This window comes from Mesoplodon densirostris, chromosome 4 (genome assembly GCF_025265405.1).
Source record: "Mesoplodon densirostris isolate mMesDen1 chromosome 4, mMesDen1 primary haplotype, whole genome shotgun sequence".
Taxonomy (NCBI): domain Eukaryota; kingdom Metazoa; phylum Chordata; class Mammalia; order Artiodactyla; family Ziphiidae; genus Mesoplodon; species Mesoplodon densirostris.
This window is the reverse complement of record NC_082664.1, coordinates 132559010-132703188: the sequence shown is the minus strand read 5'-3', so window position 1 is coordinate 132703188 and position 144179 is coordinate 132559010. Positions and strand designations below refer to the sequence as shown.

Genomic DNA, 144179 nt, shown 5'->3' with positions numbered 1-144179 from the left:
CATAATTGAGCGGGGTTAGCATGTGTCATTATGAATTATTGCACAATTTAGTAAATTATTTAATTACTTACTAATGAAGAAACATACTGTACACCGTTGTAATTACCCTGTTTGAAAACAATGTTGTCATTTGTCCATTTAATAAACACTTGCTACACATTAACTCTTGAGGGGAATTCTTTGCACTTTTGGAATAAACAACTCTAAATACTGGCAACAGAATGTGACATAGGAATAGGAGGAAACTAACAACTTACAAAAGCCAAAGCTGGTGTTTCTAAAAGACTCCAAACAAAGTAACAAGTCTGTTAGAAACACAAAAATAATAATTTTATACTTCATCCTCTTCTACAGGAAAAGCACAAGAGAGATAGTCACTGTTTTTACTTTTCCAAATTGTATCACAGTTGCTCTTTTCATAAATAGTTTTTTCAACATGTCATATAATATAGCATTTCTTTCACCTATTTAAATCACCCAATAAATGGCTTCCATAGTATAATAAGCAGAGCTACTTAATTTTCAATACACTTTGAATAAATCATTGTCTACATTTTTTAAGTGACTGTAGTCATGCATGGCCTCGTTATTTATACAAAGACATAGTACATACATAGCCTCAAGATGTTCTGACAACACATCTTAAGTAAAATATAAAGTAATTTTTTTTACTTTACCACATATTTGCTCCTTGAAATATAACAGAGATAATGTGGCAAAGCCATGGTAAATGAGGAAAAAATTTTAAAAGGACATATCAGAATTGCAAGACACTCAGAGAGGTCATGTGGTAGGTCTTCCTGATTCCAAGGATGTGAGCAGCTAAACCGCCCATGTCTGACAGTTGCCTATCATTAAATAATCATATTTAAGCAAGATAAGTGATATTATATTTTTTCTCTTTTTGTATTTTATCTATTATCCCAGGGACAATATGCCATTTCACTGGGTAATTCAAGTCAAAGGAAAGTTTTGTTCTCTTATGAGTAATGCATATACTTAATATTAGAGTTATAGTATAGTTTGCAGATTTCACCGCTTGTCAAAAAACAGTAAGAAAATACTTCCTGTAAATCAGTAAGAACCACATTAAATTTAAGCACCACAAAACAGCAAAGAAAACATGTTTTTTATGTTCATTGTATCCACTGCTCAGTTATGGTGTAACATAAATTACTACATAGTGTTTATTTTACACTAACAGTGTTTTATCAATGAGAACTGTAGTAAAATACGTTTTAATAGTATTTTCTGATGTTACTGTGGCAAACTAGAGGAATTGTATCTTGATTCATCCTTCAGACCTCAGTTTTTTTTCATTTCTTATCAAACTATAATTTACATACAGCAAAACTCACTCTTCTTAGTGAACAGGTCTGCGAATTTTGACAAAGGTTTTTAATTTCATAATGGCCAACACAATCAAGATATGAAAGAGTTCCATCTCCCTCTCCTCCCAAATTCTTTTGTGTCCTTCTGTAGCCAACTTATTCACCTTCTCCAAACCAAAGATCCAAAGATCTGTCTCTTCTATCCCTATAGTTTAGCCTTTAAAGAATATCATTTAAATGGAAAAATATATTAATGTAGCCCTTTGACTCTGGTTTCTTTACTTAGCACAATGCATTTCAGATACACTCCAAGAGCAAATCAATAATTTGTTACTTTCTGTAGTTCAGTAGTATTCCAGTCTGCAGTTTACTCATTCCCTGATTGAAGGACATTTAGGTTGTTTCCATTCCTCAGCAATCACAAACCAAGCGGCTATGAACATTCATGTACAGGTTTTTTGTCTGAACATGAGTTTTGTTTTTTTGTTTTGTTTTGTTTTGTTTTGTTTTTTTGCGGTACGCGGGCCTCTCACTGCTGGGGCCTCTCCCGTTGCGGAGCACAGGCTCCGGACGCGCAGGCTCAGCGGCCATGGCTCACGGGCCCAGCCGCTCTGCGGCATGTGGGATCTTCCTGGACCGGGGCACAAACCCGTGTCCCCTGCATCGGCAGGCGGACTCTCAACCACTGCGCCACCAGGGAAGCCCAGAACATAAGTTTATATTTTACTTGGGTAAATATCTAGTAATGGGAACGAAGACCCAACGCAGCCAAAACAAACAAACAGACAAAACACTGAACTGACAGCCAACAGCAATGAACAAAGCTTATCTAACACGTATTTTCTCTGTAACGCACATCACACTTAGGAACACTAGCCAGCACTTTACCACTATGCTTGGGGGCTACTTTAAACAGCAATATTACCAACAAAAAGCACACAAATTAGGGAAATGTGGCACTAAATAGACTGTGAAAAGGACACTTGTTTACAGTATGAGAGCTGAAACAAGAAAGCAGAACATTGCCTCAACCAACCTCAGCTGGGAACATGTGTGTCAGGATGCTTTGCGCTTGCCTAAGTGTGAGAAAGGCAGCCAGTAATTTTTTTTATAGTTGAAGTACAATCGATTTACATTATAGTTGATTTACAATATTGTGTTAGTTTCAGGTGTATAGCAAAGTGATTCAGTTATATATTATTTTGGATTATTTTTCCATTATAGATTATTACAAGGTCTTGAATATAGTTCCCTGTGCTATACAGTAAATACTTGTTGCTTACCTATTTTATGTATAGTAGTTTCTGTTAATCCCATACCCTAATCCCCCCCTCCCACTCCCCTTTGGGAAAGTTGGTTCACTATGTCTGTGAGTCTGTTTATATTTTGTATATAGTTTCATTTGTTTTACTTAGATTCCACATATAAGTGATATCATAAAGTATCTGTCTTTGTCTGACTTACTTCACTTAGTATAATATTCTCTAGGTCCATTCATGTTGCTGCAAATGGCATTATTTCATTCTTTTCATGGCTGAGTAATGTTAATGGCAGCAAGTATTGATTTGGAGGTTATAAATAAATTTTGGTGAGCAGGCAAATATGCAAATACAGAATCTGCCAATAATGTGAATCAACTCTGCCATCTATCTATCTGTCTGTCTATCTATCTATCTATCTATCTATCTTGCCATCGTACAGTTTCAGTTTAAATGTCACAGGCTTGAGGATGTCTTGTCCAAACTGCTAGCCTCCATCAGATGAGCTTTGGGCTCCCATTGGCATCCTGTTCTTCCCTTTCTGTAAACCTGATTCTTCACACTGTTTTGGTTTTGTTTCTTGTAATCATTTGTTCTCTTTTCCATCTTCTTCACTGGACTTTACACTCTAAGAGGCAGGGATTCGCCTTTGTACCTCTTGTAACATGAAGGCTGAGCACATTGCCTGGTATACACTACACGTTGGATAAATATTTGTTGAATAAACGAATGCTTCTTTGAAAGCAGCATGTATGGTGGAAAGAGCACTAGAATTGGAGTTGGAAAATTTGTCTTACCATCTCAGTTCTAATACCTAGTGGTTGTGTAACTGGTGACAAGTTACTTATATTCCTTGGGCCTCAGTTTTCTCACCTGTAAAACTGGAAAAAGAATGCCCATATTTCAAAAAAAAAATTTAAGCCTTCAAAGTCAGACAATAAACCTGAAAACATTAGTATCTGTTGATATCCAAGTCACTGGATTGGAATGGTTTATGAACCACGACTAGACTTTTCTAACTATATGAGCAGTATAAAATACACTGATGAACACTATGAACAGAAAGTTTATTTAGCCATCTACATACTACCAACTCTTCATGTATTTGGTTTTATGAACTCAGGGAACTCCAATAGTTAAGATAATTTTTCACTTTAGAAGTTTTTGCACTCCATCAAGCCACACTCTTTAAGATCAAAGGTTATGTACACTATATACTATGAATATATCTTCATAGCAACTGATGATTTATGTACTCCATTTCAAAAATATTTTCTGAACGTTTGAAAGTCACTCTGCAATAACATAGAGTTTGTATTCTTTGGAAACAAGATTTTTTTCTCTTTCAAACACTACTGAAAAAACAAAGAATTAAATTTAATTAATAACCATACCATGATTCTGCCTGAAATGTTTTCTTGCATAGATCTGTTACCTCCCTTAAGATTTCAAGGCAATAAAAATCAACAATTTCTATAAAATCATCACAATCCTTTTGAGTGTAACCAAGGCTAACAAAGTAAATGCTCAGGTCCTGTGGAAAAGAAATTGCATAAACAATACAATGGTTACATCACTCAAAATTTATACAGAGGATTGCCTTATAAAATTATGATGATCAGATAAGACTAAGTGACACTAAGATTGTTGGTCTTTAGTAGATGCAAAGCATGATGATTCACTGGCAAAGCAAGCTAATGGTAGGGAGGGAGAGATGTTAACTGTGTATTTGATTACAAAGCAGAACAGATAGTAAAACCTCAGGATCAATAATCATTATTTTATATGAAACTTTCATTGTTTCCTAAATTAGATTCATATTAACTTTTCTTGAGATGACATTTTTTCAACACATAAATTCTTATAAGGAACCTAACCACAGGCCTAAATTAAACCTAGAGTTTAAAACATTATTTGCTGACAGGCATCCTCCAAGTGTTTTCCACAGAGGGACATCACTTCCGATTATTTCCATGCTATTTTAAATGATCTTGGACAGGGCTACTGAATGACTTGTCAGGGAACAGGAAAACATTATGACACCACTTCTCCAGATTTCTTCCCAGAACATGAAATACTTGGGATCGTTCTAATGTAATCAAGGCTAGTTTCATGTTAAGCGTCAGTTTTAACTGGGGGGAGATGCTTCTAACATATGGCCACTGGGCTCTGACTCACAGCAACCTTCAAGTTCTGGCCAAAATGTCTGTTTCCTGAGATTGTGTCTGATAGGTCTGTGCATCCCTGGTGGGCCCAGAAGGCATTCAATAAATGCTATTGTTGGAACAAATGAATGAATTAATGAGTTTCTAATTATGAGCTACAAATTCTTCCATCAACAAAATAATCCCATAGGAAAGTAGCAATGTACTTGGAATTCATATCTATGAAGAGTTCTATTTTCAGCCCCTTTACAATTTTTTTTTTTATCATTTTTCAATGATATGCTCAACTTGGTCTTTCTTTCTTTTTTTTTTTTTTTTTTAAACTAAGGTGTCAAAAGCACTGGAGCGTTTTCCAGGACATGACATGAAAGACAAGTACAGTTCTTTGAAAGTTTCATTTGTAATGTAGCTTGTGCATGATAATTATTTTTAAATCTCAGATAATCACCAGATATTTTCTGAGAACAGACTGTGGACGAGGTACTGTGTGAGATATTTGAAAAATAAAGTTAAAAACATCCTACCCATGCTGACGCAACAAGAGTTGTCATTAAGAATAGTAGAAGGTGTGCAGGTTCCAGAATATTCACAGGTGAGGCAAATGTTTATCTAAGTGACACTAAGTTAGAACTGTTATCAAAGTAGTATAAATAATTGCTATCACACTTTTCATAATTAGAGCACTGTCATTCAAAAACCTTATGAAATGGAACAGGGAAGAAAACAAAACAGAAAGAAAGATCCACAAAGATACCATTAAAATTCCAATAACTAAAGTTCGTGCCTGAGCTTAAACAAATCCCTCAGGCATTCGCTCAGAGGCTATTTACTCTTACGTAAGACAGTTCTGACAACCTTGATATCTGATTTTCCAGAATACAGAATATATTAGAAAAAAAAAAAAAAGCCCAGCAGAAAGGAATAGAGAGTTCTGCTCACAGGAGCAAGGAGAAACAATAAATACTGAAGGAAGAGATCAAAAATGATAAAAAGTTAGACATAAGAACTCAAAAAGTATAGCAGCTTGGGCATAGGGGCAAACAACAAGCCACACCTGCAAAGTCTCCGAGGACATCCTGTATTACAGCATACTGTACACACCATCATAATTAGTGTTTATAATGACTTTGAAACATTAAGAATGGATTAGCCCATGAACTCTAAGAAGCCAGGGACTTACGTAATATATTTTGAAAGGCTTCCCCCACCTCCAAACAGAGTGAAGTAGTTTAGGCACTTAGATACATACCAGAAAATTAATTTACATGGCATATCTCATTTTCTAATAATGTTTGTGAATCTGGCATTGATATACATACTTCAAATAATAACCCTAATTACTTCAGACCTTACAGGGTCTAGGTTATTCCAGTTTCAGTAAGCAATACTCTGAAGCCGGCTGGAAAAATAAAGGGCTTCCATAGTAGGAATAACTGTTTTGTACCCCGGTATTTCATTCAATTTCATTATTAGCCAGACATCAATAAAAGAAAAACTGTTCAAATACCCCCTCTATTTTTAAAGCGACAATGTTTTTGTAAATGTTTACTTGAATTATGAGTGTTCAGGGCTGAGGTTTAAATATATATCATTATATTAAGATACTTGCTATTTATATAATAGTAAAGGCTATTTGTATAATAATGTTTAACCTGCCAGAATTCTGGAGAAGGAAAAGTTAGTACGATAAGTTCAATGGGAAAAAAAAAAAAAAGAAAACATCGGCACAACTTGGCATTGTTTTCATTCAGGGCAGGTGAAGTGATAGGTTTTTAAAAGTACGCACACTCATGACACCAACACCCTTCTTCATGGCTGCAATAATCCTTTTTCAAAACTGCTAGCCTGCTTCCAGGGCAGCTGCAAAACATCCGTGAACACTAGTTAAGTTATTGGAGTCATGGAAACTGCTGCCTCTATACCTGCCAGCGAGATCCACATTGTACAGACTCTAGGATGCAGGAGCCGAAGGTCCCGAGAGGAATTCTCTCCGCTCCGAGCTAGATGGAGGAAAGGGAAGCCACCTCTCGGAACTGCCTGGACCATACTTTTGGATTTTTGCCTCTTTCACTCCACCTATTGTCCAGGCTCCAGAATAATGCTTTTCTGCATTAAAATCACCATGGCTACCTCTAAATTGCTATTAAATGTATTATTATCTTCATCACTATTGTTGCTGTCCTCGTTAGTGAGAACACAGTTTAAAGGCTACCGTTCAGCACTCACCAATGCCCAGGAAGACAGCAGGCAAAGTCAATATCCCCACTTGAAGATGGGGTAAAGGAAGCTTGGAGAGGTTTTCCAGCTTAGCCTGGGACATCGAGAAAGGGAGAGCTGGGACTTGAGTGCAGGCTTCTGACGTTCAGTCCAGTGCTCAATAAATGTTGCCACATGCTAGATAGTGAAAACTGATCTCCTATTCTTTAAGAACTTATATTCTGAGAAATTCAGATTGGCAAGTATAAGGAACATTTTCCACAGTAGGATTTCTGAAAATGAAACCCGAGTCTGTCATATTTTTTCAGAAGACTTTTGTCACTAATTACATCTTCCTTTCAGTTCACACATGTTTGTTATCTATTCATTCCTGCCACAAGAGATAATTTACATGGCTCTTCAACGATATGCCACCAACAAATCACCAATTAAATGTTAATTATTGGATCTCACAACAATCCAAAGAAAACTAGCTCATATGATGCAGGTTGCAAACCAAGCCTAGTCATATGATGGTTGTTTCATAGTTTCTGTCCTTTCAGAGTGAACGAGATACACGGAGGGCTTGCAAGGGGCCCCGGTGCCCATCACTACAATGGCCTCAGAAGTTAAGAATAGTATGCTTTGAAGTTATGTCTCTTCTTTTTTATGGATCTCTTTCTCGTTAATTAATTTAAACTTTTCTGGTACCATTTAATATTTTATCCATTGAGGTTGGGGAGGGGGGTCCAGGCAAGCTGTGTCACACGTGTTTTCCAATAGCATAAGGGAGTGATTCCTATGATTAATTCCAAAACTTCTTCCACATTTAAGGGGTGCTCAGTCGGCATCCTGCCCCCCATAACTTTGTTCTTACCAGCCTTTGCTTGGTATAAAATACTGAATTAGTTTATTAAAGAACCATAATAGGTTATATTACTTTTAAAAGTTATATTACTTGATAGTAGGGCCTTTGAAGTAAAATGTGAAAATTTTAATTGGGCAAAATAACATGCAATATTTATGGCAAGGATTTTAGACAGAACAAAAATGTGGTAGCTCTAGGGATAAAAGTCTCAGGTAGAGATACTGACAGACCCAGGAATAAAATCCTCAAGGTCTCATTCCTATTCAATGTTCTGATCATTCAGTCACACTCTAGGAAGAGACAATAAATATACATCTGTGGAAAGTCCAGAGATGGAAATGAGGTGGCCTAACTTTCATCATTTGCAATGATCGGAGCTGAAGCCATTTATAAAATATCTGCCATAACAGAAACCGCTGCATCTCAACTAAAACTGGGAAGACACAGAAGAGGTTGATAAAAATGAAATCATGATACATTCATCCTTATCCTATCACCAAAGTGGTTGCCCAAAGAGGGGGCCTCCACAGTTGTGTGATTAAAGGTACAAATCATGGACTACCCACTGGGGCAGCCAGGCCAGAGAGGGGAGAAAATAGCCTTTTCTTCAGAGGCCTGAATGGCTGGACTTGCTCAGATGAATAGATAACACCATCACGAACAGACAGTAGAGATGAAAGTGGAAACCAATGAAAACAGAAGAACGGAGGAAAACCATCAAAGGTGTGGAAAATAACAAAAGTTCAGGGGCTGGAGTGATCAGCACCCACATGCTAAAACTGCAGCACATAGAGCTGTTTGAAGCTTCTAAAGGGATGTAATACAATCTGGAATGAACAGAATTTGCCATCAAATAGAACAGAAGGGCCACCAAGAGACCTCAAGGAAGGATAACCTAATGTAACATTAGCCCTGCAAAGAGCTCACACGGCAATGTCCTTTTGAACATCTCAATCATTCTAAAGTGCTGTTTAAAACACACACACACACACACACACACATGCACACACACGCATGCACGGTCCAGAGTCTGTGGGGAATTTTGATGGGAGTTGCTCATCAAAACTCTTAAATAATGCAAGGCGATGGCAATCCATCCGATCTTCCACTCTGAGGACCTGGAGCAGAGAACAGACGTGGGTTTTATCAAAGCAGCCTCTAATCTTTCCAGCACATCTGCAATGTCCATCTCACCAGGGGCGACCTTCTGAGTGAACCTGGGGAGAGATATGCTCTTTGGTTTTGTGTGGGTTGCAGTTTAATTCAGCAGGAAGTGGGCCATGGCTGGGAACCACAGCACAAAGAAAATCACGGTAAGGAGGTGAAAAATGCGGGACTGATCAACCATAAGTGAGATAAAATAAGTGATTGGTAGGTTTTTTATGAGACCAGCAGAATAAAAAATATACGATGGGTTATCACTTTTATGGCTCATTTCCCATTGCTGTTACTAAGTAGGCAATGATAGAAACAGCACAATTGAGCAAGCACACCCAGATCAGAGAGAAAGGGAGAGAGTGAAAGAGAAAATTAAAGGATCAGAGAGACTCTTTAAGACTGTGTCTAATCCAGGGCAATCATCCGAATAAAAACTAACAATTTCACTCAAATACAATGCAGATAAATTGCACTGTGAAGATATAATATATAGACTTAAAAATTATTCTGTTTTTCATGCAGATAATTGTCTGTAACACCTCTGGGTTGATAGTGTATTGGTTCATGTAAGGTACAAAATCTTCAGATGATCAAAAGCGATGTATGTATTTGTAGTAAAGCTAAGAAGTCGCATCATCAAAAGTTTATGGGCCAGTGGTTTTTCCTGTGCTAACTATTAACCTAATTTTGGACAAAAGGGAGGGAGGAGGTATTCCTCAGTAGGCATAAGTCAAAGGGAGTTTGTACATGAAGGGAAATAAACCATCTCTTCCCACTTGATGATCTTCACTCTGTTGGGCTGAGTGTTAGTACACAGGCAGCAGGGAACGGAGAATTCTTTACTCTTGAATGGGTTCAATCTCTCAGATCTCAAAAATCCCCAAGCGAGTCTCTAGAACAGGAGTGGCTGGAGCCTGGTTCTGATTTCTTCTGTCTATCACCTTTGGCTCTTCATCCCATACCCCACCAGGCGTCCAGCACTGAATCAGCATGAGAATAGGGCACAGACGGAGGGAAAAACGGATTCAGTTTACCATAGCTTTAACCCTCCTCAAAGATCTTGGTGTTTGTACACTACTAGATTCCTATCAATACGAGAATATGCTTTTTTTCGTTATTCCATTCTACATTTTACTTTCTTTGTCCCAGTAGGAAACAAAATCACCACTTGTCTCCATCTCAAACAAGCTTGGCAACAACAAAGAAGGATGAAGTCTTCTTTGCACGACGGGTCTAGACTAGTCTGAGCACCTAGTAGGTGCTCAATAAATACCAGCCAATAGGTAGGGCTCATTTCCTCCGACAGCTGCCCAGAGACACAAACTGCTTTGGGAAACCTGATGAAGAGGCCCGCCTTTCTGGCAGAGCCATCCTCACTCTTTCATCACTGTACTCAAAGATATTACTGATGTTGGTCCTCTGGTTTTGCTGCTTTTTTCCTCTGACTGGACTAACTGAGTCTACTCTGCTCACTAGCTGTCACTTCAGAATCCTGTCACGCAGCGGAAGGCCAAAGGACATTTTCCCCTAAGTCCTTTTAACTTCCTGGCATTCCGTTTTTCAACCCCACATTAAAGGTGCTGATGTTTCATCCTAGTCCTACCAGCCAATGGGTGGCCTCAAGTTAGACTAGGCAGGGCTTCTCTCTGCTCTTTCCCTGTTGGGCACAGGGAGAAGGAACCCAGAAAAATGTTTCCTCAAGCTCATTTTGTAACTTTCCCTTGGATGCTATCACTGAAGTTCTGAGATCATTTACTAAGAAACAGACGCATTCGAAACTAACATACAACAGATGTAAACCTAGGGCCACTGTTGGCCAGCAAGACCTCTTTCTTGCAAGTTCTCAAAATAAAATTTTTTTTTTTGGCTTGCCTTTATCCCCCCTCTGCTCTCGGCCAGTGCTCAATCATCTTACAATCCATTAAAGCTAGTATACCAACTCGGTTTCTTTTCCAAGACAAGACCTGCCAACTTGAAAAACAAAAATGAACCTCCCCTAGTGTTGGCATGTTTCTCCAAGCCTCAGCTAACCCAGGGCAGAGACCGGTGGACGTGAGCCCAGTTGAAGCCTGAGGTGAGAGCCGTCATTTTTTACTTGCTTTCGTGAACAATCTCCTGGTATGTTCTTGAATTCTCATCCTTGGTATAGTGCCAGCCCAGGCATTAGCAAACCTAGCAGAGCGGCATTCTCTGCAGTGTGGCAGAGCAAGTCATCTGTCCTGAGAAGCCAAGATCTGAGACGCCTCTGCTGCTGTAAGAAGCTCTATGTGTCTCTCTGATTTACCCTGTTCCCGGGGGTAAAGTATTTTCTGCAGACGTGAAATTAGTTTATAATTTAAGGACTCTGGAATGACTAATTTTGACTAAGTTAAACAGGGCAGAGTAGTGACTCCAAGTGACTTGATCTGTGATTCTTGGGAAGAGTTTAATGGACGTATTTTATTTTCGTTCAGGGTGACCTCACTGATCTTTGTGCAAAATGCCATTCCTTTATTTTTTCCCTTTTAAACAAAGTCACTGCCATTTTCTAGGCATTTCTTAGCGAAGAAAACTCTAATTGCATTTTACTTATCTTTAAGGCCACTGTTCAGGAATTTTTTTTTTTTAAAGACCTCTATTTTAAAATGAAAAGTGTAGGTGAAGGTGATTATATCTTTCCAAAGTCAGTAAAACAAATGCGTTGCATAAGACATTTCAATTCAATTAAGAGAAACAGGTCAGATGCTAAAATATTAGTAAAATCAATTATGAGTAATAGGTCTCCTGTTAACATGTATCACTACGGCTGCCTCTCTCATAATTTTTGAATAAATTTACATTTGTTTCATATTCTTTGTGTGCCTGTAATATATGTGTGTGTCACTGACTGTAAAACCTTGTCCATTTCCTTTTCTTTGTTACATTTTGCTCTGGTATGTCTTGGAAATGTCACATGGACTAACATTTATTTAGTGAAGGTTTTTCTAAGAGGAAAGTCAGGTGGCAAGTTGAAAAGAGCTTTGAATCTTGTCCTGTCACTTGTCACCGGGGCAGGGAGCTTTATCCATCTGAACCTTGGTTTCCTTATCTGTAAATGAGAGTAACAGTACCTTCCCCCCCAGGACTGCTGTATGACTGAAATGCAACAACTCACTGTAACGTGCCCACCAGGGTGCCAGGCACGTGGTGTTCAATGAATGTCTCTTTCTGATCTTTGAAAATCCTACAAATCATTAGTATGTAAGAGAGGATGATTACTTATGACATTTCAAATCTGATGTCTGGTTTTTGTGGTAGGATCAGGGTCACCAAACTCACCTGAAAAGGGGGTGTCAAAGAGAAGGACTTTCTCCCTCTACCTTTACTGTTTAGTAAAGGGGCGCCCTCACATCCCCATGTTAAGAACCCATGAAAAGGCAGCACCAGGGGGCAAACATTTGTTGCTGCCACCTCCGTCAGCCTTTCCTTCAAACAGGTGCTGCCTGATATGGAGAAATTACATAGGAAAAAAATAATAGCACTTTGAATCTAAACTATAATCACAAAAACATGAAAGTGACCTATGTGTATGATAAAACATGAAAAAGGAAAACTGGAAACTGTTTTCGTAGGTTATTGAGAAAAATGGGTACATTGTTTCTCCTCTATAATATGCTTTATCATTTGTATAATGAGGTTAGACATTTAGGTGAAAAATAGAGTATCCTATGATTGGCGATTCACCCATTTAGGTGGGTGGGCTATCTGGTCAAAGGTAAATATCTCAGAGATGGAACTTAAATCAAGTTTGGCTTCATGGAATACTTTCCTCCTAAGAGCATGGAGTGAATGCGAGTGTTGATGGAGTAGAGGGAGAGGAAGGAAGGACAATTTTGGAGAATGGCCACCTGCTGAGGGAGCAGACTTAGAGAAAGTGGGCTCTAAATAGGAGCCCGAGTGGGTGGGAAATGGAAATGAGAAAGTTATAGAGCTAAGGCAAGTCATACGGGGAGGAACATTAAAGGGTTGATTATTTTGGGGTGTGTGTGTATATTTTTGAAGAAAAGAGGCATCCACAAAGTGTACTGATGAGCTCAATACCTCTGGAGAAAGCTCCAAGTATTTAAGAGTTTAGAATATAGCTCACATTGGGACTTCCCTGGCAGTCCAGTGGTTAAGACTCTGCGCTTCCAATGCAGGGGGCATGGGTTCGATCCCTGGTCAGGAAACTAAGATCCCACATGCTGTGCAGTGTGGGCAAAAAAAAAAAAAAGAATATAGCTCACTGACACTCTGGCTTTAGTCCTACAACCCTTGGGAAGTGTAGGGCAGCCTGGCACAGAAGGAAGGATAAAGGCTTCGGCACTTGACAGAAGTAGCTATCACCTCTGCCACTCACTAGCTGTGTGGGTTTGGGTTGGGCAAGTTGCTTAACATCTGAAACTCGCTTCCTCAATTAATATTCATAGTTATACGTAATAGCCATAGTTATCATAAGGTTTACATGAGATTACACACACACACACACACACACACACACACACACTTACATACATATAAAATGCCTGGAACATAGTAAGCTTCCGAATTACTTACCTATTCTTGCTACAGGGATGCTACAGGGATGAGGAAAAAAGTAAGAACTCCCATCCCGAGATAATAAGAAAATTAATAAGGTTAAGGTTGTGCCTCTGTCCAGGCTTCTATGCACAAGGAGGGACCAGGACAGCTTTCTCAGGGGGCCGTGGTTTAAGAGCTGCCAGTGAAGAGGCCGCTCCGCAGGCACCCACTCTGCTTCCGAGAACGTGGTGGTGGATCAGCTGCCATTATCCACAGCCAGAAGTCCTAATGCTCTTTCGTGCTTCTTCGTCTTAGGGCTGGAGCACTTGGCTGAGCTGACTGCTCTGATTCCTGTATTCTGAATCCTGTAATACCCCATGCTTGGGGTCAGGGGATACAGATAAAGGGGCAGAGGGTGACTTCTGTTCTCTACTGAGCCCCGACACAGACTGTTTCTAAGTTCTGAAGGTTTGCCTATCTGGGAGGCCGGCAACAGAAAAGAATAACACCCCAGCCGGTACCTCTAACCTGCACCTTGCAACATGTAGAAAATGAGAAAGGTAGGGAAGATTCTCCCCAAAGTCTCATGGGATGAGGGCTCTGAGGACTTACTGGGAGCTGGCAGGTGACTCTGTACCTGAGCTTCCGTCAGCAGCTGGGGAAGAGAAGGCTAATGATGGCACGTGAGTTTACCCAGTAAAACCCACGACAGGCAGCGTCTGGTGGGCATAGGAAGAATGTGAGCACATGAGAACCAGGGTCTGGGGAAGTCGCTCCCTCCCAGTCCAGCTCATACAGAAACCGTTTATGTTTTCTGTTTGCCAAGAACCCTTGGTGCGTTGTTGAACCTGTTTGTCCTGAACTCCTAATAATAAACACATGGCAACCAGTTCTCCAGATGACAAGTCCTTTTGTTAATGAGTGAAGGACTGATGAGCTTCTCCACAGCCCAGTCTTCATACCTGGTGATGGGAAGATCGGCCCCATGGAGGGCAGAAAACCTGGCTTCCTCTGGTCCTTGACAACAGTTGCTAAGCCTAACTTGGGACAGAGCTGTTTCAGAGGTAGGGCCCTACTGTGTAAGGGACTGGGGTGGCCCTGTGTGCATGGGGGAAAGAGGGAGGCAGTTGGGAATGAGAGATCCCTGGAAAGGGTGTTGTGCTCTTAAGAGTGACAATGGAAGTCAAACTCTGCTTCTTAAAACTACTAAGTCATAGAGAAGTGACTGGGGTTTGTATTTGAGGGCAATTTTTAATGATCCGATTGGGACATGACAATTATAGGCCCCAGATAAGTTGTTAAACATCCTTCTAATTATTGTCACATATTTTTCTTTTCTTGGCCATTAACACTTAGCTTGGCTGGATGTTCCCTCTTGTGTTCCTGGAGGTGAGGCAGATGTAAATGAGAACTCCAAGAATGTGATGGCAACGCCATGCTCAGGAATAGCGACGGAGCAATGCCTGGGTAGCAGGACTCAAGCCTCTCCCAACTCTGACCAAGGCCAAGAGATGACCTCTGCTACCTTCCTCCCTTTGCTGCCCCCCACCTACCCACACAGCCCCCCACAAACACTCAGAGCACGGGCTGACACAGAGCCCTTACACACACACACACACACATACAAATACACATCCTGAAGCATGTCGTGTTTTGTGCACTTCAGGCACCTGGCACACAGCAGTGCCCAATAAGTACAGGTGTTCCTCAGCATCTGTGGGGGATTGGTTCAAGGACCCCCAAGATACCAAAATCCAAGGATGCTCAGGTCCCTTATACGATATGGCATAGTATTTGTGTATAATGTATGCACATCGTCCCATATACCTTAAATCATCTCTAAGTTACTTATAATACTTAATACGATATAAATGCCATGTAAATAGTTGCTGGGTCCAAGGCAAATTCAAGTTTTCCTTTTTGGAACTTTCTGGAATTTTTTTTTTCCCCAAATATTTTCAATCCATGGTTGGTTGAATCCTCACAGGTGGAAACTGCAGATATGGAGGGCCAACTGTATGTCAAATGTTGAATGACTGGATTAAAATATTAGGAGGCAGGGCACCCACTCATGCAATATTTGACCCTACCAAGCTTTAATTCACTATAAAATTATGTGGACAAAACTTTTTTCACATATTTATTGTCCATAAAGGAGCTTTATGAAAGTCAAGATACATAGGTAATATGTTCTTTGTACTCTGGTGACAAAAATAAAAATAATTTACTTTCTCATTTCAAGAGAACAGAAAGTCATCTTTCTTGTGAATTTTATTTTTTAAACACAATCCCTTCCTCACTGCCCCTGTAATAACTCTCCAACTTCCCAAAATTTACATATATGAGATTAGAATGGACAATATCTTTGGATTTTTTTGTGTGTCTTGCCATTTCCCCAAGTCTTGCTAATCTGCTGGGTTTGAAGCTCACGCAATTTTTTTTTTCTTTCCCAACACCTCCTGCTGACACACACCCAAAGGCGCTCAGCTTAAGAAGGGAGTGGTCTTTGAAAACATAAACTAGGTGTTCCCTGTTCAAATAAAAACTTGACAGATATTCTCACAGGGAAAACTTTCCCTCAACAGCTGTATGAAGGTTAAAACTTGTTCCTGGCAAAGGAGTTTACACGGATGTATCCTACATGGATCGTCCCTTCTTGTGGTTCACTAAACTCTAATTGCAATCATGTCAGACATATGCTGCTTACCGTAACGTTTCATAATGAAAAGTGCACTCTCCAGAATTTAATACACAGTAATGGCTTCTTTGATTTAAAGCATGATTATGGTAATAAAACCACTACAAAAATTGACACACCTTCTTCAGTAGATTATCTTTCTTTGGAGACAAAGGTAAGTTCTGAGTCCTCTGATTATAGAGGATTGAATTTAGTGTTTTGCATTGTCAGCCATCATTTCAGCTTCTTTTGACCAATTCTAGTGTAAGATATCTTGGGACTACCAATATGGCCACCCCGTATCACAAATGATGTATCACGATGATTCCTTTTGGGTGCATTTGTAATTAGCGGGTTTGAAAAATATTTGTTTTTGCTTTAATTGCTAAAAAATTTAAATTTTACTGCATAAGAATACCATAACGTATAAAGAAACTGAGAAAGTCACAATCCTGGAAACATAAACACATTAACTGCTTTCCTACTTCATGAGTCTCATAGCATTCAAATCTGTCTACATTCCAGTTGGACGTCTGCTCTCACCCGCACTTCTCTGTATCATCACCTCATCATTTGAATCGCGATGGATTGTAGCACAAGGATCAGCCATCTTCAACACTTCACTAGGGCTCGGGAGCTGGCAGAACAAGCAAACTACCCAAGATTTTAGGGCTTTATGATTTTCAGGTGTAGAACCACAGACATTACTTGAGACACGTTCTGCAGATGGTACATAGCATCTTTGCCTGTATTTTCAGGTCTCAAAGCCCAGGAAGCCATTGTCCACACAAGGCTGATCTCTCGGTTCCATTTATCCAAAGCTGATCTGATTTCAAAGAGTTCCATCCACCTTCTCAAAGGCTTTTCCCAACCATTCCTGCCTATAGGACTCTCCCCTTCCTTTCATCTCCTTGAAGCTCCCATGGTCAGCATCTCTCACCCTCTCCCTTTGTTGTTAAAGTATAGATGTTTCACACAAACTCTACTGCATTTAAAGTGAGGAATATCCTTCAGACTTCTCTGGAGTGCATGAGAAGTATTAACGCATATTTATAGATAGATTCAAACAACAAGGTGGATGAGATCATTGTTAAATGGAAAAGGAGGTAAGTGAAAACAGTGTAGAAAATGTGAAAGAGAAAAAGACATCACAGTATTAGTTTAAACAAGGGCAGAAACCCGGTCCTATCCTCTTATGTTCCTTAACCTCTCTGTGTGCCCCCAAATGGAAACAATAATAGTACCAACTTCACAGACCGTCATGAGGATTAAATGAGTTCATATTTGTAAAACAAGTGCCAGGCATGCAGCAAATGCCACAGAGGCATTTGTTAACATGAAAATGAAATACCATCACAATGCCAAAACCTACCACAGTGCCTGCTCAGTAAAGCTTAAACTCAACCAAGGTCTTTGTTTTGAGACACTTGAACCAGCATGCGCCCGGGATGGAGCGGCTGCGAGGACCAGTGGGCTGGTTGGTGACAGCACCTTCCAGAAGGAGCAGCTCTTGCGAACACAGCAAGCTCCGCGCTCCAGTTCAGGGGCCCTGGAAGTTCCCAGGTTTTGCCACAAACTCAGCTGGAGCGCTCCCTGGATGGGGACATGTGGTTTTTCAGGATAGCCCGAGGAGGAGGGGTTGCCGGGCACCCTGGCGCCCACTGATGGTGGCTCCCGCGGCGAGGGGGACAGCCCGGAGCCCCGCCCCCCGCCTCCCCGGCCCAGAGCCGGCACGGAAAGTTACTGCGTGCTAACGTGGCAGGAACGAGGGAAAGCCCAGGGCTGCCAAGTGCTGAAATCCTGGGCTGCGTTTCTTATGCTCACAGGCACGGCTCTTCGGAGAGTCTAGTCTATACACGTCCCCGGCACATAACTGTATTCTTTTCAGCAGATACTATATTTTGGAGCAGAGGGAGGAGAAAAAAGTTTGAGGGAGTGGCAGTAAGTCATGAGCCAAGATCCCATGTATGCTTTTTTCTGCTTGCCCTAAGATCTTGTTTCTAAGATCAATGAATAATCTCACCCACTGTATCGTGTACAGCTGAATTTTCAGCTCATAGTTTAAAGAAATAATCTAACTCTTTTATCAAGTTCAACTCACCGGAGGCTTCCATTTTGTCTATTTGCTCATTCATTTTTTATTTTTTAATATTTATTTATTTTTATTGGCGTATAATTGCTTTACAGTGTTGTGTTAGTTTCTGCTGTACAACAAAGTGAATCAGCTGTATGCATACATATATCCCCTAAACAAACATTTCCTAAGCATTGATTATCTGTCAGTTACACAAGGGGGCCCTGGGAACCCTGAGAATGCTCATAGTCTGGTGTGGAGACAGACAGTATAAATGGTAGCTACATGTTATGAAGGGCTATCACTGTGGCTGCACAGAGGGCTCCCCAGCAGAGAAGTTTTTTCTGCCAGGTGGGAGAGAAGCCACAAAGGCTTGCTGGGGAGTCTTGTTAGAGCTGCGCTTTGAAGAATGACTCCAGTGAGAAGGTCACCAGCTGAGCAAGTGGCCTAATTAGGCTGTGATGTACATTTACCATCTTTGTCCCATACCTGCTTTTTCAAGTGAGGTTTTAAAAATACAAAAACAGACTGTGGGTTGGAGAACAGTATTGTATGAACATTACACTCCCTGATTATGATCACTGTACTGTGGTCACGGAAGAGAATGACCATGTTCCTAGGAAATCTACTCTGAGAAAGCATAAAGAGGAATACCCCCTCTCTCTCTTTCTCTCTCTCTCTCTAGATATACACACACACACACATATATGCATATATGTATATTTGTATATATATATACACACACATATATGCATATATGTATATTTGTGTATATATATATATACACACACACACACTTGTATATGGGGGGGCAGAGAGAGAGAGAGAGAGAGAATGAGAATGAGAATGATAAAGCAAAGAAGACAAAGTGTTAACAACTGGTGAATCTGGATAAAGGGCATATGGTGAATCTGGGTAAAGGGCACTTGTGCTATTCTTGCAAGTTTCTATAACTTTGAAATTACACCAACACAAAAAGTTTTTTAAACATTTAAAGTACAAAAAATACTAAATTAGTTTTAAAACTACCAGAATGACAAAGCCTTTTATTACCATCATTCCGAAAAGCAATATTCAGAACACAGTTTGGTCAGATTGCTGCAGCGACCCACCTAGGCCTTGGGAACTCTGAGGAGTGCAGTGTCTTCTTTTTTTTTTTTAATTTAATTAATTTATTTTTTATACAGCAGGTTCTTATTAGTTATCTATTTTATACATATTAGTGTACATATGTCAATCCCAATCTCCCAATTCCTCCCTCCCCCCCATTTTCCTCCCTTGGTGTCCCTATGTTTGTTCTCTACATCTGTCTCTATTTCTGCCTTGCAAACTGGTTCATCTGTACCATTTTTCTAGATTCCATATACATGTGTCAGTATATGATATTTGTTTTTCTCTTTCTGACTTACTTCACTCTGTATGACAGACTCTAGGTCCATCCACATCTCTACAAATGACCCAATTTCATTCCTTTTTATGGCTGAGTAATATTCCATTGTATATATATGTACCACACATCTTCTTTATCCATTCGTCTGTTGGTGGGCATTTAGGTTGCTTCCATGACCTGGCTATTGTAAATAGTGCTGCAATGAACACTGGGGTGCATGTGTCTTTTTGAATTATGGTTTTCTCTGGGTATATGACCAGTAGTGGGATTGCTGAGTCATATGGTAATTCTATTTTTAAAGGAAAATCTACAAACAACAAATGCTGGAGAGGGTGTGGAGAAAAGGGAACCCTCTTGCACTGTTGGTGGGAATGTAAATTGATACAGCCACTATGGAGAACAGTATGGAGGAGTGCAGTGTCTTCTGTGGTTCCTTCTTCACTTCCCCACCCTGTTCTTTTTTTAAATTGATGTATAGTTGATATACAATATCCGTACCCTATTCTTTTTTCTTAAAAACTTGAGATTTGTAGGGTGAGAGGGTCAGGATAGCAGTGAAGCTCATAGCAGGTGTGGTCTGCAGAGGGTCTGAAAGGAAAGGGGCTAAAAGGTGCTGCCTGTCCCTCTGCAGTGGAAGGGCTTACCCCCAGGAACCTAGAGGAAGCAGTGCCACCAGGAGTGGGCAGTCAGCTTAGTAAGGGTTTGTGATCTATCAAACAATTTTGTTGTACTTGTTTTTAATACATTTAAAAAGCAGAAAGCAAAATTTAATAATAACAGAAGCAGCAGCGGCAGCTAAGATTTACCAGGTGCAGATGATATTCTAGGCACTTTGCTAACTACTCAACATGAGCATCTCATAGATTCCCCATAACAGGTCCATGAGGTGGGTACTATTAAAATTCCCATTTTAGGGCTTCCCTGGTGGTGCAGTGGTTAAGAGTCCGCCTGCCGATGCAGGGGACACGGGTTCGTGCCCCGGTCCGGGAAGATCCCACATGCCGCGGAGTGGCTAGGCCCGTGAGCCATGGCCGCTGAGCCTGCGTGTCCGGAGCCTGTGCTCCGCAACAGGAGAGGCCACAACAGTGAGAGGCCCACGTACAGCAAAAAAAAAAAAAAAAAAAAAAAAAAAAAAAAAAATTCCCATTTTACAGACAGGGGAACTAAGGCCCAGCGACTCAGCAGTGGAGTTGGATATAAGCACAAATAGCATGGCTCCAGTGTCTGGGCTCTTGCCCGCAATTTTATACTCTTTAGGCTTTGGTTACTACTTTATGTGCATATGGACTAAGAATTTCAAAGGACATGGAGGGGGGATGAAAGCAGTATGATTGGTTGGAGGTGGTGAGATTGCAGTGACGTTTACTTTCATTTCAATGTTCAGTGTTGTTTGTGTACTAATTTTTAAAAAGTCAACCCTATCGAAGGATAATTCCTGACTCAGTAGATGCAGTTTGGGATATGTGTGCCTAACATAGAATCTTTGTCACTAAATAAATTACAGCTTCTCTGTGCCTTGGTTTCTATATCTGAAATATGAGATGATATTTGCTAACATTTTCCCACTAAAATACTTGCTCCATGACTGATATTCTGTGTGTGATGTGTGTAGGATATGGAGATTGTGGAGACTAGGGGGTGGGAAAAGGTGGGGAGGGGTATGGTGGGGTGACGGCAAATCTCCTTCTGAGGACGATTACTTGCTGGTGGGATCCGATGTAATGCATGAGGCCGGGCTGGGCTTTCTGTTCATAAGGGACAGTCCAATATTCAATGAAAACATCATATCTGAATTAGGCCCTCACCTCACCTTGCCTGACTCCTCTTTTTCCCCCTCCGTCTCTGTCTTCTTTCTTTCTTTTTCTGGGCCAGTGGAAGTTGTGTTCTGTCATATTTACACATTTTCTCAGATAGAAAAGACAAGCAGAGACTCGGACCAGAGGGAATGCGAGTGGCTTGAAGGCCTGAGCACACCTCGCTTTGCATCCAGGGACTCACCCCGCAGATATCATTTAACCCCTTTACCACATGCATGGAAGAGAGACTTTTCTATTTGCTGCTTATACACAGGCGATTCACTGGAAAAGCATCCACAAAAGGTAAAAAAAATTAGAGTAACCAAAATCACATGCTGCTATGGTAGAGACTATACTGGTTCGTTTGTATTCTCTTCCTGGTCACCTTTCAGACAATCTGACTAGAAAGCAGAGTTTTCATTTCTGTGCATCATCCATTTAGGTTCAAAGATACTTTTGAGAGAGCCAAGGGAATGATGATTTAATGCTGTCAAGTGCTTTGAGATCTCAGACAAAGAAGCTCTGTAAATACTGAGAATTACTGGGCATTATCGGCCCCAGTATCTGTCTCCTTAGTATTATCAGGGCTTTGGAAAAATTAATGAAGAAATGGGTACTGGCATACTGGCAGCAGCAGTCTCTTCTGGAAAAATTAAGAGACCCTCTGCATTGGGGAATGTAGGACTCAGTGAAAACACTCACCCAAGAACTACTTTTCTCTTTTTTTTTTTTTGGCAAATGGAAACCACCAAAGATGAAAACCCACTGCAATATGAAAAAGAAAGAATTAAAGCTTTTAAAATCAAACTGCAGGGCCTCCCTGGTGGCGCAAGTGGTTGAGAGTCCGCCTGCCGATGCAGGGGATACGGGTTCGTGCCCCGGTCTGGGAGGATCCCATATGCCGCGGAGCGGCTGGGCCCGTGAGCCATGGCCGCTGAGCCTGCGCGTCCGGAGCCTGTGCTCCGCAACGGGGGAGGCCACAACAGTGAGAGGCCCGCATACCGCAAAAAAAAAAAAAAAAAAAAAAAAAAAAAAATCAAACTGCAGCAGGGTGAGGGCAAGGTATTGTGTGAGTGCACATACCTGCACAGGAGATGAGAACAGAGAGACAGACATTCAGAGAGATAGACTGGGCTTCAGAAAAAAACTGGGCAAGAGGTTTTGGCCCATATGTTTATATTTGCTGCAAAACCAAATCTTTTTTTTTTCTAAATAAAAACGTATGCATTCTGGGTTGGTGAGGATGCAGGGCAACAGGCACTCACAGACATTCTTGGTGGGCACGTAAACTGGTAAAATCTCTAGGGAGGACCACTTTGCAGTATCCATTGACATTACAAATGCATCTTTCCCATTATCTTAACAATTCCATATCCAGGAATTTATCCTGTACATCTATTTGCATACGTACAAAATGGTATATGCTCGAGGCTATTCACTGCAACACTGTTTGTATCAGTCAAGTCTGAAAACAACTTAAAAGTTGATTAGTAGGGGATTACATAACTGCTAGTGTATCCATAAAATGGAGTATCACAGAGTTGTGGAAAAAGAATAAGGCAGCTCTGTATGCACTGTACAGAATTAGCTCTAAAGATATAGTGTTAATTGAAAAGGACCAATATACAGAACAGTGTGTATGTGGGTATATATGTATAAATATATTTGAATATGTATGTTTGGATTCATCATGCTCATATATTCATAGAATGGATGATTTCTTTTTTTAAAAAAAATTAAATAATTAATTATTTTTATTTTTGGCTCTGTTGGGTCTTCGTTGCTATGCGCAGGCTTTTTCTAGTTGCGGTGAGCAGGGGCTACTCTTCATTGCGGTGCGTGGGCTTCTCATTGCGGTGGCTTCTCTTGTTGCAGAGCAAAGGGCTCTAGGCTCTCCGGCTTCAGTAGTTGTGGTGCACGGGCTTAGTTGTTCCGCGGCGTGTGGGATCTTCCCAGCCCAGGGCTCGCACCCGTGTCCCCTGCATTGGCAGGCGGATTCTTAACCACTGCACCACCAGGGAAGTCTCATAGAATGGATGATTTCTAGAAGGCTGCATAAGAAACTGGTAACTGGCCAAAGGATAGGGTTTACCTCTACTTTATATCCTTTTGAATGCCGTATCATGTACCCATGGGACCTTTTCAAAAAAAACCTAAACAAATAATGTTAATGTGTGTGAAACCACTGATCAAACGCCAAAGTAAAATAATGAACCTTTTACCAGTTTTGGGTGGTGGGGCTGGATGAGGTGTGTCTTCAGAGCTCTCCCATGTTCCTCTCAACACCGGGCTTCCCAGTCTCTGACTTTCCTGGTTGCCCACAGCTCAATTCAGGGTGGGTCATCCTGGCACCTGTTTGAGCTAACAGTCCCCAAACCAGGAAGTACCTGATCTGCGCCAGATCCATCAAACATAGATCTGAGGATGCAGGGACCCTCCTTGTAGGACTGACAGAGGACATGACCCCTAGGGATTAGGACCTCCACTGGGCTACGCCAAACATTTGCTGCAAGTCTGACCAGTGATAATTTTGGAATTAGGTTTTGTGTCTTTTTGGGGTTGCAAGGAACAACGACTCACCAAGCTAGGGGATGCTCATCACAAGGCTATATGTGGAGCGATAAGAATATTTCTCATGAGAATCTAATAAGAATAATAAAACAACGATCTCAAAAATAACAACATGGAGCACCTAGGTGCTAAGCACTGTGCTAAGTGCTTTGCTCGGATAATGTCACTTCAATCCCACCTCCAACCCATGACGCTGTCACTGTTATTACCCCCATTTTACAGAACACTGTAGAGGTCCCGGGTGCCACGGAGCGACGGGGCCCTTGGAAATGGAAAACATGCCTCTCCCTCAGTCTCACTCCCCTGGGCAACACGGTATCTCTCAGGGCTGCAGCTTCTCCCTGTATGTTTGCTTCTCTGATACCAGTTGGCTTATTCACTGCCCACTGTGCTCACTCATTGATTTTGCTTGCTCGAGTCCTTCAAGGATGGTCCTTGGAGACCCTCCTCCATATCAAGTTCTCCCCTGGGCTTCAGCTGCCTCCTAATGGCCTCCTCCTCTTCAGACCTCCCGTCTATTCCCATGAGAGAGAACGTGAGAGGTCATCCTTACTGGTGGCCAGCCACTTCCGGACCCGAGGGTGGCCTGTCCCAGGTCAGGTTCCCGCTCTGTTTCATTTCCCTGTGGCTGAGGGCTACCAAGCCTTTTGGGGTTAAGTCTTCTCCTTCACTCATAGAAGCTTGTTTTTGAGAACGGACCTCAAAACCAGGCACTGGGACACTGGGGGTGCAGCACCAACAGAGCACAAAGCCCTTGCTCTCCATGGATTCACCTTCTACCTCCTTGACCTGCAGTGATGGGGGTGGCAGACATTCTGGCCTGTCCACTTTGGAGACAATGACCATGACTGACCACTGAGCTCTTGTCTCAGTCGCTACATCACCGCACCTGTGGTTCCCTGCACTCATGCCTTTTCCTGGTTTTCTAGCCACCTCCAGAAACTTGGCCCAGTGTCCTACAGAGTCCAAGGTGACCAAGAAGGTGGCCTTCACAGTAGGGTGGACACTGATGGGAGAGAATTCTGGTGGACAGTGCTCAAGCCCCAGCCACAAGTAATGAGGTTACCAACCACTTTACCAAAACTGGTCAGCAAATACCCAAGTGGCGCTCTTCTCTTTTCTTCCTTATTTCTCTTCTGTCAATGCCAAACTGCTGGGAAGGATTCCATGCCTTGTCAAGTAGTTGACCTGAATAAACCTTTCCAGCCTTGTCTTCCACTTTCTTCAAACTCCTAATAATCCTTCAAAACCCAGCTCCACGCATTTCCCTCCTCAGTGAAACCTTCCTTAAATTCTTAGTGACAATCATGGCCTCATTTGGGCTACTTCTGTACTTGGTACATAATTTTATTGTTGCTCTTATCATGCTGTATTGCAAATGTTTATTTAGATGCGTGTTTTCTTGACGGGAGCGTAAACTTACAGAAGGCAGGTTCTATGTCTTAATTATTTTTTTATTTTGAATTTAAATAAGCTATTTTAGAATAGTTTTAGATTTATAAAAAAAGATACAAAGATAATACAGAGAGTTGTTCTATACCCCTTGCCTGGTTGTAACATCTGGCTTTACAATGGTATATTTGTTACAACTAAGGAATCAACACTAGGTTGTTACTATTAACCAATTTTCACAGTTTATTCAGATTTCACTAGTTTTTCCCTAATGTCCTTCCCTATTCTAGATGTCATCCAAGTACCACATTATGTTTAGTCATTATGTCTCCTTAGCCTCCTCTGGTCTGTGACAGTTCCTTTAAGTTTCCTTGTTTTTGATGACCTTGACGGTTTTGAGGCATACTGGTACGGTATGTTGTAGAATGTTGTTCAATTTGGGGTTTCTATCACGTTAGACTGGGGTTTCTTCATTTTTAAACACCAGCACTGAGCAAAATACCTAGCATGTACCACCTAGCATAGACCAGGCTTTTGATTTAATGGTTAATGAACTGACTAGAATTCAAGTGTTTCTTTAGCACCTTCGATATAAGTAGAACCCTGATTGATGCTCTTGGAGAGATGAAGTATGGAACCCAAGCCTTGTAAAGATCTTCCACACTGTTAAATAACAAAAGACAGCATGTGTCAAATAAGGGGAGCCAGGAGAACGACCTGTGGCAGCTTAGGAGATGGATTAATTAGCGTGAGTGGGTGAAGTCAGCAATGTCTATTGCTGTCTAAGACAGCAATGTCTACAGCAATGTCTATCCCTGAAGACCACATTATCAAAAATAGGCTCCACCTGTCACTCTCAGTAACCTTGTTTGTTTTCTTCAAAGCCTTTGTCAATGTTTAGACTGATGGTTTATTTCTTTATTGTCTGCCTCTCTCACTAGAGTCTCAGCTCCTTGAGGACAAGGACTGTATTTTTTAATTCACCCTGGCAGAGAGCACATGACCCACACATAATGGTACTTAAGTTATCTTGCTGAATAAATAAAAGGGTTGATGTTGGATGAGCCTGACAAGACATGAGACAGCGAGAAAATCCATGAGCCCTGGAAGAGGCACTGGGATGGAGCAATGGCCTGGGTAGGCGGTGGAATGCTGCCAGGTCATGAGACTGATCACAATGGTGTCAGCTGATCCCAAACAGGGTGGCATAATTTGGGCAAACGCCAGCAATGTAGTAGGTGTGGGCTGCACAGAGGTAGAGGCGATCCCGTAGTTTTCCATCTTGGGAAGGCCAACAAGGGTTCATAGTCAAAAAGTGGGGGATAAGGAATAACTGGGGTCAAGGGAGGGCTGGGGGCCATAGGGATGTCTTTTTAAGTGCAGAATGTACGCCATGAATGAGAATAACACAAAAGCTCCTGGAAGTAAAGGGGGTTCCCGGTTTAACTTCTCTGGTGTTGTCGTAAACCCAAGGAGAAAAAAGGGCACTCAAGTCAATGGTCCTCAGTGAGAAATATAAAATGGAAGATGAAGACATGTGATTTTTGCTCTACGATTTAGTACTAGGAAAGGACAGCAATCTTTGGAAGCAGGAAGAAAAATGAGCTTCTGGGCTCAGAATGGAAAGGACCCCACTGAAATCTTGGAAAATTTCCACCATGTTTTCTACATGGTTACAAAGGACAGAATTGTAGTATATGCTGATTACCTCCAAAAGTATATATATATTCCCATCTGAGTCCAGTTTAAAAATGCTGACCAAAGGGCAGTGCTTCATAGATTCTGACTGGAACAAGCCCAGTGTGAAAAGGCCTGGAAAGCATATGGCAAAGAAACTCTGAGTCTAGAGTATGATTTAGAAACTGAAGTGGTATGTGTCATCTGTATATATCTATATAACTAATTACAATGGTTGAACTCTGCCTATTTCTCATCCAACCCAACTAACAGCCCTGAAAAAGAAAGATAACAATGACCTGTGTGTTTGGGAGTCCAGAGGGACCGTCGGTGACAGAGCTCACCGGGTCCCCAGGAGGACCAAGAACACGGTCCAACCAATCGTCCTCTGGCAAGGTAAGGGTGGGCAGAGGAAGGCATGAAGAATGGCTGCACTTCTACATCTGAAGGTCAGGGCATGAGATCAAGCAATGTGTCTTTGCTGTTTTAAATCTGCAGCCTTTGAACCCCCAGAAGGTAAGCAGGTGAGTCCTGTTCACCGACTCGTAATGCAGGAATTCCTTCTCTCTTCTGTACCTCCTTAGATCAGGCCTAAAAGGGATAGCAGGTATTAACCTCTGTGATCCCTTCATTTGAGAAGGGAGGAAACTAATGTCCAGAGGACAACGTGATATGCCCAGAGTCACCTGGGTAGATGGCTTTGGAGCCAGGATGGGACCTTCTAACCAACCCAGCTTTCCTTTCCCAATCCTCAGCAGCTCACCTGGACGCTGACCACAAAATTGGCTCTGATTCTACATTCATTTGAATATATTCAAATATACCAAGCACTGTTCACCATATATTTTCTTTCCCTCACATTACTTCCACAATAACCTTGAGGTGGCCAGGGGAAAAACAAAAGAAAATACTACCCACTTTCACACTCGTTTAAATGAAATGTATACACCAGGTATCTGACCTGGACTCTTACTTCAGTGCCAATCTCCAGCTCATATCAATTCATTTCCCTAACAGAAAATAGGAGTCAACTTTGCAGATGGAAAGTAATTTCCCTGCAAGTATTAGCAGACAGGTTACTAGCACTACTGGACTGTTTTATTATTACTTTTGTTTCAGGCTAAGGTGTGGAACTCTACATTTGCCAGGTAGTCTGGTGAAAAAAGGTAGAGTTTAATTTTTTTAATTTTATTTTTTTATTGAAGTGTAGTGGATTTACAACGTTGTGTTAGTTTCAGGCACACAGTAAAGAAATATATATATTTCTTTTTCAGATTCTTTTCCTTTATAGGTTATTACAGAATATAGAATATAGTTCCCTGTGCTATACAGTAGGTCTTTGTTGGTTATCTATTTTATATAGTGTATTGTGTGTATGTTAATCCCAAATTCCTAATTTATCCCTACCTTCCCATTCCCCTTTGCTAACCATAAGTTTGTTTTCTATATCTGTGGGTCTATTTCTGTTTTGTATATAAGTTCATTTGTTCCGTTTTTTTTTTTTAGATTCCACATATAGGTGATATCCTATGGCATTCGTCTTTCTTTGTCTGATTTACTGCACTTAGTATGACAATCTCCAGGTCTGTCCATGTTGCTGCAAATGGCATTATTTCAAAAGGCAGAGTTTTTAACTCTGTATTAGTTTTAACATCAGAGGGCAAAACAAAGAACAAGTGTGTTGGCTGCATGCTGAGTACTTGGAAGAGCACCTCACAGGATCCTGGCTTTCCACCTCACTTCCCACACACAAACTTTCAGATCCTGAAACATCGCATGGGTTGAAGGGAATTACTCAGCAGCACCTGCCTGTAAACACTGGTTATCAGCTCATTTGCAACGTAAGCCAGTTGAGGGCAAGTTAACGTGTTTTACTCTTCTCTGGATTTAATAGAAGGTTGTTATGTTTTTTTTTTTTTTTTTTTAATTTTTGGCTGTGGTTGGGTCTTCGTTGCTGTGTGCGGGCTTTCTCTAGTTGCAGCGTGTGGGGGCTACTCTTCATTGTGGTGCACAGGCTTCTTATTGTGGTAGCTTCTCTTGTTGCAGAGCATGGGCTCTAGGCACGCAGGCTTCAGTAGTTGTGGCATGTGGGCTCAGTAGTTGTGGCTCGCGGGCTTTAGAGCGCAGGCTCAGTAGTTGTTGCGCACAGGCTTAGTTGCTCCACTGCATGTGGGATCTTCCTGGACCAGGGCTTGAACCCGTGTCCCCTGCATTGGCAGGCGAATTCTTAACCACTGTGCGTGCCACCAGGGAAGCCCTGAAGGTTGTTATGTTTTATGAGAACCCAATCATCTAAATATTTCACATACAGATGAGAAAACTAGACAACATAAAGATAACCAAGGGCTTCCCGGGTGGCGCAGTGGTTGAGAGTCCGCCTGCCAATGCAGGGGACACGGGTTTGTGCCCCGGTCCGGGAAGATCCCACATGCCGCAGAGCGGCTGGGCCTGTGAGCCATGGCTGCTGAGTCTGCGCATCCGGAGCCTGTGCTCCGCAACGGGAGAGGCCCCAGCAGTGAGAGGCCCGCGTATCGCAAAAAAAAAAAAAAAAAAAAAAAAGATAACCAAAAGAGTATGTCATTAATAGCCACTTAGGTGTATTTCATTAATAGCCACGTATATGTATGGGCTACTTGAAGTCATGTTTTACTATCTATGTATTTTCTAAAGGGTTAGAAAGTGTTCGGTGTAGGGCTGCCAGATAATATACAGAATATTCAGTTAGATCTGAATTAAAAATAAACAGTGAATAAACTTGTAGTGTAAGTATGTTCCAAACATTGCATAGGACATATTTTTATTCATTTTAAATCAACACTGGGTCCGTTACTCAGCCGGTTTATTTATTATTCAGATCATTTTTGCCTCTGCTTCCTTCTTTTTTGACCTTTTGGTGGCTTAATTTTAGGAACCTTATTAGAGGGTGCAGGGAGAAATACAATTCAAGCACATTGCGTGTCCTACTTACCATCAGCTGAGGCTCATGTTTTAGTAGGGGAAGAATTTGATACTTTGGATTGAAAATGGTGATTATCTGCATTCTCCCTATTACCATATAGACAGAATTAGCCACAGACTGATGTTTTCCAGAGTTTGGATTTTGCAGAGCAGTAAAATGTAAAAAGAAAAGGAAATTGTGAAATTGTGAGAAGATCAATATATGGTTTTGCCAAGTTTAAATTCGATCAAATAAGAATGTTAAAAATACCACAACTGCCATCTTCAATGATCATTAATTCATAAAAGAAAATAACATTTGAATATCCCCAAAGTAGGAAGGACACAGTCTTAGAAAAAAGAATAATACTTCTTAAATAAAGTTGGCAGCCTTCCAATGTACCACTCTCAGTTTTGTGGAAAACTGTCGAAGTGTGGTGCTGGCCCTGGGATCTAAGCACACCCAGCCAGGGTATGCCATAGCAGCATAAGCCCTGCAGCAATCCTGCACATCATACAGGTTTGTGCTGGTAAGAGATAATCACAGAGCAACTTCTAGTAAAGGGAAGAGAAGGTGAACACCGCCAGTTTGCATTTCGATGATCTTAAATTTAGCTAATTTAAGGATTTAATTTCCGAGAAGCATCTTATTTGTGTGGGAGTCTATTGTGACTTTTCTCAGACCAGGAAGCATTTCTTCAACTTAAAACTTATAGAAAACCTTTTCCTAAATTTCCTTTGGAGCACAGCACAATCTCTGTACTCTTCCCCCCCACCTCTCTCTCTAAAATGAATGCTTCAGGAACTGGAAAATATGACATTGAATTTCAACAGCCCCCTTCCTAAGAGAGTTCAGAGGTCTTTGAAACCATGGGTAATGAAGCCTCCTGGCTCCTGTGAGCTGGCAGAACGTGTGACCCCAGCTGAGAAGAGCTGGCCAAAAGACAGGTGTAGCTTGTAGCAGTGCTGGGAGACCGAGTCCCCAAGTTCAGAGTTTTTATCACCCTTCCCATTACACAAGGGAAAAAGATGGTGTGAAAGTGGAGAATTGCCTGAAATTGCTGAGTAATTAATAGAAACCACGATTAAAATCAATTGCCTAACCCAAGTCTTGTGGGTAGTTTCTTCTGTCCATCTCCTGCCTGAGAAACACACACAAAGACTTTTTACCACAGGAACTTTTCTTTAAATAGGACTAAAATTCAATTTCATAAGCCGCTGAGAGATTCAAAGTATTATTTACCAATGATCTTCAGATATTCTTTCCTTCCCCCATAGCTAGGAAGTTGGAAACTTTTAGGGGCTCTTAGAGGCAAAGAAGTAGTCACTGAACACACAACACACACACACACACACACACACACACACACACACACTGAAATATATGTTAGCATATGTTTAAAAACATGAAAAATACCCCTAACTTTAAAAAATTTTTGATATAATTTAATTTTTTTCTAGTCATAGGGGTATTTGGTGTCTTTTGATTCTATTCTATTCTATTCTATTTATACATTTATAAAATATATAAAAGTATATATTTTATTTTTGAAATAACTGTAATTGTTTATTACTTTAATAATAAGTAAAAAACAAAGATACAAAACACAAACTCTCCCATTAAAACTCACTTCAACATAAATTTTAAGGAGACCATTTAGCATCACCTCATAATCACACCCTATTGACCACAGTCCTCGCCCTGACCCACACGAGAAACTCAATACCCCTTCTGTGTTTGAGACATTTGTCTTTCTGAAAGAAGCAGTGCAACCAATTTTTTTTTAACCTCTCAGAATCTCAGCTCTTCTGTAATTACTGTAGCTCAGGTATCTTCCCCGCAGTCCTTTTCAATATCAGCTGTTTACATTCCCTTCTCTTTGCTGTTTGCCTTACTAATTCTGACACGATGTTTTTTTTCAGGCTCAACTGAACAGAAGAGAGAGATTTTGGCTTGGATTCCATAATGATGTTTCACAGAAAGTCAGCTCTGGTTCCAGGTACTTGATAAACATCTCACTAACTAATTTCTCGCTGTTTCTAAGCGATGAACATTTTGGTTAGCAAGTCCAGAGCCCTTCAGACATCGTTTGCATCCTACACAACAAGTGAGCTAATGAAACCCACGGAGCACGGCCTGGCCCTCTGCTTCTCTGTAATGGTGTAATGGTTTCTGTCATCCCAGCCAAGCTGCCGCGTCCAGGACTCTGCACATGGGGTGTTGCCTCAGGGCAGGTGGAGGGATGCAAATGAGTGTGGCCCTCAAATTGCAATTGAAGGGTAGCTGTTAGGTTATACTCTTCCCATATTTTTCTCTTCCTAACCACCAAGCTTGAGGATAATGTGCTATTTTTACTTATTTTCAGGGGAGAGAACATTAAACCTTAGGGTGATGGTGGCATATTGCTGAATTACGTCTTTTAGTCCAACTTGAATAAATCAGATTTTTGTTGCTGTTGTTGGAGAGAGGGGAGAAAAGAGAGCTTTCAATCCAAAGAACTTAGATGAAAAAGCTAGGTTTTCCTAATTCCTGGGTTGTAGACATAAAGAAAACATGATGAATAATATAATCAAACTGTAGGAAGTTGTGATCATTGACAAGGTGTTTCTGGCCAGACACCGAAAATCTGTGTACTCAGATTTTAATTACATTTGCCCCTACTGATTTAAAATATGCTTTCTGCAATCAGAATGCAACGACAAGATTTAGAGGGAAAAGAACAGGTTCAAAGGCTTTCCAAAAGCGTTCAAGGCTTCTTGGACAGCGATGCTTTCATTCAAGGATGTGGCGTGGCATCACAGAAATGAATCAGAGACTCGGCCCTCCATTTCCTTAGAAACAGAAACAATCTGCATTTTGCTTTTAATTTCAACTAAAGAAAACACCCTGGGCTTCCCTGCTGGCGCAGTTGTTAAGAATCCGCCTGCCAATGCAGGGGACACGGGTTCGAGCCCTGGTCCAGGAACAACTAAACCCGTGCGCCACAACTACTGAGACTGTGCTCTAGAGCCTGCAAGCCACAACTGCTGAGCCCACGTGCCACAACTACTGAAGCCCGCGCGCCTAGAGCCCGTGCTCTGCAACAAGAGAAGCCACCATAATGAGAAGCCCGCGCACCGCATCAAAGAGTAGACCCTGTTCGCTGCAACTAGAGAGAGCCTGCGCAGCGACAAATACCCAATGCAGCCAAAGATAAATAATCAATAGATAAATTTATTTTAAAAAATAAACCCAATTCACTTTGGACTTGTCTGGAGAAAAATCCTGAGCCTCTTCATCTCCCTTCCTCTACCCAAGTCAACTCTGGTATGACTGACTGCATTTTCAGTTTCTTTATTTTCAGATCTGGCTCTCACTGTGGTTGTAATGCTGTTAATAGTGGAAGTGATCATCAGGTTTATCACTTTAAGAGTCACCATTTTAAAACACCAAAATATATATATATTTTAGGTTAAACATTCCCTGTGCCTGTTTCTCAAATAAACTCCCCGAGGAAGCATGTTCCTGCATATTTAGAAGTGGTCTACAAGAAGGAGGGCAGAGAAGCTCACGCAGGTCCTTACAGAGACCACTCCTTTTCATTTTTCTCTGCTCAGGCTGGGAAGGACAGATGCAAACAACCCTATCTCACCACTCTTGGAAAGGGGGAGGGGTGTGGTGCTCATATTCCCTGGCTTTTACTTGGATCAAGTGTGGGTAAAAGAGAAGGGGAAACTAAACCTGTACGAAGCAGAAGAAGGGAAAGTAGCCCCCCCCACCACCACCAAATCACCTAGCAATCTGCCTTTCGCAGTAAACTGACTCACAGTAGGTAGGAGTACCTTTATGGGCTTGAAAGTATCCAGTTATCTCTACTCTCAAGCAGAACGCAATCTAAGATTGCTGAAGAAGGATGCTGACCATCGGTTCTTCTTTTTATTATTGTGGTAATTTGTAGGGGAAGAAAAAATTTCTTTTTCCTCTACCCATCTTGGATTCGTTGCTGGGGTCCTGCAAATTAGACTGATAAAAGGCAGATTAATGAGCGAAAAACAAGTTTATGAACTCAACACATAGAATACTCAGTGATGAGTAACTCAAAGGAATGCTTACAACTTGGGCTTCTATGGCATCTTAGCAAAGGACAATAAATTTATGGAGAAGTGACAATACAAAGGAGAAGGGTTTTAGGTTTCCAAGAGTGGTAAATATATGGGGAAAACCAATGGAAAATAAGGATTGTTTTAGCAAAGTTTATTACGTAGAGTCCTCTGGTGTAGTTTCTAGGCTGGTTAAGAGTCTAGAGTTGTCTCCGGTGGTTAAGAATTGGCCTGCCCTTCCTGGTAGTGAGGGGGAGGCCATAGAGTTTGTCTTGTGTCTGCTTTTTCTCAATTGTGTTTTCAGTTCAAAATAAGCCTTATGCCAGAGTGGCGTATTTTGGGGTGGCATACTCTGAATCCCATTCAAGTTTAATTTTTCCTTCCTAAAAATAAGACATATACTTGGTAGAAAATCTGGAATTTATATAGAAGTTACAAGAAGCATGCAAAAACATGACTAAATCTTATCTTATTAGTCACATGCAACCACAACTAGGAATGGTTCCAGTATTTTCTCCTATGCTCTTTTTTTCTTCACATAATTAAGATCATTCTTTACGCAGAATTTCACATACCATGTTTTTGTTCAATCAACCAAAAATATTTTCTCATGCTATTATTAATTCTTTAAATATTATTTTAATGGTAGTATCATTTTCCATATGACTATACCATAATTTATTAATAATTTTCCTAATATTAGACATCTAGGGTATACTTAAATACTTTGTGTATGTGAATAAATCTTAGCATTTCAAATTATCTCCTTAGGATAATCTACTAGAAGCAGAAAAATATGGGATCAAAGGATATCATCATTTTTCAGGTCTTTAGTACATATTACCAGGAAGGTTGTATCAATTTACATTAACACAGTACATGAAAGTCTTCCTGAAGCTCTGACTGCATTGATAGATGTCATTTAAAAATCTTTGCTATTCTGTCAGGTCCCTGGTACTTAACTTTGTCTTCACTGGTGAGGCTGAAAAATTGTTTAGTATATAAGAAGCTATTTGTATTTTCTCACCTATGAATGATCAGTTCATGACCTTTGTCCATTTCCTCATTGATTTATAGTAACACTTTATAAACTACAGTCATTCGCTTTCTTTGTGTCCCAGTTTTTGAAAAAAATACATCTTCTTGCCTGTTTGCTTTTGTCCTCTGATTTTGTTACAATTATTTTTGAGGTATAAAAATTTTATATTTCTCTATATTTCAAGTTATTGGCATTTTACCCTGATATTTCTTCCATTGCTTTAATGTATAGAAAATCTTTACCCATCTAGACTAGATAAATATGCAGAAATACATTCTTCTAGTTATTTAATCGATTTTTCAAAAATAGTATTTCTTGAATCTACCTAGAACTTAATTTGTTACATGGTATGAGAAAAAATATTTTTTTTCCTAATAAACTACCAGTTATCCTGGCACCACTTGTCAACTGTTTTCTGCACAGTTTTTATATGTATTCTGTATATACATATTCAAGACTATTCTTAAAAATGCAAGATTATGTTTCCGGGTTTTCTACTGATTTCTTTGCCTTTTCTTTAACCAGTAGTTTCTCCACCCCTAATTTTTGTTTTTAGACGTTCTTTTATCTCTTATATTGCATTCTTTCCACTTAAAAGGTGGCCAAGATTATGTACAAAGAAGATCGTTTAAAATTATTGGAGAAAGAGAATCTCTGCCTTTATAGTTTTGGGTCTTAGGTGAACAAGATACAGTTCACCTAAGGCTTCACCTAAGGTGAGTTTTTCTTGTATCTATGAAGGGTGGGGTTCCCACTATGACACAGAAAATCAGAAAAGGACTTTCTTAGTTTCTTGATAGTCATAGTAACAGTAATATAAAGAAGAAAAGTGACATATCTTTTTATTCACCTCAAGAAAAGAAAATTTCCAGTGAGAAGATTAAGATGTTTAATGTTGAAAGATCATCTCCCCTTCTAGGGCACCAGTAAAGATTTCAACCCATGTATCTGCAGAAAATTTCCAGAAACTGTCACAAAATGAAAAATGAGAGGAAGCCTCATGGTCCTGCTAGGGTTCTATAAGGTATGTGCCGAATAATTTTCTGTTTTTAAGGCTTGCTAACAGTGAGTATCTTAGGATGATGGAGTTATAGTTGACTTTTTTTCTTTTTTAATTTCATTACATTTGCATTTTCCCCCCAAATTGCATAGAAGTTGTTTTCTTCATAATGTTCTGTTAATTAACTTCTGAAAATACAGTACTGGAAGCCTTAGTCCCAAGAAGTGCAACGGTACCAAAAGTGGATTTTCTATTTCTTCACCTCTTTTCTTAATAGACACAGCAACACTAAAATTCATCTCATTAGAAGAGATTTTGAGAAAATGAGAAAGGACATTTCTAAACCAAGTGCTTTTCCTCTGAATAAGATTTAACCCAAAATGAGGTTGGGGACTGGAAGAAGGTATGAAAAACTACCTCTTAAAATTGCTGTTTCTAAAGCTAATAGGAATTCTTTTGCAATAGCTTTTTTTTTTTTCCCTTGACAACCAAGGATTGATACATCTTGCATGTTAAAAAGTAGAGGACTATGAGTAAGTAATCACTGGCTACAATTTTTTTTCCTTGTAAATTCCCTTTTTGTGCTACAATTGTTGCTCTTTTACTGTCTTAAATTTTTCCATTTTTCTTTAATGGTCTCTCCTTTCCTCTTTTCTTAGTTCTTAATTGTTCTGCTTTTCATCAGTAGATAATTCTCTCTGGTTGACGAACAGTGATGGGGGTCAGAGTCACCGACAATATACTATATCTGGTTTTGTCTGGCTGCAGAAAAGTTAAATGGTGCTTCAGCCTCAAATTAGTCACTTTAAGTACAAGCGACAGTCAGCCTCCATGGTTGCAATCATTTCGTTGTTGTAAGCACTTGAGAATACCTGGTGTAATTTTTTCACATCCCCCTGCCCCAAAGCAAGTTTATCTTTGCTCTTAAACCCTAAGCCACACTCTGTATTTCCTTTCCATGCCACATTGAAAAGAAATAAAAACCAAGTGCCGTACATATCACTTCAACACATAAACAATTAGGTAAAGAGTCCATTTCTCCCTTAAACCTTTCATGGAAAGGAAAAGGAAAACCTTGTTTTCCTATCTTAGAATAAGACTTAAAAGCCATCAAAGCACCCACAGAACAAGTAGCTCTTCATTTCAGGGGCAGGGGTAGTGTCAGGCATGTGTAGTCTTTGCTCTACCATGGATGTCCACGTAATTTCTTAGAATAAGGCTTGCAGTGGATAACCCAGTGAGATGCAGGAAGCTTCTTTCCACTCAGATCCTGTCAGGGCCAATATGCCTTTCAGGAGACTGTCTGTGAGATTCTGAAGATTGGAAGTGTAAAAAAGATTGAGCTGGACAGATCCTTGCCACCACTTTTTCTGCTAAATATAGATAAGTTGTCATCAGGTTGCACAAGCAATTTCCAGCTACAGCTCCTCAGGAAGAGAAGCAGGCACTGGGGCTCATGTCTCTGGTGGGTAAAATGCATAGAGAGGATCTGACCCAGACCTGGGGTTTGTGGGGAGCTAGGGAAGAGGGTAGAATGAAACGGGAGAAAGGAATCTACGTTTTGGTTAAATATATAATGACACACTGGGGGGTATATAGCAAATGATGGTATCAGCTTAAAATCTCATTAAGCATTGATAACTTGTTAGAAAAGAGATATAGAAGGGGCGCTCCCCCAGGAGTCTGTGTTCAAGTTCCTTCTCTACTACCGCTTTGGAAGCAATGTAGGAACAATGGGAAGAGACTATGAGACATGGTGTCAGATGGTCCTGAGTTTGAATCCTGGCTTCATCTGACCCTACGTTTGATGTGGAGTTAATTACTTAAGTTCTCTGAGGCTCAGAGTCCTAATATATAAAATATAGGTAAAATAATATCTCTCACAGTGTTCTTAGGATTAACATTAGGATTAATGTACATGGCCCTACTACGCGCTCAAATTCTGTTGGTGCCCATCTCCTTCTCCCCTTTGAGGCAAACCGTTTAAGCTTCCCTGGACTCTACTTGTTTTTCTCTTATCAAGTCCTTTGGGTTCTACCTCCAAAGTATATCCAGAATTTGTCCCCTTCTCTCCAATTCCATTGCTACCACGCCAGTACAAGCCACTGGATGTCTTGCCTAGGCCACTGCAACAGCTTTCTAACTACTTTCTCTCTGTTTCTAAACCCTGTACAATCCATCTCTACACAGCAGGCAGAGAAAACTTTTTAAAAATGCTTATTAAATCATGCCATTCTTCCACCTGAAACCCTCCAGTGGCTTCTTACTGAGACTAATATCCAAACCTCATCACACCCTTCGAGGCTCCTTGCCATCCGGCCCCTGCCTACCTCTTTACTCCTTGACTTCATCTGTATCACTTCCTTCTTCTAGTAATATTTTCCAGCTGTACTGGCCTAATTTAACTCCCTAGAACACATCAAGTTTATTTCTACCTCAGGGGCTTTGCATGTGCTTGGAAGAAGTTCCTTCTATGTTTTGTTGTGGTTGAAACCTTCTCAACAGTTAGGTTCAATGTTCCCTTGTAAAATTTGTCTTCCCTGACCTAGTCTCTATCACAGCCCTATACCATTTTTTTTTCATAGCACTTATTACTGCATGAAATTATTTTAAATTTTGCTTCTCTGATTCCCCCGCTGGGGATGTAAACTTCATCAAAGAAGGAGACTACACTTTTTACCTCTGAATAATCCCAGAACACTCGGGCAGCATGTGGTGAACAAATTCTGATTAAATACGTAAAATGGGGTAATGATAACTTCCTGAAAGTTTGTGACTGGATTTGGCAGTCTTTCTATGTCTTTCCATTGCTAAAGATTCTATGACGCCTTGAACAGCAAGACTGAATCCCAGAATAATTTAAAAGAAATGTAGTTAGGAAATTTTCAAATACTCATCATATACTAATTCATATTAGGTTTACCCAGTTGAAACACTGTCTATCGGCTTTAATGAAAAAAAAATAAGAAGGACTTATAAGTTGCATGTCAAGGGATCCTTTTAAACTACTTTTAAAAATTGTGTTCCTTTCAGTAGCATTAAGGTTTTCCCAACAATCTTATTTACAGTTGGCTTAGCACATCCTTAGTTCACAGATCTTGAAAAGGAATGTGATTCCACAGCATAACACATCTGCTAAAAGAAATGGCTCAGGTGAGCACAAACTGTGTGAATGGCATTTATTCAGCTCAGGGAGTCATTCATTCCACTTCTGGGGCTGGGCTGTGAGAGGGACACCGTACAGAATGGATCAATCTTAGGGAAGGAACCGGAAACCCTGTTAGGAGAAGAAAATGGGAAGGCCTAATTGAAGGCAGGCCTCGCTGATCCGAAGCCTGATAACTGTCAAATATCTGGAGGTTTCTCATGAAAAGATGCTGCCCCGCACATGCCCTGGGACAAATCTAGAGCTGGTGAGTAGAAGCTACTGGGAGGCAGATTTTGGTGCCATAAATGGAGGGAATTTCTAGCAGTCAGTCTGCCCTCATATATAAGCAAAGGTCTGCTTGGAAATACAATAAGCAGGTGCCATCACTGGATGTTTCAACTTCAGACAGGCAGACCACTAATCAGCAATGTCCCACAAGAATTCTTCCCATTTGGGGGCTTCCCCGGTGGCGCAGTGGTTGGGAGTCCGCCTGCCAATGCAGGGGATGCAGGTTCGTGCCCCGGTCCGGGAGGATCCCGCGTGCTGCGGGGCGGCTGGGCCGGTGGGCCATGGCCGCTGGGCCTGCGCGTCCGGAGCCTGTGTTCCGCGGCGCAAGAGGCCACAACAGTGAGAGGCCCGCGTACCACAAAAAAAAAAAAAAAAAAAAAAAAAGAATTCTTCCCATTATAGGTGGGCAAGTTCTCACGGAGCTCTTTTCACGAATTCCAGGCTGACTAGTGGGGTCTAATATTGTGTGATTTGCATCACACAGCGTTCTTTCTAGTATGTAATGTGCAGAATATGATGAGTCTCTTATTGCTAATGATTCAGGCCCAGGAGATTTTGAATTTCAAAAGTTAAGCTAGAATCTCATAGATCCATGGTTTTACTTTCTGACCTGGAAGGAAGTTACTGGCTATTTCCTACCCAAGAGATTTCTTATCTGGAAGGCTGAAGCAGGCTACTTCTTCTCTTGGTGAATAATAGTTTGTGTCCCAAAAATAACCCTGGGTTTAGGGATAGAAGATAAGGCTGGAGAGTTTAAGAGTTGAATTAGCTCGCCTTTTAATTTGTGGTCTAAGAACTCTTTGTTACCCTTTACCTCTCCCTTCTGGCAGGGTGGCTGGTAACTCCGGGCAGAAGCTGACCCCCTGCTCAGCGACATCCCCCAGCCTGACCCCTCTTTTCACCTTCTTTCTTTCCTTCCTTCGCCTTTCATTAGAATCCCTGTGAGCCTTTGCAAGCTTAGCATGAAAATGAGCCCATTTTATTTTTGGAACCCACAGAGGCAGCCCTGAGGGGAGTTATTGTGTTGCTTTTAGCAGCTAAACAAAAAGGTGTGAAATCATTTGCTGGCTGTTCTAGAATGAGAAAAAAATAAATAAATAAACTGGGCAGGAAGGTTCAGGACAGTGTGTGGTCACTTGGACAGAACCTCGTGACGCGGCTTCTCTGAGACTTATTAGTAATAAAAGTGGCTGTGGGAATGTCTGTACATTTCTCTCACCTTCCCGGGAAGTTATTAGAATAACACGGGAAGCCACTGGGATTTTTTTTTTCTTAAATGATTCACTTTGAAAAACTAGTTCCACGTTGCTTTGAAAATGACTTGGGGACGCGACTAGTTTGAGAAAATTCCTTAGAGCCCTTTGCAACGTTCCCTGTACAGGGAGGGTGAGGGAGGGAAGAGAGGACCATTTCACCAAGGGTTTTTTAAGAGCTGGGAACACCCAGCAAACGCCTCTGTGGACAAGTACGGGAGTCTTTACCACGGGCCTGTAACGATTTAATCACATTACAGTGGTAAGAGACAAAGACCGCCAGCAACAAAGACTTCTCGTGAAACTTGAGGTTTTTGCCTCATGCTGGTAACATTCACTGGGAACCATCTCCTGTTCTGGGGGGCTGTGGGCCTCTCTTTTTGGAAGAGCATTCTATTTTGAAATGTCTCTTCATTAGCAAAGGCAACTTCATTTTCAATTGGCATCTTGGATATGGGATTTTTTTCCCTTTACAATGATGTAATCTTTTCTAAACTACAAAATATCTAAAACATGCAAAAATGCAGAGACTTGGTAAATGCATATCCTATTCCCAAGATGTCACAATTGCTACTTGAGCTCTTCTTAAAAGAAAGAAAATGCTATGGTTGTGCTTTCCTATCCCCATGCTTCTTTCTTCCTCTTTCCCAAGAGGCAAACTCTGTTCAACTGGTGTGCGTCCTTCCACCCTTGGCCCCTTCTGCAGGTCTGACCAAATAGCCATTTGGTTTAAAGGACTTGGCCTTTGGAGTATTCAGGCAGCCAGGCTTCTGTGATGGATGGGCATCACCATGCAGTGGGCAGTCACTGGGCCTGTCTTACTAAATGGCAAGTCTTCTTTTCATCCAGCATTCAGGGCAGAATTACAGTAGAGTCAAACACTAGGATAAGACAAACCTTTAAAAAGTACTATTTAATTGATTAATCAATCCATAGAACAAATGATATTGACCGCCCACTTATTGCCAGGGACCATGCTATGGAAGCCACAGACAAATGGAAATTATAACCACTGTAATATCAAAGCTTCTCTTAGGAAAGGAACTGTCTTTGCTTAGGAAAATTCCATGATAAGCCATGACCATGATGAGGTGGGCAACAAGAACCAAGAGACAACTTCACTGAGCTGAGCGGGATTGTGGAGTGAAGGAGGAGAAAGGAGAAGGAGAGGGAGGAAAGAAATAACTAGGAATCTCAGGGCGAGAGAGAGAGGGAGAGATGAGAGATGTGAGTGGGAAAAAGGACAAAGGGGGAAGACAAAAGGACCTGTGGCAAAGTGGCTTAAGTGAAAATAAAAATAATGGTGTTTCAGGTGCTTCAACAACAAGGTCTCTAAAGATTAATTTGAGGTTGTGTGTGTTTCTGTGAAAGAAATCCATTGTTTGGTACCCATCCTCTTCTCTACACCCCAGTAAAATGTTAAGTGAAATAGATTTTTTAAATCAATTAAGGGATGAATTTTATATACATGTACACATATGTATATGTATATATATGTGCACGTGATATATATATGTGTGTGTATAGATACACGTACATGTACCTAGAAGACACTGGATAAACTGAAATGGATCAGTGAAAAGCAGAAATTCAGCACCAGAGGTGACCATGAAAACCGAGCCCTAGTGCCTCCCCCTTACGCTCTCAAACCTTAGAATTCTCAGAAATCCGGCAAAGTCTTGGCTTTCCACGCAGCCTAGGGAAAGTGCATTGAGAGATGTCTCAAAGAGCAGAGAGAGTTATTTGACATCAGAGCTGGGAGCAGAGCTTACTGTTTCAGTTTTATACTGTAGGTAAGAGGGGACATGATCTGAATATGGGGGTGCATTCTGAAGTCATGATTTATCAAACCTCTACCACGGTTGCCCAAATGCTCTTTTCCCTTGTTTCCAACTAGCAAACACCTACTCATCTTTTTGGATTGTACTTAAATCTCACTTTATCTGTGGAGTTTTCCCTGACCCCCAGGGAGGGTAATTTTCTTCTTCTGAACTTCTGTATCTCTCCATATATATCTTTCTCTAATACACCACGGATGACATGATACCACATGCGATTGAACCTGCACACAACAAAGTAGACCTCAGGGTACCACTTTTGAATCCCCACTGCCCAGCAAGACATACGGGTCCTTTACAGAATAAAACCTGGCATCCGGATGTGAGTAATAAAGGGAAACTTACAAGTGGACACACAGCTTCAGAAAGAGCAGAACTCCAAGCCCCTAAATGGCGGTACCACTCTCCTCCAATAATTTTGCTATTGGATGCCATCTGTCTTGCCCCTTGTTCCTATTTAGAAATAAGAACCCCTTGCTCCCCAGAAGTAAAAGCAATGTAATAGTCGTTTGTTTGTTTATTCCCTGAGCCAAGTCCCAGGGTGATGAGGCTGGATTGCACACGGGGCGTGGGCATCAGAAACTGGGAAGTCTCACCTTGCCCGGCCTGTCTGGCTCGTATGCTTGGGCAAGTCACATAGCTCCCGTGGGACTCCTCACCCAGTGGTAATGACCGGCTTCACAGGGTGGCTGCAAACCTTAATTAAGGATTGAGAAGGAGGCAGAAAATATAAAGTGCCTCATACACGCAAAGGATTTTCTTCCCATATTTATCTTTGGGCTCAGTAGCCTGTGGTAGGAAATGTTTATAAGCTGGAAGAAGAGTCTAGCAAAAACTATAATTACTATTCTCATGCTAAAATGGCTCACTTGTATTGATTGGGGCAAGGATCACATATTTATTTCTTTTATTCCAGTATATTCTGTGGCCCTTGCTGCTAACTTCATGGGAACAGCTTGCTACCTCTTGGCCTCAGTTTCCCTGACTCCAAGGACTTTCTCTATGATTCCTTTATGCTCAGATGTATTGTGATGCCTGAAACTTTTATCTCAGTCCCCAGACCCTCAGATCACACTCAGAAACAAGGTTCAGGGACTTCCCTGGTGGTCCAGTGGTTAGGAATCCGCCTTCTAACGCAGGGGAGCCAGGTTCAACCCCTGGTCGGGGAACTAAGATCCCACATGGCCCGAGACAATTAAGCCCACGCGCCACAACTAGAGAGAAACGCGAGCGCCGCAACGAAGATCCCACGTGCCACAACTAAGACCCAACTCAGCCAAAAATAAATTTTAAAAAAAAAGAAAAGAAAAGAAACAAGGTTCACAGATGGTACACAAAAGTTTGTGAGTGAACCCGTAGGGGTTGGTCCCTGAGCCTGCCTTGCACAAGTGACCCCCCTGAGTCTGCCTGGCTTCGTAGACACCCATCTCTCTTCTGAGCACTTGGAGACCTCGGCAGATTCACTGTTTCCATCACTGCCAGAGCCTGCAGCCTCATTGCCAATTGTTTTGCTGAACGATTGAGCAAAAGAACAACTGATCCCGAGGTAACAGTGAGAAGGGAGGAGAGAGACAGAAAAACAAACCAAAACAGCGGGTTGGGTTACTACTTTGAAAAACCTTCTTATTCCTTACTGCATTTTGTTTGCTTGTTTGTTTTGTAATCACAGAGGCCATTGCTGTACTAGGGATATTTAAAGACCAAAACTGTTCAGAAGGAGAAAAGGATTCTAAAGCTTTATACCCCAAACAAACTTCGCATGCAGTGTTTGTTGTCAAGAGAGGAATACAGGCCAGAAGATGGCTATTATCTCCATAGCGCCTCCTCTGTACCCTCATCCTGCCTCGCTGTCTTCAGAATCCCTGGCATCGTACCCCAGGAGGCAGCTGGGTCAGCCACAGGGATCAGATGAGGAGGTGGAAGAGTGGGACAGCTATTGCAGGTGCCCAGCCAGGTGTGGCGGTAGCTGCGGAAATGCGTGGAACCACCAAGGCTTATGTAAGAAGGAGGCCAAAGGGGAAGATGTAAGGTAGATTCTGATTGGCTAACTCAACATGAGGCCGACTGAGAGAGGAGGGGAAGAGCGGAAGAGAAGATACTTTTGATAGCATGACAGTGTCTCATTTGTATGCAAGTGAATATGAAGGTGTCTTCCAAATACAGTCCTGAAGAAGGTGGGGATAAATGGGAAGTTTGATATGCAGTAAACCACACGCCGCCTTAAATATATACACACAAATTAAAGAAGGTTGCTATCAGTAGAATATACTATATATCCTAATTACATCAATATTGGATGCATTGTTAATACAATTTCTCAAATGTATTTAAAAATGACTTGAAGAAAATGAAAAAAAAAGAATGAAATAATGCCATTTGCAGCAACATGGATGGACCTAGAGATTATCATACTGAGTAAGTCAGACTGAGAAAGACAAATATCATATGCTATCGCTTATATGTAGAATCTAAAAAAATGGTACAAAGGAAATATTCACAGAACAGAAATAGAGTCACAGATGTATAAAACAAACTTATGGTCACCAGGGGGGAAAGGGGGGAGGGAGGGATAAATTGGGAGATTGGGATTGACATATATACTATACTAATATAAAATAGGTAACTAATAAGGACCTATTGTGTAGCACAGGGAACTCTACTCAATACTCTGTAATGGCCTATATGGGAAAAGAAGCTAAAAAAAGAGTGCAGCATATATGTATAACTATTCACTTTGCTGTACACCTGAAACTAACATAACATTGTAAATCAACTACACTGAAATAAAAATTTAAAAAAAGAATATGCAAAAATAATTTTTGGAACTTTAACCTTGAGTGCCCATAGATCATTTTCTTAGGAAAATGTGACTATTGGAAATGTTAGATCTTTTTCAAGCCAAAGCATTATAACTGGTCTCCCATGCACCTAGAGTAAAATTTTCTACTTGAAGCAGTGTTATAGAAAAATACCACATGCTATAGATTAAACACAGAAACCAGCTAATCACAACACATGAAGGGAAATTTAGCGTGTTCTGAGAAGTGCAAATATGTTGAAACATGTCTACCGTGAAATACAGTCTTAACAATCCTCTGAAAAATAGCCCTTCTGCAAGGAGCACTTATACTTCACTGAGGGATCTCAGTTTCAAATAAGGTTCATTTTATGCACTTGGGTGATGGAAACAAAAGATACTTTGGAAACATCCTTTTAGTTCTGAGCACCGCCTCTCTTTTCTGGGAGGAGGGGAGCTTTCAGTGATTCCATGTATTTCTTACATTCAATAAATTGAGGATGGAAAGCAGTGCCAGGTAATTCCAACACTTAAACTGCTACTTAAGCATCAAGCTGTTAAAGGAGTTCAAATGAATTGTTAGCTACAAAAGGGAGGTTTCTCAACCTACATCCCACTCCAAGGTCAAAACTCATCACAGGTGCACTTGGCCAGGAGGCACTCGTAATCTCAGAAGCAGATATGGCTGCCAAGTTCAAGTTGCCATGACTCTGAACATAGTATAACATTCCGCTCCAAGCCAGAGTCCATAACTCTTGCGGCTGTTCAGATGAGGGCCCTTCTTGGTACCGCTTAGGCTCACACCCACTGGCTACAGTAATGCAGCAGGTGAAGGACTTAAGTGTCACTCAGCTGGTTTCCAGTTGCTTCCAGGAAAAAAAAAACCATGGCGTATAAGATTCTTGCATCTGACACCTGGCAAATTTCCCCTGTGTTCACAGGCCACAGACAGGATATCTGACCACTGCTGTCGTGGCCTGAAGTGCTGTCTCCCACACTTTGAGGGGCCCTGCGACACCCAGAAAGCTGGGGATGTTAGCATTTTGGAGACAAGGTATAGAAAAAGACTCTACATGTATCTGAAAACTCTGCCAAGCACCTTATCCCTGACATGCCACTTGTGAGCTCTTCCAGCTTCAGAACATTCTGTCTCAGGAGTTGTCAGCTCGACCTCATACTCTGGTTTTATGGTGTTGATTCACATCTACCAGAAAGGAGGCCAAAAGGAAGGACTCACCTCCATCGCTATCTTCTGCAAATGAGCCCCCGCTTTGTCCCTGGGCCGTTTCTCCATGTACTGTTCTTGGGCTGTCTGTCTAACTTGGACTGGGAATCTGTGGCCCTGAGGTTCCATGAATATTCAAATAATAAACAATAGTGCTATCATTACCAGTAGGTTCCTCAAAAAGCAAGAGAATAGCAAACTCACCTCAACTTGGCCTTTGTTTCTCTGGCAAATGAAAGGTCAAAATGCTATTTTGTCATTTTTGCATAGTCATTTACGTTGATATTTTCCCCTTGTGGGATCCAATCTTCAACGTGAAAATAAATCTAGAAACTTTCTGTTCACACGCTTTTAGGTGTGTGCCCCGAATGACACACTTGGGAGGTAAGCACGAGTCATGGTAACTGGCCACATCCTTTATCTGTTGGGACCTGAGAGTTAGCAGAACTTTATCTTTATGATGAAGTGGCCTTTAGAAGTGGGTATCGCCGAGTTCAGAATGCGAGCATCGTTACTGAGAAAAAGCACTTTCCTTTTAAACAGAGAAACCAACAGCCATGCACTACAAGGCCTGAAAAAAAAAGCTGAGCTACCACAAAACAAACAAATATTCAGCTCGGTTTCAGGAAGTTTAGAGAGGATCAAACAAGCCTTTCTCTATTGAAGTTGTTTGAGAACATTGGTGCTCACTTCAGCCTCAGTTCCTATTTATGCTGCTGGCTTTTATATACCGACCTCAGGAGGGCATTCCAACTTCAGGTTACTCACAAAGTATCTTCAGAAAAGAAGGTCTGAGCATCCCAACCCCAGTGTGAGGGAGGGGAAGCACATAGATTTGAATTTGTTTACTGCTCTGTCCTTGAGGCGAAGACATCTCAAAAACTGGAGAGAGAAATTCCACAGAGAGAGAGGGGGTGAGAAAGCTTTCCCATGGTGTGAACATGCCTGTGAGGAGAATGACTCTTCTTGTGAGACAAAACCAGGAGATGAGAGAGGCTATCTGTGGAACCCTTGTGAAGGTTTCCACGCAGAAGGAGCCTGCAATTTTCTGATGGTCCCTGGGGAGGAGGATTTGGTAGACAGTTGAATTTTCAAGCAAACTGTCTTCCAAAATAAAAGAGGAACGATGCCAACCCCTTGCAAACAATATTCTTGTTTCATCAACCTATTACTTTTTAGTTCTTAGGGTCATTCATGCTCAGAACAATGTTTTGGGTGGTGTTGTTAATCCCCATTTGATGAATTAGAAAATTGAGGCTCAGAGATTAAGTCCAAAATTACACAACACATACGTAGAAAACCTAAGATTCACACCTGGGTCTTTCTGCCTCTAATGCCTGAGGTCTTTCTAACATGCCACATCAGCACCTTACTACATCCTTCCTAACGAAGCATATTATTACCAGTGGGAAGAGAGAGAAACTTTTGGATTGACTGGGGAGTGGGCACGACGTGGAGGGAAATGTTGGCACTTCAGTCATTGTTACTATGTCTGCATCTTTTCGTGGAAATATACAGAGATTTCTTCTTAAAAGCTGCATGTTGGAACTTGGTGGTAAAACTTAAGTACCATCCTGTATATGGTGCAAATTCACATCAGAGAAGCAAGAGATGAGAAAGCTGCTGTCTCCAGTAGGGTCAAGTCTGAAGGACGCACACACCTAAAATCACATAAATACCCACGCTGCTTGCCTCTGGAGAAGGTCTCAGTAAGGTTTACCCATATGTCAGCAAGAATGAGTCCTCCAAAGACATACAGATGGCCAACAGGCACGTGAAAAGATGCTGAAGATCGCTAATTATTAGAGAAATGCAAATCAAAATTACAATGAAGTATTACCTCACACTGGTCAGACCATCATTAAAAAATCTACAAATAACAAATGCTGGAGAGGGTGTGGAGAAGAGGGAACCCTCCTTCCTTGTTGGTGGGAATGTAAATTGGTGCAGCCACTATGGAAAACAGTATGGATGTTCTTCAAAAAACTAAAAATAGAGTTGTCCTATGATCCAGCAATCTCACTCCTGGGCATATATCCAGACAAAACTACAATTTGAGGAGATACATGCACCCCTATGTTTATAGAAGCGCTATTCACAATAGCCAAGACATGGAAACAACCTAAATGTTCATGGACAGATGAATACATAAAGAAGATATAGTACATATACACAATGGAATATTACTCAGCCACAAAAAAGAATGAAATAATGCCATTTGCAGCAACATGGATGGACCTAGAGATTATACTAAATGAAGTTAAGTCAGACAAAGACAAATACCATATGATGTCACTTACATGTGGAATCTAAAATATGACACAAATGAGCTTATCTATGAAACAGAAACAGACTCACAGACATAGAGAACAGACTTGTGGTTGCCAAAGGGGAGGTGGGGTGGGGTAGGGTGTATTGGGAGTTTGGGATTAGCAGATGCAAACTATTATATAGACAATGGATAAAGAAAAAGGTCCTACTGTATAGCGCAGGGAACTATATTCAATATCACATGATAAACCATAATGGGAAAGAATATGAAAAAAGAACGTATATATGTACAACTGAATCACTTTGCTGTAGAGCAGAAATTAACATAACATTGTAAATCAACTATACTTCAATAAAATAAAGTAAAAAATAAAGAACGAGTCTTCCACAAGCAGAGTGTTTTTCTTTAGGTATCTCCCACCATATACACGCCTTGCTATACAATTAGGTGACTTACTCTGGAACTGAGAAAAAGCTTCCTACCTATGCTGAACAACTTCCCTTTTATTCATTATGAAAGAATATATTTTGGTAATACAAACTATGCATCTCTTCTACAGTACAAAATTGATGTGTATTCCCTATGTGGCCTCCATTCTCCCATGACATCAATACCCTTAAGTACACAAGAAGGCTTCCACTCCAGGAGGTACCCTCCTCCAACCCTAATCTTTTTTAAAGTTGGTACAACATGTCTATAAAGTCGACTATCCCTTCCAGAATTTCCAACAGCCATTTTAGTCACCTAAATCTGAGAGAGATAAATTTACAATCCACTTTAGGTTTATGTGGGGAACCATAAGTATCAGGCTTGAGCCCTGAGGGCTAGAATTTCATGGGCCATTAAGTGTGTCACCAGGTGGAGAGCTGTCAAGAGCTGGAAGTGAGTTACATGGAGATAAGCACAGTCAGGCCTGCTTAAGAAAGTGTAGCCCCGATCAGAGACAGGTACCCTTTCCCCCCTGGCTCCACGGTTCCACTCACTGGTTCATCCCTCCCTCCTCGGAACTCAGTTCTCGTTCGGTGTTTAGGATTTGTCCCCTGTGCCAGACAGCAGGCTGCCTTTCTCTTACCTAGATTGAAAAGTCTAGGTGCCATATGGAAAGAACAGGAGATTGGCGGTGAGGCACAGCTGGATTTAAGTCCTTGTTCTGTCATTGGTGGCCATGAAATAATGCGCAAGTTACTTAACCTGTCTTAGCTCTAGTTTTCCCAACTGTAAAATTATTAAAGATAATTAATAGTCTAAGAAAGGTATAGCTAGGACCAACAGGGAGAGGTTGTAGGGAGATGGATTTCCTGCTCAGCAAACAAAAGAACCTTCTAAAAACGAGGTTGGCTCAAAAATAGAATGGGCTGCTGTGAAAAGACATAAAGAAGTAAATACCAGCTACTGCAGGTTTTGTGCCTAACCTGGATGCTGGGTGGAGGACTCTGGGCACAGGTCGGAGTTGAGAGTGGCTACTGCAATTCTCCCTGCTGCTCTTGAAATTCGACGATTCTATGATTTACACATGTGTCCTTCCAGAAAAGCCAAGATAAATCCTCTCAAAATCCACAGTGGAGAATAAAAGTAAAATGACATGATTTTTTTCTCCTTTTCATTTTCCTTCTAGAAAACTAATTCCTCCCATGTTTTTTTCCCCTCCACTCAGTTGGTAGAGAAACACATTGCTACTGAGTGCACAGAACACATTGAACCATTTTGAAACACAGCATTTAACACAAAGCACGTGGCCATATGTTTTAATTACTTCCCAGTACACAAACAGTTCCATTTTTAGAAAAGTCAAAAGTCTGTACACTGCCTCTTGCTCTCCTTCTCTCCACCGTGTCTCTGCTGGACTAGCCCAGCAGTGTTCTCCCATCCTGCCCTCGTGCTGTTGGAGCCCATGGCACCTGCCAATAAAAGTGATGACAGACTTGGACGCTCATGCAGGTTTCCAACAACAGAGTTCACTCCATAATCACCTGGGTTCAGCCAGTGAACCCAATCTGAGTGATACTGGATTTTTTATGAGATGTTACACCATGGGCTTTCATTGCCACAGGTGATGAACCACTTTGAAAATGAATCTTTTAGCTTGCTAGGAGAAATGACCTGTGAGTCTGCAGACAAATCCCACCCAATTGGGCAGAGCCCAACCCTTGGTCTAGTGCTTGAGTTTGCTTGGAAAATTGGCTGTCATGTATGAGTCATAGATACAAGGTCATCCTCTGGGAGAGTGTGAACCTGTGCTTGTGTGTGTATTTGAACATGCCCAGGACAGGAAGTGAATCATAAGTGTACTTTACAAATAGTGGCCAAAGGGAATGTCAAGAGAAGTCTTAAACTGAAGGAGGGCCACAGAAGGTGAAGGGTGTCATGCAATAGGGAATGAGGGGAGGGCTAATAAGACTAGGGCTGCCAGCCTAACCCTCATCACAAAATGATGGTTACACATTGATTACACATTGATCAGCCAGGCACTGGGGAAGCAGGTGCTTGTACCCACATGACCTTATTTATTCAGCTAATTACCGTCATCCCCATTTCACAGATGAAGCTCAGAAAGGTTACACAGTCTGCCCACAGCCACGTTACTCCGGGTGGTGGGAGAGATGGAAGTTTGCCCTACGATGATGCCTCTGGGGCCTCAGGACACTGTCCAGCTTTTGGTGCAGAGTCTGACTGTATCTGCTTCTTGGGCCCTGCCTTAGCCACCCTGTCTCATGTTTGTCTCTGATATTATATTTCTTGCTATTTGTGGTCAGATTCCTCCCTCTCCAAGTCGTTTCTCTTATTTGCCTAATGTTATAATTTATGCTTCAGATACCCAAGGGCATCTTCTCACGTTCAAACTTTCAAAGCTACAAAGCACTTTAGGGACAATTAAAATCCCATCAAGAGCATCGATTCTGCCAGGAGATCCCGACCTGTGCAGCTGACACTGAAGATGCAGAAGAGGCTTCTCAGATTTCCCTGGTGGCACAGTGGTTAAGAATACATCTGCCAATGCAGGGGACATGGGTTTGAGCCCTGGTCCAGGAAGATCCCACATGCCACGGAGCAACAAGGCCCATGTGCCACAAGTACTGAGCCTGCGCTCTAGAGCCCATGAGCCACAAAAACTGAGCCCGTGTGCCACAACTACTGAAGCCCACGAGCCTAGAGCCCGTACTCTGCAATGAGAGAAGCCACCGCAATGAGAAGCCCGCGCACCGCAAGGAAGAGTAGCCCCCGCTCGCCACAACCAGAGAAAGCCCACGCAGCAACGAAAACCCAATGCAGCCAAAAATAAATAAATAAATAAATAAATTTTAAAAAGAAAAAAAAAGAAAAAGAAGTGGCTTCTCTTCCTTTGCCATGAACGCTGCCTCTTTGGATAGCTGGGATTTAGAATATCTATTATCTTAATCAAAGAAGCTATGGAATAAAGACTCATTGACCAAAGTTTCTCATAGGCTAAGGATGGAGGAATCTTATTTCTTCCCTTTGTAAATCAAGATTCAAATCTTTTCATTTGGAAATATGGATAATGTGACAGTTAAGATTTATACCCTAAAGTTCTTGATGGTACCATTAATGTTCGGTTTTCAAGGTAGAGTTTTGTAAGAGGAAAATTTATTTTTAAACTTGACACAATTTGAATTTAACAGACATATTTTCTCCACATTTTATGTTCCACATTTACTCCACTGAAACTATATGGCTGGAATAAAGCATCAAAAACAAACAAGCAGACAAGTAAGCAAACAAGCAAAAACCTACTCCATCTCCCCCTTGACAGGCAACCAGAACCTAAGCTCTTTGAGGTTAGAAATGTTGTATACTTTGTTGCACTAGGCTGAAAATGGCCCTCCCTCCCCAAAAGATGTCCATATCCTAGTCCCCGGAAACTGTGACTGTGTTATTTCAGATGGCAATTGGGACTTTGCAGATGTGATTAAGTTAAGAATCTTGAGATGGGGAAATTATTCTGGATTATCCTGGTGGGCTCAGTGTAATCACAAGGGTCCTTCTAAGAGGTAGGCAAGAGGGTCAGAGACACAGAAGGTGAAGTGACCATGGAAGCAGAGCGACAGAGAGAAAGACACCAGAAGATGTTATGTTGCTGGTCTTGAAGATGGAGAAAGGGGGCATTCGGCCAGGAATAAAGGTGGCTCTAAAGCTGGAAAAGTCAGGAAGTAGACTTCCCCTAGAGCCTCAAGAAGGAACTAGCCCTATCGACACCCTGACTTTAGCCCAGTGAAATTGATATCAGACTTCTGAACTCCAGAACTTTAAGAGAACGAATGTATGTTGTTTTAAGTCCCATGCTTGTGGTAATTTGCTATAGAAGCAATAGGAAACTAATGAACTCGTTTATCATTTATTGCCTCATATCTAGCATAGTGCTTGGCACATATATGGACTCATAAATTAATATTTACTGAATAAATTGAAAATGTACATGAAGGAAATCATGAGAATGGAATGTACCCAACTCAGGCAACATTTTTTTGGTTTAAAAAATTCCCTATTTCTGGGCCTCCCTGGTGGCGCAGTGGTTGAGAGTCCGCCTGCTGATGCAGGGGATACGGGTTCGTGCCCCGGTCTGGGAGGATCCCATATGCCGCGGAGCGGCTGGGCCCGTGAGCCATGGCCGCTGAGCCTGCGCGTCCGGAGCCTGTGCTCCGCAACGGGAGAGGCCACAACAGTGAGAGGCCCGCATACCGCAAAAAGAAAAAAAAAAAAAAAATTCCCTATTTCTAAGGATGAGAACAACAGTTCTTTAAAGCTCACTTGGGTGGACGGTTACTCAGTTATCCATGACAAGACCCCAGAGTTTATGCAGCTTTGCATTAGCTCTTCAGGGCTAGCAAGCTCTTTCCTGGGAGCAGGTGCAGGAGGTCATGGAGCATGATAAACAGCCTTTAGAGGCTGATTGCTTTAAGAATAACTATTTTGTGGGCTTCTCTGGTGGCACAGTGGTTAAGAATCCACCTGCCGATGCGGGGGATGCAGGTTCGTGCCCCGGTCTGGGAGGATCCCACATGCCGCGGAGCGGCTGGGCCCGTGAGCCATGGCTGCTGAGCCTGCGCATCCGGAGCCTGTGCTCCGCAACGGGAGAGGCCACAGCAGTGAGAGGCCTGCGTACTGCAAAAAAAAAAAAAAAAAAAAAAAGAATAACTATTTTGTGTTTCCAAGGACTCAAAGCCCCAGGAAGACAGGGAGGAAGAAGAGGCAGTGCCCATACTGTACAATGCCAAATACCAGCACCTTGAAGAAAGTCTAGTATATAGTAGGCACTGAAGAAGAAAATGGTAGAGGGGACTTCCCTGGCGATCCAGTGGTTGAGACTTCGCCTTCCAATGCAGGGGGTGTGGGTTCGATCCTTGTTCTGGGAGTTAAGATCCCACATGCCTCGTGGCCAAAAAACCAAAACATAAAACAGAAGCAATATTGTAACAAATTCAATAAAGACTTTAAAAATGGTCCACATCAAAAAAAAAAAAAACTTAAAAAAAGAGAAGAAAATGGTAGAATGAATGACATTAGAGCCAGTGTATGATCGTGACCTTGCACCCCTGCCCCGATCCCCTTCCCAAAGCCTTCTACAGGAGATGTCAATCTCCCCCCACCTCTGCCTGTTCTGCCTCCTTGGATGTCATTTCCATCAATTTTACTCATATAAACTAAAGAAGAGCGAAGGAGAGCACCCTCTAACCACAGACACACACACACACACACACACACACACACACACACACACACACACACACACACACACACACACACACCCAACAAGCCACAGGTATTTTGGCCACAGGGGCTGCAGACCACAGTAATATACCCCACCTTTTCTGAGACCCTCTCGCTTGTTCAATTTCTGCAAGTCTTATAATTTAAAGAAAAATAAACTAAGCCATTCTGGCTGACTGAAGAATAGTTCTCCTAAGGAACTTAACACCTAACAATCATATTAGCGACTTACAGTACTTCTCATTCAGGATTCTTTTAGATTTATCATAGAGGTAAAATCAATACCTTCTACCAAACTGGAGAGATTTAGATGATTCATTTTTGAAATATAGGAATGGAAAAAAAATTAATGATAACGACTAAAAATAACTCTAGTTCTCCCAATTTAAGATGTGGCTGTCTCTTAAGGTCATAATTTAGAAAGAAAGAGGCCTTGGGGGTCATCTAGTCCTGCTTCTTTACTTCACAGATAAGGAAAACTGAGGCCGAGGGGGCATTTCCCAGATCACACTGGCTAGGAAATAACATTTCTCGGCAATGGGGTCCAGGCCTTCTGAGTCCTGAATCCAATATGCATATCCACCTGCCTTGCATCATCAGATGATGGTACACGTTTGAAGCACATAAAAATAGACACCAATCTTGCTTTCAAGGCATTTATAGTCTAGCAGGGGCGATAACACATATACATATAAATATAAATTATTACATATGTATATTATTACATATACATATAAATTATGACACAAAGTAAACAGAGATAGGCTCTACTAAAGTGGTGTAGATTAAAAAGGAATCTTTAAGTCACTGACCCCTGAACATTTTTTTCAATTTTTTTTATTATAGGAATCAAACTTGTGAAATAGTGAAATTCTTCCTTTTTCCAAGATTCCTTGAAACCAAGTATTTGGACTATAACTTAGTTAAGGATTTTACAACACCCAGTATTTGGGTATCTGATTTGAAAAAACAAACAACCAAGCCAGACCACACAATGCACATTGGATGAGATCTTCTGGGCAGGTATCTCCTGTCTATCCAGGAAAGCCAAACCAAAGAAGGCACTGGGTCAAAAAGGAAGGACGAGTAAAGGATAAATCCACTGACCACCACCTGAGGAGGCCAAGACACTCTCTCCTCCCTATTAGTCGTGGCTGGCTCTAAAATAAAAATAACACACTCAAGCTGTGATAGAGGAAAGCTCTTGGTTTGGAACCCAACTACAAAGTATTAGCAAAGAGAGATTATTACCCACTAGAGACTCTCTTTTGGGTATAATTAGAAGAAAAGAAAGACCATTGAATAGTGGTATTTGTGAGAAATATGGGTCATGTGTCTGCAGCACTAGTTGCTTGCAGAACTGGCTATGTGGGTTGGCACACAGCACCGTGAATATTAGAAACCACAAATCTCCAGAGTTTGCTGAACAAAGTTAAAAGGCCTTGTCTACGGATTGCCTGGTTGGAGGTCAGCTCATGAAAAAAGTCCCTGGATGAGCTCAAATGCTACCTGTGCGTTTCCTACTTCTCCTTCTCTCCCCCCTCACTCCCCCTCCTCTCCATCTTCCCCTCCTTCTCCTTTCATTTTGGATATGGGCATCTCAGTGGGTCTAACTGTAGCTAATGATGCTTCTGCCAACCCCACAGAAGAAACAGGCCCTCTCCGTGACAACAACCAGCTAGGAATTCACAAGCAGCTTTGGACAATGGGACAAACCATATTTCCATGAATAAAACCAAGGGAAGCTGATTCTTTTGCCCCTCAAGGACTAGAGGAGTTATTCCCCTGTCAGATTATGCGGCATTCAAAGGCCTGAAAAAAGAACAAACCTCCCTGTATTGACAACAAAACCAATTCTTGAAAAGCTGAGCCAGAGCGGGGACCCTTCAAAAACTTCTTGGGAGCCTGTTATTGAAACCAAGCACTTCCCTGTTTCCATTTGTCCAAAGATAGACTCCTCTACAGGATCGTTATCTTGAGTTCTAGAAAGTTAAGTAGATGTCTTTTAGTAGGTATAATTTGAGAAAAAAAAGGAAAAGTTGAAATGAATTTTTCAATTCCTCGGGATTAAGTATACCTTGGACAAGACAAAGAGCCACGTTTGTGCACCGTACTCCCATCTACCTCTGCCTGGAATGTTCTCTCAGCTCTTCCTTCACCTTCCTTCATGCTCTGAAATATTACTTAGCTACATCTTCACCCCAGGTGATTTCCAGGAGCCCCAGTTTGCAGGGGGGTATCCTAGGTCATCTGTTTCCTTATTACTTGCCTCCAAAGCACTTAGATTCTGCATTTGTGTACTTTTCTGTCTCTGTACCCCTGCCTCCTCCAAAAAAAGGGGGTGGTGGTAGTGATAGAGATTCTCTGTCCCCAGTGCTTTCTACACGTTAGGAGGTCAGTAAGCACAGGGCAATTCCTGAATGAACACCCAAACCCAGTGGCTGGTTTCCTCACAGACCACACCAACAGGGCAGTCCCTCTGTCTCTATTTCTATTTTCCTATCTGCTTGTATAACCACGTTTTTAGGAATCAGAGGTTGCTCTTTGTAAAACTCTTGAAAAGACTGGGTAACAATTATTTTATAAATGCCAGTCTGATCCTCTACTTTATCCCAATGAGCTGCTATTACATACTATGCAAAGAAGAGAAAATTTAGCAGGGAAGTTTGTGCTTAAAAGATTTTGGCCACAAATGTTAAACAGGATCAATGTTTCTATTTAGAGAAAAACATCCCTATTTCAATTGTGATGTTTGGAATTTCAGCTTACATTACAAAAGGCCTTGGGAAAGGCTTTAATAGCATAGGCTGACGGTTCTTGTGGAATCACTAGGCCAAGTGTATCTTCCTGTCAGCCTGGACTGTCATTTGAGTATATTGACCCGTCCCTGACGGAAAGTCTATGAAAAGCCAGAGGGGGAAGAACAGGCTGCAAACCTGCTGCAGAGCATTAACAAGAACAGAATTAAACATTAGCACTTCTGGGACTTATCACACAACTTGGAAATGGTATTCAATAAAAGAAAAGATAATTTGGGGCCACACTACCCGGCATGAACATCTGACTCACAGTCACTGGTCTGGATTTAGAAAACTGCTTTGATCCCCAGAGAGTAGATTGTTAATGAGTATTTTAAAGGACAAGATTGAGGTAGCATGATAAGAGTAGAAAAGGGTACTGGTTTCAAGGGTTCCAGTCTTGCTTCCACTTCTGTAAAAGCAACTGGAACTGACTTTGAACAAGACAACTGACTTTGAACATGACACTTCCTAATTCCCTGAGAAACTGTCCTCATCTCAAATATTGGAGGTGGGGACCACCAGATGAACTCTCTCTGATCCATTCAAGTCTCAAATCTGGGCCTCTATGACCATAACATTGAAAAGATTTAAAAACAGAGCAAATAACACTCATACCTTTTTCCTACCTGAAGTGAAGGTGAGGGAACCTTAATATAGAAGATAATTTTTCTTACATGCCTGCTAACAGTTCATGCATAATTTTTATAGCAAAGCATGGATTTTAAGAGATTATTATCAGCTTCCTGAATTTGACAAGCTCATCATTGTCACCTCGTTCTCCTTACAGACTAATTATCCAAGGTGGTCAAACCTCCAATGTAAAAGTAATCATCTTATAAATCACAGACAAGAAGGTGAAAAAAAGTTAACCTATTAAAAAAATGTCAAGCTTATTAAAAAATTGAATAGTATAATACATCTCTATGTACGCCTCCTCTCCTCCCTGGTAAAACATTTGCTCACTCTCGTTTCACCTATCCCCAATTTACTTTTTTTCTGGAGCATTTTGAAGGAAATCTCAGACACCTTGTCATTTTACCCCCTAATGATTTCAGTATTCATCTCTAACTGATAAGAGATTAAAACGAAAACAAAAACAAACAAACAAAAACAACTGCCAGGGGCTTCCCTGGTGGTGCAGTGGTTGAGAGTCCGCCTGCCGATACAGGGGACACAGGTTCGTGCCCCGGTCCGGGAGGATCCCACATGCCACGGAGTGGCTGGGCCCGTGAGCCATGGCCGCTGAGCCTGCGAGTCTGGAGCCTGTGCTCCGCAACGGGAGAGGCCACAACAGTGAGAGGCCCGCGTACCGCAAAAACAAAAACAAAAACAAACAACCTCCAGGCCATTATTACGCCTGACAATATTGTAAAAATTCCCTTAACATCATCTAAAATACCAGTTCATATTCAAACTTCATCAACCACCTAAAAAAATTCTTTTTCAGTTTTAGCTTGAATCAGCAACAAAACAAGGGCAGAGGTGAAACTGATTTCACCCAGGTCACAATTCTTTGTCTTTTAAATATTTCTTTTAGACGCTACCATTACTTAGACACAGTGTATCTGGACACAGATAATGTGAAGGCCACTTTCATCGCAACTAAATATTTCATTATTTGAAATGTCCTATTCTATGAAGCAGATACAAATGTAGTTAAAGACTCACAACTGGAAAGATACCAAGTAATTCTTATAGTTTTCTCAAACGCCTAAACAATCTGGGCAACTTTAACTGCATGCTTTAAAGATATTTTGTAAAACTTTATAACATTCCCAGGAAGAATCCCATCTGACAAACCCTAGTGACTTTTTTTTTTTTTTTTTGCAGTACGCGGGCCTCTCACTGCTGTGGCCTCTCCCGTTGCGGAGCACAGGCTCCGGACGCGCAGGCTCAGCGGCCATGGCTCACGGGCCCAGCCGCCCCGCGGCATGTGGGATCTTCCCGGACCGGGGCACGAACCCGTGTCCCCTGCATCGGCAGGCGGTCTCTCAACCACTGTGCCACCAGGGAAGCCCTAGTGACCTTTATTTTACCCATATAAAAGCTGAATGTCCTAAGCTGTAAAGCGGCCCAATAGCAAATGTAGCATTTTCACCTGTAGCTTCATCTCTACTTCGAAAAAGACACATCTGAAGGAACACAGCAACAAAGACACCAGCTTTGTAAATAGGGCTAGGAGCCCTAACCTGTCATAGACTCTGACTTTTGGGAAGGAGGAAGGTGAACAATTTCTCTATTCAGGCCTCTCTGGTAATACACAGGAGCTGCTGTGATTCATAACTGGAAACACTGTTTTATAACACGAGTCTGTGTTTTATAACACACACTGAAACAAACACACAAACAAACAAGACAATTTAGAAACCAAAACCAAGCCCTGCAGCGGGGCATTGATATCAATATCTCAAGATGTCAGAGTGGCTATTTAATCCAGGTGAAGTAGGCAAGGCCTTATCGCTTTCCTTGCCAAGAAAGTGGAAGCTTCCTGCCTGCTGCACATGCCCGCACGAGGAGCAACCATGAATTATAATTTTCTTAAAACAGAAGCATTTTCAGACTTGTGTTTTCCTGGACAGCTGCCTGGTGGCTGTACTATGTAATAAGGGCGTGTAATTGACAGTAATGTGAATCACTCACAAATTCTGGCAAAAAAAAAATCACGGAGCTATTTTTTTTTTTTCCAGGAAAAAGTTAAGGAGCAGATTTATCCTGTCCATTGAAAACAGCAATTACTTTACATGTCAGCTCATTAGCTACCTTTATATAAAAAAAAAATCACTGTGATTTGCACTATCAGCATGTATTGTAAAGAAGTAGTGTGGATTCACAGCTCATGCAATGGAATGGTTTGGGTCAGACATAATCTGTGAAATGGCAAATTTAGATGGGTTACTTGTTACATATATGGGATTCCTCTCCCAAGAGCCAGTTGTAGGAGACTATCCTCCCAATGATTTTGCCACTTGAAAAGCTGCCATCTGTGAGGACCTTGTAATTATTATGGTAATACCCAGGGCAGACTGATCAGGCTGCCACTGACATTCACAGGCAGCTTCAGAATTCCTTTCACAAGGCCTCAGACACAGGGATCTCCAAAATAATGGCTGGGGATTTTCCCAGGTAGGAGCTTTTGGAACCATGGAAGCTTTTAGACAAGGTAAAGTGTTGCTCCAATCTATTAATTCTCTTTGAATAAGGGAAAGAATAATCTGAATTAACTTCACTATCAACCTGAAAGGGGCCCTCTTTTCCAAGGCAGAGGCATAGAAACTAAACCGTGGAAATCCATGAAGATTGAATTCCACTGAGATAAACCCTGACTCCATCTGAACTCGACAGGTTCAGAAATTTATACCTTCAGCATCTGTGAAACTGGAAAGCTCCTGTTCAGATCTGCAAGGTGTCTTGAGCTTCTGGTTCTGGAGGGAATAGGGGTATTCTGAACTGTGGAAACCTCAGAATCACATGAAGAAAAAGCTGGGGCTTTAGAATGTTGGGGTTCCTGTTGGGGGGATTATTTTGAAGCAAGGTGAAAAGAGTGGAAACACTTAGGTCTTTCCTTCCGTTTATAATACTCCGTGAAGACAGTCTGGATTTTCTCAGAATGGGATCTCTCATTCTTAGAAGTAAAATTGAAGTCAAAATTTGCTAAATCAAAGGGTATGTTGAGATTTTAAGGAATGAAACTAAAATTCATTCTCCACTCCATCACTAATTACTACTGAGAAGCTTTTCTTCCATGACAACAGTTGGGGGCTGGGATTATTGGCTCAGGATGGTCCTCAACACTGACAGCCACCACTAATCTCCAACTTAATTCTGAGTTTATTTGGCAAGTAGCTGCTAACAGGCAAAATGAGGGTGGAGTCCCATAAACCACTAAAAAGAGAGACATTATGTACATAAATCAGCCCTGCAAAATATTTCAGATACTGTATCTCAATTATAAAACAGTAGCAGACTGCTAAAATCTGAAAAGTGACGCATAATATGTATAACTAGTTCTTTTCAGGCATGTTCTTTGTTCCTATATGAATACATTTCACATGAGCCCAAAGAGATGGAAATGTCTTATTTATTTTTGTAATTGAGAAAAATGTGTCAACTCTCTGGAATGTCCATGTGTGGAAAAATAATACATTATATGGAATTGCACACACGATTTATAATGCACATATCCAGAACCAGAAATTCTAACGAAGAACCTTATTCAACAGAAAAAAACTTTTTTTTTCTTTAGCATTTGCAATTCTGGTATACCATAATGCTGAGGCCAAGCATATATTTTATTAGTTTAAATCCTAGCTAAGCAATAAAATGTGTGTCGTTTTAGATAAAGAAAACGTGTTTTTCACAAAAGTTAAATTTAATGTCCATTTTGGCTCCCCTGCGGTGATGCTATGGTGTGCCACCCAGGTCTCTCCCTTCAGGATTGAAGCCCTTATTTCCCCTCTGGCCCAAAGTGTTGACTGCCGGTGGCTCACAGTTGAGTCATTTTCTGAGCCTCATCTTTAGCTAAAGGGAGCTGCCTTGCCCAAGACGATGCCCTTCCCTGGGGGCAGCTGGCATCCAGTGGCTGGTTTGATGCAGGGTAAAGTATCCAGTCCCTCTGCCTCAATCTGGGACATCTCTCAAAGGCTGTATCCTTGCTTCCGATCTCTCTGTGGCATCTGCCAAACTGTGGTCACAACTGTATGACAGTTCAATTTCTCCTGTCCAATCCAGCTTCCTTCACTCATTATAGGTGTTGTTCCTAAGTGCACTCCCCAATCAACTTTCTGTACATAAATCTCAGCATCTCCGAGTCTATTTTCTGGGGAACCCAATCTAAGATATCCACTTATTTAAGAATACTTTAGTGGAGCGACAAGTTGGGAATAATGATGAATTTTTAGATGAGAATATGGTAGAACTTCACTTTCTTCAGTGTGAGGTAGTCCCAGCCTAGCCTTGATGCCAAGGGGGTTGGTTCCAGAAGTTTCCTAAGTTTGGCATTGCGATCACCTCGCAATGGTGATCATACCATATAGGAAATTTCATGATGAGATTTTACTATTGTATTAATACAGACAAATCATGGACAGTATGTGGATGCTTTGGCCATATGCAGAATGTTAGAAGTTGGCTCTTCTCTCTTGGGTTAGAAGTTAACCCAACCCTTTAGAATTCTTCCCTATAAGTGAGACTCTGGGATAGATTGAGCATTAAAGAGTAGCTTAAGCACTAGGAAAATCTGTGAGAATGCAACCCATATTGGTCATTTTATTCATTAGAAACCTAACTTAAGAGAAACACATCAATAGAATCGCAGGTAAAGCAATTTAGGGCAATAAAAACATAGTCTTTAAATGATACTGTCCCCCAGTGGCTCCCATAATGAAAATGAGAACATTTTCCCATCTCTCAAATCACCCCAATTATACACAGGATTAGGTAACTTCCACAAATCAGGCCATGGAAAGTGCTTTGATTTAGAGATATCAGTCAGAACTCTTTTTTTTGGGGGGGGGGGGAGGGATGGTGGTGTGTATGTATGTGTGATGGCATAACAGCTTTTCCTTTTCCAACCTGAAAAACCATAGGTTCAGCTGCCTTTTAGGCCCGTTTCTACCTTGATTGCACTTTGCTGTGTGAAACTGCAGCACGAAATGAAGATAGCTCCTCTCCCTGCGTTATTAAAAACTCCCATCTGAGAAAGGAAAGGGATGAAAGAGACTACCAGAGATGGTGTTTCTATGAAAAAGCAACTTCCGAGTCCCTAAACATCTCATAAGTTCATCCTGTTGTCATTGAGCTTGTTAATAGATGCATAATGACAGAAGAATTATTGTGAAGCTGAGATAACTAGGATTTAGATTTCATATGAAGAGATGGACTTTACATTAGAGGCAAAGGACTTTTATTCTCTGATTATAATCATTCTAAAGTGCTTTTTGACCTTGGAAGAAAAAACATCAGTGTTAAGTTGGAATTGGTTAGGTTATCGCCTAAGGAGGCATAAAAGGCCATCAGGAAATAAATTAAAATTAAAATAGATTCTTTTATTGGGTCACATCTCATCCTCTCATTTGTAAGCAAGCTTTCCACTCAAGGAATTGATTCTGCAGGGGATAATTTCGCTCCTCATGTTTTGACTCAGGTAAAAGTTACAAACAAAAGTGGGGAGGAAGCTGCACATAAAGCTTAAAAGACAGAGAGTTCTAAGGAATAGCAGACAGAAACCATGGTTGTGTGCAGCTACTTATGAAGTGGACAATGGTTTTGAAATCAGTGGTCCCTGCTAAGTTAAGGAAACATACTTACATTCCAGACCAGACAAACATGGCAATGTCACATGTTCTGACCTTGAATAAATAAATGTCATTTCTTTTCAGAGTTTACTTTAAGATTCAGTAACTAATCTAGGATTATCAGAACATCTACTTCCCAGATTCTTTAACATATGAGGATCACCTTTTCCTCTAGAGACCAGACAAATACAGGATATTTCCCTTGACAGAATATACCCTCCATTCTTGGAAAGATCAGCCAATTCTCTTCTCTAGTAGGTGGTTTTCTCCTTTGCATTTACATAGATGCCAATGGTAACTGAAAATGTCTCTTTCCTTTTTACTCTATAGATTTGATGATCTGGTTTATAAAATCTTGTATGGATAATGCAAACAAATGGTATCTAAGAGGTCACGTATTCTTCATCTTTAGATGATATAAAAATATTTTTAAATTTTCTGGATGAGATTCTGATTTAAATCTTATAAACTGCTAACAGAAACTTTAAAGCAAGCAGTTCTATAAACCAACTCTACTTCAATTAAAACAATTTAAGAACATGAAACAGAGCAATTTGATCAACTTAAAAAAAAAAAAAAAGCAAGCAGTCCTAAAACTGAGACTCAAAATACATCCAGTAAATTGTCAGACATCAAGAAGCCCTTTGAGTTGTAGCACTGGTTTCCAAAGTAATATAGTACAAATCTCACAATATAGTTTCACATAATAAATATCTGTTCTTCCTTATAGCTGTTAACAAGGAAAAAGTGATCATTTTCCTCCATAGTCAAATGTGCAAGAAGAGTGGTCATAAAATTGTGTATGTACACACACACATGCACACACACACACACACACACACACATCAAGTCTACAGAAATTAACTGAGCACATAGTAGATATGCTAAGTCCAAGATACACCAAGATAATTAAAGCATATCTAGTGGGACAAAGCTACAGAACAACAACTATTCTATAATATATTTTCTGTACTGTCACCTTAACAATGTCCTGTGGGAGCAAAGGAACTGCAGCAATTAATTTCACAAGGTAGGGTTGGAGAAGGCTTTGCATGGAAGTTGCTATTTGTGTTGGCCTTTGGTGGAGCAGTAAGACTTCCACGGGTGCAGAAGTTGGCAAAAGACATTCCTGGACAAACAAGGTAATACAGTAGAACCGAAGGCGCTGAGACATACCCACACACACAGAGTCTTCTAGGAACTAGTCATTCAGCGTGGCAAAAACTGCTGGCATAGAAGTCAGGGAAAGAGCAATGGAAAGATTAAGACCAGGTTGTGAAGGGCCTTGTTTGCCATATTAAGTAGTTTAGACTCCTCAGGCAATGGAGAGCCCTAGAAGGTCATTAAGAAGGTAAAATAAGAAGATCCTGCTGACAGTGGAATCCCAAAGCAGGCCATAGTTTTTCTTTTTCTTTGCTTTTTATCTGGGGGAGGAGGGAGTAGGAACTGCTGAATGTAAAGGTAGTATTTTCTAATATACCTGGTCTCAGAGAACAGAATTTAGCCAAGGCATGTTCTTAGCACACAACCCTAGCACCATGAGACAAGACTGATCTCTCCACTAAGAGATTCACAACAGTCCTTCTTATTATTGGTGTTCTACTATATTCACACAGCAAAGCAAGCGGAGTGCCAAGCTGCATCTTGAGTACTCTGCTGCAGATTTACTGCCTGACAAGCCTTAAAGTTAGAAGAATATTCCAAGCTGAATCTGTCACTAACAGCTTTATACAGTTTGTTGTTTCCTGAGTCGTCTGGCCACTGGGAGACCAAGTCTGAAAAAACACGTTTCCAATGGTGAGCCTTACTGACAACTGCTTTATCAACCTTCATGTTAAATAGACCAGCATATCGAAGCTCTTTCAAGCCAGGAAGCCAAGCTGATGATGTGAACAACCAAAAAGTGATTTTTCTCCTAACTGCCCACACTTATCAGAAGTCTGAATTTATACAGTACATGGGTAGCAAAGAATGCAACACTAATTTTTTATTACTATTTGATTCCCCTTCACGACAGTCCCTTGTGGCAGGAAAGTGGTTAGTTTGCAGATAGGAGACACCTAGGACCAAAGAAATAAAATAATTGGAAATCATTGTTTTGATGGAGTTGAGGCAGAGTTAGCAACCGTGTTCCTGGGCTGCTGCTCTCCCAGGGAAGCCCGACAGCCTTGTTCCCACTGCAGACTTAAGTGTTCTGAATCCATGTAGATCAATTCGATTCCTGAGCCCGAATGACAAGCTAAACTGGCAATAATGCCTTGCACAGGATTTTAAGCGACATAATCAACCGGAGAGGGACTTGTGTCAGTTAGACTTTGTCTCCTTAAAAATCAAGAGTAACAGTGGTAAGAGAGAAGTTTTTAACAAGGAGGAAAACCCTAGACAGTTGTCTCTAAGATTCTTCACCACAGCTTCAAGGACAACCAGGAAAAGAGCTGCTATTTGAGGCAACTTCATTATAAAATCATTTTTAATAAGCAATCTTAACAAAGAAAGGGAATACTCTGGTGGAGAAAGCCTCCAGGGACCCAGAGGCTGCCCAGTTAAGTTATTAGGAAGTTTCACACAAGGGACCAAACAGCTATTTCATTGGCCTCGGGGGACAGAGTTTAGTTTTCACCTGTTCTCTAGAGGCACTGGTGTTATCCTGTCTAAGAACAGCAGAGACTGGTAACAATCAATTATCCTGACACCCCAACTTGGTGAGGGAAAGTGAATATTCAGTTTTGTCAACACAAAAAGACATGGTGGAGAGAGACAGATAAATTAACGTGATTTGGTTCATTATATACGGAAGACTTTTCTGAATATGCAGCCAACAGAAAGCCTCATCTGAACCTTGGTGTTCTTTAAGTGAAAAAACAGAAACTCGTTCTCGGAAAATGAAGAAAGACCAGCAAAGAGAAAAGGGAGTATCATTATCTTCTAACTGTACTGTCCAGCTATGTAAGGGAAATAGTTCTTTGTGCTTATGAAAAAATAATAATGCAGTTTACTTTACGTAAGGAGTGAGCAAGATTGGGCATGCGGGGTTCAAATTTTTGGAAAGCTAGGTAGGTGTGGCTGAGTCCCAATATATTACAGTCGTTTCCAGGCAATTAGCACCACGAAGGAAAGAAAGCAAAAAGAACCATTAGCCACGCAATTCAAAGCGCATGTGCAGTTTTCAAGTTTCACTGCTTACTTCATTCCTCTGATTTTAATGAAATGGCAAGCACTGGTCTTACAATTAGACCTTCAAACTGGGAAGATGGAGGAAAAAAATGAAACGCTTTTGCTTTAATAGTTAGAACAGCCTTCTCTTTTTGGACTAGATCTTTCCTGCTCAAGAAGCACTTTCTACACAGGTGATCAGAGGGGAGACCAGAAAAGAACCTCGATCTGAGGATAAGAATTTTGTCTGAGTTCAGAGAAGGGAATGAAGTATGGAACATGTGATTCCTATGATGCTCACTAAATGACAGCAATAAAAACACTGTTTACAGGTCACTGTATTTTTCACAGCCATTCTGTGGCTCCCCGCTGGTTATGAGATAAAGCCAAAACCTTATCTCTGTTGTCCACGTCCTCTTTTTTTTTTTTTTTTTTTGCGGTACGTGGGCCTCTCACTGTTGTGGCCTCTCCCGTTGCGGAGCACAGGCTCCGGACGCGCAGGCTCAGCGGCCATGGCTCACGGGCCCAGCCGCTCCGCGGCATGTGGGATCTTCCCAGACCGGGGCACGAACCCGTGTCCCCTGCATCGGCAGGCGGACTCTCAACCACTGCGCCACCAGGAAAGCCCTCTTTTTTTCTTATTAATACTCTACTGTAGTCAGACAGGTGTATACAACGCCCCTCCCCCCCCAAGTCCTCCATCAATCTACCTGATCACACCTAAGCCTCGCTACCCTTCCAGATCCAGCTCAGCTCCCCACCCGTGTTCTCCACTCAGACAGACAATCCAACTGAATCACAGGCTTGCAGTCTCCTGCAGCTCTCTCATTACTAAAAGCTCCTCAAGTGGGTCTATCCTTTCTCCTCAGATGTAAACTATTGGAGTGTGAGGACTGAGTTAAACTTTCTATTTTACACTGTGCCTAACACACTGCCAGACACAGAGAAGGGGTTAGAAATATTAAGCCAATAAAATCTTTGACTCCCAGACGCCTGCCCTTTGTACAGGGATTGGCTGTGGTCTGCTTTCCAGCCTTCCTTCCTTAGATTCCAGTATAGCAGGTTTCTGGATCATCCACCATATAGTCTGCTCCTTCTCTCCTCTAAAACAAAAAAATTATAACAAAAGATGTATGGATTAAGTCTCTTTCACTGAATCCAAACCTGAATCTTGCACATTCTTGCATTTTTTTGCTCTTCTCTTCAATATGCCCTCTAATCATTATGCTCGGCTGTTAACTATTTAAGACATAGGACTGAAGTCCATGCCTACGAGTTCAACGAAGTCGAACAAGGTAAAGAGCTATCACTCCTACATAAGAAAAATGTTTACCCAGAGGTGGAGGTGAAGTGGGTGGAGAACATTGCACTGTGAGGAATCTCGGGCAGTCACAGGAAAAAGGGTAATCAAATGCGTGGAAATGAAAAAGTCACCGTTTGCGCAGATATGGACATCAATTATAATCAAAAGGATCATGTGACTTCAAATACATTAACTTCCTGGAAGTGTAGTTGATAGACCTAGTGTAAAATTTTTTGTATCATTCATAAAGCAAGTTAACGTAGACCAATAACTTTCTTCATATTTCAAACACGTTGACATCTCTGCTTCTCCTCAGTTTTCAGTCCTTTGGATGCAGATCTCAATAAAGAGAGAAGTTGATGTAACTGTAAATCCAATCCTAAATTCAGGTACTCTCAAGCATACTTGAAACCTAGATGCTTAATTCTCTTATGCATCTTTTTGATATATATTTCAGTTCCCTAAGGAACTTTTAGCTTTCATGGTTGTGTTTGTTTGGTTTTGGTTAGGTTTCAGGGAAACCACAGTATCCTGAATCATACTACCTCTTAGTGGCAGTGAAAGTTATACATGGATTATCAAGTTGATCTGACAAAAGAATGCTAACGTACAATTTTCTTATAAACGTCATTAATGTCTGTTAAAGGCTTTGTTGCAGTGGAAAACAAGTTCATGCTGTAAGAAATACATGTTACTACTAGTGTGGGGGGCATAACTATCTTAGAAGCAAAAATAACCACTTTGAACTCTTGTTTTATTTCAGAATCAGTTGAGGTGAATGAATAGTGATGGTAAATGGATGTCAGTTCTTTTGATGAATGAGGTTAGGTTGTCAGAAAGATAAATAATGGTCATTTTAGGCCAACTGATTTAAATGAACTTTTTCATATAGTGGGAATAGCATACCTCCTTCTCATAATCAGTTGTTTCACCAAGCTTAGAAGCCTTTATAGGTAAAATAGTTCTAAGGTAAAAGATAACCTGAGTGAATTGTAGGAATGACTGTTCGCTTGGCTTTCTTCTTATATTGTCAAGTGGAAGGACCGCTCTAAGGAATGAAGTTCTTTACCCTAGGCTCTGTGGGTTGGTTTTAAACCCTGGCTCAACCACATACCAGCTAGCTGTAGAACCCTGGGCCTCAGTTTTCACCTGTAAAGTGGGGATGGTAGCAACATCTCCCTCCTAAGATTGTGGTAAAGATGAAATAAAATAACGCGTACAAAGTGCTTAGAGAAGCATCTAGCACTTAGTAAGTGCTCCACAACGATTACAATGCTGATATTGGAGATAACAGTGTGGCACTCGTGTGCATGCAAGGAGTCAATCTACTCTGAGTCCTGGCTCTGCCCGTTTCCAGCCGGATGAGTTTGCAAATTTTCTCACTTCTCTAAGGTAAGTTACTGACCCCCCTCAGACAAGTTTTCTCATCTAAACCGGGGGTACAAGTAGGACAAAGCTCATGGGGCTGATGAGAAGATTAAATGAGATAATGCATGTAGAGCGCTCAACATAATGCCTGGAATATTAGAACTGCGCATTAGGTGGTAGCTCCTGCTTTTGCTGCTACTACAGCAACTACTGGTACCTGGACTTTTCCTATTGCCACTTTGATTATTATTACACTATTATTATTATTATTATTATTATTATTATTGAACTCGAAGTAACACAAAATCCTGAAAAGACATCGGCCCTTCTTTAAAGATCAACTCAATCATGTACAAGAGTTTCACTAAATATACAATAAATCCATCAAGTAGACACCAGTACTTGGTAGGCTAGGCACTTTTATTTTCTAGCGGTGATGGTGGATTTTAAAGAGCCATTCCCCATCTCAATACACCCTTTTGAACCTATGTTCTGAAATGAGAACACAAATACTTTTTGTCCAAATTCAATTCACAAATCTGAGGTCTATGAACAGCAAACTTGAACCAACTGGATGCTCTGATGTAAACACTTAGCTAAATATTCAGATTTTTAATCAATTAATTTTTTATAATTTTTATTGGAGTATAGTTGATTTACAATGTTGTGTTAATTTCAGGCATACAGCAAAGTGAATCAGTTATACATATACATATATCCGCTCTTTTTTGGGTTATTTTCCCATATAGACTATTACAGAGTATTGAGTAGAGGTCACTGTGCTATACAGTAGGTCCTTATTAGTGATCTGTTTTATATATAGTAGTGTGTACATGTCAATCCCAATCTTCCAACTTATCCTTCCCCCACCCCCAACTTTTCTATTACTATTGACAAGGAAGGGCCTTTCAAACAACTAGGAAAATTGCAGATGGCTCTCTGTGGATGTGAATATGAATCCGCTCAACAATCTGCTGGGATCCAGATGACTATTCTGACCCTATTGTAGCCTCAGTTGCCTCTAAAACACCAATATATATGTATATATGTATAGACTTATAAAGTATATACCTATGCTGTTACATCAGTAGAGTATGCACATCACAAATCCTATTCAAAAACCTTACGAATCAGAGCAAACTCACTCCAAGCCCGTAAATATTCAGATTTGTAAATGGAATTCACAGATCCTCACCATGAACTGTGGATTTTAAGACTATGCAAATCTTCTACCTTGGAAGAACTGACTGGCAGGGCCAAGTGCTATCCATTTATATCCTAATATGATGAGACAGAGAAATCCTGTTAAGTTCAGAGGCTTGGCTCTAGACATACAGGCCAAGTCTAAACAAGGCAAACGTCTCCAGACAGCATGGGGCATTTTTACTTCCTTGGACTGACTGATCTTGAAGGAATGACATAGGTGTTCCTCTGGGTGAGAATAGGGGGAGAGGAGGAGCAAAGGTACTTTTCAGCACCTAGAGCTAAATATTTACCTTTCCCTTCATTGCTCTTGTATACTTGGAGCACACTGTCAGGACCCTGGAGGTCTCTCTAATGCTCCTCTCCTCTCCCACATTTCCGGCTGAGTCTGCTTTCCAGTTTATGAGCCAAATCTTCCGAAAAGGGTACACTTAGCATTTGTATTTTCAGATGATTTTCTGTGACTGTGTGTCCCCACTTTCCCGCAGTCCCAACCTTGAACCTAGTCTGTAAGCTCCTTGAGGGCAAAGAACCTGTCAGTACATAGTAGGTCCTCAATAAAAAATTGTCCACTGATTAGCTCTAGAAGAGGCCAGCACTTGTATTCTGGTCATGTCCCATCGGCAGCAAGCTCAGTGTCTGCAAGCTAAGAGATGAATCTTCTGGCAGCTCTGTGAGCACTAGTTTGTGACTGTTTGTCAATGGGTGGACAGGAGCTGGATGAAAGCCTCCTGAAAGAACTTGAGTGTGGCTATTTCTCAGGTCTGTCCTAATGAAACATCCAGCCAGCAACTGAAATTATAATTGCCGTGAGTCACACCATGAGTCACATGGGTTGCCACAGCAACCTATTAACTATATAACCAAAGCACCTTCCATTAGCTTTGCCAAGAATGGTTCTTGAGTTTTCCTGGACTGTGAAAATAATGTGGGTGAGCCCCAAGTTTGGGGCTGCTAAGAGTCTGCAACCAAAAGGAATAGCCTCAAGGAAAGGAAAAGAAAACGAGAAAATAAGGTGACTGTACTTCTTGGGCCTCCTGAGTAAATGGCAACAACTATGACAAATTGTTGGGTTGGTTTTGTGATATCAGCAAATATCCAAAGAGAGGTGGTCGGGGCCTCAAAACTCATTTTCACTAAGTCAAACTTAAAGCCAAGCCTCTAGGGGTAAGAAGTGAATACATTAATCTAGTCCACTTTAAATGACTGCAATAAATACTTTTTTTTTCTTTAAAAATACAAAGGATTCGTTCTCAAAGAAATATTCTGATTTGTACTAAAATATTTTTACTCTAGAGAACTAAAATCTCTTTATAAATAATACAGCACTTTAATTTTACATCTTAGATATGAGCCTGTTGCAACCAAACATTTGCAAATGTACTAAATTCACTTTTAATGGTTATTTGGGTTAAAATTAAAAATTCCAGAAGCTTCAGAAGCATATTTGATTTTGTTATTTACTAGGGAAAACTGACATTCAGTTGGATTAAACTGACATATTTTCCTGACTGCTTACGGAGTAACTTGTAATTTTTACATGTTTGGAAGTTCCCGAGTGTGGAAGAAAGCAAGCAGAAGAGCCTTAAACAAAAAGAATAAGGAATATAATTTAGGATTACAAATTAGGTGGTTGGGATTAACATATACACACTACGATATATAAAATAGATAACCAACAAGAACCTACTTTAGAGCACAGGAAACTATACTCGATATTTTATAATAACCTATAAGGGATAAGAATCTGAAAAAGATATATATAGATAGATAGATAGATATAGATATCTATATCTATCTATCTATATCTATATCTGAATCACTGTGCTGTATACCTGAAACTAACATGACATTGTAAATCAACCATATTCAATAAAAAACAAACTCTAAAAAAAAGAATAAGAAATGCAAACAAGAATGAGAACAGGAGGAAGTGACAATGGTCTGTTGACTCTGGAAACAATCCAGGGGCCGACCAGATATCTTTTGGGTTTGCGCTCTGGTGGCCGGCTGATAGATTCCCTAAGGTGATGAGCTATGATGCCAAACTTCCCAGTAGCTGGAAATAGCTGATTATTATCTGTTGTATTTTTCACTTTTTCATCTCCATATATGTCATCTTCTAACATTTTAGTGAATGAGAACTACCCATGCAGAATTAGATGAAGAAGTCAGGAACAAATGAACAGATCTGGCAAATAATAAAATGTGGCAACTAATAGAAACCAAGACAGCAGTTGATTCCAAGAGAAAGATACTTATCCACACAGTACTATTACAGCAGGAATGAGACAAGAACAAACTTGTGAATCACAAAGCAAAAGCAGTCTTGAAAGTGTCCAATCAAATACAGGTGCTATATAATCAACCAGAAAAATTAAATTAAAATTCTACACCACAGTGTAAAATTTCTCGAGTATATCCCTATCCTGCAAGTAAAAACTCTCTTTTATGTTCACACAGCAAAACCCAGCAGCAATATTTCCTGTCAACAACTGAAGAACATCGCAAATGTAAGAATTCCTTGACCAACTGGTCATGATGACTTCGGACAAGAAGCCCCAAGCTTTGCCTTCCCCCACCTGCCAAGTGAAGTTAATGACAAACACTGATGGTCCTATCCCAGGAGCTCAGGAGAATCTGTGTTCTCCAAAGACCATGCTTGTGGATTTCTCTGAAGCTAACAATCAGATTTCCTTTCCTGGGAATTTCTTGCTTAACTCACCCAAAGCATTTTTTTAAAGAAGCAATACCTGTACTTTCCAGATAACAAGGTGGCCTAAAATATTATCAAGTGTCACAACCATTCAGGTTCATTTTATAGTTCTTGCACCTCTGACTGGTGTACCTGTGAGCTGACACTCGGGTCTGATAATATATTCTGCAACTGTACATGTTCATTTGTAAGTGGAACAATCCCTCTGTGCGGGCAGTTAGGAAACCCAGATTGAAACTGCTAATGTGAGCTGACTTCAGCTGTTGATGATTATGTAGTCAAGCCTTGACCAAGGTTTCCTGAACCCTGGCTAAAATCGGAAGTCTTGAGACGGCCCCCAAAATGAATTCGCACACTTCCCTGATAGTGAAACTTTTTAAAGAGCAGATGTCAAGATGATTTAAGAAGAGCTGAAATTTAACATCTTAAGAAAACTTATCAGCAAATTAGGACAGTTCAGTTTTCAAGAAAAATCCGACAGATGCTAAAGAAGAAGTCATTTGGGTGATAGTTACTAGAGAAAGAACTGATTGGTTTTCTTCCTCCTCACCAGTTGTGGGGCCTATAGAGATGCTAAGATCAGAAATATGATGGGCTGTCTGCTGAGGTGGGTGACAAAAACAATCTCCATGTTTACGTTGCATAGAAGACTTTCACTAACGTGCAATTTGGACAATTCAATTTCTCCTTGGCACAGGCAAAGTTTTGTGTCAACTGTCTTTTCAGGAGCTTTCTCCCCAACTTGTCATTGGGCCATTTTATTTTGGGCCCTCTCCCCCAAATCATGAAAGTAAACATCAGCCAAAAAAACCAAGATGACTTCTGATCTAAATCTTTCTATCAATTTAATATTTGAACTACATAAAGGAAACTTTAAATCTTTCTACATTTACATTATGCTTAATCCCTAAGAATTTTCCTGCTGATTTTCACAGTTAGAAAGGCACTCAAAATCTACCCAACTCTGGCTATATCTTGATTTTGTTTTAAAGCAGGTACAGCTGACAGAGTTCATTAAGCCTCTGCTGAAAGACCAACCTGTTCCATTGCCTGTTACTGTAGTGCCACTTTTTTTCACTAGCTACCACTCTCATGCTGTCACCCACATCCGTCCATGAATTTAAATCCAACCACGGGTTATTATTTCTGCAATAGGCCAATGAAATTATCCTTAGGGATGACAATTCCTTAAAGGTCCTTATGGATGGATGGTCTATATATTAAGTAACACCTATGGTCTCTGTCCTATGCGTTGAGGGGTATTCTTTGTATCCAGTGGAGTTGAACTAGTGGTTTTTGTCCACTTATCCAGGAGCCAAGTCATAATGCAAACAGTCAGCGGCTTTCTGTATGTTGCCAGGTGGCCAGGAGTCCATACCCCAAACCGCCATAAACAGTAGGCACAATCATCCGCCCCTGTTCAGGAGAGGCCCAGGACTGAGCTAGCAGAAAGACTGAATTACTTACCACCTCTAGAGTGGGTCCCAGCAGGCCAGGGACGAGCTCATGGGCAAGGCTGTGCAAGGAAGCGCTCTGTACCATGCCTGCCCTGCGGATATACAGAGGACTTCAGTCTCCTGCACTGTCAATCTCTCAGTCATCATGAGCTCAATTATGCACCGACAACAGCAAGAACAACAACAACGACGACAACAAAACAACCCCCAAAACGCTAAGGGCCACAGACTACCCTGGTGGAGGGACAGCCACTGGAACCGTGTGTTGAGAGACGAGGTGCTGTCCTGAGCATGTGTCCATTACGGGCCTGAGCTTTGCCTCTTTCCTCAAACATTCCACTGAAGCCCACGGGAGAGCCACGTGGAGAGACAGCAGGACTGGGCCCTAAAAGTCAGGCAACCGTCAAATTGGATGGGGTTGCTTTTGTTTTTTTTGTTTGTTTTTTGGTTTTTTTTTTTTTTTGCTTTTTATGTTTGTTTTCTACAAATACAGATAGACAGACAGACAAACCCAAGAGCAGATTTCAAGAATCAACTGAGGCACAAGATAAACTACTTTGATGGTACACAGATTTTTTTTCCCTCCAAATTGTTCACATGAAATCAAAAATTTTCAAAGCATAAATAGGAAAAATTGGGGGACACGTCTTTGTCGGCCCTAAATTGTGCCGTAAATATCTCCATTGCTTGCCTTAGAAGGATGCCCAAACACATCTCGTAGGTAGCACATATCTGTGGTCTGAAACAGTTATCAAATTCTAATGACACTCTTAATTGAAAGTCTAAATAATATGCTGGTCAAGTACAGTGAAAGTTGACTGCCTGCCATCAATGACGTATTGGTTTCATCCTGAGGATCAAGGCACAGTCAAACATCATTGCTCAGAATGCAGATCACAACACTTTACATTGACGTGAGTTTGTAAACTTATGGTGGAGTTCAAATGAAGGCAATTGATGAAAGCAGTTGAACCTGAGAGGTGGGAATGAATACAGAGGATAAATCCAGCGCACATTTCCACATCAAACTACCCATGCCATTTACCAGGGCCCCCAAAGGCCACACGAGCGGCAGCGCCTAGATTCCCGGTCAGTATCTCTGCTCCACAGACACAAGTACAAAACGGCCTAAATCATGAACTAGTGGTGAGGAAAAGGAGACCAAAGTTTAAAAGAAATCAAGGTGATGTTTCCTAGAAACATACCAACTCGTCTAAGAAGGATCCAGAGTAAGGGTGATCAGTAAGTAATTAATTGATCCTCCTGGCTAGATTTTATGGTTTTTCTAAAGATGAGTGGCTTGAATCGCTAGAATTTATTACACTATGTCTAGACTCTCTTTAACACACACTCAGTACAAACAGGTGGAGATGTACCACTTCTGACCACTACAGGTAGAGAAGTATGACCTCTGTTGACCATGGATCACAGCTGAAACATTAGTTTATACTTGAAAGGCCACAGCAGCCAGACATATGCGAATTCCAACTCTTCAGAAAACTTTGGACAAAAAAAAAATGCATTACTTACATGTATGTGTCTTCTTTGTTACTGAGATACCTAGAAGAGAAGAAACAATGACAAAGGTAAGAAAGGAGCCTGTGTGTACTTCTTAGAATGTACATCATCCCCAATGTACTCAGAAATGCATTTTGTCCAGATGGGGATGGAGAGGCAAGATGCATTTTCATCACATATACAGCATCATTGGATCTACCCCAGTGTAACGAAACCATTAACGATGGGGCCAGCAAGCATTGCCTACTGGCTTAAGAGGTTCTGTAGTAAAAAGTAGCAGCACGGACAGTAATTAAACAGAGTGAGAGAAGACTTATTTTTGATTTTAAATAGGGGAGACGATCATGTTTATAGGCAGAGTGGGGAAGATTTAAGGCACAAGAGAGTGAAGCCAACTTACTCAGACAAGAGTGAACTGAGCCACAGAGCAATTAATTTGCTCTGGCCATTGATTTTGTGTTTACTTTTTAATGAAAATGACTTTTTGTGCTCACATGAAGCATCACTTTTAATGGTGAGGGAAAATACATCCACAAAATGTACCTCTCTGTCTATACTTGTTAAAGTCAGAAGGGGAATGACGGCTACTTCTTGGCAAATGGCAGCACAATGAACAAAAACTATATGAAAACATAAGGGGTTCATGAGTCAGCACCCTTGATACTTCTAAGATGCTTTATAGAGAGCGGGTGAAGAATGGAACTGGGCAAGATTCTGTACATATGGCCACAGAAAGATAACGTGAACGCACACTTCAATGCAAACAGTGCTATCGCCACTTCAGAAGTGCTCCATTTTGAATTCTGTATGCTTCATTCTTCTTGCGGGATATTCTTGAGACCAAATAGGCTCAAAGTCATAAAGCTCTTGAAAACATTTAGCCTGTGACTAAGAAGTGTGGTAAACCTTGCATGTCTTTTTTTCTTTCAAGTTATTAAGAGAACTATTTAACCCTCCTCTGGAAAGTAACACTGTCGAAAAATTTGGCACTCAGATCAGACCTATTACTTAGCTATGGAATGTATCAGACAGGGAAGAAATCCCTTATAAAAATCCATGGTATAGCACAGGGAGAACAGCTCGGTGCTTTGTGACCACCTAGAGGGGTGGGATAGGGAGGGTGGGAGGGAGGGAGATGCAAGAGGGAAGAGATATGGGGACATATGTATATGTATAACTGATTCACTTTGTTATAAAGCAGAAACTAACACACCATTGTAAAGCAATTATACTCCAATAAAGATGTTTAAAAAAAATCCATGGTAGACATAAAAAAAAAAGCTAGTGCCAAAATTGTGCACCAAGACCAAAATCACACACTTGTTCCCCCACAAATTTCCACAGGACTTATTTAGGGAAGCTGAAATTACATAGCCCAACTCAAATTCTATTCCCCCCGCCTTCTACAGAGAAAAACACAACTATTGTTTTTCATCGTGTTTGACTTGGCTTCACACAGTGAAGTTAGAAGCTTCTGCAAAGAGTCTTGAACGCTCTCTCACATGGGAACTAACCAAAGGCTTTGAGGAGTTTTTGAAATAAGCTTTTTCATGGGAAGGGAACTGCCCCCAACAGCAGCAGTGAATCAACTTGAAAATATGAATACCACTTGCAACTCCAGCTCATGACACCAGCACCAATAAATGGATAGTTTAGTGCTCTTTCAGCATTATGAGAGCTATATGTGTACTTTCCTTAGGAAATGATGCTTTCGGTAAAATCACTTTGAAGAGAAAGTGCTTATGCTGTCACTCTTGATTATTCAGAACCTTCACACAATTGGATTTAACACAGCCCCAAACAGACCTATCTATATTCGCTGAGTGTGGAACTATTTTCTCCTGACATCCAAAGGCCTGATGAAAATACCACTGCTTTGACTTTTCTACTTAAATTTATTATACAGTGTGATGCAGTATTCTCATCAAATATTTTCATGACGATTATAATGATAATAGATTTTGAAAATCTTTCCAGGAAAGCTGCCTGATCCTTGAGATCACAGCAGCACAGAGCTAAAATTTCTCATTTCTGTCTCCAGGAGACAGCATGACTTCTGTAACAGCACAAACTCGGCCCCTCAGTTTCGTTTAACTGCCAATTAGCGATCACTACAAGTAATTGGGAGATATACCTACAAGAGAGTTGCCAGATTTAGCAGAAACAATACAGGATCCCCAGTTACACTTAAATTTCAGACACTAGCAATTTGTTGTTCATCTGAAATTCAAATGTAACTGAGCATCCTGTATTTTATCTGGCAACCCTAACCTATACAAATAAAATGTAAATTATATCTATCACATGCAAGGAAAAACATACCAATAAATTAATAGATACACTTTTATGGAGAAAGGCTTAAAAAACACATCCCTCTCACAAAAGCAATATTTTTAAAAGTGCATTACAACTCCTAACTATGGAGACATAACTGTGCATAATATTTTCTTTTTTTCAATGTTTTTACTTAATAGCCATTATGAAGACAAAATTCTATTTCTCTAGGAAAAGCAAATGAACTGAAACAATGTGGACACACAAAAGACAAATTTAATGAAACAATCAGAAAATTTATTGGAATTCCCTTCCTTCTCCTCTCCAGAAAAATAATTGTGCTCACACTAATGTCCTGTGTCTCTCCTTTCTCTAAAGAAGCTCCAGTTCTTCATATTAATTGACTCCACAGAAGTGAAAAAAAAAAACAAAAGCAGGAAAAAAGAAAAAAAATAGAAAATGTCCTTCTCATTTCACAGATGGGTCAACTAAGGACAATTTAATCATCACAATAAAAAGTTTTCTGTAGAAAGTTAATATCTGATGGGAAGTGAGTCCATGGTATGTATTTAAAGCTACCTAAGGAGGTAAAAGAACTGTACTCAAAAACTATAAGATGATGATGAAAGAAATTAAAGACGACACAAAGAGAAAGATACATGGTGTTCTTGGATTGGAAGAATTAATATTGTTAAAATGATCATACTACCCAAGGCAATCTACAGATTCAATGCATTCCCTATCAATATACCAATGGCATTTTTCACAGAACTAGAACAAATAATTTTAAAATTTATATGGAAACACAAAAGACCCCAAATAGCCAAAACAATCTTGGGAAAGAACAATGGAACTGGAGGAACCACGCACCCTGACTTCAGAATATACTACAAAGCTACAGTAATCAAAACATTATGGTACTGACACATAAACTGATACATAGATCAACGGAACAGAAGAGAGAGCCCAAAAATAAACCCATGCACTTATGGTCAATTCTTCTACGACAAAGGAGGCAAATATATACAGTGGAGAAAAGATAGCCTCTTCAGTAAGTAATGCTGGGAAAACTGGATAGCTACATGTAAAAGAATGAAATTAGAACATTCTCTAACACCATATACTAAAGTAAACTCAAAATGCATTAAAGGCCTAAATGTAAGACTGGAAACCATAAAGCTTCTAGAGGAAAACATAAGCAGGACACTCTCTGACACAAATTGTAGCACTACTTGTTTTGGCTCTGTCTCCTAAAGCAAAGGAAATAAAAGCAAAGATAAACAAATGGGACCTAATTAAACTTAAAAGCTTTTGCACAGCAAAGGAAACCTTTGACAAAATGAAAAGACAACCTACTGAATGGTAAAAAACATTTGCAAATGATATGACTGATAAGGGGTTAATATCCAATATAAATAAACAGCTCATACAACTCAACATCAAAGAAGCAAACAACTCAATTAAAAAATGGGCAGAAGACCTGTATAGGCATTTCTCCAAAGAGGACATGCAAATGGCCAACAGGCACATGAAAAGATGCTCAACATCACTAATCATCAGGAAAATGCACATCAAAACCACAATGATATATCACCTCACACTGGTCAGAACGGCTATCATCAAAAAGAACACAAATAACAATTGTTGGTGAGGATACAGAGAAAAGGGAGCCCTTGAACACTGTTGGTGGGAACGTAGATTGGTGCAGCCCCTGGGGAAAAAGGTATGGAGGTTTCTCAAAAAACTAAAAACAGAACTACCAAATGACCCAGAATTTCCACTCCTGGGAATATATCTGAATAAAAAAACAAAAACACTAATTCAAAAAGATACATGCACCCCAATGTTCATAGCAGCATTATTTACAATTGCCAAGATAAGGAAGAAGCCTAAGTTTCCATCAACAGATGAATGGATAAAGATGTGGTACACACACACACACACACACACACACACACATAATGGAATATTACTCAGCCATGAAAAAGAATGAAATTTTGCAGTTTGCAGCAACCTGGATGGACTTGGAGGGTATTATTCTCAGTGGAATAAGTCAGACAAAGAAAGACAAATACTGTATGATATCACTTATATGTGGAATCTAAAAAATACAACAAAACTAGTGAATATAACAAAAAAGGAACAGAATCACAGATAAAGAGAACAAACTGGTGGCTACCAGTGGAGGGGAGGGGCGAGAGGGGGGAGGGGATTAAGAGGTACAAACTATTACGTGTAAATAAGCTACAAGGATACATTATACAACATGGGGAATATAGTCAATATTTTATAATAATTACAAATGGAGTATAACCTTTAAAAAAATTGTCAATCACTATAGTATACACCTGTAACTTACATAATATTATACACCAACTATACTTCAATAAAAACCAGAAAAACCCTGGTATAGATAGTGCATCTAATAAGAGTAAATATTAAAAAAAAAAGATTTACTCCTCAGAGCATATCACTCAGCAGTCAGCTCTATAACTAATTTAAACCTACAGGGTCCTGTCCCCCAGCCTTAGCTAAACCAGGAATCCCCACCAGGGCTTGGGTGAAAGAGATACTTGAGAGGTCTGTGTGCCCTGGTTTGCAACCAGCAGCCATTTCTTCGTCCCCCTCCTCCTTAAATGAGGTGACTGGGTCTTCCGTTTCTCTTTCTTCTCATTTCCCCAGAGGTTGCACGATTCCTGTCTTTCTCGCCATAGAGCTCATCCTTTCTGAAATCACAGCAGCCTACGTTGTTCATCTTTGTCCTCAAGTGGAAGGGGTAAGACTTATCCAAACCTAATGCTACTAGCAGTGACCCTGAATCAACCATTCCCGGAGAGTTGGGTTTTCTAAAGATAAATTATGATGAGTGTTTAGGAGGCAAATAGCTCTAATTCTACCCAGAAGTGGAAAAGAATAAACTTTTTAAAGGCAGTTTTTAAGATAACTGGATTTGGAGTCAAGCTGACCTGAACTTACATTCTTAGTCCATCCACTTTCCTACCCAAGGCTGAGAGACCTTGGGCAACTTACTTCACTTCTCTGGGCCTGAATTTCCAGGTCTCTACAATTGTATATAATCATAATAATACTCAAAAGGCTGATGTGAAAATCCATACAAAATAAGGATGTGTAACGACCTTTACAAAGTGGGAAGTGTGATATAAATGTTAATTATTAACTTTCACAAAAGGTGGGCAACACACAGTCTTACTTTAACAAAGGTGAATTAGAATGTTCTACAGAAAGCTATGCCATAGCTACTCATGATTTCCTGGGTTTCACACTGACTCATAGCCCGGGATTCTGATTTTCAGACCAAGGGCTCTGACTTCAAAATTCATATCTGATGGAGGAGAGCATAAGACAGAGAACCGAGTTTCTAAAAGTAAGTGTACTCTGTTCTAGACCCCAAACTCCCCTGTACTCTACTCTCTAAAATCAAGGGAAGATACTTGCTCATGGGCAGGTAAGCTAAGTGGGCAAAGGACTTGGATCACCACCACCAAAGGGTGTCAAACCAAGTCCAGATGTTGTGAAGGTTTTGATATACTTCCCAATGCCTGGGAAGTGACACCAAGATCCTCCCCCAGAGATTCACAAACAGACCGCTGAGCAGAGGCATGCACGCCACAGAGATTGGGACTTCGTGGAGTTGTGGAAGAGTGATGGGTGGAGCCAACTCTAAATGCAAAGCACTCACAAACCATGAACCAAAAGTGACCTTGCTGGATGTTTTGGGAAAGTCACTTAACTTCTCTGGTCCTTAGTTTTCTCATCTATAGAATGAGATAGCTGAACTACACGCTTTCTTGATTTCCCTTCTAGAGCCTTGATCAATGACTCCTTGCCATGCTTTCAAGCTAACAAACCAAACTTCCTCTAAGCAACAGGCTGCCAGATCTACTTCTCAGTGTGAAAAAAATCTAATGTAGCTCACAATCAAGGACAACCCCTTGAAACTTTTTTCTTTTTGCTTTTAAAAACCAAAGAAGAAAGAAGGCAGTATCCACAAAATGTTGTATAAGTAAAAGATACACTTCTTTTGGGTGATATTTTTAAATTATCTGGGCTACAGAAAAATGGTACCTTTTTTTTTTTTTTTTGCGGTATGCGGGCCTCTCACTGTTGTGGCCTCCCCCGTCGCGGAGCACAGGCTCCGGACGCGCAGGCTCAGCGGCCATGGCTCACGGGCCCAGCCGCTCCGCGGCATATGGGATCCTCCCAGACCGGGGCACGAACCCGTATCCCCTGCATCGGCAGGCGGACTCTCAACCACTTGCGCCACCAGGGAGGCCCCGAAAAATGGTACCTTTTGATAAAGTTGTGAGACTCATCATCTTACCCAGCCCATCATATATATATATATATATATATATATGGAGAGAGAGAGAAACATTCCCAGGTAATGCTTTAGAGTAATTTCTAACTTAACACTATGATAACAATTTTAAATTGACAAGTAATACCCTTAAAATGAAGAGGAAAAAATCTCCACAATGACTCTCCCCAAACTAGGACCTCTAATACAGCAAGATTCCCTGACTCTATTTAGCCGACTATGCTTCAAAGTAAAGCAAAGGAAATGTCATGAAAATACCACAAATTTATCACTGTCAGGGTATCAGTAGTTTCAGAGTTACAGTTATGGCAGAGCAGGGCACTTGAGGGATAGAATCTGATTTTTCCAATCAGTGCCAAATCTTGGACCAATAACTTCCTTGATGGACTTCTTACTGTCTCTTGGTTTCTAGGCAATTGTCTGGGTACCAAGTTTAATTTAACTTTTTTTTTTTGGTAAGAAATGGCATCTTTCCTCCTCCCCAGACATACCAATTACCACAATGGTATTTTCAGAGGCTCTGCATTTTGGACAAGCGCCTAGCTACAAAGATGTCCTTTTGCCACCTTGCTAATATTCAGTCTGTGTGCCTTCTCTTGTCCTCTCTCACAATGAGATAACAATTGTTGAGACAGAGATGTATAAGTTCTGTGTTAGAATAAAAAACAGAAAGAAAAACAAACACACACAAAAAATATCTGAAATAACAGATACACACTACCATATATAAAAGAGATAAACAATAAAAACCTACTGTATAGCACAGGGAACTATATTCAATATCTTGTAATAACCTGTACGGGAAAAGAATCTGAAAAAGAACATATACATATATATATGTTTTATATATATATATATATATATATATATATCTGAATCACTTTGTTATACAACTGAAACTAACACAACATTGTAAATCAACTATACTTCAATAAAAAAATACCTAAAATAAGATGCTGTGCAGTTTTTCTTTTCTTCTTTTTGTTTTTAAATAGATCAGTGTTTCTCTATTTCAAGTGAGTGTGTGTGGCAGGGAGAAGGAGAGGTGCTGAACGATAATTAACAAAATCTGTTCTGTAATGGGCCAGCTTGTTACATGCATGTACACAAGCCCCAGAACACTAACTCTTCATTTCATTTCTAGAAAAGGAGGGCTCCAAATACGAAGGCCTTTGCAAGATTTATTCTCCCTCCTCACAAGACACCTGCATTAAATAAGACACCCATTATTCAAGCCGTGGTCTTGGAAGAATGGCTTAACCACTCTTGAACCTCTGTTTTCTTACCCATAAAATGGGGATAAAATTCTCAGTGCTAGGTTTATAGTAAGACTTAAATAAGGCCATTCACGTGGGACACATAGCAGAGTGTCTCTTTCCTTTTAAAGATGTTTCTAATTGCAGATACTTTGCACTGGATAAACAGAGAGCTACCCCTTGGGTGAAGACAGGCAATACCCATTAATTAGAGCCCTGCTGTTACAGAGGCAGATAATCTGGTAAATAAAAGTTTGAGAGCAAGGGCAGAACTTTCAGACTAAAATCTGGAAGATTAGACCCCCCTCCTGCCATAAAACCAATAAACACAGTGATAAGGTTGAGATCATCTGCATCCACCTGTTCCCTCCAGTCCTTCTCTTTCACTTCCGCATTGGAAGGAGCTGGTAGTTAAAACAGCAATTTATATGCAGCGTAAGAACATGAGATAAGAATCAAGGCCCAGCATGTAGGCTTTTTTTTTGTGAATGGCTAACAATTGTTTCATAAAGAAAACGTATCACTTTGTGCTGGCCTCTGTCCCCGCTGGCCCCAGTCCTGACTTGTCCCATGAGCTTGCTCTATTCCACACTGTCAAGGAGAGAATCAGTGCAGGACTCAGATCAGGAACACAGCCCGAATAGGGCCTCGCCAAACAAAATGATGTTACAAAACAATGTCCTTGTCTAGGACAAAAGAGCTATTAATGATAATCAGTACATATTATTGAAAGTGCTCCAAGTAATCTCTGGGCTTTGTTTTAAAAATTCTTAATGGACACTAATGCTTAGGGTTCACTCAAAAGAGAAATAAATTATGTGCCAGGGTTGCAGGGACCAAGGACAACACTAGGAAGGCATCAAAACATTAGCAACATTATGACAATCAAACATTTTTAATTGCATTAAAAAGCCTTTAAAAGGATTGCGCTCGGCGGTTCCCCAGATCTGTCTCTTGCTTCAACAGTGTTAGGACGGAACAGACCCAGGGTCGCCCTTTCCTCCAGCCTCCGACCACCCTCCAACCTTCGGAGTCAGCCACTCAGCTATCCTCGGTCACCGGGACCAGCCAACACCATTTTTTGAGCCGAACTCCTTATTACCGATCAACCATAAGCTCCCAGATTCGTCAGAATTATTCCACCGAGGTGGAGGCCGCCGTCAACCGCCTGGTCAACATGCATTTGCGGGCCTCCTACACCTACCTCTCTCTGGGCTTCTATTTCGACCGCGACGATGTGGCTCTGGAGGGCGTGGGCCACTTTTTCCGCGAATTGGCCCGAAGAGAAGCACGAGAGCACCGAGCGTCTCTTGAAAATGCAAAACCAACGCGGCGGCTGCACCCTCTTCCAGGACTTGCAGAAGCCATCTCAAGATGAGTGAGGTAAAACTCAGGACGCTATGGAAGCCGCCATTAACATAGAGAAGAACCTCAACCAGGCCCTTCTGGATCTGCATGCCCTGGCTTGTGCCCGCGCAGACCCCCACCTCTGCGACTTTCTGGAGAGCCACTTCCTAGATGAGGAGGTGAAACTCATCAAGAAGATGGGTGGGGCTTCCCTGGTGGCGCAGTGGTTGAGAGTCCGCCTGCGGCCGGTCCGGGAAGATCCCACATGCCGTGGAGCGGCTGGGCCCGTGAGCCATGGCCGCTGAGCATGCGCGTCCGGAGCCTGTGCTCCGCAACGCGAGAGGCCGCAACAGTGAGAGGCCTGCGTACCGAAAAAAAAAAAAAAAAAAAAAGATGGGTGACCACCTGACCAACCTCTGCAGGCTGCTGGTACCCAGGCTGGGCTGGGCGAGTATCTCTTCGAAAGGCTCAACCTCAAGCACGACTAGGAGCCTCCGGAGCCCAGTGGCCTTTGAGGAGCCCCTCTGGTGTCAGGGATTCTGCCTGAAGCCCCGCTCTGCAGCCAGTAGGCAGCTTGTTAACCACACTGGAGCCCTCTCCCATGCCATGGACCAAATGGAAACAATAAAGCTTTTTGCAGCAAAAAAAAAAAAAAAAAAAAAAAGCCTTTAAAAGTCATTTAGATATAATAATTATGAAGATAAATAATACTTTAACGTGAGGTTTCTTTTATGTTAGATTTGAGCCTAGGTTGAGCTGTTTCGATGATAATACTTCAGCTCCTTTACCAATCGAGGTACTTTTTACAACACACACACAAAAATTAATTTTAGTTTGAAAAGTGGTTATGGGAATGAATAAGAGAAATTTTTTCTGGTTTTTGAATTTAAAAAAATGTTTATGATTGCACTCCATCTCTAGGTCATATTTCCTGACATATGTGCCCAGAAATATCTTTTAGTTTTGGGCAGGCAGGACAGAGCTATACACTCTTTCAAGTCCTCCCTTTATCTTTGACAAAACAGTTCCAAGCACAAAACATCATTCCTGGTCCCCCAGCAAAGGCAACATCAAGAGACCATCAGTCTATCCTAGAAAGAAATTTTGAGACTAAATTTATTTGGGAAACATCCACTTTCTCTCTTAGAGACGACTATTCACTGCATTACAAAAAGTCCATACCTAGGGAGGGTAATTTCTCCTCTTATGGCTTGCTGGTGCCAAATGTATGATTAGCACTAATGGACAGTAAGAATAATAAAAATCTTTGTTCTTTCACATTGATTTCCTTTTATCAAGTCTCTATCCTGAAAATGGAGTTACCCATTAGATATTACTTGGTTAACTTAAATTTGATCTTGGAGAACTCTGGGCAGAGATGTGAACTGACACTTACAGCTTAGCCTTCTGGAATTGAGTAGTTTTATCTTATAAGTGAATGATCCAACTCAGGTAAAGATCAACATATTTTACCACACTTTTCCAGGAAACGCTTTACTTATATGCCTCTGAAATCTGTTGAAATTGTCTATCTTTGCTACTAATAGGGCAGGGACTGACTTGAATGATCTGTAGGTGACTTGCTTGGATGTTGTCAAACGCGTGGCCCTAGCTGCAATGCCCCAAATCAAAGCTACCAGAACTGGTTGGACAAGGATGACCCAAAGATTATGGAGTTGGGGCCCCAAAGCAAGTCAGGCTTCTCATATATTACGTCCTTGTATATGGATACTCCTCATATGTTATGTCCTTGTATACTCAACATAATCATACCTCATGGACCATGGATCCTGGTCAGCATACCAGGTCAAGGCAAGTAATGACTGAAGAAATCTCACCTGGTCTGCAGCCATCCCAAACCAAAGTCTGCTACTGATGTCAGAAGCATGGATAAAGCAAGGGTATACTAGTTATGGCAAAGGAGGAAACAATTCCATGCGTTCACTCATGTGCTGAATCACCTAGAAAGGAGAGGGAATCTGTTGAAGTGGAAACAAGGGGAATTTGGCTCTAAATTTGGAGGAAATGAGCTCTACTCTCAGAACTAGGATGAACTAAAAGCCCCAGAATCCAATGGGGTATCAAATAAGTATTTAGAAGTGGAGAGATGGCTTCAGTTATTCCAGAATGTACAGGATACCAAGGGTCTGTAAAGGTTTCTAAAAATGTCAACATTATTATCATCTTGAAGAAGAAAGACGAAAAGTCCAATTAAATCAACATCTATAGCCTTTCTACTCTCCTCTGATGACAATTTTTGGCAGTTTGTCTGGATTGACCACTGCTGGGTGACAATTCAAGAAAAGAAGGTAGTTGCCAGGGCATTTACTTTGCATTCACAGAATTTATCGAGTGTGATGATTAGATGCAGAAACTCTTCTCCCATATGAGATTTAGAGTCAGGAAAACTGGATCCCAGGTCTAGCTCTGTCACTTGCCAGCTGTGTGAGTTTGGCCAGAATACTTCATCTCTCTGAGCCTCAGTTTCCTCATCTCTGAAAGAAGGGAAAATCTTTTTCTCCTTTCATCTGGCAATGCAAACACTGGAAATGTAGGCTTAGGAAGTAGTTATGGATGAACACCAGGCTTTCATCACAACATTGTTTCTATAAGCAACACATGAGGGGGGAAACCACTCACATGTCAACAGTAGAGGAAGAGTTAAGTAAATGATGTATGTTGACATAATGGAATACCCTACCATTATTAAAATAATGAAAACTTAATCGCAGGCTTCCCTGGTGGTGCAGTGGCTAAGAATCTGCCTGCCAATGCAGGAGACACAGGTTCAAGCCCTGGTCCGGGAAGATCCCACATGCTGCGGAGCAACTAAGCCCGTGCACCACAACTACTGAGCCTGCACTCTAGAGCCTGCAAGCCACGACTACTGAGGCCACATGCCACAACTACTGAAGCCTGCGTGCCTAGAGCCTGTGCTCCACAACAAGAGAAGCCACTGCAATGAGAAGCCCATGCACCGCAACGAAGAGTAGCCCCCGCTCACCACAACTAGAGAAAGCCCGCGCGCAGCAACAAAGACCCAACGCAGCCAAAAGTAAATAAATAAAATTAATTAATTTAAAAAAATTAAAAAATCTTAATTGCAAAGAAAGATGTCTTAAGAAAAACAAAAGACTAAAAAATATACACAAGATTAATGACATTGGTTATCTCTGAGTGGAGGAATTAGAAATGATTAGTATTTTATCTTCTTTGTCTGTTTTTTTAAATTTCGATAATAAAGCTGTACAAATAAGTTTTAACAATAAGAAAGAAAAGTCAATATTAAAATGAAATAATGAATGGAAATGTGACTTAATATTGGTTATTATCACAAACATCACCTCTCTGGGACCATTAGGAGACCCAGTTTCCTATGGCAACTACTAATTGCATTACACACTCCAGGGAACTCTATCTGAAGTCTTTAGTATATGTGTGATGGCATAGCTGGCAAGTATAGGAGGGCCCCATGGTGATGGGCAATCTCATAATACAGTTGACTCTTGAACAACTCAGGGTTAAACCACATATAACTTATAGTTGGCCCTCTATAACCATGGTTCCTCCATATCCATCAGTTCAACCAACATTGGACCGTGTAGTATTGTAGTTTTTACTATTGAAAAATATCCGCCTGTAAGTGAACCTGTGCAGTTCAAACCCATGTTGTTCAAGGGTCAATTGGACTTGGTAAAGTAGTAATCAAACCACCAATCAACATGCTGAGGAAGGTCTGAAAAATAAGCCTTTTGAGTGCAATGTATAATGTTCTAGAATGCAGTGAGAAACCTGGACTCTGATGTTGGACAAGCCTTGACTCCTGGGCAAACAAGTGTCCTTTAGCTACCTAATAGAGGTGTTTTTTATGCTGATGACTAAGGGTATCTGACTGTGCTGTCAGCACATTCTAGCATTCAGGTCCCCCGCGGGTTTGTGGAGACCTCTGCAGAGCATGTGTGGTCTCAGACACTGATCACAGATCCCTCAAGACAAGAGTGAGCCCTTTTGTCAGTACCCCCTGAGAAGTCGCTGGGACTCAGAGCCATGTAATGTGAAGAGCAGGATCTTTGGAGACAGGAGACCCAGGCTACAAGCCCGGATGCACCACCAACAGTGAAGTCATTTCACTTTAGGCAAGTTACTTAGCCTGAGCTGCAGTTTCAATTTCTGTGGGATGGAGGTAAGAATACCTTCTTTGTGGGGCTGTTATGATCATCAAATGGAACACACACCACAAAGCTGAAAGCTGTCAATGGTTCTTGAATCCCATTACCTAAGCAAGGTATGTTACACCAATGCGTTGGAATGTCCCCATGGAGAAGGGAATGAAAAAAGGCCTATATGTCCTTGGACTGTGGCATTAAGGTGGCACTGAGCTTCGGAACAAACTATGGGTTCTTTTTGAGACTGATATATCTTGTCATAATTTGTTTGATTTCAGTTAGCACAGCCCTCCCTCCCTCTCTCTCTCTCTCTCTCTCTCTTCCTGCTTCTTTTAGTCTTAAGAAGATTGTAATGGCTTGAGTTATATCGCCCAAGAAGATATGTTCAAGTCCTAAGCCCTGGTACCTGTGAATGTGACCTTATTTGGAAATTGGGTCTTTACAGATGCAGTCAAGGTGAGGTCATATGGGATTAAGGTGGGCCTTCAATCCAGTGATTGCTGTCTTTACAAGAGAAAGGAGAGGGATATTTGGATACAGAGACACAGAAGACACACAGAGAAGGTCACAGGAAGATGAAGGCAGAGACTGGAGGGATGCAGCTACAGGCCAAAGAATGGTAAGGACTGCCAACAACTATCAGAAGCTAGGAAAGAACCTTCTAGAAATTCTCCCCTAGAGACTTCAGAGGGAGCTTGGCCCTGCTGATTTTGGACTTTTAGCATCCAGAACTGTGACAGAATACATTTCTGCTCTTTTAAGCCACCCAGTTTGTGGCAATTTGTTACAGCAGCCCCAGGAAATTAATACAAAGGTCCAGGAAACTTTAAGAGTTTAAGTTATCTTGACAGTACTCTGGAATTTTTCAAAAACAGGATGTGGCAGTTTTCCTGCTACCCCTTCAAATCCATTCTCCCATCTTCCATGGCAAGCACATTTTATTTTATTTCATTTCATTTTTTTTTTTTTAATTTGGCTGTGCCATGCGGCATGTGGGATCTTAGTTCCCCGACCAGGGATCGAACCCGCGCCCCCTGCATTGGAAGCGCAGAGTCTTAGCCACTGGACCGCCAGGGAAGTGCCAGCAGCCACATTTTAGATGGGCAGACAGAGGGCCAGTTAGAGTCTGCACTTCCCAGAGTCCCTTGGGGCTGGGTATGGCCACAACACTAGGTTCTCCCCAGGAATTGTGATCCAAAGGAGGGTGTGTAACTTCCATGTCACTTAAAAGGAAATGAAGGAAACTGCTTGCCCAGATCTCCCCTCTCTCTCTTCCCGTGGACTGGAACTTGCATGAGACCGCCACCCAGTTCCAGCCATGGGGGAAGGGCCATCTTTGGAGGCAGGACCGTGGAGCCCCTGAGCCAGGCTTCCCTGGCAGCCTCCACTGGCTCAAACCTCACAGGCGAGAGAAGCAAATCCCTACCTCATAGAGGCCACTGTGTTGTCTGCTCTCTTTGCTATAGCAGCTTTTAGCCTTTACCCTAACAAATACAAATGATTAGGAAGTAACTCTCGTTACAGTTTAGAGCCACCAAATGTTAGAGCTGGAAGAGTCTTAAGAAATTGTACCTCTCCCTGGTTAAGGACTCAGAAACTTTAGGGCCTGAGAGCAATTAGGTGATTGGTTCCAAGTCAACCGGCCAGTGAGAAGCAGGGCAGAGAATGGCACTCAGCTCTGCAGGCTCTGAGGCCTGGCTGTGTTCAAGTCTCCCCACAATCATACAAGACAGCTCAACAGACCACCCACATCATTTGGAAGCATCACTTAAGCTAGACCTACTTTTTCAGCTGTAAATCAGATCCCGTCAGCCTCTTTTTTTTGCGGTACGCGGGCCTCTCACTGCTGTGGCCCCTCCCGTTCAGGAGCACAGGCTCTGGACGTGCAGGCTCAGAGGCCACGGCTCACAGGCCCAGCCGCTCCACAGCATGTGGGATCTTCCCGGACCGGGGCACGAACCCGTGTCCCCTGCATCGGCAGGCGGACTCTCAATCACTGCGCCACCAGGGAAGCCCCCGTCAGCCTCTTACTCAAACTCCTTCCGTGGCTCATCAGGTCCTCCATGGCCCAGCCCACCTGGTTCTCCAGCTCGTGTCCTCCTCTCTACCTGGTCTAGCTCACTCTTCTACACTTGGATTTTCTCTAAAGCTCTGAGCTTGCTCTGGCCCTGAGTCCTTTCTGCTTATGACTCCCTCTGCCTGGTTCAATTTTCCTCCAGATTTTCCAGTCCTCCCTCATATCCCCACTCCTATCTCCGCTCACAGGCCACTTCCTCTCAGGATGCTGCCCGACCAGCTCATCCAGAATTGTGTTCCCTGCCCCATTCTCCACTTTGCTTTACTTTTCACAGTTATTTCTCTTCTGACATTCTATTAAATAGTTGATGTGTGTCTTTCCAACAATGTCAGCTCTTGCTGGCTGGAACTTTGTGTTCCTGATTTATCACTGAACATTTTAGTGCTTTGAATGTACCTGGCACAAAGGAGAAGCTCGAGAAAATTTGTCCAGTGAACGAAGATGGCTCCCAAAAGCTATGAGTCTAGTTTACCGATTGTGACCCCAAAGCTTAGTCCTCCAGAAATGTACAGAGGGCCCAAGGGGAATATAGATGGTGGGCCAAGTGCTAAATGAGACAGTTTAGGGGCACAGGAGGAAAGGTTTGCCCAGGTGAAGAGAAAGTGGAAGGCTCCACACAAAAAGTGAGAGGAGGGAGAACACATACTGACCCTGGTACCCACAGCAGAGGTCAGGCAATCAATAGCAAAGTTAAAATGGCCCTTTTAAACACTTCTGATAAAATCAATTTGGTCATTACCGGAGCTGAAAACAGGGCACATCGGCCTCATCTGTTAGCAATATCTTTATGATCTTGTTAACAGATCCCCGACATAGAAGCTGTAAAGGTTATAACCCAACTTGTAAAGCTAATCTCATATTGGCTCTGGGATAATAAAGAACCTACAGAAAAATTCCCACTTAGCCATATGTTATAGCAAGAAGCAAGGGCTTGCGTGGCTTCTCACACATGGCAATTCAGAATAGTTTAACTCTCCCACTGCTGAGATGGAGAAAGCTCTTTTGGAAGCAGTGACTTCCGTACTCAAGGTTCTTAGATACAACAGCTTAGAGGTTGGGTTTAGCAATCTCCCTTCTATTTAAAGTGACTTAAAAATAAAAGTCAGGATACCACCACCACTGAATTATGCTGGGACCGAGAGGAAATAGCAGTTTGGCAAAAGTCTCTTTGCCAAACTTAGTTTTCTATTTTTATTTTTTAAAGATAGTTCTGTTTTATATTTGTATACCCCAGAGTTCAAATCCTTGTATGATTATTATTATTATTATTTGATATGTGCGTTTGGGGTCATTCTTCTTAAATTGAATAATGCAGCATCATTTCTTCATTCATACCCTTCTGGACCGCATGGTCCAGGGCATGTCTTTGGGAGTAGTACGGAAAGGGAAAACCAGTTTATGCTACACAGCAGGTTTAGAAAACACAGCAAACAATCACAAAACCTTTCTGAGTGGGCTTGAAAAGGAAACAAGGGGAAATGTGAGTGCACCAGGCATTTAGTTGCTGTACTGAACATGAAATATGTAGGAGTGATATGATACAATGTCTGAGATTTGCTTTAAAATGCTTCAGCAGGGCTCCCCTGGTGGCACAGTGGTTGAGAGTCCGCCTGCCGATGCAGGGGACACGGGTTCGTGCCCCGGTCCGGGAAGACCCCACATGCCGCGGAGCGGCTGGGCCCGTGAGCCAGGGCTGCTGAGCCTGCACGTCCGGAGCCTGTGCTCCGCAAAGGGAGAGGCCACAACAGTGAGAGGCCCGCGTACCGCAAAAAAAAAAAAAAAAAAAAAAAAAAAAAAAAAAATTCTTCAGCAAAGGAAAAAGGGAATAGATAAAGCAAATGTGGCAAAATCTTGTGTTGAATCTGAGTGTTGGGTATACCGGAGTTCATTACACTGTTGCCTCCGTTTACATATGTTTGAAGTTTCATAATAAAAAAGTCCTTATTGGCTAGAAAACATTAAAAAGCGGCTCAGTCTCCCTCACACAGAGTTTGGGAGTGACTCTGCCCGTGCACGTGAATACGCAGCAGTCATATTTCCTCAGCAGCTAAAAAAAGTGTTAGTCACTAGAGCAGGTTTGCATACTTTGTAGAGCAGATACCCATAGAATATTTACTTATTTATTTATTTATTTATTTATTTATTTATTTTGCGGTATGCGGGCCTCTCACTGTTGTGGCCTCCCCCGTTGCGGAGCACAGGCTCCGGACGCGCAGGCTCCGGACGCGCAGGCTCAGCGGCCATGGCTCACGGGCCCAGCCGCTCCGCGGCATATGGGATCCTCCCAGACCGGGGCACGAACCCGTATCCCCTGCATCGGCAGGCGGACTCTCAACCACTTGCGCCACCAGGGAGGTCCCAATAGAATATTTACTTATTTATTTAGTGAGTCATTTTATTTTTAATATGAAAAGGAATATGTCATCGCTTTTATTCCTCCCCTTTAATTCTCATTTCCAGTGAGGTCTTAGTCTTTCCAATCATGACTTTCTCAACCATGATACACTGAAGGAGCATTGGTTGATGAGGGAATACTGGAATGTGTTAAAGCTGTGTGAAGGAAGCACGCAGTAGAACATAAATCAGGAGAACTGACTTTGAATCCCACCAGCCCCTCACCAGCCCTCCACCATCTTTTTACTAGTGTTTTTTTTGTGTGTGTGTGTGGTACACGGGCCTCTCACCCCTGTGGCCTCTCCCGCCGCGAGCACAGGCTCCGGATGCGCAGGCCCAGCGGCCATGGCTCACGGGCCCAGCTGCTCCGCGGCATGCGGGATCCTCCTGGACCGGGGCACGAACCCGCGTCCCCCGCATCGGCAGGCGGACTCCCAACCACTGCGCCACCAGGGAAGCCCTTTACTAGAGTTTTGATGGCTCTGCCCTCTTGGACAATCTTTTGCGTGATTCCCTTTGCTCTGAGCAGCCCACATTTTGTTGGCTGGATGGAGTCCCGTAAGTGGCATATAATAGCAGCCACCCTTAAAAGCTGGCCAGCTTAACCACACAGAAACCTAAACAAAATCAGAAGTCTCTTGGTTGATGATTCCAAACAAAAACGTGAGAAATCCTGGCTACCCTCTTAAATGGTTATTTTAAGGCAAATGGCTGTCTCCAAATTGCATTTCAGTCCCTCTGCAGGTAATTTCTTTTTCTAAATTTATTTTGTTGAAATACAGTTGATTTATACGGTTGTGTTAATTTCTGCTGTACAGCAAAATGATTCATATATTTATATATATATTCTTTTCCATATTCTTTTTTCTTACGGTTTATTACGGGATATTGACTGTAGTTCCCTGTGCTATACAGTAGGACCTTGTTGTTTATCCATTCTATATCTAATAGTTTGCATCTGCTATCCCAAACTCCCAGTCCATCCCTCCCCCACCTCCCCTCCTCTTTGGCAACAAGAAGTCTGTTCTCTCTGTCCCTCTGCAGGTAATTTCAATTCATCACCCAGAATAGCAATCTGATCCTCATTTAAACAACATGGAGCAATCTCCATGAGGGTTTTTTTTTTTTTTTTTTTTTCGAGTCCTACACTTTAAAAAGCTCATTTGAAGAATATTCAAGGGCAACTTGCAGTTCACCATTGTAACAACGTATTCACTCTTGTACAATGGACAGCATATTTTCACCCCATCTTCTGATTCCCTCATCTCCCTCTGTGAAGTAAGCAGTGAAGATACTGTTAAACCATTTTACAGTGAGGAAATGGTGTCGGAAAAGCGGAGGGGCATGCTCAAGGTCAACTAGCCCCTGTATGACAGAGTTGGGGCCAGAGCTCAGCCATGCGATGTTTTCAGTGGTCCTTGCAGCTACTTCCTCCCCTGGCTGAACCCTTTAAGGGCTCCTCCCATGCCCACACCAAAATCCAAAGGCACCCAGCAAACGGTACCAGAGACACACATCTGAATCCTGGCTCCAAGAGCTGCCTGTGTTCTCCCATCACCTCCCACCAGCACTAACATTTTCACCAAAAGGCTCTCGTAGCTTTTTTTGCTGTACGCGGGCCTCTCACTGCTGTGGCCTCTCCCGTTGCGGAGCATAGGCTCTGGACACGCAGGCTCAGCGGCCATGGCTCACGGGCCCAGCCACTCCGCGGCATGTGGGATCCTCCCGGACCGGGGCACAAACCCATGTCCCCTGTATCAGCAGGCGGACTCTCAACCACTGCGCCACCAGGGAAGCCCTCTCCTCGCTTTACATTCTGGCTGTCCCTTCTCATTCTGTGCAGGTGGGATTTGATGAACCAGAGCTTAGATGGTTTACTGCTGCACAAGTGAGTGCCCCTTGTTCTACTCCCTGTATCTGTGAACAACACAGGAGGAGACTTGCCCAAGCCTCTGGGACATTCCTTGCTGCCAGAGGGACAGACTGGACTCCTGTGATATTATATTATGCAAACGCATGGTGATCCACTCTGCCACTCACAGCCATGTGTCCCACCCTCTGCCCTTTCACCCACGCAACATTAAAACAGCGCTCTCAAGGCCTTTATGAATTTGGAAATCAACCCCTATCCAGGGAGGTAGCTTTAGTCACTTCTATTTTCAGAACCGTCACTAATGCGGTCCCAGAACCAAAGGAAAGTGTGAAACTATTTGACCATCTCATAAATGGACAACAAAGGGACAATCTGATCTTTCAGCTCGAAGTAGAATTTGCTCAAGTATGAAACCTGAGACTTGCCATCTATATAACCTGGTTGACTGGATGACTGTTTTCTCCCTGCCCATGTTGTTAGGCACTGTGGTAAGTGACAGGATACAGCAAGATATCAATTGTCCCTGTACTCATGGTGCTTCGGGGGAAAGCCTACAAGATGAGAGTATCAGCCCAAGCCTCAATGGGTGACCCAAATTCCATTCTGGCTATCCATTTCACATCAGCCCCATCCACGCTCCTAGACGTCATTTCTTCTCCCTAGGGAAGCCCAATTATAGCTCTTTACATCCATGAGCTTCAAGAGCAAAAAGTGTTTGGGCGGGGGGCACTGAAATGTTAATTCAGCCCAACTCTTAGCACATTCCCTTTGCACTGTTGGTCACTTGAGGGCCTGTTGACTTTTTTCGGGTACCAATGTCCATCAAGGAATGTATGTGACAGGGATTTCTTCCTGCTTATATATTTTCCCATACAAACATCTTGATTTTTAAATTTGCATTCTAAAAGATTCTTATATATGATCTGAATATTCCAAATAATTCCTACAACTGCTGTATGATGAAGATAACTGATCTTGTTACTTTTTATTTATACAAATAAAGCCTATGCCTCAGTTTCCAAGGTAACAGAACAAATAAGACAAGCCATCTCCCTGTTGCCAATATGGGAATGTCAATATGATGTCACATGGCTTTGAACTGAGACATCAGGAACCTTTCAGCCAACTCAACATCCTCCTGATTATTAATAGTTTTCCCCCAACAGTCATATTTGGTGTCACTTACTGACGGCTACTTTAAATATGGCTATAAAAAGTACACAGATGAAGCAAATTCAGGATTTTAGTTTCAGCAAATGAAGGCAAAGTGACTAATCAGAGTGAATGTGACTCAGTCAGGAGCATCCATGGCAGAATGAATCAGCCTTATACCGCAAGTCTGGCACCAAGTACTGCTTCTACGACCACCATGTCTCATATAAAGCACGAAGCTGCGCAGAAATCCAACATCACTTCTAAGCTGACAGAAGTATTATTATTATTATATATTATGCTGAAACTCTGAGCCTCACTGTAAGTCATCATTTGATATAGTTTTAACAATGACAGTAAAATACCGCCACAAGTGGCACTGTCAACTTTTCTATGAGGGCTACCTTTTCCTCACGGTGACATTCAAAGTACAGAGTCTCCTTCATCTAAAGGAGCTGTCCTATCCGCTCGCTAATGGGAACAATTCATTTAACCTGCACGGCAAGTACAGCCAAGGAATGGAGTAATATGTACAAGATCCAGGGGGAATCAGCTCTCCCAGCCGGCCCCTCCCGTCATTTGATTCATTGACAAGAGTTCCACTTTCTTTCCACTTAGGCTGACTTACAGAAAAAAAGGACATTCCAGAAAATTAAGTTAACTATTAGCCAAATCCCCTCATGCTGCTGGCTTGGATTATATAACAATTCCCTAATTCCAGAAGCTGGGGAACAGGAGGCCCGTATTTCTCTGGTTTCGCATCATTTTCATGCCCCTTTCACTCTCCCCTCCCCTCCTCTCAGCCCACCATAAGGCCACATGTGTCTCTGACAGGCTACAGAGCACGGATGCCTCATGTGTTTTAATTACGTGGGATGCTTGTGCTTTCATTGCAGTGCATCCTGGCTTCATAAAATCCTCACTTCCCAGGACCCTCACTCACTGCCTCTGACCCACTCACCAGATCACATTTGCAGAGCCAAAATTCTAGAAACAGCACCTGCAATCATTAACGTATTAAACCGCTGTTCCAAAATGACTAAACGTATTATTTCTGCTGTAGGAGAAAATGCTGAGGGGAAGCAAGAGCAAAGGTAAAAGACCTGATTTTCCTAAAATGGAGATGGCCTCGGAGGCATTTATATTCTCGAAGGACACAGTTGAGATTCTTCTGATCATTTTTAAATTGACTTAATGAGTGTGAGATGGTCCTCTCGCTAAACTGATATAATAGATAAACAATATCTGCACTTAGGGTGGGCAACTGAAACTGGGAAACTGTTTTCTGAGATTCTAAAGGGTTTTTCAGGGGAGCAAAACTGAGGGTCCGACATCTGAAAGAGGCCTTATGTTCTGCTCTCGCTCTTGACTGGCTGACACAATAAGGAGGGGAAGAGATTTTTGTGCCACAATAAACGAAACACAACTCCAGCGGGTATGGATTGCTTTTGGTAGGATTTTGAGTAATGTCCATATTACAAATTTTACCTCTACCTAGGATTTCCTTGAAAGGTAACTAAATGCCAAGCCAGTCGCAATAATAAACATCTACAGAGCTACATAACCCCCAACCGACTGCTTTTTCAAAAACCAAAAGCCTAAGTTAGATGCTCTTTGTTCCACACAGCTGCCCAAATGAGGCCTCCCCTCACCCCAATCTCCCAAGTACAGTCAAAACCCCAGATCGGACCTTTCTAAGGATCTTTTACAAAGTGAATGTTAAAAGCAAACAAAGTATCATCTAACCAGCTGTCCTCATCCTCTCAATCTACAGAGTTGTCCACATTTGCTCTTTCCTTCCTCACATCTAACTTTTCTGTTCCCCAAACTAGAAACTTCAGAGCCACTCACGCACTGCAGAATTTCTGCCAGGTCCGGATCACACCAGGCCTGCTCTTGTGTTAATGAAATCAGGCCTGCTACTCAGTACAATCTGGGGTCTACTGCGACCCTGAAGAGACAGAAATTTCTCATTTTTACACGTTCCTCCAATTTCATAAGGTATTTTTGTTATTGCAAAATCCAGTGCTTTATAATAAATTTATAGGATGCCTAGGGGGATAGCCATTCATATTATATGGCATCTCATTCACGGTTCCTCCGGGATGGAAACGCAGAGTTATACCTCTCAGTCAGTTGACAACTCTCACCTGTGAAGTTCCTGTCTGATAGGACAAATGAGACTCCTGTGGGATTCCACACACATGCAGAATATGAAAGCTGGCAAAGTGAAAATGGTGCCACTCCACTCTTGAAGTAGGATCACCCAGGTAAGCTGGAAAAAAGCTCCCGTGTTTGTAGTCATGAAATGATTACATATTTCATGGTAGAAACTGGTAGAAAGTACCAATCTTGAGTGATTTTTACATACTTGATGCTGAAATTGATGTGTCACCCCTTCCTCTTTCTTCTCAGAAGCATCAGCAGCCACAGCTATGTACCGAGGAGGGGAGAATGCCATGCGAGCAATGGCCCAGGATGCAGGCAATAATTTAAAAACAATAAAAATCCCAGCTAAGAGCTGGCTTGCTTTTGATTATTACCATGGGCTGACAATTCTAAACAATGTCAGTGATAAAATATTCCTTCCCCAGGGCCAGCCACTCCCATCACCTGCCCCTGTCTGATATGGCACTGTGAAAGCCTTCCAATATCTTTCTTAAGATCCATCATCACTTAAGAAAAAAAAGTAATACATATTTCCTGCAGAATACTTGGACAAAATTTTTAAAGATTTAAGGAGAGAATTAAAATCCCATTAACTCTACCACTTATTAATAATCATAGCCCTTTCTGCCATTTCCTTTTGTTATTAAAAAGAATTCTACTATAAATCTCCTTGTTACACAGATGTTTATTAACACGTGATTTTTTTTAAAAGTACATTCTTGATAGTTTAACTTTTAAAAAGAATTGAATATATATTAAGACATCCTGTAGAAAGTGTTTATTGATTTATAATTCTTAGAGTACTGTATACAGAACATCATCACAAAAAATAAATCTTGAGAGTTAGTTGGCTAAAAAGGTATCTTCTTTTAATTTACATTTCTTTGTTTACTTATGAGATTGCTTTGTTTAACTTTGTTGATTTTTGTATTTCCTCTTTTGCTAATTGCCTGTTCATAATCTCTGCTCATTTTTGTATTACGGTAGTATTTGTCTTTTACTTACCAATTTAAAATAATTCTGCAAAGTTAATCATATGTTGCTTATTTTCTATCTAAATTTTGTTTGGGTTATTCTTTTTACATGTGCAAATTTAAGAAATTTTATTTTATTTAAGGGGATAGAATCAAATCTAGTAGGCTTTTATTTATAGTTTCTGCCTTTGTTTATATGCCTACAAAGACTCTGTCTATTCCAAAAATATATTTGCCTATATTTTTAAAAATTAGTTTTATGATTATATTCTTCATATTTAATTTTAAAATTCAAATGGAATTTATCTAGATATACTTTTCTTTTTCTTCTTTCTTTAGCTTAGCTTGTAGATAAATTATTCCACTCCACTTCTTGAGATTTGAGTCTAAACAATACACCAGCTATCTTATGTCTTTCTTTGTTCTCCTCCCAAGTGAAGTATGTCACTGTGCCTGTCACATCAGGAAGGAAATCAGAAATATCAAAAGGCTTAGAGCCAAATTCTAGCCCAAAAGCTTTATATATAGAATTTGAGTCAGTTCACCCCTCCTATAGAAAATGAGTCCAACATTAAGATTTGAAGCATTCATTTCTTAAATTTGTTTTCACCAAGTAAACTTGGGCATGTTTCCTGATTTCTGTGTAAAATGCAGATTATGGGGAGAAGCAGAGAACTGTAGCACCAATTTCTAACACTTTCTATAGCAGATCCCTGGCACCATACAAAGTTTCCCTTTTATCTTTAGTATATTTCATATTGGCCCGCAACGAAAATTACCGGTGACGTTTTAATAGTTACCAATAGCTTTCCAAATAGAGCTGATTCTATAACTTAGGCCCCATGCGCTCTTGACCCAAGTTTGTTTAGATCAGAATTTTATATTCCAGAAGCTAAGAGGGCTCCATTCACTGATTTCCCACAAAGCACATGATGCGACACTCCCGATGCAATTCCACTAGCTGATCTGCTTTTTGTCCAGGAGGAAAGCCAGGGAGGTCAAAGAGACAGGAAGGACCTTGCAGAGAGGCCCGTCCTGTCCAGATGTGGGAACTATGCTCATTAGGAGAAATGAGGGGGGTGGGTAGGTGGGGAAAGCATACATTTTATGAAAAAACTAGAGCATGGGAAAAATAATGTGCACCCTGGTCATCGAATGGGATATGAATAACAATTTCCCATTCTATTCAAAAGTGTCTAAAATATAACAACTCTTCCTTATTATTCCCTTTCGCCAGGTCAATTGCCAGCAAAGAGGTCATGTAGAACACGATCTTCAGCAGCATGCTTTCCTTAAGGGAAAGTAAAGCCTGCAGTAAGAGAAGGGGAGCAGGGGTTTGACCTTGATCCTGTCTCACCATAGCCCCAACACCTGACATCTTTAGTTTTGCAGAAAACGGAGGAAGCAGAGACAATGTGATGATGCTTATTGGAAATTTTTCATTCCACTCACAGGGAACAGAAATCCAAGGGATACTTTCAACTCACTCCTTAAGGATGTGGGAATCGGGTGTAAACTAGTCATCCTCTACTTCGTGTGTGTGTGTGTGTGTGTGTGTGTGTGTGTGTGTGTGTGTGTGTGTGTGTGTGTGTGTGTGTGTGTGTGAAAGGACAGCCCAGTAGATAAAGCAAGAAAAAAAAGTCAGGAATCTTTTTGCTGATATATTTCACCAGCAATACATGTTTTCCTAATATAATGCTGTATCCAAGGCATCAAGGAATTTACTTAATGAAGAAAGGCTCCTGGTTTCTCAGCCTTTAGCGCTCCCCAAGTAGTCCACGTTCTTAAAGAGCTCTGAGATTTCTGGTCTTCTGTTTCTTCTGCCAGGAATGCGATACCTTTTTTCTCTCCTGGGCTAATTCCCACAAAACCTCCAAGACTCAGCACAAACTCCATTTTGCCATCAGCGTACCTTTCCTCAGGCCTCTGCCCTGTTGTGCAGCTTGGTCACAGCTCACGGGCACTGGTTAAAGGATGGGCGGGACATATTTCCTTCACGAATCTGTGAGCCCAGGTGCGGGTCTGCATCTGCATCCACCCCTAGGAAAGGCTGCCTTTTCTAACTTCCCCCAAAGTCGCCTTTTTTCTCTATGCTTACCATCGTCATAGCTGTCATGACACATGATCTTTATTTACTTATCTGTCTACACACGCCCCTATCCTCTACCACACACCAGCCTCCCTCTCCAAGTCAGAAAATACTACATCCTGTGAAGTACCGGGACACTATCTTTTGTTTCTGAGTCCTAAGCTCCTGCCATTGTGCCTGGCACATGGTAGCTCCTTAGAAAATACCTCTGGGATATTTGCTGAATGAATCAAAGGTGAATGCCTTCTGTCAATTACACCGCAATTTTAAAAAAAGGGAAAAAGTGAGTGCCTTGGGACTTCCCTGGTGGCACAGTGGTTAAGAGTCCATCCACCTGCCGATGAAAGGGACACGGGTTTGAGCCCTGGTCCAGGAAGATCCCACATGCCGCAGAGCCACTAAGCCCGTGAGCCACAGCTACTGAGCTTGAGCACCTAGAGCCCGTGCTCCGCAACAAGAGAAGTCACCGCAGTGAGAAGCCCATGCACCGCAATGAAGAGTGGCCCCCGCTCGCCGCAACTAGAGAAAGCCCGTGAGTAACAAAGACCCAGTGCAGCCAAAAATAAATAAGTAAAAAGTTTAAAAAAAAGGGAATGCCTTCAAGAAATGCACGGTTCTATATGAGTACCTTATCTTCCTGTAAGCACTGTAACACACAAAATAATGCTTCATATGTTAAGTTTCTGAAGAGGGGCTGGGACAAGAACCATCAAGGATCAGAGGCGTCAGTAGACGTTAAAAAAATTTACACAGAGGAAGTGAGCTGGTATCACTGCCTCACAGGGTCTCATAGAGAAACTTCTCATTGGAGATTCAGTTTCTCTAAAGTTAGGGTAAAGGGGGCAAAGTATTTTGAACTCACCAATGTACTGTTTCTTCTCTGCCCTTATAACTGTGAGAATTCATTCATTCACACACTCAACAACGTTTATCTGTTATTTACTATGTGTGAACCCCCAGCAGCACCCAGACCCTGCTCTGCAGCACGTGCTACAGGAAGTGCCTGACCCTGACTGCCGAAGCTCTGATTTTTCCCAATCTTGTCCTTTGTACCCATTTTTGTACAAGAGAAGGATGGTGGCCTTGTCCACTGGTGTCACTAGTGTGCTCATCACTGACTTCCAAGGTGTGGTGGCAAGACTGACGAGGTAGCATTTGGAAAGGGCTGTGGGTACCGCAGGGACTGATTAGTCAGCCTCGGATCCTCACAGACCCCAGGATACATAAGACAGAAGCATCTTCTCATAAAGGGCACACTTCTGTAATTTCTTCTGAGTTCCTTCCAAGGAACACTTACTTGACCAACTGACATGAAGGGCCCTTCCTGAAAGACTGTCTTCCCAGGCTGGTGGAAGATAAGGACAAGGACTTTGGGAGGGAGGTAATTTAGGGTCACAGCTGACAACGCAGGCAGACAACGGAGTCTGAGGCTGGTATTAGCACTTAGCAGCTGTAATACACTGGGCAAGTCACTTCTCAAAGCCTCACTTTTCTCATCTGTAAAACTGGCATAATGGATTCAACGATCTTATGTATGCAAACTATTCAGCAATGACCACATGAAATGAATTCCTTTAGGGGCCATCTGTATAATCTTAAGAAATTATGTCATTTATAAGATAGTGTTAATAATACCTAGCTGGGAAGACTTTTATAAGGATTAACTAAAACAATTCATGTGCGAATGGTTGCCACAAGGTAAACCCTAGAAAAATGTGAAATGTTAAGATGACTGCAGTGAGATTTTTCTATCGTCCTAAGTTTAAAATTCTGAACTCAGCTTGGGAAGAAGCCTCACTTTCCATGGCAAACTCGTTTGGAATAGGCCTTTTCTCTCTTGCTGTTTTCATTCAAAATATCTGTGGCAGTGCTGCGGAATATTCCAATACATCCTCTTGACCTCTATCCATAAACAGCCTTTCTCACAATGAGATGTTCTGAGTTTAGGAGCCTTGCTATTTTCAACAAAGAATTAATTGCAAAGTAATTAAGTTTAGAGCAGGGGAATAGATGAACCCTGTCTATCATAAAGGAACAGTGTGTATGGTGACATAATGAAGCAAGGAGACAATGCTTTAGATTAGCACACACATGCACGCACACACACACACAATCTCTTTTCCAAAGCACACGAAGAAGTCTCCCATCACTTATATTGACAGGATAAATCTGAGCTGCTTAAAGAAGCACTTAATTTTGTTCTCATTAAGTCCTAGGGTTAAGGGCTTTACCCTCAACATCCATGGAAGCAATGTTAGGTTTTCACCTTGGAAAGTTCTCTGAGGCCCTAAGTCCACTGACAAATATAGCACTAAGATGTGTTACAGAAACATGCATCGGAAAGCCAGTTGCATTGCTGGCCACATTCCCACTTGGCTCCACTTTCCTCAAAGAACAGAGAACATGCAGAGAACACCAGAGGGGCACAAGTGTTCACCCCTGTCTTGAAGCACGGATATTTGCAATAAATCAACAGTGGATATGGAGGAGGTAGATGAGGACAGTCACCAGCAGGTTTTACCACTAGAACTAGGAGGCTTAATCTGCTTGAGGGCAGTTAGGTTGATGTCACTAACATTTTTTTCCAGTTGCTTTAGGGACCGAGAGGATGCCAGCTCACATCACATATCCTTTTGGGCCAATGTGAGTGGGGAAGGTGCTGGAGGAGAGGTGGTAATGGGTAATGTAAGGTGCATCCTTACTCACCCCTGTGTTTTGATTAAAGCAATATATGTCCAAATACCATATATTTGAGCCTGGAAACATACTACCTGGGGTTTAAGAAAAATCTGAGCACTTACAGGAAAGAAAGGAAGGAAGATAGACATTCTAACAGGCGTGAGGTGACATCTCATTGTGGTTTTGATTTGCATTTTCCTAAAGTTAGTGATGTCGAGCATCTTTTCATGTCCCTGTGGCCATCTGTATGTCTTTTTTTGGAAAAATGTGTATTCATCTCCTCTGCCTATTTTTTAAACTGGGTTGTTTGTTTTTTTCTTGTTGAGTTGTGTGAGTTCTTTATATATTTTGGATATTAACCCATTATTGGGTATGTGATTTGCAAATATCTTCTCCCATTTGGTAAGTTGTCTTTTCATTGTATTGATGGTTTCCTTTGCTGTGCAGAAAGAAAGAAAAAAGGAAAGAAGGAAGAAACGAAGGAAGAAAGAAGGTCTAGAAGGAAATATATCAAAATTTTAACTGTGACATATCTAGTGTGTTTCTGCTTTTATATCTTTTCTAATTTTTAAATAATGAGTATTGTTTTACTTTTATAGTGGGGACAATAAAATTAATTTGATTTTGATAATTTATTAAAATTTCTTAAAAAATCAATTCTGACAGAATATGCTTTAAACACCCTCAGTGCCCTCAAGGCGCTACCTCTAACTGTAAGCAACACAGTTGTGACAAAGTCACAGTGGGTGACTCCAAACTTGAATGGGCAAAGTGGAAAGTTGAGGATTTTTCCAAAGTGTCTAGATTTTGGCTTTCTTTCTTTTTTTTTTTTTTTTTTTTTTTTTTTTGCGGTATGCGGGCCTCTCACTGTTGTGGCCTCCCCCGTTGCGGAGCACAGGCTCCGGACGCGCAGGCTCCGGACGCGCAGGCTCAGCGGCCATGGCTCACGGGCCCAGCCGCTCCGCGGCATATGGGATCCTCCCAGACCGGGGCACGAACCCGTATCCCCTGCATCGGCAGGCGGACTCTCAACCACTTGCGCCACCAGGGAGGCCCGATTTTGGCTTTCTTTTCTGGAGCTTTTTCATGGTTTCGGGTTGGAGAGGAGTTGTGGGAGAAGCTATATCAGGCTGTGGTTACAAAGAAAGAAGGGTGTGGCCATGCTCCCTTCACCCTACCCATCCTAAGAGCAAACACAACCCACAAACCCTGTTGTCAGACTGCCTGGGTGGCTCCCTGGAGATGCTGAAGGCATACTCCTAGAGGGTGGGGCTGAGCAGGCTGAGATGCAAAAATAAAAACAATCATAAAAAGAATCACCCAAGCTCTCTCGGGCAAAGTTTTCTGTTGTCTCCTTTCTCCCTGCCCTTACTGTCCACAGAAGTTGACTGAGTTTTGCTTAAATCCCTCAGGTAAGCATTAACCTTCTCATAAAATAAAATAAACAAAGTAGAAAAGATAAACGCTTGAAAAAGATGGCCAAGAATGCACTGGAAAGAAAGAGGAGATAGTACTGAAATTGTGGGTGCTTCAAATGCTTCATCTAGGTCGGATGGGCACCAGTTCACAGCACACTGTATTAGAGACACTTTACACCAGGCCTTGTTGGCTACTCATTCAGTTTGTTCCACAGTTACCTTTTGGATTGCAATATACTGGCTTCAGATCTTCCACACTGAACGCCCCTGACTCATGTCATTTGGGATGGTGAATGAGCTTGCACATGACACCACGTTGCTCTCCACAGTGACCTACATTACATTTTCCTGTGAATGAGTTTAATGGATTAAGATCTGATTCGTATGCGCTTCGACCTGTGATGGCTAGGGCTGGCAATGCTCTTTGTGGGCACACAGAGGCACTACATACATTTGCTTTGGCTTTTCTTCTCTAAAATTCACTCAACAACTTACTTTAAGGTCTCTCTCTTTTTTTTTTTTTACTTTGTGCTTTGTTTTGCTTTCTCATTCTCACCGTGGAATTTTTCTGTCGGACAAAAATAAGAAGGAGAAGAAAAAATAAGCAGTTCCCTACCTACGTAGTGAAGAAACCTAGGCAGTTTGCACCTCACTGTAGTAAGTTATCCAAAACACAGGGCACGTCGAACTGGTTTCATGTGAAGGCTGGGCTTGTATTAAATGCCGAATAAGGCATTTTGACATGATCTGGAAAATGAGGTGAATATAAAATGAAGACTGGTTTGAGTTTTCCCTGAAATTTCTGTGGACTGGAGTTTGGATTTAAAAATTTCCACTCATAACTCACATTATCAATTTGTAAAATAACACCACAAGTATGAGTGCAATGACGACCTGTGATTTCTGAACAGCTACTCAACTACAATGCCATTTAATCGAAGGATTCAACAGTTGGAATGGTCAAAAGGCCATAAAATGAACAAACAGAGAAATGTAGAGCTATCTTTACCATGTAATTATTATAAAGGAGACAAGGGCATTTTATAAAATCAGAGGGAAGGTGATAGCAGTGTCTATTTTCTTTGTTAACTATTTCCTTAAAAACAAGCTTGTCGAGTTATGGTTAGGAATCCAACCCATTCTCTTTCACCAACCAACCTGCCCTGTCTTTGTTGCTGCACGCGGGCTTTCTCTAGTTGTGGTTAGCGGGGGCTACTCTTTGTTGCGGGAAGCAGGCTTCTCATTGTGGTGGCTTCTCTTGTTGCAGAGCATGAGCTCTAGGTGCACGGGCTTCAGTAGTTGTGGCACGCAGGCTCTAGAGCACAGGCTCAGTAGTTGTGGTGCACGGGTTTAGTTGCTCTGCGGCATGTGGGATCTTCCCGGACCAGGGTTCAAACCTGTGTCCCCTGCATTGGCAGAAGGATTCTTAACCACTGCACCACCAGGGAAGCCCCTACTTTGCTTTTATGTAGAATCTTTCTCCAAGGAGTGTAAGCATACTATAGATACTCTAATTAATCCTCCTAGGGTCCCTAGGTGGAAGGGAGGTGGCCAGTCTTATGAAGGTTCATCAAGATCATCAACACGTCTCAGGTGAGGAAATGGAGCTGTATAAAGAGTGGTAAAAAGGGTACACGCCTACGTCTGCATGACCTCAAAGCACCTCATCAACTCATTGAAAAAAAAGAATCAATCAAGTTTGATACTGTTGACGAATGAACAGCAGGACAGGACAGTTTGACCGCATGCTTTGCCCTTCCCCCAAGTGTGCTCATGCGGCATGAGCTTTAATGGGGCCGCCAATGAAAGAACCCATACTTCCTGACGTTTAGCCTGGTGGTCTCTTCAGAAAGCAAACTTGGATATAGCACCGATGCTGTGGATAACTCGAATTTTCTACGTACTGCTTGACACAGTACTCTCAAATAGCACACCAGCCCTGTGGCTCTAGTTTTGCTTCTCACTGTCCTTTGGTTTGGTGCGGTTGACCACACTGGTGTCCATGGCCTTCTGCAATGTGGGTTTGTGTATGGTATTTTGAGGTGTGGTGCCTTGGTAAGAAAGGCTCGGGGGCTTGAATGATTGGTTTGCTATTCTCTAGCTATTGATATGAAATTGATAGGAAACATGCCATAAGTCCTCATCTCTTTTCTTTTTTTTTTTTTTTTTTTGTGGTACGCGGGCCTCTCACTGTTGTGGCCTCTACCGTTGCAGAGCACAGGCTCCGGACGCGCAGGCTCAGCGACCATGGCTCACGGGCCCAGCCGCTCCACAGTATGTGGGATCTTCCTGGACCGGGGCACGAACCCGAGTCCCCTGCATCGGCAGGCAGATTCTCAACCACTGCGCCACCAGGGAAGCCCAGTCCTCATCTCTTGAATCAAGAGAGATCTAATCATGGGAGTACTGAGAGAGAATGTGTTGGCCCTGTTGCCTCAAGGAATGCTCCATTTCATCTGTAAACATTCCACTGGCAGAATTCAGCTTCCCATCGTTACACACCCTCTCTGGAGACTGAAGCCTATACCAGCATCTTGATCAATAACTGATGAACTGAAGAGGGTGCTTCAGCAAGGAGTGAGCAAGCCTGAAAGCAACAGCCTGGGTAGCACTTCCTCAACTTCAAACTCTTTTAGTGCCAAGCTCTCTGGGGAATTGGGCTCAACTAAAATCACTTTTTGAAAAGGAAAAACCCCCAAGAGAAAATTCAAATTAATAAACTAGTCGCCTCTGATGTGAACTATAGTTTTTGACACGCTGAGATAATAAACAGTTTCTGATTCTTACTTACCTAGCTCGGGAGAAACTGTTACTTGTTTTGTGTTGTTGTTGTTTGTTTCTTTGTTTTTAAGACACTAATAATGTCATTTGTTTAGCAAATGGAGGAGGTATATGGTGTGTTTTGGGAAAGATACCACTTTGCTCAAACTTGGAACTTAATAGGTCAATTGATGGCCCTCAATCGATCCTTGGAGTCTGTGGGTCTTGGTTAGCTAGTACAGAAGTGGGCATCTGCTGAAGCAACTCAGAATGGCAAACTAGCTTACTGATGGCTATTGCAAAGGGAAGACCTCTTCCCCAATCCCTGAATTAACTCTCTGACTCTAGTCTGCCCCTCAGAAAGCAAGAATAATTCCCTTTAAGCATCCATGATCCTCTATTTCTTGAAGTCACTCTTGTGGTCCCTAGGACCACCTCCTTTTCTCACTCCCACATAAATCCTCTTTTATTATTCTCCTTGGCTCCTTCCTCTCCAGCAATTCTTCTCTTATTTTATTGAGTTCCCCCCTTGTGCCACGTTGTTAGCTTGTACACTGGCCATTCTCCAGTCTAGAACACATCGACACTGGGATCCCACTCTAATTTCTCCCAGATATGCTCTCATCCTGATCATCTCAGGAGCCCTGTAAGATTTACATAAAACTAATTGCACACATACTTGAGTTCATGTTTATCACCCATTTGCATACATGATTATTGATGTTTGTTCAACCTGCTCCCTGCAAAGAAACTCTGGACTCCTTGGACTGAGGCTTAAAGTTTAGGCTTCTGGTGGGGAGAGAGAGTATGTATCAGGTCCTGTGAACTTCCCCACAGCACTCTGACCACAGAGGGTCCTTCTGTGTTATCTGTATTTACTGCCCAACTGGGACTTTCTTAGGCACCTACCTTCTTTTAAAAATCAAAATGTCACCAACTTCTCATCCAAGAGGCATTCCATTGTGGCTTAGCATTAGATGTTGAGCTTCTTTGTCATTTTATGCCTGTGTGTGTCCCAAGGTGGGTGGGAAAAACACTTAGAAATAGCTTCTATTATATGAAGGGCCAGGAAGGAATTTTCCATACTATTTGGACAAAAATTATTTCACTCAGCTCCCCAGACTCTCTAGAGAAATTCTGACATCTTCCCCTCCCTCCCAAGCCCTTTACGTTCCCTACACTTTCACCCTCCCTGTTCCCAGGGTATAGCAGCAACACTGCGGCTAAGTCTGCTTGGTATTAGAGTTAGAATTATTTACATCTTACAGCTTAGGCTTGTTTATGCAGTAGAATTCTGAGAAGGAAGTGAATCAGGAGATCTGTCGCCTAACAGGGCATCCAGGGGTCAGGCTGAAAACAAGTACTGATGATAAGGTAAAACCCCATGCTGTACAGTTGGCTTCACTGCAGACCTTGAACAACACAAGGGCATGCAGGGAAAAGGCCTTGATGTGGTGTCAATGCAGCCAGCAAAGGGTGTGTGAGCAGGTAGACATGAGTATCTCAGAGCAGTTCCTGAAAGTCCACGAGGATGGGGGGAATCCCAGAGCCTGTCAAGAAACCACTGAGCTGTAGGCCCTTCCTCCAGGCCTTTCCACCCCCAAACTTATTTCAAAAAGATCAGTGGTAGGATTCTACCACATAATATACCTTAATCTTTCCTCCCCTCATCTGATGAACTGCATGTAAACTCCTCTTTGACCTAACTGTAAGTTTCTTAAGCAGCAGTAATGAACAGCTACTACCATTCACTGGGTTTCTACTATGCACCAGGTATTTTACATACAGATTACATTTAATTCTACAACACTGAGAAGCCATTATTACTACTCTCATTTTACTGATTGAGAAACTCAGAGGCAAAGTAACTTCCTAAAATCTCATAGCTATGAAGTAACAGACTGGAGACGCAAACTCAGGCCTGTTGATTCCAAAACCCATCGCTTTCCCTTAGGCCACCCTCCTTTCCGCATGATGCAAAGGAGGCCATGGCCACAGCTAGAGGGTGGCGCCTGAGGGTTTTGATGCGGAGGGAAGAAGTAATTAAATATCCAGTGTTGGATTAATTGGAGTTTTTAACCTTGATTTTACTGTCTCAGGAACACTTTGGGGTTGGAGACTTGGTAAGACGGAGATTAGATTCTAAGCCAGGCTCTGCCACTTTGGACAAAGCCCCTGTCTTGCCTTGCACTTGGACTTGGAGAGAAGGATTCCTCCTTGCCCTAGGAATGATCTATACCAAACAATAGAGCAGATAACCTTCCACTGTAAATGCTCAGGCAGATCGTAGATAGATATCCATCTAGGATGTGGCATAAGAGACATTTAAATCTCTACCAAGGCAAGAACCGTGAGACACAAGGCGTTGGCTGTCAATGGCCGGAAGGCCTTCACTTGGCATATTTACTCATATTCTCATTGTTGTGGCCCAAGTTCCCCCTGAAGAGCACGATGGGCCTTCTGGATGGCTCTGTGGTGCCTGGGAAAGCAAGGCTCTTCTCATTGCACTGGTCTCAGGTCAGAAAAGAGGGAGGGCAGGCCCAGCAGGAGGAACCCCAGACAACCATTGCCCCTCCACGCTCTGGGGCACATATGCAGTCAGGACCTGTAGCCCCTACAGCAGAAAGGGGCCTCAGGGATGGTTCCTCCAGCTCCATCACTTAGAGGTGGGAAACCGAGGCAATGGGAAAGGAAGCTCCTTGCATACCTAGTCCCACGGCTAGGGAGTGGTGTGCTGAGTCTAGAATCCCAGAGCTCCTTGTACCCCATGGTGCCAGGCCTCTCTTCTTCCCCGGGCGCCCAATTTAGGCAAATTGATCCCGGAGAGGCATTGCCTCTATAAGGCCTCATAACGATGGGTCACTGCTTGCCCTTCCTATGTGCAGCTCCCAACACGTGTCCTCAAGGCCACATGTATCTCTTCACTCACCTGGAATTAGTCATGAATGTACATTTCTCACTCCTACTTCTAAATGCATACTTCTGCAGGCCTGGGACTATGTTTCTTTCTCTCTTCACTGCCAACTTCTTTTTGCCCAAATAGCTGCCAGCGTAGGGCAGGTAATCAATACATATTTATTAAATAAATGAATGTATAATGAATAAATGTCAAAAAGTTGCCTATGGTACTCAAGAAGATGGACAGCTTGAGGCAGTGGTTAATTAGAAGCCAACAGCAAGAAGCGGTAATATACGGTGACTCTTCTTCCCCGTTACTGTGCCCTGCCTTCCATGAACACACGCTCACTCTCAAGATGCTATAAATGATAGGAACAGTGGTTTCAACTCTCTTTTTTCCTGCAACAGTAAAATAAAACTATTTTGTGATAGGTAATCTAATAATACATGGATTTTTTTCTCTTTTAGACATGAAATCTATGTCAACAACAGTATATTTTCCTTCTATGAATATTATAAGTGATGTTTGTTACCTTAGAAAAAGTGGCTGATATTTTCAAATGGAATCCAGACTCTAAATAGGACATATTGGGCTTCCCTGGTGGCGCAGTGGTTGAGAGTCCGCCTGCCGATGCAGGGGACACGGGTTCGTGCCCTGGTCCAGGAGGATCCCACATGCCGCAGAGCGGCTGGGCCTGTGAGCCATGGCCGTTGGGCCTGCGCGTCCGGAGCCTGTGCTCCGCAACGGGAGAGGCCACAGCAGTGAGAGGCCCGCGTACCGCAAAAAACCAAACCAAAACAAAACAAAAATAGGACATATTAAAAATATCCTTGTGTTGGTTTAGGGAGGAAGGTTTACTCCAGGGGTGACGCACCAGTGGTTCCCTACATGTTCTACTTGGATTACAAATGGCTGTTTAGCACTTTTGAAAAACTGAATTATATTCCAATATTTAAACATTCAGATGTTTCCCTTAATATGAATATACATAGTATGTCATTCAGATCAACTGTATAATATGATTGTATAATGATAGAATATAGGCTTTCTGTTGCCATATTTCTTTTTTTTTTAAGGTTATTTATTTATTTATTTATTTATTTATTTATTTATGGCTGCATTGGGTCTTTGTTGCCGCACGCTTCTCACTGCGGTGGCTTCTCCTGTTGTGGAGCACAGGATCTAGGGGCGCAGGCTTCAGTACTTGTGGCATGTGGGCTCAGTAGGTGTGGCACACTGGCTTAGTTGCTCCGCGGCATGTGGGATCTTCCCGGACGAGGGCTTGAACCCGGGTTCCCTGCATTGGCAGGCGGTTTCTTAACCAATGCGCCACCAGGGAAGTCCCGCATATTTCTATATTCAAGAAAAGGTGGAGCTTATCTCTCTCTTTCTCTCTCTCTCTCTCTCTCTCTCTCTCTCTCTCTCTATATATATATATATATATATCTTGAAGATGGAAATCCTGTCTCTCAGACTAGCAAGCCCCAAATCTCTCTGCTCCAAAATATTGGGCCTCTACTCTATTCAACAGTCAGGGTGGATACTTTGAACCCCAGTTAAGCTAGAAAAAAACAACAATTAAGGTTACATTAATCAGCAAGGCAAACAGATTTTTCATTTCTTTTATTTTTCTCAGACTGTGGCCAGAGTTTCACTGGCACTAAATTGTAATTGTAAACAATCACACTAAATTGTTCTAAATTAGGTAGGAAGATGATAGTCATTAATACAGTCATCTTCCATAAGAAAATGAACGTGCTAAAGCCAGCAATCCACGCCAGAAGAGCCCAGGAACTCCGCCTTTTATTAGGCTGCCCGGCCACCCAGGAGCAGGAAAGTCATTCCTCCCGCCACAGCGATGAGGCTCAAGAGGTCATCTGGTTCAAGGAAGTGGCTTCTCGCTTCCTCCTACCCCTCTTTACCCACTAAGAAAACCAATGGCGCCTTTTATCAGTTTGGCAAAAAGACAAAGGGAATGTTTAATTCTGTGCTTAAAATTCTTGGTTCCTACTGTCGGCATTCCCAGTGATCAGAGAACACTGAACAGATATTTGAAGAGTTTTGTGAAACTGACACTGAACAGCAGCAATGAGGAGGAAAAGATCCAAACTTAAAAAAAACATTTTAAGATACACTTCCCCATATATTCCACTCTCCTCAATCTTCTCTTCTCCCCAGCCAAGTGATAGATGGCCCTTGGGGATATTCCCATAAGAGGGAGGCGGATGTCATGTACCCCTCCTGTCTGCGTTCAAATCCTAATCTCCACACTCAGGTACCGGTGGACTTAGGTAAGTACACAAACGTCTCCATGCCACAGTCTCCCCATCAGTAAAGTGAGGTTAATGTCAGTCCCTGATTCTACTACCTGTCACATAGGAAGGGCTCAATATATAGGAGCTGCTGTTATCCTTTTAGTTTTCTAAAGAAAGCACCTGATTTCTCAGACATACACCTTACGACAGGATTTACAATATATGGTAATAGCTGCCAGCTGGTAGACCACTGACCCGGAGCCTCTCAGGCTAAGATTTCATAGAATAATAAAGTTCTGCAACCATCTCGAATGAGTGAGGTGGCCTTGTTTAGCAAAACTGGACCCTGCAGAAACCCAAGAGCAATTGAATTAGCACCTTCTTAATTCTCTTTCTTGTTTAAAGAAGGATTATTCTTCCCACACAGAAAATTTGTATTTATGGGGAATCCTGGGATGTCAAAATGGGCTTCTGCCTTCCCAGTTTGATATACTGACGGGACCTGTGACCAGATAGAAAAGGAGATCATCTAATGAGCCTATTGCTGTACTTAAAACGTGGTCTCCTTATTTTGTAGACTGAATAATGGAATCCTTAAATTCCAAGGCCAGAAGAGGTTGTACCAGTTCTCTTTTTGGAGAAGTGCCAGCCAACCCTTGAGAGTTGAAGAAATAGGATGAAAATCTCTTAACTTAGAGGCAAGGGTGGGGCTAGCATGCACGTCATGTGGCTTTCCCGTCAAATGAGTTTTTCATTTCACAGGCCACCTCTGGCAGCTGGCTTGATTGACTATGCTGTTGGAAAGTGTTAGCCTTGCAAGACTCTAATTCTAGCTCTTTCTTGCAAGAGAGGATCAGCTTCAACAGCTATGCAACACACCCCCTCCCTTCTCCAGTAGGCTCTGTGATGCAATGCCTCAGCTATGCCTCCAGTGTATAATCATTTCTACAAGAAGACCTACAAGGAGAAGGAATCCAACGTACAAGGACACAGTGAGGAGGAAAGGCACAAATCTGGGGCAAAAAGAATTTCAGTTGTGATGAAAGCTTGAAAACACCGAATACTGAGAACCTCCTATCAACAAGGTGATGTGGCACGTTCAACTGCAAAACATCTTTTTCCTCTGCTAACTTCCTTGAAAAGCTTCCTGGCAACAGGTGGGCGGTAAACTCTGTTTTTCCAAAGACCTTCACATGGTGTCTCATGACCAACTGAAGGGGGCTAACTTGGAGATTGTCTAAGGAGAGTGGAGGCAGCCCGAGCAAACAAAGCTAGAAAAACCACAATTTTACTTATTCCTGAAGGTTTGCATTCACACAAATTGGGCAAATTGTTCTGCATGTTGAAAAACAACAAAACGAAAATCATATTTTTAGAAAGGGAATGTAATGAAAACACAATTGAATTTCCATTAATGTTCCAAACACTGCCCAACAACAGTTTCTAATAAATTCATAGGCTAGTTTTTTCTAGCTGTGTGTGTGCGTGGGCGCACACATACTCCAGGTTTAGTCGTCCAAAAGCAATCTAAATGCTGGAGAAGGGAAAGACTCATTTCCTAGTTCAAGCCACCAATCTGGAGATTCACAGTTGGAAGAAATTCTGTTCTACTTTTTTTTTTAATAAAAAAATTATGATTCTCCCTCTCAGCCCAATGCAGGAGAATTGCCTTTACTCAGAAATGATCTTACGCTACACTAGAACTATTCAGTCAGCATATTTAATTATCATTTCCCACAAGCCTCTAGGCCGGTGCTTCTCATAGTTTAATGTGCATATGAGTTGCCTGGAGATCTTGTTAAAAATGCTGATTCTGATTCAGTAGGTCTGGACTGGGCCCTGAGATTCTATACTTCTTACAAGTTTGCAGGTGATACCACAACTTCTAGTCCATGGATGACACTTTGGGAAGCACAATTCTAGATGAAGCCCACTTAACATTCTTCTCACCAGGGAAGGAAATGGGCCACAGACAATTACAGAGGAGCAGGCTTCTATGAACCACCATGTTCCTTGTGAATCTTCCCTCATTGCAATACTGCCTCAGTACCATCTTCCTCCCACTCTTCTGAAGGTACTTGCAGTCCCTAACCTAAAGGATGCAGTCTATTGTACTGGCACAAGGAAAAAAGCATGCAAACTTGGGTTTGAATTTCAGCAACACCATTTACTAGCCAGGCAATTCTCATCTCTGAGCCGCATCTGTAATATGGGGCTAAGACCCCCACCCATGCGCTTGTCACTGTGAATAAATGAGGGAATATACAGACCCCAGCACAGTGCCTTGCACAAAATAGGAGTTCAGCAAACATCAGGCCCCTTTCCGCCTTCCTTTAAAGTGTCATGCCCAGAATCAGGGCTTCATATGTGGCCTGATCAGCACAGACTTGAAGAGGGGATGGGGTTTGTAACACCTAAAGCATGTTACTAAGATCTTCCCATGACACTGGAAGTTGGAAGGCAAGGTGGGTGGAAATACAGGTACAATCTTCCTCTCTTGGCAGGTAAGTTATAAAACCCTTGTCCTGCATTACGTTCTGTCATCACTCCTAAACTGGCGTCCTTGGATCTCATCATTTACTTAATTAACATATTTTTATTAAAGCTCCTATTATGTGCTAGACACTGAATCAAATATCTAGATCAGCGGTCCCCAACCTTTTTGGCACCAGGGACCGGTTTCGTGGAAGACATTTTTTCCAGGGACCGGGGAGTCGGGGGCAGGGGGATGGGTCAGGCAGGAATGCGAGCGATGGGGAGCCGCAGATGAAGCTTCGCTCGCCCCCACCCGCCACTCACCTCCTGCTGTGCGGCCCAGTTCCCAGGGGTTGGGGACCTCTGATCTAGATGAAGCCTCCAAATGTGACCGGCTTCCCGATTAGTTGGATTTTACATAGGAAAACTTTGGATAATTGATCAAAATGTTGCATTTTCATTGTAGTGTTTGATGTTCTCTAGCTGGGACCTTCCTATCAGTGAAAGGTAGGTCAACAGGGCAGAGTTGGAATAATAAAAATTAGTTCGACATACAGGCAGAAATAAATGGTGGTCTGAACATCACTGGGAAGATATTTATCCTTCTGGTCAGCCATCAGTCACCAGTGGAAGAATCTTTCTAGAATGTTCAAGTTTCTCACCTTGTCCCTGATGCTATGTTCAGATGCAGCCACTCTACCTGCCAACTTTCTAAACGTCTTTCTCTTGCTGTGGAATTCAAGGTGAATGTGACAGCAGAGAAGTAAAGATGTTCACCTAGAAAAAGGGGACCCCCACTTATAAAATCTAGTCCAGTCAATGAAAAAAAGTTAGATTTACAAATTGAATAGGAAAAACCACTTTAGAAGAGGGTTTTCTGGCTGGATATGAATGAAAGTCTCAGGTTTAAGCACATTCAGATGAACAGTGGTGGTTTGCTAAGTTTGACTTTCCTGTCAAAATTGTCACCATGTTGCAAATAAATTTTAAAAAGATAACTAGAGCCCGAGTGGAATAGTGAGAACTTAATACGCAAAGCTCGGGTTGCAGGAAATTCATCTAAACATCCACGTCCTGACCTCCTTCTAACCCAAAGCACAGAACTTGGCAGAAAGCAGATGAAGTCATTAATATGTGGAAAAGGGATCTCTCAAAGGCACACCAAGACTGATATACATCAAAAGGAACTGTACAAATATTTACCACAATAAGATAATAAGTTCTGTCACAAAGCTGAGGAATTTCCACAATAGATACAAGACACTGTGTCATTACCAAGGCAAAGTTTCTGTTTAGTACAGGCTCTGGATCCCTTCTGAAAGTGAAGTGTGGAGGTCAGGGTTCAAGGACTGACCCTTCTTGAGCTTTAAAAAAAGATGATCAGCTGTGCGTGAGTGTATGTTTCTATGTGTGTATGTGTGTGTTTGTATGCACATGTGTGTATGTGTGTGTGGCACTTTTAGATGAGGGTTAACAAAATTAAAGCTGCTAAAAGACATCATGCAAACCACTCAGTTATGATTCACTGCTTTTCTTCCTTGTTTGGCTCTTTGTAAACTTGAAAATGGACTCAAAATTATACAACATTATGGAATTATTAATTTTCTTTCATTTTGATAATGGCTTTATGGACATATACAACTTAAAAGTAATGTCCACCTTGAAATATTTATTAGTGAAATGACATGATGTCTGGGATTTTCATTAAGTTACTCCAGCAAAATTTAAAAGTATATGTGTGTTTCTGGGGTGGGGGAGTGGATAAAACAACTCTGATACCATGTTGATGGTTACTGAAGTTGCATGATGGGTCCTTTGGAGAGCTGCATTGTTTTTCAACTCTTGAGTATGTTCAGAAATTTTTACAATAAAGGTTAAAAAAAATCCAACCCCAAATAAAGAGGGTTTCTTTAAAAAGCACTAAAAATAGTTTACACAACAATACCGCCTTTTGCGGTAAAACACAGGGAAAAAGTGCAAAAACCCGAGAGCAATAATTAATGGCCAATCCTACGTGCATTCCATTAAGCCCAAGCAGCTGTCATAAACATCTTAATTTAAAGAGTTGGGGTTTTGGGAATCATGGCACTGCAAAGAGCTACGTCCCGCTGCTGCGCCACAGAACTGGTATATATCAGACCCTTAAATTTTTAAACACGGTTTTCATGTTTTCGAGAGCTGAAAAACCTTTGAAAAGTCAGCTTGTTAGGAAATTCACCTTGCAGACTCCTGCTTCAAGGATTGGAGGAGGTGCTTGGGTACTGGCAGAATTGATTTGGGGGTGGGGTGGATGTTCACAGGTCAAATAGATGGGTCATATGCTCAGGAAGGAGCAGAGAGATGGTTCGAATATATGGGGCATAGCTTTGTTATCTAATGCAGGATAGACTACCTTGCTGGAGAGGCGTTTGGTCTACAAACCTCCCACCCACCTTTATTTTTCTTCTCCCAGTTTCTGTTCAAAAAATGGACAGAGGCAGCATTTTGAAGGGAGGGCTATGGGCTAACCAAGAAGCAGGAACCTAGAATTCATCCCCCTACTGCTGTGTGCTACTGTGAATCTTAGACAATGACCTTGCCTTGGTGCCTCTCTGGGACACGGGAACAGCATCTCACACCCATGTCCTTCCCACCATAACGGCGGCCCAAATCCCCCTCCCCTAGAGCTAGATGGCAAACAAGAGTCCTATTTGGGTTGCAAAGTTTAAAGTGAACAGAGGTGTGCAGAAAATAACCAACAGATCTAAGTCAGCAATTGAAAAATCTAGACTCCCCAGTCAAAAATACCTGAACGGGTCCAATCACCTTTCTCAGTAGCAGATTTAACAGTCCCCCTTAGTGCCTGCACTTCTGCCTAAACAAGCGAGTGCTTTGCGATTCTATGTATTAATGGTTCCCCGTGAACTTAAGAACACCTGGGTGCTAGCTGAACTTGACAAGAAAGGAAGCTTGCTGGCAGCCCAGAGCAAGGTCTCCTATTAATTTCTTGAATCGATCCTGGAAATACTATTATCCGGGCCAGGAAAGAACACCTCTTTACCCACAGCATCAGATTTGAATTTTTTTTTTTAAACAACACTCTCTATTGCCCGTAAGAATGACTAATAACTGTCGGCTGTAATTTCCCAGAGTTTGTGGGTATGACTTCTGACAGTGTTCCTCACGTCTGAATTTGCCATATTTCGTCTGGGGGATGCTTAGGCTTTCAAACACAATTTAACCAAAACCCCCTGCTGGCTCTCAGTTCAGCCGGGAGAACTTTGTGGTTCTCGAGAACTCACTGCCTCCCGCCCCCACCCCTAAGAGTCTCCCCCGACGCTGCTTTCCTTCCCTGCATCCCACATCATCAATCAAACAACCAGAGAAACGCAGAAGCCTCCGTTCTCAACTGCAATCAATACAACCACCTTTCCTGGGGTAGCACTGCATTCGTTTTGAAGGTCACGGAATGAGTCAGGGGCAGAAGAGAGAAAAAGAGGCCACGGGTTCTTTAACTCCGTGCCTCAGAGAGATCAGCCTGTACAGAAAAATAACGCCATTAAGATGGACTGACTGGACATAGAGAATGGACTTGAGGACACAGGGAGGGAGAAGGGTAAGCTGGGACGAAGTTAGAGAGTGGCATGGACATATATACACTACCAAACGTAAAATAGATAGCTAGTGGGAAGCAGCCGCATAGCACAGGGAGATCAGCTCAGTACTTTGTGACCACCTAGAGGGGTGGGAGGGAGACGCAAGAGGGAGGAGATATGGGGGTATATGTATATGTAGAGCTGATTCACTTTGTTACACAGCAAAAACTAACACAACATTGTAAAGCAATTATACTCCAATAAAGATGTTAAAAAAAAAAAAAAAAGATGGACCAATAGCCGGGGAGTGGACAGTCCAAATGAACAAAAATTTTGAATGATCAAAATACTGTTTTGCTATTTTATATACAGTCTCAAGAGCGAGACAAATAAACTTGCCTGGTGTAAGTTCTGATTCACAAACAGGTAAGAGGAAACTGAAACCACAATAGCCAAGTACCTCTCAGAGGAGAGCGAGGCGCTGCTTCCATTGCAATAATACTCTTATTTACATATTCTGACGTACATTATTTAAGTAATATTTATTTACTCATACAAACCAGATTTGTTGAGTACCACTATGTGCAATTCATAGGAAGATGTGCCATGGGGAAGGCAGATCAGGGTATCTTCGAAGAACTTGGTAAATAGCTATTTCTTAAGTGCTCTTCCAGTAGGAAAAAATAATTGCCGGAAATCTTATTTACACTATCTATATACAAGGGTATTTAAACAAATCCAACACAGGAAACATTTGTATGTGAAACACATCTATTACAGATGAATCAGGATAGGTCTTCTTGATTAAAACAAAAGAGAAAATCCTTTGCAGTTTGAGCAAAGATGATTTCGGCAAAGGGACATCTCTGTGAGAAGTGCCTGACACTCCAACAGAGCTTCACTCTTTGGGAGTCATTCCTTAGAGGCTGGTGATTTATTTGACAGAAGAATTCACCACAGAACATGTACAACCAGCTCTTTAGAAACGCATCAGTTGTTTAAACAAACTATATACCTATATTCATTTGTTTAGCAAATCATTTTGTTATGGATTTAGCCCAGCCAAAGTCTACATGATTACAACTGGCTACATTATACCAACACCTTTTCTACTGAAAGCCTATCAAAGAAATAACAATAGCCCATGTTATCACTGTTTACCATTGACTCCATTCTCTTCCGTTTCAGTTTGCCAAATACTGGTTAATTTCTTGAGTCCTGAATTCCAAGAAAATTTCTACGTGTTATCAACATAACATATATCATTAACGTAAGTGCATGACATTATCTACATGTCATTAAAGAACTGAGCTTATGCTGCAGTTAGCAAACTAATTGGAAATGAAATCACAGAGATAACTACCAAACTGAGGTGGAGCTAAAGTGGTAGCTTCCTCCTGTCACCCAGTACATTATTTCTTAGAACTCTTATCTTTACAAACACACAAATAAAATGAGTGTTTCTGCCCTGCTTTATTCCTATAGAGGACTTACCTGCAGTTCTCTGAATTTCTGACTCTGATTAACCTTGAAGGGACCTGGGTACCCACATGCAAGAGGCTGACGACACCAGAAGAAAGCTTCCTTCTGAAGAATCAGAGCTTGTGGCTCACTTTTACTGCTCTTGTCACCTGTCTGACCTCCTGGACTCTGGGCCCTGCCCACCTAGGCTATCACCTAGACTTGCTCCTCTGAGGTTCAGCTGACTTCCCTGGACTCATTTCCCTGTTGGCCTGGACTGTCTACATGCCAGATCCCTCAAGCAAGGCTGGACTCTAGTCATTCCTGGGCAGCCGTGTCCTGCAGTCATCCCAGAAGAATACGGGAAAGGAGGACCACACCCTCGGAGGATGCAGACCTTCTTGTTCTGCATCAGTGATGGCCAACATCAGACCCCAGAGTCCTCCTTCCCATTCCCCACCCTTCTCTCTCCACGTCTCACAAACAACGAGCACATTTCCCAGAGAGGTGATCAGGGTCCAGTGAGACAGGAAGCCGCAGGAATTCTGCTTGTGAACATATTTACAGACTATTGAGTTTGTCTCACCTACTCTTTGCAAAGATGGAACAACACTAGTTGGAGAGAAATGCTGGATTCTCTGGGGTATCTGTCCTCAGGCTGCTGAGAACCTTAAGGGTGTGGAGATAACGGACTTTCACTTTTTTCAGTAATCATAAAATAAGAAAACATAAAAGTTTTCTTAGGATACACATCTCCTTATCTAAGGAAGGAAGCCAAGTAAGATAGTGCCAAGGCTAGATTTTATTAAAAACCTAACAGTTATGCAGCTATAAATGGCCTAATATGAGGATTTTTATTTCAGCAATAGCAGCTACCCTTGGTTTAGATGAGTAAAGAGGTTGAAAGACTGGCTGAAAGGAGAGAAAAGGACCATTTGTTACCCCAAAACTGATAGATATAGACAAATATGCCCTTCTCGAACCATTTATACACACACACACACAAATGGCCATTTTCTTGCAAAGTCAGGAGGAGGGAAAAGCAAAGGAAAAGAAGGCAGGTTTGGATTGGTTAAGCACTTTCTCAATGAAACAATCTGGAAAATGACTTGAAGTGATTTGAATCTCCCTAAATAAAACAGATGGCAGATTCTAAACAAATAAATTCTTCCTGGAGATTTCCACACCCCAAACAAATATGGTATAAACTCCTGAGAGGTTATCAGGCTCAGCGTGATGGCTCAAGGCAGGACTATCTTCAACACCATCCATGCATCCATGCATTCACCCATGCATGCATGCATACATGCATCCATTCAAATAACAAATCAAGAAGTATTTACCGAGGCCTTACTATGTGCAAGATCCTGTGCTTGAGGACTGGGGGCTACAAGAAGGGCCAGGCAAGCTCTCAGTCCTCAAGGAGGGTGAGAGGAAGGCAACAGTTTGCAGTATGTGCAGATGTGTAGGGCTCTCCTCAGCCACACTAGAGACCAGGTGGTTCTATCTGTGTAGCCCAACTAACTCTGGAGCCCTGGACCTTGTGTTAGAGAGACTAGGTACTTAGGTAAAGGTGTTAATTCTCTCAAAGCTTAGCAAGATCTGAAAACATGCAATTTGTATACTTTACCTCTGGCTTCATTTTATTGTTTTACCCGTGTTTTCTTTCCACCCTGATTTATTCACTGAATTTGTATCTTGTGTACTGTCTCTATTATTATAAGCCACCTCAAAGCCTCTTGGGAAATAAAGAGGTCTAAATTCTTAAAAAATAAATACAATTACCCTACTAGATCATGTAATAACAATAACAAAGATGGTAGTTTTTATTATTACAGGTAATGTTCATTGAGGAGTCCAGCGTGTCAGGTATCATTCCAAGCACTTTACAAGCATTTTCTCATTTTTTCTTCATGATAATCATGTGAGACTGTCATGATTATTATCCCTATTTCATAGATGAGGAAAACGAAGCACAGAGAGTTGATGTAATGTGCTAGGAGGTGGTAGAGAAGCCCTCTGCTTACTGGGCTCACTCTATTGTTTGACCCTAGGACTCTTATGTTGGGCCCTACCTAGTCTTGGGGGCCTCTGGAATACTGGCCTCCTCTTCTTTGTGACCCCTCCCTGACTTTGTGGCTGGGTTAGTAGGAGGCTCCCACATCTGAGCACTTGTATCTCTGGAGGGTGAGTTCCTCAAGATCATGGGCTGTGTCCTCCTCACTTTCAAGGTGTCAGTGCCTGGTAGCATATATGAGCTATAGCAGATGTTTAATCAAGGCTGGTGTGGGTTGATTGAACTCATGAGGGCTCCATCACGTTCCCATGAACACTGTACAGCCCTCCCAGAGAGAAGCATCCAGGTCCTGTCTCCCTCCTCCCCACACTGGTCCCTTCATGATGGCAGCTGTCGGGAGCTTCACCTACATGTATTTGGATAGTTCTCCCTGTCTAGGTGCTGCTTCTGAAGTTAAACAACTGTTAGTCTGTGAGTTGTAAAGCATATGCATCCAGGTTTAATCAAACACAGAGAAGCACATTTTGCAGGGAGAAAAGGTCTTCTTGATTAGTGATTATAAAATGGACTTGATTTCAGTCTAACTTAGTATATTCAAAAGTGCTATATTAAAAATTGGAATGGGCATTTTTAATTATCTTATGAGTTCAGGCATTTCAACATTTTCTCCCCCCTGTATCCCTCCCACAATGATTCATCTTAAAGCAACACCACCAGCACCAAAGGCTTCCTTCTTCTGCTCTGACATGGTCTTTCCCCTCTTTCATCGTCTGTGCTCTTATTTCCTGGGCTATTTACTTGACAATTAGTCATGTTTTACTTAGAGATATAGACTATCGTGCCCAATTCTTTTTTTTTTCTTATAAGTTTATTTATTTTTAAATTTATTTTTGGCTGAGTTGGGTCTTCGTTGCTGCGCATGGGCTTTCTCTAGTTGCAGCAAGCGGGGCCTACTCTTCCTTGCGGTGCACGGGCTTCTCATTGTGGTGGCTTCTCTTGTTGTGGAGCATGGGCTCTAGGTGCGTGGGCTTCAGTAGCTGTGGCGTGCAGGCTCAGTAGTTGTGGCTCGCGGGCTCTAGAGTGCATGCTCAGTCGTTGTGGCGCATGGGCTTAGTTGTTCCGTGGCATGTGGACCAGGGCTCGAACCCGTGTCCCCTGCATTGGCAGGTGGATTTTTTAAAATTAATCAATTAATCTATTTATTTATTTATTTATTTATTTATGGCTGTGTTGGGTTTTCATTTCTGTGCGAGGGCTATCTCTAGTTGCAGCGAGCGGGGGCCACTCTTCATCGCGGTGCGCGGGCCTCTCACTATTGCGGCCTCTCTTGTTGCGAAGCACAGGCTCCAGACGCACAGGCTCAGTAGTTGTGGCTCATGGGCCCAGTTGCTCCACGGCATGTGAGATCTTCCCAGACCAGGGTTCGAACCCATGTCCCCTGCATTGGCAGGCAGATTCTCAACCACTGCGCCACCAGGGAAGCCCTGGCAGGTGGATTCTTAACCACTGTGCCACCAGGGAAGCTCCAATTGTGCCCGATTCTTATTTAACTCTTGCATTGTTAACTCATGGTCCCCACATTCCTGACTGTCTCCTGTGGAAATTTCTTGACAAGAGACCATCGTGACTTATGCCTCCTCACAGAGTTTAGTCACTCAAGTATTGGTTCCATGGTGGTTTGGGAAAGTCCATGGAATGTCATAAAAGGTTATGTCCCTCAAATAAACTGAACAGAAATGTCCTCCACTACTGGGTATTTATAAGTGTAGTGGAGGGAGGTTCTATAGAGCAGTCTTCAGGCAGAACTGTAGAAGTTCTGGTCAAATATGAATGGTAAGAAAGGCAGAAGGTGAGGGTGGTGATGGGGGGTTGTTTAATATTTACTGAATGGCCACATAAGCTAGATGTTTTGTGGGCTAAATGTTTTGTGCACTTGATTAGTAATCACAACAACCCTCAGATGTGGACATAATGCCCCTTTCCTTCTACCTATGATTAAAATGAGTTTCAGAGAATTTAAATAACTCAGACAAGGTCATACAGGGGTGGGTTCGTGTAGGACTCCAGGTTTATCTGACTCCAAAATTATACTTTTTTTTCTTTATACTGCTTCTCAGAGTCACCTTCATCTGAAATGCATGTACCAGCTAGAATCCTCCTTCAGGCTCAGAATGAGGGAAAGAAAAGTTAATAAGAAGCCTAGCTGGCAAGGCCAATAAATGAATGAGTTCAGGACCAAAAGGAAAGAGAAGCTGAAAGGTCTAAGTCCCTGGTTGTGGTACCACTGCAAAAACAAAGAAGGCAAATGGTTCTCAACACTGGTCATCCACGGCCAGTTTAGAGCACCTACTGTGTGCAAGGCAATCTGCCACAGTGCAGAGTGGAAGAGACTCTGGACACAGTCATATTACCCAGCTGCAGACTTGCATTAAGGCCAGATGAGCCAAAAGGGCTCCCTCTGCCTTCCATTCCCGCCTGAAAGTCAGCATCCAATGGGGTCTTGAAAGACCCAGCGAAGTTGGTCCCCAGCCTCACCGCCCTCCTGCGGGGCTGCAGACGCACCAGGTGTCTGGGGATGGCGGTACCCTGCAGACGCCACCAGACTGCAGGCAAGCAGGGGGTTAATAGCTCATAAAATAAAACCCTCTAACACAAAAATGTTATTTTAATTGTATTACATTGAGGAGCCCTGAGGGTCGTGGGGTAGATAATCAAAAAGGACAAGGAGGAAATTAAAAAAGGGAAGAAGGCAATCAAAAAGGCCATTTAGGAGAGCCCCTTAATCCTCCATAGAAAGAACACTAATTATACTCCAGAATCTCCTTATAATTAACCCTGATATAAAGTGTTTTTTGAGCAGTAATAACTTTCACATTCACAATCGTTTGGATCACAAACTCCAGTGAACGCCTCACAAACAGCAGCCCGCGCAGGTCGGCCGCTTTTCCTCCCCAGCAAGCCTCACGATTACATGTCCACAACCAGAGAGAAGTATTTCTGCCCTCAGCTAACTCCCCTGCTCAGTTGAACTCAGCCCGTTGCTTTTTTTTTTTTTGGCAGGAATAGCCCCAAGCGCAACAATACTTGCGTCTCCGTTCTATCCCTTCCTTGTAATTGCTTCCCTGTGCTCCTTGAGCCTTTACTATGGCTTGGAATCCCGACGGTTGCAAACCCACTGAATTCCCAGCATACCTTCCTTAGCGAACAGACCCCTGCTTGGATGTACCTCCACTCCTAGGCTACTGGGCACACAGTGCTATAATCGTTCTTAACGTTTCCAGACAAAAGCAAGGATTCAGACAGACTCTGCCCGAATCCCGTCCAAACTAAGAGCCTCACATTCCTTGCCCTTGACAGCTGATCCCTTATGAAGTAAAGCTCTGAGCTGTCAACTAGAATAGTTCAGGAGCAAAACAGAGCAGGGAAAGACTGCAGACCGCTCTATGCTTCAGGTGTGCAGGGATCCTTGGGAAGAAAGATGGAAAGGAAAAGGCAGCTGGGACCCACGCTGCGAAGGAAAAAGGCCTGGAATAGGTTGTTTGGGGCTTTTTTTTTTTTTTTTTTTTTTTTTTTTTTTTTTTAAGGCATGCAGACGAAAAGAATCTGTCCCTGTCCTCAGATGAACCGGCCAGTGTTCTCATCCCACCCAGTAAGAGAAGGAGCAGGGTCTCAGATCCCATGAGATCCCTAGGGAGTGGTTTCAATGGGGCGCCTGGCTGCCAAGTGAAACCCTAGGAGAGGCTCACAGGGCTACTGACAGTCACAGCACCCGGAAGGTATCTGTCCCCTCTTTGAATGTTCTCCTGGGCCTGGCTTCCCCTCCTCCCTCCAAAAACACAGTAAACGGGTTTGAAAGGTCTGCTTGCTCACAACAGGCTGCCTCCTGCCTTTAACCAGAGATTAGGAAACCAAGGTCTGTGGAACACTGAACCCAGTGTTTTTCCTCTGTATCAAGAGAATGCACGCCAAAGGAATTTTTCCATTTTTTCTTGCATGCTATTGGAACTAAAATCTTACTTCTACTTCCCATCTGGGTGATTATTCTTTATGTAGAATTTAACATGATATGAAGATGCTTCCTTTGTTTCTGTTTTCTTTTTTTTTTTAACCTGACTCCATAACTGAGAGACAGATGTTCTCTTATCATTCATTAGTACTGATTAATGATCTCCAATATGCTCACTGCCCTGGGATCTAGGCAATATGGAATAGGGATTATATTGTCCCTGCTTGTGTGGGGACTATGTTGCTCCTATGTGATTATATATTTGGTTGAGCAGCAAGTTATAGTTTGTTAATACAGACAAACATATGTTCGTCTGTATGATTTTAAAATATCACTACTCAATAAATCATCATTCTTCTCGTACAAAACTCCTATAAAGACACACAATGCACTTATAAAGTTGAACAAGCAGATTAAAAATGAAGAATAGATGAGTCTCCCACTTTTTAGTATTTTATAAGTACAGTGCACATGCACGTACAACTATCATACACTAAAGAGGGTTAAAAAGATCTTTGTTGACATCCTTGCTCTGCTCATGAATTCAACAAGTACATGCTGAGCGCTAGTCATTTCTCAATACCTAAAGATGAGGCAGGCACAGATCATGCCCTCAGAAAGCTTAGCGAGTGATTGAGGGGGAGCAAGTCACACTTACGTATAATTAACTTGCAAGTCAGAGTGTGAAAAGTACCATAAGCGAGGCGCAGATTAAAAAAATTATAAAATGATGAAGTTGCTATATAAAACATAAAATATTATTCATCTCATCTGGCAGGGGTCTCCTCTTAAATTATCCAGTTTGAATACAAAGTGATACTCTAGTTTCCATAGATGGGATATTTACATCTTTCTTTGGTGGGGTATCTATTCTATGTTTAATTAGTATTAGCAACAGGAGCTGGAAGCCCATAGGAAGAGCTGAAGCTGGTGCTGATCTTTACCTCCTATTTTTTTTGGTGTCCCTCTCTTTAGGTTGCAGTTTCCCACTTTGGCCTCCCTCCCAGATCCTCCACTCCATCCCATATGCTGGATGCCTCCCGCTTCATCAAAACTTCATCACTAAGGAACCCCACAAATGCCAATGAAGAGCATTCCACTTAATGCCAACACATTAACTGGAAAGGCTCAATGTCTCGGTCGCTTTCCTTATTCCAACCTCCAACAAGATACATTTTAACAAGGTCTTCCGGGGATGAGTCCTGAACCAAAAGAAAACTCCGTATGAGGAAAGATGGAGAGAGGAGAGTCAGGAGTCTTGGGTGCAAGTCCTACATTACTCACTCACTATAGTAACCTTGGACAAACCCATTTACTTATTTGAGCCTCTGTTTTCTTCACTGTTAAAATTCAACAGTAGCAGACTCACCATGTTATATGTAATATGTAATACAAAGCTCTCATGAGGTATATGAACACAGTTTAAGACAACCATGAATGGGAACTTTAGTCACGTGCAGGGAATCTTTTTGATAGGAGCCCTGTCTACAGTACCTTGAGTAGGTTTGTCCTACTGTGACAATGAATGGCATTGAATCCATCCCAGCTGGACTGTAATAACAACACAGTCACTTGTTTACTTGTTCTTCTCATTATGTGTTTAATCCAAACTGTGCTTTATATAGTCAGGAGTAGGGCTAATAATGTAATATTTTCCATCTGATATTTCATCTCTCTGCTTTAAGGCTAGCTGCTGACAAAAGATGTAGCTTCAACATTAAAAAATTGCTAGATTCCCTCTTTCCTGGTTCCATCTCTTGGGGTAGTAAATCAAAGTGGCCTGAATCAAAGTGGCCCTTGTCGCGACCTGTCACTCTTTATGCTTATCTCTTGTCGTACTAAAATAAAGCCACAAACAAGAGTAAAAAGCTAGCGTGTGGGAAGCAATTTTTAAAGAGCAAACCTTGATATCATTTAAAAATAGTCAGCAGTTCCATATGAGGCCCCTAGCATCTTATCTTCCTTCAGCTGACCACAGGAGAGGCCCTGAAGTAGGAGATGCTAGAAGGCCCTCTGCACTATAAAGGAAGATGGCTTTCCTCTCTCATTTCATGTGTGTGTACAGGACCCCAGGAGATGATCATTACCAGCTGGAAACTTTAGGATTATCAAGGACATAGGAAATGCCATTCTCCTCACTCTGAATAACTGCATTTGGTCCAATGGCCTTAACCTTTCATGGCCTGAGTTCCTTTGCTGCTCTCTTCCAATTAATTTCAATCATTCTTTCTTTAAAACATAGAGGTAATACATGCTGGCTGTAAATGCTAAAAAATACAGTCAGGTGTAGAATAAAAAAATCAAAAGACCCCATTCACTTCCTCCCACATTCCCTAACTCCTCTCGTCTCTTCTAAGGTAAAAGTTTTTAATATAAAACTTTCTAGGCTACTTTATAGGCTTTAAATATAGGCTTAAATATATATATATATATATATGTATACACATATGTATGTGTGTGTTCACTTATATTTTTCTTTGCACATTGTTTTGATTATTTTGTTTTACTTAATAATATATCATGGATTGGTTTCCAAGTTGATTTATCTATACTTGTATCATTCTTTCCAACTGCTGTATAGTATTATTTAGAATAAATTGAAAGGTGTATTACAGTCTGAATTGTTGTGTCTCAGAAGTTAGCTACTTTATGTAGGAAAGGAATGCTTTTTCTACAGAAAGAGCAGTATTTATGTTGCTTCTTGACAATAATCTGGCATATATTAGGGCTAAACAGTAGCAAGTGGTAAAGCAAAGAGCGAAGCAGTCCATCATTTTTACCTCAAGAGGCTTGAGAACTCTGATGGGCCGTATGGGGCGAACAGCTATCAGCGATGGTGAATATGGTCATTTGAATTGTGTCAGGAAACGGGACATACCTCAAACCTCCAGATAGTACACCTGAATTTCACCAATAGAAATTCATTCCTTTGGTCTAAACATGGCTAACTCTAAACATTTCTTTTTTTAAAAAATTTTTTTAAACATTCTCTTTAAACATGCATGTTTTCGGAACGAGCAACCACTTAGTTGTTTGGGTGCTTTCCTTCCCATAAGGTATGATTCAATCTGAAAACATTGAATGTTTCTGGTGGAAGAGGATTCTAAAACTGGGGAGGGAGAGATGCAAGAGAGAGGGGATGTGCCTAAAGAAGAAAACAAAAAATAAAAACAGTAAGATTTCCAAATTAGCTGAATATCAGTCACCTGTCTAGAAATGGTCCCAACTGCTTACAAGCAAAAGATAATTTTACCAAGCAAATAAAAAGAGACTTTTATAAAGGAGGTGCTTTCTTTTGTTGACTAGAACAGAGGAGAGGTGGAGAAATACAGCAAGCATCCCAACACCCCCACTCCTGTTTATGGCGACATCACTAATCTACTGTGGCATTCTTTCCCACTGAACCAGGACGCGGCCTCAGATTTCTTCTGTACTCAGCACACCAGGCAGCCACTACGCATTGACTCTAGTTGGTGCCCCAAATGAAATCCAGTTTGTCGTTCATTTATGGGAGTCACTGTCTCCATTATGACCAACCATGGGTTTGAATTTCACAAGCAGATAGCAATTGCATAACCTTAAAACTGCTGTTAGGATTCTCTTTCAGTCAAGTATCTGCAGAGGACACATTCCAGGGAAAACAGGAGGTCTCTGAGCTGATGAACTGGGATCCTCCCCAACCAGACTGGAAGCTCTGCAAGGGGAATGGCTTTGTTCCCCTAGAGCCCAAGAGAACATCCAATGGATGGCAGGTACCGAGTTGAGTGATGGCCCAAATGAACCATAAAATGGAATAGAGCACATCTCCAGCAGACACTCGGTGTAAGAGCTCTCAAGGATTAACAACAAGTTTGCCTTAAAAAGTCTTGTTTGGATAGTGCAGCCTCTGCATATGCACCTCCCCCCTGCAACTTAGATACATGTAAAAGGACCTCTTATCTAAAACCATGATGCAGTGTTTTCAAATATGGCAATCATCAAGGAAAACAGAAATGGACTCTGACAGGAAGGGGATGTGAGTGTCCACTTTTTGGGTAATGTAAGGTGGAAAGGTAGGTGAGAATGAACCAGCACCTTCCAGATTCTGGAGAGGGGACAAAGCTGGGCTGCCTGCTCAGAATTCAGGCCAAAGCTTTTCTCCCTGTGGTGAATCTTCAACAAGCAGCTGGCTTCCTGCACCCAGGGCACACCGAAGAATCTACCATCACATTTTAGGAAGCCTTCCCGGAGTTTCAGGGCAGAAACTGTCCCAGCCAAAAAAAAAAAAAAAAAAAAAAATCAGCAAATAAAAGAAGCCCTTACCTGATTTGACCAGCTTTGTTCATCATATCAGAGGGAGGTCAGGCAAGCCCATCCAGCCTGTCTAAGATGGGATAATTAATCTCATTGTTTCTCTCTCACTCACCCACTCATACACACAGCCACCCACATACACTCACACACATGTACACACGAAAACTCACACATGTACTCACACTCACGTATTCTCACACACACACATATACACACACACACACACACACACACACATCTACTCACACACCTACTCACTCACATATTACACACACTGTCCTATCTTCAGCCCCCAGAGAGGCAGACTCAGATATTGCCCCACCCCCATCATATTATTTTCCTTCTCAACAGCAACAACTCTCCTTTGATAGAAATCTCCTTCTTCTAAAGGGACACTCTCATCAACACCAAGCCCTGGGGACCGTGTGGAAAATAAGCACACACCTGCTCTGCCGTCGGCCCCTTTATTGCCGAGATGGTATTAGCCTGTTCCTCTGGAGGAATACTGGCTCAGAACTTTTATAAGTAGGAGACTCAATTATGCTTCTTATGAGTTCCCTAAATTTGGAAATAGAGCTAAATAAGGAAATACATTAGTCAATGTCCTTCTCAACCTCCTCCCCTACTCATTTCTCAATTTCTTTTTTTTTTTCTGCTTTCATGGGGTGCTTTCTTTGACTTAGTGAAACTGCCAACTGTAGCACCATAAACAGGGCCCCATACTGAGATGTGAAAGGGCACAAGTGAGCAAACAAATGCCAAACTAGGTACTCTGAGTATGATCAGCCTATGGTTAAGGCCTCACGGGCAAGTGAGGGCCAAGCCAAGTTCACTGAACAATGATCAGTATCACAGTGAGATTCCCAAGAAAAAAACCATTTCAATACAGGAGATCTTTATACTTGAACTAAAGTGCAAATAGTAATGTTGCCAATATTTGGGGATTACAGAAGTGTCCCCCAAGAATAAGTCCTAGGGAGGAAAAAAAGACCATGGCCTGAAACTTAAACCATATTATCCCACATTATAAGTCACAGCAGAGATATGCAGTTACCTTACAGAGGTCTTTCTGGAAGACAAAATTTGAAACCTGCTTGATTTAGAAATACATCAAAAGAAGATATGACCATGAAGTCTGACCATGGAAGCAGAGAGAAAGGAAGGTTATGGAAACCAACTTGGGCAATGCCCTTCTAGGGATTTTTCAGGCTGAAGGCCCCAATCAGTTGTTCCCAGTGGCAAGGAAGGAAGTTGAGTTGCCTGATTTATGTGTATTCAACTACCTGCACACCGATGAGGTACTGGAGTTAGGAGAGAGAGGGAGAGGGAGGGGAGGAGGGATGGAGGGAGGGACAGAAAGAAGGAGGGAGGGAGAGGAAAAGAGGGGGCAACTGAGAGGAGAAAGAGGAAGAGAAGGAGAGAGGAAAGCGGAGGAGCAGAGAGAAAGGGAGCGTGAGGTGAATACAGGGGATGTGACCCTGTTAGTTCTTCAATCAGCCCCAGTACTTGAGCCTATTAGCATCTCTCTGTGCTTCGTGATTTTCAGTGCTTAAATATAGCTATTGCTCATTCAATATGACCCTTAACCAGTGTTTCCAAGTGTGATCCTTGGACCAGCAGCACCAGCATCCCCTGGGAATTTGTTAGACATGAAAACTTGGGTCCCACCCAGTCCTACTAAATCAGAAACTCTGTGGGTAGGGCCCAGCAGTTTGTGCTTTAACAGGCTCTCTCAGTGATTCCAACGCATGATAAAGTTTGAGAACCGCTGCCCTAAACACAAGTCAACTACTGCATCTGGAGCTCCACTGAGGAAAGAGCTGGAGAAATCTCTCATTTACATAAACACAAGAACATTCTGGTTTTATACATCAGTTTGGGAGCCTGTGGGATTTGAGTCTGTCCTCACATCTCTGAATATTGCAAAGACAAGTCTTTGAGCTTGGGGGAGCTGAAAGCTGGTCCTTGCCAAGAGGAGAGAGTCGCCAAGGTAATGACTCACTACTAGGCTTCTGGACATCTGACTTCTCCATATGCTGGGGGGAGGTTCTCCTCCATTTTCAGACACAGAAAAATAGGTTTCTGTGATTTGAGAGAGACCCACACCTTGGTACCATGCTTTAGAAAGGTCTAGTGCAGTCTTCCAAAGCGGCCATTCAGCTCTATGTATAATGTCATGGTAATCATGTGGCTACTTTCAGGTGACAAATTTCTGTGAAACTTTTGGCAATGACTAACTAAACTGTTTTCTTGCAATCCAATATATCACTCTCGTGTGTGTTTCTATACTGCTTTTATTGTTTTACGTTCTTTGTTATGTGCACTCAGACTTGACTTGTAGACAACTGTGGGCAGCACAGTTGGGTATAAAAGAGAGTTATTTAATGGTGTTATTTAAGGTGTGCACCTTAGCCATGCAGTTTACAAAAGCAAATCCCTGTGAGGTATAAAGCATCAGAGAGCAAAACAACAGTCACTGACTTCTCTGTAGAGGAGAGAAAGAAGCTGAGTCACTGAGCTTGCAATTCAAGAGAAGGCAAATATATCACAGAACAAAGGATGAACCTCCACCCTGGGTCACAGGACATCAGCTTCAGAGATGTTCACCAACACAGAAAGATTTGTTGCTTACGATAAAAGACATCTGTGAAATGTCTTTCACTGAACAAAGCATCATCTGACCCCTAACTAAACATAGCTTGCTTTATAAAAGGTTGTTTTTTTTATATAATATTGCCAAACACTATTTCTGTAGCTCTTTGAAGAAGAGAAAGACCAGTTAGTGTTATTGAATCTGTGGCAGACATCATTCTAATCTGTGTCTGGGAAAGTATATCACACCTATACCTACCTGCTTAACTTGCTATATATTTAGGGATACACACCAACGTTATTTAATAAAAAACAAAGCAAAACACTTACACTACTGAGTGCCCACCATCTGTAGAACTGTGCTAAGCATGCTCAGGAAAAAAAGAAAGGCAGGGACCACTTCGGCTTCCAGAAGACACAAGGTACACAGAAGTTCAGTACTGAAATGTTTGTGTTTAGAGAAGTTCCATGTGAATTAGAATGTGGCAGGAGAAACTTCCATGGACGAGATGAGCTTTGCTCAGTAGGTAAAATTTCACAAGGAAGTTTGGCAGGAAATATAAGCAAAGCAGAGCAACAGAGACAAGATTCGGTGTTTTTTAAGATAAAATTCAATTCCTCATTTCCATTTGGGATGAAATATCTGGAAGCAGCAAAGCCACCAACAGGAAGCTTGATTATTCACCATCAGAGAAAGATGTATTGACTTGACTGTCCAAGCCCAACTGAATCCTCCATTCCCAATTCTAAACACAAAGTAGATGAGATGTCTCCATGCCCTTCACACCAGGGCATCATCTAGCACATTTCAGCTGTCACCACTCCTAATTATCTTGCTCTCTGTCACCTCTAAGAAGTCATCTAGGGATCAAAGAGATGCTATCAGAAGCAGGGACTGAGTCTGGTGGAGGAGCTGTGCAGGTTGTGGGAGTCAGAGTGAACAGGGATGTCAGCTCGCTGCTGGCTAAGTGTAGGGCCCAGATTCAATTTTCTGCTTTTCCCCCTGGTCCCAAAGTATCCTGGAATAGTACTTCCTAGTTGGGCTAAGAGCTTTCATCTTGGCAATGTCAGCCGGTTACAGGGACCTAAGGCAGATGACAGGTGCCAGCAGCATGACAGGAGGTCAGATTTATCAAGGAAAAAAATCTCAAAGCACAACCCCTTCTGTCTCCCTCTTCCGAAGGGCAATGAGAAGAGGGGCCCGTCGGCACTTAGTAATATTAGAGAAAGGACTTCTGCTCCCAGAGGAAGACCTTTGCATATGCCAGCATTCAGTTGAAGACTTTTGGCTTCAGTTTCTCAGTTCATGAACTCTAATTTGATATTCTCTGATTTAGACACACTCTGATCTGATATTCTTTTTTTCCCTCCTGAAACGTAATTATGTTTGTGGTATGATGACTTCCGGAGCAACTTTGAGGAGCTGTGAGTCTGCTTTTGTGGCCCTGTCTACCACGTGTGATTTGTGGGCCTGACTCAGTCTCCCCCACTAGAACATCAGCTCCCCTGGATGAATCACCTGGGCATTCTCCAGCTGCCCAGCGCAGAAACGTGCCCAGCAAAAGTGCTCAATGAATACACAGAGGAGAGAACTCAGGTTCTTTCCACTTCTCCACCGTGCAGAAGGCAGGGTCTTGCTAAATCTTTTTTTTTTTTTGGCGGTAGGCGGGCCTCTCACTGCCATGGCCTCTCCCGTGGGGGAGCACAGGCTCCAGACGCGCAGGCTCAGCAGCCATGGCTCACGGGCCCAGCCGCTCCGCGGCATGTGGGATCTTGCCAGACCAGGGCACGAACCCATGTCCCCTGCATCAGCAGGCGGACTCCCACCCACTGCACCACCAGGGAAGCCCCTAAATCTTTATTAACTGCTTCTCCCCACCAACCCTCTGTACCTTTTCTTAGACTGCCCCCGTGCAGTGGTTCCTAAGTGTCTTAGCAACCAAGTGTATTTTCGTACCTGAACCCCTGCAGTGCCTTGATCCTGGACCATCCTGCTACAATCATTTAATAGCTATACATCACTAGACGGGATGCCAATGGGGTAATGAGGAGGGTAGCAGTTTGCATGGACCGGGAGCAGGGTATCATTACGTTGATCACGTTGTCATTCCTGCTGCATGGTCTTATAGCTAAACTACATAAAATCCTTCTGGAAAAGTGACAGTGTCTACTCCTATTTCCAGGAAAGAAGATTCAATGACTTCAGGCAGTCATTCCTATGTTAAAAGTTCATTCTGTCCCCTAGTAACTGCGGGATGGTGTTCTCTACCACCTATTAGCAATAAAGACCAATTGAAGGCTGATGTCTAGACCAGTGCTTCTCAAAGCGTGGCCCCTAGACCAGCAGCATCCGTATCACCTGGGAACTAGGTAGAAATGCACATTCTCGGGCCCCCTCCCAGACCTACTGAATCAGAAATTCTGGGGGTGGGGCCCAGCCATTGGTGCTTTTAACATGCCCTCCAGGTGACTGTATACTCACTACAGTTTGAGAACCACTGGTGTACAGACTGGGGGCCAGGAGGATCAGGTGTACACATCACTTGTCAATGTAGAAACACAAACTTAGGTTTGTTTGACCTAAGTCACCTCTGTTTATTGCTGCTTGTCAGGAAGAGATACTTTAATTCCATAGTTTGTGTGAACTGTCAACTTGGAGAGGATGGGATACAATCTTCACAGGCCACTGGGCTCCCGGAAGCTCAGGCTATTTGACTCTGAAGAACGACATACCACATCCTAATGAATGAATTTGTCAAGAGCTGCTCCCCTTTGTGAGGATTTTAGCAGAGACGTTGGTGACAGCCATCCACTTTTATGGATTTTCACTGAGTAATTAATAGGATAACAGTTACAAGTGCAAGTTAAGTGCATATTATTTCCACTGGATTGGATCATAAATAAGTCATATAGCTTTGAAAGTGAATGGGAAGAGACGGTTGAAAAGAAAGACCTATTGGGAGCTGAATGAGGGAGGCCAGACTTAATTTTAAGCCCTACCTTCTCATTTTCCTGAAGCAAGCCGTCCACAGGGGACCAGCCGAGACCGTGGTGGATTGTGTTTCACTTTGTGCTTCCACACAAGGTATCGGAACATAGACAATCTACCAAACGTAGACATTCCCGAGTCTCTCGTCCTTCCACAGAAATCAAAAGTGAAAACAGCTCAATACGCCAGAGGTAAGGAGGAGGGACAGAGCAGCAAAGCTTCAGGAATATTTTGCAACACACTTACACAAGCTATTGGACGTTTTGTCTCTTTTTTTAGTACCTGGGCTAACATCCTCCCCAACCACAAATTCAGGGTTTCTCTTCAGCAACAGAGAGGTGTCTCGATTCAACTCCTTTTCCGAATCGAGGCCGGGTCTCAGGGCCACATCACACCTTTTGTGGGCCCTGGGAGCTTTTGTCCTCACAAGTCCTTTCCTCGACCAAAAAAAATTTAAAAATTATATTTTACGACTGCATAGGTATAAAGACAAATATAATCCAGGCTGGGCTTCCTGATTATATATTTATTGTTATTCTAGTCACTAAAAACGTAAGCACGTTAGTATTTACGTTTTGCAGGTCTGTTAGTAGCTTCCTAGGGCTGCTGTAACAAAGTTCCGTAAACTAGGTGACTTAAACATCAGAAATTTACTGTCTTACAGACCTGGAAGCTAGAAGTCCAAGATCAAGTCGTCAGCAGGGCCATGCTCCCTTTGAAGGTGTTAGGGAAGGAACTGTTCCAGGCCTCTCTCTTAGCTTCTCGTGCTTCCTTGCCTTGTGAGAGCAGAACTCTAATCCTCACTTGCTGTTCTCCCTGTGTGCAGGTCTGTCTCCAATTTCCCCTTTATATAAGGACACCAATCATGTCCAATTAGGGGCCCACCCTACTCCAGTATGACCTCATCTTTACTAATTACTCTGAATTCGACCCTATTTCCAAATAAGGTCACATTCTCAGGTGCAGGGGATTAAGGATTTCGAGGGGATACAATTCAACACAACACGGGGCCTACACTCTGTGTCTAATGGAGAAATTGTCCGTGCAAAGCCTCCTCTAGGATGCCGAAGGGGAGATGCAGGTCTGGGGTTTCCAAAGCATCAGAAATGTGATAAGGGCCCAGGGGTGAAAGAGGGAGACATTTTACATTTAGTTTTACCCTCTTTTTAGAAAAATATTTCAACAGCTTTATTGTGTAACTGACATACAACAAACTGCATAGATTTAAAGGGTTTTACACATACATATGCCAAAACTTATCAAACAGTTTGATCCTGTTTTTAAAGGAAATATTTCAGGATTCAAAAACACTTCAAGGGAGATTTTCTGTGGATCAACTCACCCTGGAGGAGGTTAACTTCTCTCAACACCCCACTTCCAATAAGCCCAGGTGAGCCCTAACCTGCCTCGACTCCAGATCAGGAGCCAACCTTCCTCCACTTGGACGTCTCCATCCTACATGTTCGTGCTTGTCTCTTGGAGCTGAGCCCTCCTAGGAATTGAGGAAGGACACAATTTCATTTTTTTTTTTTAATCTGATTTTCACGGAGGCAATGTACATCTCATGCTTTTTTCCCCCATGTTAACCTTTTTTCTTCCCCTGCAAGAAAACTTCAACTTGCCCCTCGGTCCTAACGGAGGATCCAGCTAAAGAGAGGGATGTGTCCATCGCCCCCAGACGCGACCTCTTTTTCCCCTCTCCTCTATTAAAAAAGAGAGAGAAAGACCGAGGGAGATTGGGAAGGATACCTGAGATGAGTACTCCCTTTGTGGCTTCCATTTTTAAAGTTACTATCAGCCCATTGCAACAAAAGCCTCCAAATTCTTTCTCAGTCTGTGGTTCAATGGTTTCATTCCCAGAGGATTCTAGAAACACAAACAAAGTGCTGGCTGTCCTCCTTGAACCTTCCCCTCCCACACAAAAATCACCTCACACAAAAACAGCCAAATAAAGCAGCACAGCCTGAGGCGGGGGGCGGGGGCCCACAGAGTGAGAACTGAACAGTCCATGAACTTGGCCTGTCCATTTAAATTGCAAAAGCTCCAGCTCATTCGCAGACACACAATTGGGTCTGGCAACACCATTCACAGCCCAGGATGTGAACTGGAGCCTAAGTCGTCATTACAGGCACCCAGGACAATGCCAGTTAGGCTGTGTCAAAAGCCAGGCTGTCCCCGAGAGAAGGTTCTCTTAGAGTATAGTAAATAATAGTAATGGCTTTGAGGGTGTGTGTGCCCAACACGAAGCATTTCATGTTTCCAAGGAGGAGCATTTGAAACCACCCTAGGAAGGCTTTTTCTTTCTGCACAAATTATAATAAAATAATGGTAGTGGTGACTCCAAGCCATAAATCTGTTAGGTCTTGGTTAACTTAAAAAAAAAAGTGATATTGTTATGTACATACACACAACCCAGTGACTTGTGGAAGAAGCTAGTTCTTCTTTCTCCTCAAAAAAGGTCCTCAAGTTGGTTGACCTACGAGACTCAGCCCAAAGGTTGAGCAAACCCCAGTGAGAAAGAAGCTGTGGTCTTTTTTAAGGCTGTACACGCAGAGCATCTCTATTTCCTGCATGGTATTCAGCAACTACAAAATATAAGCCCTAGGCATCCTGCTTGGGCAGTGGAAGAGGTGTGGTTTAGAAGGAATGGGTGGTCTCAGCTCTGGGTCAGTATATGATGAACCGCTGGAGGTGTCCCAAGGTCCTCTCCAAACGCCTCAGCTGACTAATCCTATACAACAATGACTGCAAGCAAATCAGGTGGGACAGGAAGAGAAAGTTCAGTGGACAAATGACTCAAATTCCATTCCCAGCCAGAAACTTCATGCCACACAGTACGGACTTCAGAGGACAGTGTCCCGAGGAACGGTGGCTTCTGCGTCATATGACCTTGTGATTTTCTTGACCTTGGAGGAGCTGCCTGCACTCCCATGCTTCTCCCTCTCAGAAAAGGAATAAGACAGTTTATTCCTTGTCCACACGATCTCTGATAATATGGCTTTCAAGAGGCCACCAGCTTCATGCTTTCTTTCTGCAGGCTATAATAACCAGGATCAGGGCAAAGTGAGAACAGGAAAATGCCTCCTTGGGGAGAGAGTTTCCAAAGAATGGAATAAGGCAGAGGGTAGGGTCAGACAGACTGTGAAAATTCTCATCAACGCTGCTCACAGGGCCATGTGCCAGGTCAGAGATGGTGGCTGCTTCTTTCCTGTCTGGTCCTGGAAACGTGGAGGTTTACACCCAGGGCATTGAGCCAATGCCCCATAATTCACTAGGGCAGGTGCTGGAACTTCAGCTCTGTGCACAGAGCTGGTGGCCAAGCTTCACTGACCTAATGGGCTCCACGGACTTAGCTATGGGGGTCTAGCCCTCTCCCTCCAATCTCATCTTTAGAGCCTCAGGGCCCATCTTACTCTCCTCACCTCTTCCTTATTCACGTGGGAGGCCTCGGCAACCTTGCTTTTCCTTGTCTTCTTTCCCCACTTCCTGCACAGCCACAGCTGACCCCCCCTACATGCCTCAGACCAACTGCACAGATCTCCTTGGGAACCAACATGCCACCCCTTGCCAAGCTTCCTCAGAACTCTACCTTCCCTCCCAGCTGAACAAAAGTTTCCCTCATTTCCAACATTTATGTAACTCCTGAAATCCGACCTCCTCCAGGAAGCCACTCGAGATTGATTAGGGAGAAATGCAAATGATTCCCACGGCCCTAACTAAATATATACGTATTTATTTCTAGGAGTTGTTGTCTCTAACAACCGCCAAGTCCCTAGGTGTCCCTTCTCTGCCACCTCCAGTGAATGCTGTTATTCTTTTAAAAAGTGAAAGTAACTTTAATGTTTTACTCAGTATAAAAATGTCAGATGCGTACACTAAAGTTAGATTTGTAGATGTAGAAACTTATCTGAAGAATGTAAAAAAAAAAAAAATCACACAAACTCCACTATACAGAGATAAATTTTTACAGGATACACTTCTTTCCATTAATGCATTTACTCTTGACAGATATTGCCTCTAGGACACAGACCAAAATGGGGCTAATTAACATAGCAAAGAGTAAGTAGCTACTCATTAATTGGTTCTATTTCCGTGCCTACCATGAAAAGATCATTTCTATGCTTAAGCAGAGACTTTCAGCTTGACTAGGACTGTGATTAAGAAAACAGTGAACGCCAAAAACAACATTTCTATGATTTCATTTATATGAAATGTCCATAATAAGCAAATCTATAGAGATTTGTGTGGCATGTGAATTATACCACAATAAAGCTTTTTTTAAAACACGAAAAAAAAAAAGAAAAGAAAACAGTGAACACAAGTAAGATACCTTCTGTGAAGTGGAAGAGGAGTGAAGTTCAATCCCATTATCACTTTGCTACAGACACTGATGAGTCTGGCAAAAGTGGGAAACATTGGTTTGGGTAAAGGGTGACTGAGGTTGACAAAAGAAGTGTAAGCAGGCCTGGTGAGCAAATCTGCCGATCTTTCTGCCCAGTATCACAGAGCATGAGTCTGATTCTAAACCCAAATCTAGTGTGAGGCTCTGCCAGGCACAGCTGATACACCACTTGCCTTGGCTTGAAGGCCTGAGGCCACCGTCTCTATGTCATATGCACGTGTGACCAGGAAAATAGAAGAATCACAGCTTCTGTCTCCCTCCTGCCATCCAGGGAGAAGACAGCCTTGGTCCAATTTGATCCTGGGCCTTGTTGGTCCAATCAGAGTAATGGATTAGGGATGAAGGAGACTAAAAGGAACTGAGATTTTTTTTGACTGGTTCACAGTGGAGAAACCAGACTCATGGAAGAGGAAATAATAGATTTGGAAGGTAAGAGGTAGGTGAGGAAAAGTTAAGAATCAGAAGGCACTGGGTTTGAGAAAAAGTTTGAAGACCTTCTTTTTTTGTTTGTTTTGTTTTGAGGACAGGGAGTGATTCAGGCAGCTGTCATAATGTGATAGGTGGCGTTTTGGGGGGATAAAGAGATTTTTCAGAAAATCTGCTGTAAGCTATAGGTGAAATCCTTCTTTTAGCATTTTCTGAAAAACCGTAATAAAGATACAGATTGCTTCAAAATTCTTTTTGGAAGTCAGTGTGTGTTTCTTTGGCAGTGACACCGTGCTGATACTGGAGATACAAGGCAGCTTAGTCTTATGCGGGTTACATATAAAAACCTGTGTGGTTTGCTTTGAGCTCTCAGTTTCTAGAGGGCAGGGATCCATATCCATGCAGATGATCTGGATACATCCTAGGAGGCATTTTGCCATCGTTCTAAAAGCTCTGAAGGAGGAAGGAGTATTTGAGTCCTGGTTCACCTTCTTACTAGCTGTGTGGCTCAGGATACGTCACTCCCTGAGTTCAGTGTCCTCACAAGTATACTGTGGGCAAGGATGGTGACATCTGCCTGCACCTTGGGGTTCTGTGAGGATCGAATGAGATAAGTATATATGAGCATGTTCTGTGAACTGTAAAGAGCTACCCAAATCATCACGTGGTACGGCGTCCTGGACAACATGACATTCAGCCACTTACTGTAACTCACCATAACAATGGTGGCTGGAATGGTTCCAGGACTGATTCTGCCCAGGGCTATTAGCCAGTCCTCTCTATCCCTTCCTGGTATCTCCTCTGTCTTGGGAGCCAGGGAGGAATAAACTCAGTCCTAGGAAATCTACTGAGAACTTCACAACTTCTCTACCTCATTTCACCCAAGGCCTCCACCACTGATTAAATGGAAATGCTGGAGGGTGTAATGGGCCCAGGCCAGGATTCTGTTGAATCCAGCCTATGACTGGCCACCGCGCCCTGGGCTGATGGTGACTTCACCCACTGGCTCCCGTCTCAATGGACGGCTCTCTCTGAAAGGCCATTTTGTGACTTGTCCTGGGAGCACTTCATTCATGCTGGCTGAAGTTCTTTCCCTTTCTGCTCAAAGTTAACCCTACTCAGCCCAAAGCAGCCACAAAGAATCTGAATGAGAGAGCGGTAAGGGAGGACCTTGCACAATCCAAGTATGTTTCCAGGGGAGTTTTCTTTGCTTTCCAGGATTCCAAGAGAATCCCATCCAACCACGGAGGCAATGGCTTGGCGGGAGCCAAGGGCCCGCCTCCCGTGGAGGTCTCTCCCCATATGTTCCCATCCCTCCCAGGAGCTGAACCTCCCTA

The 144179-nt window shown here is 42.0% G+C and overlaps 1 pseudogene; it reads left to right on the top strand.

The window, feature by feature from the left end:
• Positions 1-27366: 27366 nt before the first annotated feature.
• Positions 27367-86322, top strand: LOC132488171 (ferritin light chain-like; annotated as a pseudogene).
• Positions 86323-144179: the final 57857 nt, after the last annotated feature.